Consider the following 144,179-nt stretch of genomic DNA (forward strand, 5'->3'; position numbering starts at 1 on the left):
TTCTGTCATTTATTCTCACCTTGCCTTACTCACAGCAATATAGATCCAATTGTGCATTCTTTTTTTGTTTTGTTTTTACCAAAATATTAATTTCTGCCTGGCTGGAATGCCATCTCTCTTTTTGTTTTTAATGTAATTTATTGTCAAGTTGGCTAACATACAAGGTATACAGCGTGCTCTTGGTTTTGGGGGGTAGAGTCCTGTGATTCATCACTTACATACAACACCCAGTGTTCATCCCAACAAGTGCCCTTCTCAATTTTGCATTCTATCTCCATCTCCTACTTACAACTCTCTACCTTATAGTAAAGTACTCCAAGTTGGAAAGAATAAATTCTTATTTATTTCTGACCAGGTCTAAAGCAGAAGCCATTGATAGACTTTATGACCCTCCCACTCTGCAAATGAAAAGGGATCAGCTGCTTTACCAAGTAGAGTAAAATCTTGGTTTGTGAGCATAAGTCACTCTGGAAACCTGCTTGTAATCCAAAACACTTGTATATCAAAGTGAATTTCCCCATAAGAAATAATCGGGACTCAGGTGATACATTTCACAACCCAAAAATATTCCTATAAAAAGATCACAATACTGTCATAAAATACAAAATAGTAAAGAAAATACAAAATATAAAGAAAAATAAACAACATAACCTGCACTTACCTTTGAAAACCTCCATGGCTGGTGTGAGGGAGACAAGAGATAGGAGAGTTATTGTGTAGGACAACTTTCACTATCACTAACAGAATCACTGCTATCTATTGTCTCAATAGAGTCTTTATCTGCATGGGGGGCCTTTGTATATGCTCGCACAGGTGTTGAGAACAGTACAGTATTAATAAACTCTTGTCTTGTGCCGTATTTAATGTAACTGGCAATCAGGCAGCTGAGGAAAGGGTCTGTATCTGCAGGCAGCCTGACCTAGAATGAAGCAAAACATCCTAAGCTTACTCTTGCATGGAAAAGCGAAGGACTGTCCACAGGCGCTTTGAAGTGACAAAAAATACACTAGTGCCAGTTGTGGGCACCTTCCAATGTTCTGAAAAATCACTGATTTCTGTCAAGACATCACCACAGCCTGAGACCGAGCATCCGAGCATGGGAGATGATCACCCACAATCTGCCAGCAAGGGAGAGAAAGGGAGAGAGAGAGAGACAGAGAGAGACAGGGAAAGAGAGAGAGAGAGAGAGGAGAACCATTGACTCAGTCGTGATCATGTGACATTTGGGCGTCACGTACTACTCATCTTGCGGAACACTCGCAGAACAAGTAACTCACAATTCAAAGTTTTACTGTAATTTAGCCACATCATATAATGGGTAGAAGCAGCGTCCTTTTTAAATGGAAGCACTGAACTAAGAAAAGGCTGCAAGAATTGATCTTACAGAGATTTTTTTTTGGTAGTCATCAAACTATAACTCCTAATCAATAGAGAGCCAAACTCTTATGTGAGTAAAATTCCAGAAACAAATCCGACTGCATATCATACTCTAGTCAACAAATCCATTGACAGCCAGAGCAACGAGTAACTATGCTGGTGTTCTTTCATAAAGAACTTATTTTTTTTTCCAGGAAAAGGGAGCTTCCAGCTAAAATCTTCTGTCTGATACACCAGTATGAAATGATTCTCATGATACAGAGAGATAAACTAATCAAAAGTCATAATAATCACAGGATTGAGTGTGAAAATCTTGTCACCTAATGATCCCGTATATGAATTATACATAATTTAGATCCTTGATAGCAATGGCTAAAGAAGATACCCAATGCTCTCTAAGATATGAACCACCTTAAGAAAAGGCACCTGAGTGGATCAGCTTGTTATAGGTTAGCCTGAATTTAGGCTTCCTCTAAAGAAAATTGGAAAACTTGCAATGCCCTCTTTGATTTACCACCTGTATATGGCCATAGGCAGGAGCAACGTTTACTCACAGCGGATAGAAAGAATGTGTTAATTTGTTCCAGGTTGTATTCACTGCAATAATTCAATGTATATGTATAATAATCTAATTCTAGCAAAACCACCATAAGCAAGGTAATACTTTTCCTTTTTTGCAAAAGAAAATATACAAGCTTCACAAAGCTAGTAATTTGCTGATGACCACATAATTAAAGATCTGAACCTAGCTCTAGGTTTTTGATTCAAAAATCTCATGCAATTTGCCTGCTAGTGTATTGCCTTTTTTTTTTGGTTTTTTTTTTTTTGGTCTTACAGAATGTTGTAAATAATTAAGGTATACAACTTGGTGAGTTTGAAAATAAGTATTCATCTGTGAAATGATCACTATAATCTGCGTTGTACCCCTATTCATTCTGCCCAAAAGCTTCGTTTTGCTCTGTTATTTTAATAGTAGTAATAAGAATACATAACATAAGATCCATTCACATAGCAAAAATTTTAGTATCTGATACAGTATTGTTACCAATAGACACTGTACTGTACAATAGATTTCTAGAACTTACTTGTTTTGTAAAACCAAAACTGTATGCTGTCTAGTTTGCCCCTCCCCCCCCCCCCCCCCCGCTTGGCAGTCACCATTCCACTCCTGCTTCTATGAATATTACTGTTTTAGATCGCTCATATAAATTCTATCATGTCATATTTGCTCTTCTGTGTCTGGCTTATTTCATTCCGCATGTCCTCCAGGTTCAACCATGCTGTAGCAAATAAAAGGCCTTTTTGAAGCATAGATAATATTCCATTTTATGGGCATACCGCCTTTTCTTTATCCATCCTTTCATTGATGAATATATATATATATATATATATATATATATATATACACACACACATATTTTCATATTTTTAACGTTTATTTATTTTTGAGACAGAGAGCATGAACGGGGGAGGGGCAGAGAGAGAGGGAGACACAGAATCCGAAGCAGGTTCCAGGCTCTGAGCTGTCAGCCCAGAGCCCGACGCCGGGCTCGAACTCACGGACCGCAAGATCGTGACCTGAGTTGAAGTCGACGCTTAACTGACTGCGCCACCCAGGCGTCCTGGTGAATATATTTTTAAGTTTACTTATTTGTTTGGAGATAGATGCGTGTGTGAGCAGAGGGAGAGAGAGAGAGAGGTAGAGAGAATCCCAAGATCCTCTGTGCCGTCAGTGCAGAGCCTGATGCAGGGCTTAATCTCATGAATGGTGAGATCATGACCTGAGCCAAAACCAAGAGTATGATGCTGAACCTAATGAGCCACCCACGTGCTCCCATTGACGAATATTGCGGTTGCTTCCATGTCTTGGCTATTGTGAAGAACGCTATAATAAATATTAAGTGCAGACATATCTTCAAAATGTTAATTTAAATTCCTTTGAATATATATGCAAAATTGGGAGTAATAGATCATATGGCAGGGCTATTTTTAGTTTTGTGAGGAGCCTCTATACTGTTTTCCATAGTGGCTCTACCAACATTCCCACCAACAGTGTATGAGAGTTCCATTTCTCCACATCCTCTTTATAACATTTTTAAAGGCTCTTTTATCTTTTTAATAAAAAACACTCTAATAGGTGTGAAGTGATATCTCATTGTGGTTTTGATTTGCATTTCCCTGATGATTACTAATGTTTTTTTTTTCACGTATCTGTTGTACATTTGTGTCTCTTCTTTAGAGAAATGTATATTTAGTTCTTTCATCCTTTTTTAAATCAGATCAGTGTGTTTTTAATATTCAGTTGTATGAGTTTCTTATATGTTTTGGATATTAACCCTTTATCAGACATATGGTTTGCAAATATTTTATCCTATTATGTAAGTTGTCATTTCATCTTGTTGATTGTTTCTGGAAGCTTTCTAGTTTGAGGCAGTCCCACTTGTTTATTTTTCTTTTTGCTGCATTTGCTTTTGATGCCATATCCAAAAATTTATTGTCAAGAAAAATGTCAAGAAGTTTTTGCTCTGTTTTCTTCTAGAGTTTTATGATTCTAGTCTTACATTTGAGTGTTTAATACACTATGACTTGATTTTTATATGTTCAATTTCATTCTTTTGCATGAGAGTATCCAGTGTTCCCAACATAATTTATTAAAGACAGTATGCTTTCCCATTGCATTTTCTTGACTCCTCATAAATCACTCATAGTTAATCCTCGTAAATTACTTCTCGTAAATTAGTTACAAATTAATCAACCATAGTTGCAGAGTTAATTTCTGCTTTCTAGTCTATTCTACTCGTCTATATGTCTGTTTTCATGCCAATACTAGTGTTTTGATGACTATAGCTTTGTAAAATATTTTAAAATAAGAAACTGTGATGCCTTCAGCTTTGTTCTTTGTGCTAAAACTGCTTTGCTCTTTGGGATATTTTATGGCTGCATATACATTTTAGGGGACCTTTTTTCTACTTATATTAAAAAAGTCACTGGGAATTTGATAGGGATTGCATTGAATCTGTATATCACTTTGGTTAATATGGATATTTTAACAATATTAATTCTTCCATGAGCACAAGACATCTTTCTATTTATTTGTATCTGCTTTAATCCCCTTCATCAGTGTTTTATAGTTTTCAGCATAAAAGTTTATTTGCTTACTTTATTCACAAGCATTTTGATGCTAATATAAAGTGAATATTTTCTCAAGCTCTTTTTCAGAGATATTGTTATTGGAATATGTATAGAATACGTTTAGAATGTATGGAATTGTATGTATGGAATACGTATAGAAATTCAACTGATTATTGCATGTCAATTTTCTATCCTGCAATTTTGCTGAACTCATTTATTCATTCTAATAGTTTTTTGTGAAAAATTTAAGGAATGTAGACAAAATCGAGTTATCCACAAACACAGATAATTTTACTCCTTTTCCAATTTGGATGCCTTTTAATTCCTGTCTTTACCTAATTGCTCTAGCTAGAAGTTCCAGTACAGTGTTTAAATAATATTTGAAAGCATGAGCATCCTTGCCTTTTTTCAGATCTTGGAGGAAAAGTTTTCAGTTTTTCATCATTGAGTAGGATGTTACCTATGGGTTTTCATATATGCCCTTTATTGTGTTAAGGTAAGTTCCTTCCATATCTAATTTTTTGAAATTTTTTATGATGAAAGGATGTTGGATTTTGTCAAATGCTTTTTCTACATGTATTGAAATAATATTGTTATTTTATTTTTCATTTTCTTAATGTCATGTATCACATTAATTAATTTGCATGTGTTGGACAATTCTTGCATCCCAGGGATAAATCCCACTTGGTCATAATGCATGATCCTTTTAATGTGCTATTGAATTTGGTTTGCTAATATTAAGTTGAGGATTTTTGCCTCCGTGTTTATAGGTATAAATGCCTATAGTTTTTTTCTTTGTGGTGTCCTTATCTGGCTTTGATATCAGGGTGATGCTGACCTCATAGAAAGAGTTTGGACATGTTTCCTCTTCTGTTATTTTTAAAAGAGTTTGAAAAGCGTTAATATTAATTCTTTAAATGTTTGGTAGAATTCACCTGTAAAGTCATCTGGTCCTAGCTTTCCTTTGTTGGAAAGTTCTTGATTGCTGATTCTATCTTTGATCATACTCTCCTTATCAACAAAAGAAAAATAGGGTGAAGTACTGAGAAGAATGTATCTATCTCCCATTTTGTCAATGCCACCTAAGGACAAGACAGTACAATTGTTAAATTTTATGAAGAAAAATGCAGTCAATTTTTCTAATTTAAGAGAAAATAAACTAAATAAAAATTTTAAAGCAATCTTTGCAATTCATTCATCAGCAAGTATGTATTTAATACTGCTAAATGCCATGCTCTGTTCTAGGTACCAGGGATGGCTCTGTAAGCAAAACAGACCAAGTCCTTCCTTGTCATCATGGAGGTACCCTCAATTTTATGTATGTGTGAATATGTTTGTGTATTGCCCACAAATGTAAAAGAAGTGATTTACAAATAGATATTTGTAGGAAAAGAGTGAAAGGTAAGGGATATAAAACGTTTAGGTGAACCATAATAAACCAGAAATTTAGCAACATATAGTGACCATTTGTATGTTAGATGCTAAGCCCTAGTCACAGAACACACTCTAATGAGAAAAAATATGTTATTTATTTTAGGCCAATCATAGTTTTCCTTAGGTTAGGAAACCTTAAGTCTCATTTTTGCTTTGTGTAAAAGTAATATGCATGCCTTTAGCCTTACCAGTTTGGGGTAACCCATTTGAATCACACTAGTTTGGTAGCCCAGTCTAACATAATGTTTATACTGAACCTACATCTCCTGGTGTATCCTTGATCATTTGGGGGATTTCAGAGAGGGTTTCTAAAATGCACACATGTACTTATATTTCTGAGTTAATACAATCCTCTTCTCTAGGTCTGCAAGCCTCCTGAGCAGAAAGCCATGTTGTTTCAAGATGTAACTTCTTTCCCCGCAGGTCCTCAACACTGATCTCACCTGAGAAGCAGGGACAGATGCCATAGCCATTCCCTCATTATCATTTTTCCCTTTCTCCTTTCAAGTACCTGTGTATCTATGTTCTTGTTCCTTCAGAATTGGTCTCCTTAGCTACTTTCTCACCATTCTGATTCTCCCTATTTTTTTTCTCTCCCTATTCTTTCTTAAAAAATAAAATATTGGAGCACTCAGCAGGTTGAGATTCTGACTCTATTTTGGTTTAGGTCATGATCTCATGGCTGTGTGATCTAGCCCCACGAAGTGCTTCATGCTGGGCGTGGAGCCTGCTTGGGATTCTCTCTCTCTTTCTCTCTCTGTCCCTCCCCCATTCACATGCTTTGTGTCTCTCTCCCTAAAAAAAATAATGTTAGAAACATAAAATATCAAAAACCTTATGCATATCACCCTCATGCCAATAGATACTTGGAAGCAGAATGGATCACCAGACTACACACACAGTCTCCTAAGTGGAATCTAATTTTCCAGAAGATTGGAACAGTCACTGAATTTTTCTAGGCATCATGTTTCTCATTTTTAAAACAGTAGGTTTAAATTTCTATGGCTTTTCTCCATACTCTTCAACATAATCTTAAAAATCATAAAACGCCCTGGTTTTCCTTAGAAAAAGAAAGTTAAATGAGTGTTTTATAAGTCCATCTTTGATTTTCATTTTTAAAAATATTTTTAAGATGTTACAACTTATTTCTACTTATAAATCTCCTTACAATTTCTCCCAGAGAGTTTATATTGCACAGATATTAATCTGTAGGCAGAAGGACTGGGATAATAGCATTTTATTATAAAGTGCCCTTGTAAAATAATATAAATAAAGAAGATATTCTGGAAAATAGAGAGAAGTATACATCTGTCAAGTCTATACATTTACAGAAAGCAAATATCTCTTCACACAGCTTCCCCCCCCACACACACACACAAGGAAGCTTGCTGTCCTTATCTTTAGAAGTAAAATAACTGGCATATTTGCTAAAAAATCAATTTGTCACTGGAGTAAATGCTGGAAATGAAACAATATTTATGTAAGTAAACTATAAAGTATACAACTAAGAAGAACATCAAAGAACTACCAATCAGCATGAAACTTAAATTACACATGATACAAGTGTAAATACTGGTCTATAAAAATAATTATAGAAGTTTTTTATTTATTTTGTGTCTTGGTTTTCGTTTTTGTTTGTTTTTGGGGTTTTTTGTTTGTGTGTTTGTTTTTGAGAGAGAGAAAGAGAATGTGTGGGGGAGGAACAGAAGGAGAGAGAGAGAGAATCCCAACCAGGCTCCACGCTCAGCCCAGATCCCAACATGTGGCATGATCCCACCACCCTGGGATCATGACCTGAGCCAAAGTCAAGAGTCGGATGCTTCACCTACTGAGCCACCCAGGAGCCCCAATGATAGAAGTTTTGAATAACTTTTCTTATTGACTTTACTTATGAACAACTTCTATAGCCTGATAAGAATGGAGTTTTGCAGCCATATGCTTCCTTATATGACCTGCCCTCATAGACTATAGTAACTGCACAAAAATACTCGACAAAAAAACTGGGAAATATTCCTTGGTATAAGCAGGGTTTCACAGAGAGAGATTAACCATTCAGTTTGTCCTTAAATATTTATTTCTAAGAAGCTATGATCACTTCTGTGGTCCCATGAAATGCCACTCACTCATGGACTCTTAGAAGTACCAAACATAAATCTAGTACTCTCCCCTATAGAACAGACTTAAAAAGTATCCTTATTTTTTATTAAAAAATAAATAAATTAAAAAATATTTTTTATTAAAAAATAAGGATACTTTTTAAGTCAGTTTTTAAAATTCTTACATCTATACTTCCTTGAAACTTTAAAGCAATAAGAAAGGGGAAGGTTATAAATTGAACAAGAATTTATTATTTTTAGGCCAGTATTAATTTATGGCTTCTAGACATTATTCAAACAAAAATAAGATCCCATATGTTTTTTCAAATTAAAGAAAAAGATTAGTTTCTGTTTCATCCATATAATCTTACTAGTAAAACTATAGTGGGATGATAAGCTGTTAATAACCATAATTTTGAGTTTTTCTCTGCATACTACATTGATTTGTTGCTTTTCCAATAAAAGAGAATAAAATATACTTAATATATACTGTAAACATACATTCAAGTTAAATTTATCAAAATTCCAATTAACTTATTATCTTGAAAGTGAATAAACATTATAGATAGCAAAATGTCTTGTCTTTGTAAATATTCACACATCCAAAGAAATTGGATACTATTGAATGGGATATAATAGGTTATATTACTGCCTGTAGCTTTGGACAGTCACATCTTTCTTTCTTTCTTTCTTTCTTTCTTTCTTTCTTTCTTTCTTTCCTTCTTTTTCCTTCCTTCCTTCCTTCCTTCCTTCCTTCCTTCCTTCCTTCCTTTTTTCTCTTTCTTTCTTTCTTTCTTTCTTTCTTTCTTTCTTTCTTTCTTTCTTTCTTTCTTTCTTTTGTCTTTTACCATTACTGTTCATTGACAAAAGGAAATCAGTTTATCTATAGTACCATTGGAAGAGTTGTGAAGTAATAAAGATCATGTAATAAGAAAAGAAATAATAGAGTCGATGCTATTTGAGAGGTTAGTGCACATGAAACACCTTTAGGGTCTCTTTTAACAGCTCTATGATACTGTGGCATATCATTCTGAATTGTTATTCAGTGGGTGTGGGTGGGTATCTGACTGACACAGTAGTCTTTAAAGTAGGGTTCTGTCAGATGGAGAAGCTCCTGTAGAAAGAAATATTCCACAGCATTTCTTCATACCTTGTACTACCACCATACGGGGTCATATTCACTCTGTGACTGGAGACCTGCCTCAAAATCCACTATCAGAAAGAATGAGCAGGTAATTGTAGCAGAAATTTTCAAAGTGAAATATTTTCCTATGAATATATTTGTTATATGTTTTATAAAGAAAAATAACTCCCAGGTGCACCTGGTTGAGTGTCTGACTCTTGAGTTCATCTTAGGTCAAGATCTCATGATAGTCAGATCTAGCCCCACATCGGGCTCTTTGTTGAGCATGGAGCCTGCGTAAGATTCCTTCTCTCCCTCCCTCTGTCCCTCTCTCCCTCTCACGCATGCTCTCTCTTTCTATCTCAAATATAAAAAAAAAGAAGAAAAGAAAAATAAAAATAGCTCCCAAATCTGATGTGATTTCTGCATTTTTTTCTCATCATTAATTTTTGGTATGCCACTTATAAAAATATGGAAAAGTGTTTGAATGTTGAAGATATAGAGAAAGCAATGATTAGCATTTTTGTTCTAAATATTAAGTACTACATATGGAAAAATAGTACAAAGTATATAGTACAGTATATAGTATAGTACAAAGTATACAGTACAAAGTATAGAGAAATTACTAATAAATGTTATTTTAATTATTGGATTAATTAAATAAAAAGTGCATTCATTCAAATTTCAAAATTAGAGAATCTTTGCCTGTTATGTGAGCAGATGACTGATTTTTTTAAAAACATTTGAGTTGATAAATGTGATTTTTCTCCTTAGATATATTAACACACTACATTAAGCATTTCCTAATTTTGTGTTACCCTTGCATTTCTGAAATAATGCCTATAGTTTCAAACTGTATTACTATTTTTATCAGCTTCTAGAGACTGATATTTCATTTAATATTTTTTCTTTGATATCCATAAGTAAGCTATAGTTTTATTTTTTTGTGAAAACACCCTGTTTTGCACTGACTTTATACTCACATAATAGAAAGAATTAGAAATTTTCCTTCTTTTTTGATACTCTGGGAGAGTTTTAAACTCGCTGGAATTATCTCTTCCTTAAAAGTTGGTAAAATTTCTCTGAAACGCTCCGTGTATCCTGCTTTGGTTGAAATAAAGGAGTTGTCTGAAACTTTCTTTTAAGTCCTTCAGTTTGGATATTCTATTTCTAGTCTCAGTTTTTATAAATTATATATTCCTAAGTAATTAAACTTTTTAATGACGTTTTTAAATTTACTTACAGAGAGATGATTAAAAAGGTCTCTTTATTATTTTCTTAATTTAGTAGCCTATCTCTTAGCTTTCACTATCCTGGATTAATTTTCCTATTTTTTCCCCCTTTAAAAATGTAGCTTCACGTCCTCTAGTTCAGAAAGTTGCATTGAATCATATTATTTAATTTTTGTTTTAGATGACTACTATGATTTTCTCCTTTGAGGTGATGAATATGCCTGTATTAACTGACTTATATTTGCTGTGATGTGCTGTTTCTCAGGAAGATCAGTGCTTGATAGATCTCAGCAGTCGGTCCTCTCTGGGCATTTGTTCAGCTGATGTATTTGTTCAGTCCTTTACCCAAGATTTGTGCACCCCTCCAGTGCAGCCTACCTCCAATTACTTGTGGATGCAGGTAAAGATTTGCTTCCCCCCCATCCCCCCCAAAAATTTTTTGATTAACTTGGAATGACTCTCCCAATTTCAGATTGTCCCACTTGTTCCCCTGAAGCTTTCTTATGATTGATTGCACCATAGGACAAATTTTCCCTGAGTTGATCCTGTTTCTTTTCCTTCTGTCCACAAGTAGATATCTTGACAGCACTCTCCAATAAATTTCCTGCATTCTAATCCCTATGTAAGTTTCAGTTTAGGAGTGGCCAAAACAAGCAGACACTAAATTATAGTGATGAATCACTGTATTAGTCATCAATTTCTACATAACAAATTACTCCAAAACTTGACATTTTATATCAAAAAACATTTATCATTTCACACAAATGCTGGGTGATAGGAATCCAGAAGCATCTTAGCTATGTAGTTCTGGATTAGGGTATCTCATAAGGTGGCAGTTCAGCCATCAGGCTGGACTTCATTCATCTCAAGGTTGAACTGAGGCTAAAGGATCTGCTTCCAAGCTTTGTCGCATTTTTGGTAGGCTCAGTTCTTCACTGGATATTGGGTGGAGAGCTCAGTTCCTCACCACATGGGTCTCTCCACACAAGGGACTCAAGAACTGGCACCTAGCTTCCCCCTGAGCAAACAATCCAAGAGAGTGAGATCTCAAGACCAAAGCCACACTCCTTTAAGAACATAATCTCCGAAGTGGCATACTCAAAATTTCTGCCATATACTCTCTAAGAGCAATCCTGGTACAATATAGAAGGAACTACACAAAGGTGTGAATAGTAGGAGGTAGTGGTCATTTGGGGCCATCTTATAGTCTGGTTATAACAGTCACACACCGCAGGGCTGGTGCATTAGTTACATGCTGCTGTGCAACAAATTACTCCAAAACTTAGTGACTTAAATAACATTTATTATCTCACTGTTTCTGGTCAAGACTTTGGGCACAGCTTACCTAGATCCTCAGCATCTGAGTCTGTTAAAAGGTCACAGTTATCTCAAAGCTCAACTGGAAAGGATTTGTTTTCTAGATCGCTCACATGGTTATTGGCAGGATTTAGTTCCACATGGCTTGCTAAACTAATGTCTTAGTTCCTCATAAATTGTTGGCTGGAATCCTTCCTCATTTCTGTGCCATGAGGGCTTCTGCATAGAATGTCTTATGATAAGCAACTGGCATCAGGGCAAGCAAAAGAGAAGACAAGAGAAAATACCAGCAAAAGTCACAGTCTTCTGTAACCCAATCATGGAAGTGACATCCCATCATCTTGCCACATTCTGTTAGAAGCAATCAGTAGGTTTATTCCACCCTCAAGGGGAGGGGATTATGTAAGTATAAATACCAGAGATGGGGATCTTTGGGAGCCACACTACAGCTGGCAATGTGTTACTCTATCAGGGTTTGTAGGTAAAGAAAAGGTAGCTGGAGGCACAAAGTGGCTGTAAAATTATAAGAGCTCACTGTTGGTAAACTAGAAGGTATACTTTTAGAAGGAAATATACTAGACCTGTATAAATCAGTCATTTTAAAAATATGAAAGATACAATAATAAGGATGATGGAAATGAATGATTGTTGCTGGAGATAACTGATACTTGGGAGAGAGTAATGTAGGGTGGAAAATGATTAACCCTCAGTTAAAGACTATATATGAGAGCTGGTGGGCCTGCCTGGCAGCATATAAATCATCATCTCATGAACTAGAGGGTCAAGAAAATTGCGGATCAGGTCTGTGACTTTAATCATAGCAGTAACAAGGCTCCAAAGATAGTTAAATACCTAACCTACACAGGTTTGTTAAATGACCTTGATTGGAAATAACTGAGCCCTTAAAAATGGGAGAGGGTTATCTGGGTCGAATAGCATTTGAGGATGGGTCTTTAAGCAAGTAATGTTGGAAGCCTGGATATAACTGCAGGGATTTCTGAGGAGTGTGTCCCATGGAGTAGCAATCCAATTGCCTGCCGTTCCAGCAGTAGGCCTTTAATACTATCAGCATCAAGTTGTCTTTTCCAATGCAGTGTCTCTGGGTGGTATGGCATCTTCAGTAAGTCCTAGTCAGCAAGCACCACATTTAATAGTAAAAGCTTAGGAGTGATTGGCATGTCACCAGCTGAGAACAAGATAATATTCTCAAGAAGGAAAATGGAGCAGAAATGCAAGGAGGAAAATGGTGTTGTATTGAAGACAAACTATGTCAATCTTCTTCCCAATTTCGCTAGTCATTACTGACAACTGAGGGCTGAACAATGTCTAACAGGAAGTTCTGAAACTGGCTAAAATGTCACCATTGCCAAATAATTGTATTTTTCTGGGTCTCAGTGACCTTGTCTGTGAATCAGGATGTAATTTTCACCATGGACAATCTACAGAGGTTCAGAAGACCATTTGTTTAATATAAAAGTTAGAGTCTTAGTATAGGAACAAAGAAAGCTATTGCTCAAATGTTCACTCACAGAGAATGGGGGCATGTGTCAGAGAAAGAGCTGAGTATCTGAGACAAGTTTGGAACATGTTAAAGTAAGGTGAGCAAGGGTTACAGAAGAATGAACATGAGAATACTCTGAAGGCCACCAGTGTTAACCTTTGCCACCTGCTCACTTGAGGATGCATTCACATTTAAGAAACTTATTTGTACTGCCTTCATGTTTTGTTGTAATAGAGGAAAACTTGCATATAAATGTAAGCTCCAAATAATCACTAGCTGCCAACCCCTAGAAGCAGGCCCCGGAGCAATTCTCTAACCCTATCCATTGAGCTGGGCAATGAGGCCCCATGACACTCATGTGTTTAGTCTTATCAGGTCAGAAAGTCTTAACCTCACCAGAGAGCCTTGCCCCTAGGCCTCTCCTCAAGTTTCCTGGTCCAGGCATCTGCAAAGTTACACCTCAGGTCACCTGGCTCCTTCTTTTCCCTATCTCCCTGGATGGCACAGTTATTCCCTGTTTCTCACTCTTAACTATATACCGTTAACCTTTTCCTTCAAAGTAAATCTAGTTGTAAAGAAGGCATTTCTCCTTTTGTTTTTGTTTTTATAGAATGGTGGTAAAAAAAAAATAAACAAAAGAAAATGACACTTAATTCCTGTGGTAAAAGGATCTGAATCGCCTAGAACTATAGTAACTATTCTAATCAGAGCCATTAATTGTGATAGATTGTAAATTAATTCATCTGGCCTTTCACTTCTAAAGAGCTCAAAATATTTTACAAACATTGATTCATTTTCTCTTTAGTGAAAAAAGACCCCTAGGAATAAATCATTGGGGGGGTAAAGAAACAAATACTTCTGAAAGACCATTCATAATTTGTGCCATTCCCTTTTTATTTCCAGACAGTACAAGATGGAAGGCATCCTCTTAATGTCAGTGTTCTTCGAGGGGTGATGAGCCAATTTCTCACTGAATCCCTCTTTGAAGGCTTCCCTTTTGGTAATTGTATTAGCTTGCTAGAGAGGTCATAACAAAATACTTCAAATTGGGTGTCTTAACAAAAATGTATTGTCTCACAGTTCTGGAGCCTGGAAACCCAAAATCAAGGTGTGAGCAGAAATGGTGTCCTCTGATGCCTGTGAGAGAAGGATCTATTCCTGTAGAAAAATAGATACATAGATGTCCCTGTAAAACATGTTGATGTGTCTTCCCAACTTCTATGTGTTTCAGTCTGTATCCAAATCCCTCCTTGGTATAAGAATACCAGTCATTTTGGATTAGGCGCTCACCCTACTCCAGTATGACCTCATCCTAACTTGTTATATCTGCAATGATATTTCCAAATAAAGCCACACTCTGAGGTACTAGTTGTTAGGATTTCAACATATGGATTTGGGGGAGACACAACACTTCCCTTAACAGTTATGTTGAGGTTTTACTCTTAAAAATACTCATCAATGGAAAGGAAAAAATGGTAGATTAAAACATGAGATCTAGAGAGATAAATTTCCAATTCTACTAGTTTTAGTGTCTAGCATCACAAACTTAGAAAGTACCTAGAAACAAGAGCAGTTTTATACATCCAATCGTAAGTTCCTTTATGTGAATTCTATGTTGTAAAACAGATCAGGCATAGGGCAGCTTACCAAATTACAGGACTCACCAAGTCATTCCTAAAGTTCTTTTCTTTTTTTAAGTTTATTCATTTTTATCTTGACAGCAAGAGGGAGAGCAGGGGAAGCACAAGGACAGGGAGAGAGAGAGAATCCCAAGCAGGCTCCACACCATCAGCACAGAGCCCAACATGGGGCTCAAACCCATGAACCACGAGATCATGATCAGAGCCAAAACCCACTGAGACACCCAGGTGCCCCATTCTAAAGTTCTTTTTTAATTCAAGTGCTTATATCAGGTGATTTAATTTTTTAAGGTATCTTTCTACCCAATAGACAAAACAGTATCAATTTACTGTGGTAAGGCCAGTCTATGATTGTAATAGAAAAAGATATTCAACAAAGCAAATGAAACTTCTGGCTTTAATAGCTAAAAATCTAATGAATACCCAGTTCCTTCTTATGTAACACGTGAAAAATTATAAATTACTTTTATCAGCAATTATGCTTTATGTTCATCAACTATTTGTTTGGATCAACTGACAAAGAGCCAATAGTTTGTTCCTCCTTTATCACTGGCTTAATTAAACCAGTAAGTTATATGGATGCCACGAAATCATGCAAACCCAATGCATATACATTTTTAAAGGTAAAGCCTGTTTAAAATTTAATAAACAAAGCCATCTTCTTGCATTTACAGCTGCTTCATGTAAATTATATAAAGAACAAAGCCAGGAATTGACCGGTAAGCATGTCACTGATGAGTATATAACACATGAATTAAAGTCTTGATTTTCAATGTAGGTGACAATCTGAGGATGCTGTTAACACTTTGTGCTAATGTTATTTTATGATAGGAAAGTATTAGGGAATTTAGTACAGGCTAGTGTCAAATTTAATTAACAATAAGGTCCATTTTTAGCCACCGATTCTATTTGTCAAAATTTATCTTGATATTTAAATGCATAGGGCAAAACTATTATTTACTTTCCTCACTTCTAAATTACACAAATTTATTCGATTTTAAATATTTCATTCAGCATATTTGCTAGAATGTGCTTTCTTACGTAATGGCCAAATGAGGTCAAATCTCTACACTTTTATTTGGGCTCAAGTAAACTGTTGTTTAAAGTACATGCCCCCTAAACTGCATTTCATAAACACCGGATTATTAATGAGGATATATTCTGAGTCTTATTCTTTTTGCTTAACCCCATAATTATAGAAGGATTCTACAACATTAAGAACAATAGCCCTCGCATGTAAAGTTGCTATTTTATCCTTAGAACAACGTATCCGTTTCAGCTCTTGGATTATAAGCAACAACTTAAATATTAGGTGTCTTTAAATAAACAAATAATAAGATAATCAGTTTATGTAAACAAAAGTCCAGAAATAGGTGTGACTTCAGACAAGTCTTAATCTAAAAATTCATAGGCATCAGGGCATTAAGGACAATGTCTGTGGTTCTCTCACTTCTGTACTTTTTCATGTGTTGGTCTCATCCACACACTGGTCCTACTCAGCTTAACAAACACTAGTGTGGCCTCAGATCTTATGTCTAGGCAACTTATCTTCACTCCCATTATCTGGGTGCCTAGTGAACATGTCTTTTCACGGTATCCATGGAAAAGGAAAGAAATGTTTTTCCCAGATGTCATGACACTGTCTCCTCATGTCTTATTGCCCAAACACAATCATCTACCCTCCTATTACTGGCACAGACTAATTGTTTTAAAGTAGTCTGATTTGGGGCGCCTTAGTGGCTCAGTTGGTTAAGCGACAGACTTCGGCTCAGGTCATGATCTTGCAGTTCATGGGTTCGAGCCCCGCGTTGGGCTCTTTGCTAACAGCTTGCAGCCTGGAGCCTGCTTCGGATTCTGTATCTCCCCTCTCTCTGCCCCTCCCTTGCTCACACTCTGTCTCTCTCTGTCTCTGTCTCTTTCCCTCTCAAAAATAAACATTTAAAAAAATTAAAAAAAAATAAATTAAATAGTCTGATTTAGCCATACAACTAAAACTAGAATCCATTTATCTGCACAACTTTTCTGAGCCCAGAAGAGAGGCTCTCAAAAGAAATCTGACAGTATCGTAATGAATACATGCATACTGAGTATGAAAACAATAACCATCTACTCAGAGCAGGTATTATCATCCTCATTTAATAAATGAAGAAACTGAGATGTAGAGAGATTCAAGATATGCTTGTAACTAGACACTAACTAGTAAGTGATGATATATAATAAGATTGTTTGCCCTAGGAGAGATCTACAACTGCAAAACCATATTCTTACAGAGGGGCTTATAAATATTAAATCTTACCTTGTCAGCTGATATAATCTTGAATCAACCTCTGTGTATCTTCCTATTAAAAAAATCCACTTGTAAGAAAAACCATTTACCTGTATACATTACAGCTACTGCACAATTAATTATTGACTCTTACATAGTGCTGATAGAGGCCCATTTAAGTATTTATGCCCAGACTACACAAAAGCACTACAATGGCCATCATCAAACACCAAAAACCATGTACCAATTTCTGGATATATTCAACATACACAGTGTGTGCCACGTGTTATTGAGAACTTCAATATGATATAATGATTCCACATGGATTATACTCCTTAAAATGCTCTCTACAGATGATGCATGTGTGAAACTAACACAGTTATGCTAAAAGAGTATATACTCTGCACATTTCATGCAATGGCATCTTCTGCTCCTTTTGTTAATAGTTCTGCCATTACGGGTTCTAAGTCATCCAGTTCGAAGTGATCCTTCTAAAAGTTCCACCATTAAGTGCCACATTCCTCTCTTCACAACTTAAAAAACTAAAATACCACGTTGCCTCTGGGAACTCTGAAATTTCTCACACACTGGGAAGGAAGTCTGTTAGAAATGCAGATGAGAGATTTACCTCATGTAACACTTTCAAACTGGTAAAGCAAAGAGAAGTGGAAACCACATTTTTTTAAGGTATCAATTAATCACAACCCTTCTCCCTTGGTATTCTGAAGCAACTGAGAAATTGACACAAGGACCACATGGAAAGAAAAAAAATTTTTTTGAGAAGGAGAGAGAGAGAGAGAGAGAGACTGAGCACAAGTTGGGGAGAGGCAGAGGGAGTGGAGAGAGAGAATCCCAAGCAAGCTCTGTGCCCAGCGTGGAGCCCAAGGCGGGGCTCGATCTCATGACCCCGAGATCATGACCTGAGCCAAAACCAAGAGTCAGATGCTAAACTAAGCCACCCAGGTGCTCCCCCTAGAAAAAAAACAAAAATAAAAACAAAAAACATATTGATTAATAGTAATCACATTGCAGAATGCAACTTAAAACCAGGATTAAGACTAAACTTCTTGTGCCCAGGTCTTTAACCACTGAAAACCTGGAATTGCAGAATACGGTCAACTAGATTTGCCCCACCAGCTACAGACAGAAAAGCTTAGGGGTTCCTACCTTACAGAAGCAAGCTCGAACTCAGCTGCATAAAACATGGACGAAACTGCCAAGAGGAAACCTTCCGGTTCCTTTTATCACCATGTGTCAGGAAAGGAAAAGAGCTGGGAACAAACAGAAGTGACTTGTACCCAGATCTTGTAAACTAACAAGGGGGGAAAAGCTTTCCTTTCCTTCAACAAGTTTTTTTTTTTACCTGAAGAGTTAAAAATACCCTTCCCTCTTTAAAAACTAAAACATGTGCCATCCTAGACTGACAATTGTAGATATACTCTCGAGAGGAAGCCCTCCTAATGTAGGTCTTTCTAGAGATATGAGTGTGACACCTAACAGACCAGTTACACGGCCTACCTTGGCATAGGTCCACGTCTGGCCTCTGTCATTTAACAACTTCTTCACAGTGAGGAAGTAAACCATCTAATCCTCAGTTTTGTCACCTGTGAAATGTGTATAGTCCTAATACCTACCTCACAGAATTGCTGGAATATTTAAATGAAGTTATCTGTATAAGGCACATACTGACATTACCTATCACAGAGTAAGCTCTCCAGAAATGTTGATGTTCTTCATTAATGTAACTACCTCCATGGGTTCTATCAAAGACAAACAAGTCAGGAATTAGTAAGGAAAGAATTTCTTCAAAAGGATTATTGCAAGGTAGGGAAGGACTGTCGCAGCAGGGAGAACACTGTGACTACAATTTCTGCAACTATCTCTAATCAAATAGAACATTTTTTTAAATATATGAAATTTATTGTCAAATTGGTTTCCATACAACACCCAGTGCTCATCCCAAAAGATGCCCTCTTCAATACGCATCACCCACCCTCCCCTCCCTCCCACCCCCCATCAGCCCTCAGTTTGTTCTCAGTTTTTAAGAGTCTCTTATGCTTTGGCTCTCTCTCACTCTAACCTCTCTCTTTTTTTTTTTCCTTCCCCTCCCCCATGGGTTCCTATTAAGTTTCTCAGGGTACACATAGGAATGAAAACATATGGTATCTGTCTTTCTCTGTAGAACATTTTTAATTTAATAGGATAAAGAAAAAGAAAACATGTATAAGCAGAATCTTTGAAGGGGAAACTGAACAAACAAGGGGAAATGACCAGTGGGTCTGATAAGAAAAGGGTCTTGCTGTGTGGTTAGTTGACACCCAGGGAAAGCTGATTAGAAGGCATTTAGTTCAGATTGTTATAACAAATTATCATAGACAAGTAGGCTTGTACAAGAAACATTTATTTCTCATAGTTCCGGAGGCTGGGAAGTCCAAGATCAAGGTGTCAAAAGATTCAATGTTTGGTGAGATACCACTTCCTGGCTTATAGATGGCTGTCTTCATGTTGTATCTTTACAGGGTGGAGAGCAGAAACTCAAAGAAAGCTCTCAAGTCTCTTTGATCCCCATTCATGAGGGTTCCATCCTCATGACTAATCCACCCCCGCAAAGGCCTCACCTCCCGATACCATTATCCAAGGGATTGGAATTTCAATATATGGAGTGGGGGGGTGGCAAGAACATTCAGTACATAGCCAGAACTTTCCATTTTTTTATGCTTGCTCAGGCTTGGGAATAAGCAGAGTTCAGGGCCTGTAGGAAAGAGAAGCCTGACTAAAATTTAGCCCAAAGTAGAGGGTAAGAAATCATCCACTGTAATACTTGGCCAGCTCTAAGTCACCCAGTTCCAAGTGATTGTATTCATTTTGGCTTTACAGCCTAAGCCCTTTCTGCTGTTCAGTTTGGGTACCTCATTTGTATTGCAGAAAATTTGTGGTTTCTCCTGGGACTGTAGTGCTGGGAACGCACTAGTTTCTTCCATGATTGTGGCAGCCATGTTAGAAACATTCTCCACTGGGTTTCCCACTGGATTGTAAAGAACACACTTATAAATGCCATATAAGTCATTTTCTATCTTGACCATCCCACTGAAACTAGATTCCTGCTCTTGCTGCAAAATGATAATGTTCAGTAAAGTGTTCTATGTCAATTCTTGCTTTGTGAGAAGTGAAGAAGTAAACTTGACTTGTCATACCCCAAGAAAGCATTGCAATAATCCAGCTTCTTCTCAATTTTCTCCCAGTAGTCCCCTAGTATTACATCTTTACCCCCCTCACCTGGGATTCTCCTGCATATTCCATAGGATTAATGGAAGAAATAACTTAGTGGAATATACATATGCATCACACATACTTCCTCTTTTCTTTGTCTTAATGTTGGAATCCTTTACTTTAGCCAGACACAGCAGTGTTCTTGTGAGAAACTAAATATACACATAGACAGTGACCAGACCAAACATGGCAACAGAACTCTGACTCACAACTTCTGGAGGAACTAGTCCAGAAAGCCAAACCATACCTCTCCAACAATGGGCCCAAATGGTAAGGATTTGGTCAATGATTGTCATCTTCCCTAATTTTTACTCCTGCTTCCAACTACGAACCAACCAGAGAAAGCTAAATATATCCTCCAAACTAATCATATGGAATGTCCTAGCTTCTAGTTAGACTTCCTCCAACTTCTTTACTCTGTAAAGAAAACCTGCACCAGACCTATTCAAGACTATTTCAATAGAGGTAAAGACTACTGAGAGTAAAGAAAGATTGATCTGGACTCTGTTGAGATAAAAGGTGTGAGGATTCTTAAATGCTGGAATGAACTACAGGAAAAATGTTAGAGCATGTTAATGGGAAAATATTAAGATGTGGTTAGTCCTTCTGTGTTTATTAATCCTTATCAAAGTTAAGTTCTATTTCCCACAGAAACTAGAAGATAGGGGCCCTGTCTTTCTTGACAATGACATTTGGAAGGTTGACATTCCTGGGTTGTAGATTTACATCTTAAAGGAATAGAGAATTTATAACTGCAAGTTTTCTTAAAAAAAAAAATTCAAAAAAAAGAGAAGTTAGGAGCCCACAGTCTGGAAGAAGCCTCTCCAAAATTCAGTCAAGCTGTGGGGAACCTTAAGGCCATCTTGGTCTTTCCCAAGGACTTCCAATCAGAGTATAGCTAAAGTCTTTCCTATTTTTTCATTATTAAGCTTTCTCAGTTCTCTGCTTGTCTTCCAGTCTCCACAAAACACAAATGAGGGGGCCTAGCTCCCTTACTGTAATAAGCCCCAAATAAAGAGCTTCTATTTGTTTTCATTTGGGTTGTTTTCATTTCTTTCTACATTTGAAAATATGAAAATCTCCTGTAATGGAGATCTGGATCCTGAGACATTTTCATATATAGTAACTATTGGGATTTTTTAAAGTTAGATCTAAGGACAATGACATGTCTTCATATTTAAATTTAATAAAGACAGCATTCTACTCAATTTGTGAATACTATGTCTATTTTTATCAGACAACTTTGATTGTTTATCTGTGCCTCCAACTTGGCTCACCAAAAAGAAAAAAAATAAGTAAATTATATAATATGTTATGAATTAATAAATGCAAAATTATAGGGAGCAGGGTAAGAAAAATCCAGAGTGCTTCAAGAGTAGAGAGGGTAATTTTAAATAGGGTGGTCGGAGGGGTGCCTGAGTGGCTCAGTTGGTTAAGCATCTGACTCTTGATTCTTGGTTCAGGTCACGGTCTCCCAGTTTGTGGAATGGAACCCCTCATCTGGGTCTATACTGACAGTGCAGAGCCTGATTGGGATTCTCTCTCTCTCTCTATCTCTCTCTGTGCCCCTCCCTTGCTCACTACACATGCTCTCTCTCTCTCCCAAAATAAATAAATAAATAAAAAATAGAGTGGTCAGAGATTTCATTGAGAAAATAAATTTGAGCAAAATCAAAGAAATTAGTCAATGCAGCTATCTGGGTGAATATTATCCCAACCTTGTCATTTTGGTGTGTGTTTGAGGGGAATAGCAAGGAGGCCAACACTGTTGGAGCAGGGGTTTGGTGGGGTGAAGGGGTAAGGGATAAGGTGAAAGGCAACAGAATGAGCGGATGTCACATGACACAGCACCTTAAGGTCTATAAAGGCAAATGGCTCTTCCTCCAAAGGAAATGAAGGGCCATGGATGATTTTGAGCAAAATAATTTCATGTGATAAAGAAGGAACACTACAGAAGATAACACCTGGCCTCTTAGTCTCTCTCAAATGTTGGTCCTGTCACAAATATGGAAACAGTCCCTCTAACCAGACACTACTGTTTTTTTGTTTTTTGTTTTTTTTTACTATTTTTTAAAAAAAATATCTGAGTACAGTAGGCAATGTTACATTAGTTTCAGGTGTACAACATAGTGATTCAGCTTCTCCATACATTACGCTATCCCCACCATAAGGGTTACTGCCATCTGTCACCATACAACACTGTTAACAATATCATTCATTGACTTATTTATTCCACAACTGAAAGCTTACACTTCCCATTCTCCCCACTCCCTCTCCTCTGGCAAACCAAGCAAACACAGTTTGTAATCTGTATTTATAGATCTGATTCCACTGTGGTTTCTTTGCCGGTGAAATCAGGCTAGGCCACCGTGTGTGATCTCAAAAAAAAAAACCTTTGCTCTTGGGAAAAATCTCTGTTAATTCGGAGACCCAGTTCCTTAAATGAGTGCATAATTGACTAATGAAAGGGCTTCACATTATGGCAGCTGAAAAAAATGGCCCAGTGCCTTCTCCGGTATGTTTCCCTAATCTTGCTGCATTTTGTACAATCTGTTCTTTAAAAATTTTTTCAACCGTTTTTTAAAAGCTCCGACAAGTTTCCATGCATCAGGAAAGAGCTGCCAAAAGACACTGTTCCCAAGAAAAATACTTTGTGTGGGAATGTTTCCAAAAGGTAATGTAGACACCCCTGGAAAAGACAGGCTCAAAATTCTTCAGGAGCCTGAAGTGCTAAGACCATTATCCCGCTTTACGTGCTACCGTTAATGTAACAAAGTCAATCAGTGCATTTTGGTCAATAACCTTCTCAACTATTAACAGGCGAAAATGTGAGCTTCCAAATGACACATCTTGATAAGGTGCTCATCATAATGAGGGGAGTAATTTGCATTTTAGCAGGAGGAAATACAATAGAGCTTTTGAAAATGCAGCTATCTGTTCATTCCCATATTGAATCTGATTGTAAAGGATGGCATTATTGCCTCTTTTTTGTAACTTTCATTTAATAAGTTTGACCTTGTCACCACTGGTTTCCACTAAAACCGAGAGGTAGGGAAGAAAAATTCCCTAAACCAAAAATTGTCTTCAATTTCGAGCTTTGTCACTCTTCTGCAGTATACATTGCAGGAGTATGTGTTTGTCTCTTTGGGTGGTGGGAACTCCTGTTTCACATCAGTGAAGTCTCAAAGGTGGTTAATAATTCCAAGAAAAGAGACTACTGTAAGGGCTTCAGGCCTATATGCAAAGACTGTGCTAGAATAAAGTCACAACGCATAGAACAGTCGTTGCTCCTTATAATGGGGAGCTTAATTTTATGCTATTATCTGTTTGATGGTTTAAGTGGAATAAAGTGACACAGCTCTGGAAATGTGCGTACGAGGCGGAACAAGAGAGCGTTTGTAAGAGGAATAATTTCAGACCCCCGTGAGGTTTCACATAAAACTCATTTGCACATAGAAAGGCCTTTCTTCTGGATGATGGATAAATGTAATTCCTAGCTACCAGTGTATTTCTTTTTATACTAATAAGACAGAAGAATGAAATCCAGGCTAAAATGGCTTTAAAAATTAAAACAATTTCTAAAGGAATTGCATTTCTAAATGATTAGACAGTGACTTTATTGACAGTTCCCTCAGGTTGCTAATGCAGGGATTCTTATCAGTGATTCCTGTGATATTCAATACTCTTAAACAATATTGCCCAGTGAAGCAAAAAAAAAAAAAAAAAAGAAAAGAAAAAAAAGTGGAAAGGGTCTGTGAGTTTTAATCAATACATGAAAGCCTTCAATTAAATATTACATGAGAGAAAACATATGAGAACTTTAATCTTTCAAGCAAAATCTTCCTGGAAAGAAGAGAGGAGGGGAAAAAAACATAAAACAAGAAAGATCAAAGCTGATTAAAAATCTACGAGCGCCATCTGGTGTCTGAAATAAAAATAATCACAGTTTTAGTGGTCAAATCAACTCCCCTTCTGTGGGCCATCCTAGGGTTAGGGTTTATGGTATATTCAAACAGGAATTTATGAAATGCAATCCACTCTCTGTCTAATATCCAGATGTGACTACTTACCTTTGGGTTTAGAACTCAATGAATTTAGAGCAGTAAGTTTGGTTGAGTCAGTGAGTTTGCCATTAATCATATATTCAAATATTTCTGGCAAAAAAAAATTGTGTTTTAACCCGGGAAGCCACATAATTGCTGCAGTGTTCCATTCTGATATACTTATGTAAAACTTTCCCTGGGTAGGAAAAGTATATCTCTGCTCTCAGAAGCAGTGGCCTCTTTAGAGACAGAGAAGCAGCGGATGGGTAGCATATTTTTAAAGAAGGAACTTTGAGGCTCATAATGCTAACATGCCAAGATAAATTTAGCAGCGCATTTTAAAAAAAGAAATGTAAGTGATGGTATTCGACTGTCTTGGAAATTTATGCATGAATCTATTAATAGAACTTGCAAAATACCCTACACTTACTTCATCTTGTTCTGCAACTGGGTTTTGCTACATCTGTACATTAAGCATAATAACTCACCCTCTTCTCTTATATTTCTGGCATATTCTGAGCTGCACAGGGTTTTGAAAATTTCAAAGACCAACAGAGAATTTCACAAATAAGAACACTTGCTACTCAAGAACTGTCAGCCCTCTGACATCAAGGAGTCTTTAGGTATGCTCTCTGTGATTTGGTTGTACTAATGAGTCCTAAATAATACGAGGGCTTCTTTCTTTGAATAATTAATTCCGCAAAATTTTAGCGAGGCTTGCTTCCTACAGATAGCTAACTCACATATAGTACAAAAGTGATAAAAAAACATGAAAATATAAGTTACACATTTCTTGTCACACAGAATAAGAGATTTGAATCAAATATTCTATGTCTCTCTAGTTATTAAAAAACTAGGCTTCCATTAAAAGACAAAAGTATTTAAATGGTGAAAAACTGGGTCATTAGAATCATAGAGTTTAATATCTGCTAACAGATAACTGGGATTGTTGCTTCAAAAATGATTTCACAAGATTAGAGCTAGACATTGACACCTAATTTTCAAGCAATGGTGAGAGGTTTTATGTACTTTCCACCCGCAACCCCAAGCAATTATCCCTTCTAGAAAAGAACCGGACCGAGAGACACCGGGGGAGCTGGCCACACATGCTTGCTTTGTGTCCCACAAGAGAACTGATGGATGGGGCAGAGAATAGAACCAACTACTGACACAGGATGTTTTAGCATTTGGCAACTTGCTCTGATCTTAGGGCAATGGTTGGCTTGGAACAGCAAAAAGCAGGAGGGGATCTAAATATGATGCAGACATCCAAAGAGTTTCCAGAGATGTGACACCATTCACATCATGTTATGAAGTTCAAAAGTTTCTCCTAGGGATCTTAACTTTTGACTTAGAGCAAAATTGATAGTTTGGTACGATATTTTTCTTCTGGAATTTAAGAATAATTTTGTTAGATACGTTGCGCTAAATGCCTACTATGTTCTGGGAATTGCCCAGGAATGAAAAATTTACATTGCCCTCATAAAACCAAAACTCACTTAATTCAAGATGAATTCCCTTATATTAATAAATATAAAAGGGAAAATATCTTCTTGACGTACATAAATTTGCAAGTACGTTTTTCTTTTTGCTTTGAAACATGCATTCACTAATTAATAAAATTTTGATGTGCAAATGTTTCCTTTTAATTTTTTCTCAAACATCAGGAATTCTCTGTTCCCCTAATATACAAAAAATAAGATTGCTTAGAGACATACTATGGCAACATCTATTTTGTAGTCTTATCGTGAACATTTTTTTTTTCAATTTCTCCATGATTTTCCCTCGAACATAGATTCATTTTTGCAAACTTAAAGGTGCATGGCTTTGGACTTTAAAAAAGGTGGGGCTTGTGCCTGGGTGGCTCAGTGGTTAAGCGTTTGACTCTACTTCAGCTCAGGTCATGATCCCAGGATTGTGGGCTTGAGCCACGACGGGGCCTGCTTGGACTTCTTTCTCCCTCCTCTCTGCCCCTCTCTCAGCCGACTTTCTCTCTCTCTCTCTCAAATAAAAAAATAAAATAAAATAAAAAAAACTAGAATTACTTAACATTTAAGAGTACTATCTCCTAAATTATCATTTTGACTTTGTGGTGGTTTGCCATTGTCTTTTATTTTTTCCTTTTAATTCCAAAGTTGCTGATTTTAGATGCTTTTGTCAGCACTAATGATATCATATGAATTATGTACATCAGAATGAAATTATTATATGATATAATACACCTTAAATTATAAAAATAATTTACAAAAATATCTTGAGAAATACTATTGTCTATCATCAGTAGTAAGATTCATAAGATACTAACAAATAACAGTAGATACTTTTATTTCCAGCTAAAGCTTTGTTATCATATAATAAGAATAACAGCCAAAAATACACTAGCCATAAAAAAGATTTGCAGCACTTCAAATTTTATTCGTAAAGTGGTAATATTAATGTGTCCATATCCCACACAGTTGGAAGTTCACCTAATCCAAGTTAGATAAATGTGACCTACATAGCGCTCAACACTTTATAAACATTAACTCAGTTAAATTGACAATAGCTCCACGAAGCAGATGGCATTATGCCTACTGATGGATGAGGAAACTAAAACCCATAGTTTAAATGAGATCTGCAAGTTGAAACAGTAACTGACAGATCCGTGATTTACACCTACTTCTCTTCTGCGCATTCCACTACTCATCACTGAGTTTTAAAACCTGGCCACACTATCGGTTCATTTCATGTGTTATACCTGAACTACATACAATCAAAGAGACAGGAGAAACAGACATCAAAAGAAGTTCTTTAAGAGGTGCATAACCCTCGGGGTGCCTGGGTGGCTCAGTCAGTTGAACGACTGCCTTTGGCTCAGGTCACGATCTCACAGTTTGTGAGTTTTAGCCCCACGGTAGGGCCCGCTGCCCTAAGCGCAGACCCCACTTCGGATCCTCTGCCCCCTCCCCTCTCTCTCCTCTCCCCCTCTCCTGCTCATGCCTTATCTCTTTCAAAAATAAATAAAACATTAAAAAAAAGAAGGGTCGCCTGGGTGGCTCAGTAGGGTAAGCGATTAAGCGACTTGATTTCGGCTCAGGTCGTGATCTCACAGTTCTTGGGTTCAAGCTCTGCCCTGGCAGTGGGCAGCCTGCTTGGGATTCTCTCACTCTCCCTGTGTTTCTGCCCCTCCCCCAGTCACCTTCTCACAAAATAAATGAATTTGGGGGGGTGAAAGAAGCATATAACCCTCAAGATATAAATATACACACACAGGGTAATATGTACTTTAGCATGTCAGTGTGTGGTGTTGGCCATTAATATTATTATGTAAAGGAGTAAGAGTTAATTGGTTGAAGTATCTGACATCAGTCTAATGGAGGAGAAAAGGAACTAATATTAAGTTACAATACGTAGTAATAAGAACTTGGATAAAGTTTTGTGTAGGATCTTACAAAAGCACAAAAGAGGCAATTAATGTAGCCTTGGGTTGGGGGGTACATTTTTGAAAACATCCTCCCGGAAGAAATACTTGAGAACAATTTTGAAGGTGAAGAAAATAGAGATGTTAGGGGCAAAGCAGGCAAAGAAAATAGCACATGAAAAGTGTCAGCAGTGAGACAGCAAGGGGAAGTTGCTGGAAGCACAATGCAGTTCATAATGTCAGGATATAGAGAATGTGTGTTACAGTGGCATGGGGGGTGAAACATGATGGAAGCAGGGGCAAGTCAAGAAGGGCCTTTTATATTTAAAATGACTTGGAGGCAGAGGTGCCTGGGTGGCTCAGTCCATTGAGCGCCAGACCTGGTTTCGGCTCAGGTCATGATCTTGTGGTTTGTGAGATCGAGCCCTGCATTGGGCTCTGCACTGATAGTGTGGAACTTGCTTGGGATACTCTCCTTCTCCCTCTCTCTGTGCCCCTCCTCTGCTCTCTCTTTCTGTCTCTCTCTCTCTCTCTCTCTCTAAAAAAATAGATAAACATTTTTTAAAGATGATTTGGAGGCCTGGAATATTTTAAGCTTGGGACTGATGCATCAATTGGACACTATAAAAGCAGATTAGAGGCTGTTGGCATGAAAAGCAGAGAAAAAAATGAGGGGTTTTTTAAGTTAGCAAGTCAAGAAAATGATGAGCTTTGAATGACAACTAAAGAAAAAAATATCCAATATACATGACAACCATTGGGATAAAATGATCCATTAATGATAATTGTTGAGGGAGAGAACTACAGAATTACTTCTTTTATTTTGTTTGAAATTTTCCACAGTAAAAAGAATATCCAAATACCACCTAAAATAAAATAAACTGGTAATATAGTATTCACTGTATTATGACACAAGTTATTACACATATAAAAAGATGTGTTAGATGAGATACACTGAATGATTCCTAAAATCCAATATAACTATAAATTTCTATCTCACGAACTTTTTGTAGTTCTGTGAAAATCAGTCACAGACTCTCTTTAAGTGGGTTTGTTTAGTTACATAATGAACAAAGAACATGTGGGAAGAAAAGTGAAAATTTCATGCCTCAGAAATAAACAAGACTTTATTTAGAAATGAAGTGTATTAAACCTTTTCTCCAACTAATGAACAAGAGTGAATAAAGAATGATGCATAAATAAACCACTTTCACACTTAATGAGTCTACGATGTTCCAGATTTTATTTTAAGAAAATGTACCATGTTTCTTATATTTTAATGTGTTGTGTACCTGTCCTTTTGAGAACATTTGCTTAGTATCAACTTTCCTGTTTGTCTGCGATTTTGCTTTAGAAATTATCGAAACCAGATATGTAGATAAAATTCTGATGTCATTTCTTGGAGAAAGAAGTTAACATATTTATAATTTGGGAAATAATACATTTTCTACTACTGGACTGTGATAAGTCTCCGACAACGTACTAAGAAGCGAAAATGTAAAAGCCTGGAGGAAGAAATCAAAACTACTTAACAGTGCGTGACTGTGTCAGATGCTGAAGACACACAGATGCATGAGCCATGACAACGGAAAGGGAGTCCTAAAAAAGGAAATTCTCTCTGTTGTGTCGAGGAGAAGTCAATTTCAAGATCATTGGCTTCACCTCAATGATACAGATTACAGACATAATGGTTTAAACTTTTTTTTTTTTTTTTTAGCCTTGAGGATATAGGTGAAAACATATAGAATAACAGCACTGGAGGAGCGCATGGAAACAAAGTGTCCAAGAGGCAACCCCTCTTAGGTTTACGCGGCAAAACTTACGTCACTCTAATTCTGTGAGGCAAGAAGTGGTACTAAGCAAGGTACCGTAAAAAGTTACACAGCCAACTTTTACTGCAGGGAATCATTAGGTATGTGATTATTTGGATACATGGCTGCTAATAGACAAGCAGCTCTTGTGGTAAGTATATGTAAGAATTATATAGAAGATGATTCTATAGGAGCACAGTAGAATGGAATCGGGACCACTCTGGGAGTGTTGAAGTGGCTTATTGGTGATAACTCCTGAAGGAAGAGTTTGAGTTTGATGAAAGAAGATGTAGGAGATTAGGTGTATTCACTAAAAAAGATTTAAAAAATAAATAATAACAACAACAGCAATAATGCTAAGACAAATTGAGAAAATTAAAAGTAACAACTATAATACTCTTTCAAACCAGTGAAATAAACCCATTTTTTAAAATTTCTGTATAAGAAATTTTCTCATAGGAAAATTAAAAAAAATTAAAACATTTAAATAAAATTTATATTTATATTCTATAAAGAGATAAGAGTCTTTCTTTTTTTTCTTCTTTCTTTCTTTCTTTCTTTCCTTCATTTTTTTTTTTTGTTTTACTACTGCATCCTACCAGAACAAGTATAGAAAGAGAATAAAACTTCTTTAATTTAATAAGGCACAGGTACTAGAAATCTAAAAATAATCATTCATAGTGAAAACGTTCAAATGTCACACAAAAAAACCCCTCAAAGATGACCACAAATATTGCAACTTTATAGCATTATGCTAATGTCCTAGTTGAACAGGAAGCGTGTGTGTATGTGTGTGTGATTGTGTGTGTTGTAATTTGGGAAGCTGGAAGTCCAAGATCGGAGCGCTGGCATAGTAGGGTTGTGGTGAGGACCCTCCTCAAGGTTGCATCCTGTCCATCTCTGTCATATTCTTACATGGCAGAAGGACTAGCTAGTTCTCTGGCCTCTTACAGGGACACTAATCCCATTCATGAGAGCTCCACTCTCCTGACCTAATTACCTCCCACAGACCCCAACCCCAAATACCATCACGCACTGAGATTAGAGTTTCAACATATGAATTTGCAGAGGGAGGAGACAGAAACATTTGTTTCAAGGCAATAATCAACTCAATATAATTAATGATGCCTAAATAGACCCATGAATATAAGGAAATTTAGTATATAATAAGAGTCACACTTAAAATAAAAATAGGAAGGATAAGCTTTTCAATTTTTAACAATTTATTAGCCATGTAGAAATAAGAATTCAATTTTTTTAAGTTTATTCATTTTTGAGAGAGAGAGACACACACAGCATGAGCAGGCGAGGGGCAGAGAGAAAGAAAGGGAAACACAATCTAAAGCAGACTCCTGGCTTGAGCTGTAAGCACAGAGCCCAACGTGGGGCTCGAAGTCACAAACCGTGAGATCATGACCTGAGCTGAAGTTGGACACTTAACTGACTGAACCACCCAGGCACCCCAAGAATTTTAAAAGTAGGTGAGAAAATTTACAACATACACAGAAATAGATTTTGGGTGGCTAAAAAGCTAAATGTTAAAAAAAATATATAAACTATATTAGAAAGAAATACAGAAGAATAACATTCTAATTTTGGTATGAAGACAGCTTTTCCTAAACCACATACACCCAAGAAGCCATAAAGAAAAAGAATGACAGATTTGACCAAAAGAAAAACATGAACATCTACCTTAACAGAACTATAAATTAAGAGACTTCTGACATATTAAATAGTCAAAAACTGTGTTATAATTGGTAGAAATATTTGCTAATGGCATACTTTAATGGATTAGTATTCAAGGTATTTGAAAAGTTCCAATTAATGAATGACAAAAATGTAAACCTAAGAGACCCTCATAGAAACTCATAATAGTATTGCAAAATGGTTGAGTTTTCAGATTATAGTTACTATATTCTATAGTCTCTTCGGAGAGAAATAGGAAATCAAAATTAAATTATTCTATGCTATAGATTGGTGTTGACCAATCTATGAGCCACATACATGGTTTAAAAAATTCTAACAATTTAAAAAGGTAAAAATAAACAAGTGAAAGTAATTTTAATTTTACTTAATTTATAATTAAAACTAATTTAACAATATATTTTATTAAACTAAAATATTATCATTTAAACTTTTAATCAATATTAAATTGTTAGTGATATACAGTAAAACCTTGGATTACGAGTAACTTGTTCTGCGAGTATTCCTCAAGACTAGCAAACATTTCTAACAAATTTTAACTTGATAAACAACTGATATCTTGCAATACAAGTAGTAAGTGATGCTGAAGGTCACATGATCACAGTGGAGCCAATGGTTCTTGAAATTCGCTCTGATATACAAAAGTGCTTTGGATTATAAGCATGTTTCTAGAATGAATTACGCTCACAAACCAAGGTTTTTCTGCATTTGCATTCTTTGTTCTTCCTATGCCTTCAAAATCTGCTATATAATTTACAAATAAAGCATATCTGAATTAGGACTAACCATATTACAAGTCCTCAGGTGGCTACTGTCTACCATATTGGACAGTGGATCTCTCCATTACTTTGGGTCAGACATGATTTTCTCCAGTACTTCCTTGAGATCAGTGCTCTGCACGCGGGCTTGTGAGGCATACCGACAACGAAGAATCCTCTGTTACTGCCCTCACAACTAACATTGGAACTCGTCATCAAAACGTCTGCTATGCTTTCATTAATGCATATTTAGTACAAAGACCTGAGTGGCACCAACATCCCAAACCGGTTTTCGTTAACAAAAGGAAGTATGGAACAATGGAAGAAGAACTAAAGTTTGTGATGGGTAAGTGTTGAATAAAGGTTGAATGAAAGGGAATGGGTTTTAGGAATCATAGCCCAATTATGCAACTAAAAGTTGTGTGGTCTTTGTCAAATCATTTCACATCTCTCAGCCTCAGGATTCACAGCCTTAAAATACCTACGTAACAAGGCAATAGAGCTGTTGTGAGGACCCGATAAGATAATTTCCCAAATTTCTTTCTTTATTCTGCAGTCTCCCAAAATGAGCTAATCTATGAACTTAAAGACATACATAGAATCCAAACAATATAAGTAGATTTTTTTTAACTGAAGATTTTTGGCAAAGGGAAATTAAGATAGAAAAATAAAATAATGGTTGTGCTAGAATCAGGGCACAATATGCCACCATAAGATTCTTTACAATTATACACATTTTACCCCCCCAAAAATTGACTTAGAGGTTTTTTTGTGCAGCCAGAGCAATGGGGGGAAAAACCTAATTTTGTTAACAAAGTTGTATCTATAGGGGTTAGATTTACTGGCTCAGGTCAGACTGTTTGAGAATGAATCTTGGGCACATTACCTTCTAGGTTTGTAACATTGGGCCTATCTGCACCTCAGTTCCTTCAAATTAAAAAAAAAAGATAATAATAACACCTACTTTGTAGGTAAACTTGAGAGGATTAAATATGTAAAGTTTTTGGATGCCTGCCTGCCATATAGTCATATAGTGTCATCTAAAAGTTAATTGGAACCGTTTTATCCATGAGATTAAAAATACAGAGATAATGCATGCAGAGCACCCAGCAAAATGCCTGGCAAGTAAGAATTACTTAATATATATATGTTATTCTATGTGTGTGTGTGTGTGTGTGTGTGTGTGTGTGTGTGTGTGTATGTGTGTGTAATCTGAATGAAAGCCACATACAGCACATTTTAATAAATACTGGAACATAAACCTTGGTGCCCTCCAGCCCCTCTGACCCACAGCTCTCCCATGGTTTGGCAAAGTTCTAGGACTGAATCTTTTATATTCTAGTCGCGCTTTTAAATCGTTTGTTTTGTTTTGTTTTTTGTTTGCTTTGGGGTTTTTTCCTGTGTCCCAGGCCATTTGGGGCTGGTGTGGCTAGGGGCTGGGGTTAGCTGAAAAATCATTGCCAGAGTAGAGGACAAAAAAGTTCACTAACTAAGAGATAAGTTCATCTTTTTGTAAGAAGTTGTATCGCTATTTCTGTTGATTCTGCTGAGGCTGCAGCCATTATCCCTCAGTAAATGAGCACATAGAGAAAGATTTCAATGAGTAGTACCTTAACGGGGGCTCTAAACTGTGAATAGGGAAAGTGGTATTAACACTTTGAGCAAATTCTGTCCTTTCAGTAAGTGACCATTATAAAATAGTGCCATATTGTCAAGGGTAATTATCATTCTTGAAGTTCTTTTCTTTGTTATGCTACATAAAATTCTCTCCTACAACATACCCTCACTCTACAATTTAACTACCAACTTAGTTGTGCTATCAACTTAAATACACTCAATAAAGAGTTATTCATTGAGCTAATTTACATATGCAAATTGCCAAAGTCCATCACAACTTACCACCCAAAGGAAAAAAGAGTCATTTGTAATAACTGGCATATCTTTACATCAAAACTATTAGCAAAATCAACTTTTCTGTCGTTTCCAAAGGATAAATTGCTCCTGTATGAAAATTTAATTGATACGTATTTATGAATAATTCAGACAGTAATGATCTTAGGCTCTAAAGTTTATATGACAAGCTTCCAAGTCACATATAAATGTTTGCACATAAAAAGCATGTGATTTGGAAATTGAATGTAGAGTTCTCTTATACCAATTCCCATTTGTAAGTAGAACTTGTAGGAGAGGTCTTTGATAGAATTATGTGCTCTTTTCATTTTCCCAGCTCATTAAAAATCCCCATCTTTAATGTAGTTCCCCTCAAGGCTTTGCTAGGCTCTCACTGTCATTTGCACACATATATGTACTGTGCTTGAACCCTTTATAGTCTCATAAAATTGGGAGTAACTGCTTTTCTCTTGGAAAGGGAGAATGAGACTGATTGGTTTGTGTTCCCAGGGGCATGAGGAATGTCTCTAACCAGAGAAACAGTTCTGTGTTGTCCCCAAAGTTCCTTTCTTTTAGGGGGAAAAAAATAGAAACAACCCCTAACAATTTTTACCCTTTCCTTAATTTCAAACTTGAATTTTATATTCCCAAAATTTTAGGGGCTTTTTTTTAAATTTTTCAAATCTTTTAAAATCAATTCTTGTCTTACAAATGTTACTCATTTTTTTAAATTCATTGATTTTTCTGCAGTGTACTTCAATATGCTAATGTGAACACTCACACATTACACATATTTTCTGAATGGAAATTTGAAAATATACATTGGTGTCTTTAAACTACCCAGCGATTCTACCTTCAGTGCCCCAAGTCATTGATAAACATGGGGATTTATGTAATGCAAAAAAAAAAAAAAAAAAAAAAAAAAAACCATCCCAAGTTGCTTGTGTGTGGAGATTAGCCAAAGCATTCTTTGTAATTGTTCCAGGTGAGAAGCCAAATCCATATGCAAAAATAGGGATTGGTCAAATAAATTACAATGTCTACATCTATTGAAAAATACATAACTTGTTAAAAAGACTGTAGACAGAAACATATACATATGGGAATGATGTCAGAAAATTTAAAAGATGTTGCACATTATAAAAATATAACCCAGAATATATATAAAAAGAGAAAAATGTGACTACACAGGCAAAATTTTAGTAGTGGTTATTTCTGATTGGTTGGTTACAGATAATTTTCATTTCATTTGTGATATTTAGTATTTTCTGAATTTCCTATCACAAAGAAGTTTTTCTCTGAGGTTATAAGAAAACATAAACACTCTCCAGAGGAGTGAAATGATGCTGTGAAAGAATGTTTCTAATATTTCCGTAAGCACATTATAACACTTCCTGCACGTAGAGAAAAAAGTATATATGTTCACAAAACCCAGGGCAAATTATTTATTTCACTTGTACTGTGAACCTTTAAACTAGTTCAAATCCTGTTACTTTGGGCAAAGCTTGAAGGCAAAATCATCCTCTGTAATCTCTATGTCACCTGGTGGTGACAAGGATCCCTAACTATCCTAGCTATTCTTGCGTTTATATACTCAGCATTTCTGTTTGTCCTAGTCTCACTTTACTTTTATAACTTTGAGATGGTGAAAACTGCATTCAGGCCTCCCCATCCGTCCTGGAGTTTTAACCAATGGAGATATAATGAATGACAACAGTTTTGCACTCGATTGAAAATTAATATTCATTGTCCGGGTGATGAAGACAGGTATGATAATAGCATGCAAGTCATTTGGTCTGTGGATGTCACTTCGATGCCATCTATTATAATATTCATCATTTCTCTGTCCTTAGTGGGTCTTATAATGAAGGCTGCAAACAATATTCAGAGCTTCCCAGAAGCTTGCTGGATGTTGAGAACCATGGTAAAGGACTTCAAAAGTCCTTGATACTTAATATCACCAGGGGCAAGGGAGTATTTGGGAGATTTAATGCAAGAGAATAAAGACAGGTTGGCAGGCTCTCTGCCATCTGAAAGTTATAAGGCAGAAGAAAACCTAATTTCTGCACTCTCTTAAGAGACTGAATGAGCAAAGCAAAAATAAATAAATAAATAAATAAAAACTATAATCGTCTTTCCCTCAAAAGCCATTTTGCTGTTCACTCTTCTCAAAATGCAAACGTCCAAACACATAATTAACGTGTACAGGATTTCTGTTTTGTTTTATTTTTTTTTCTAGTGTGTGTGTGGTTTCACTGCCACTCACATTTTCTTGCCTTGAGCTGGCTTCTTTGAGACTGCAATGCTCAACTTGCATCTACAGCTGAAATGAGATTAAGATTATAACGTAACAAGGAACTGCCCAGTGTCTTGCTAGCGATTGGGATGTAATGTCGTGAGTATGCTAGACGAAAAGAATTACAAATACTCTAAGCTGACTCTCACTTTTACCCTCTGTGAAAAGGAGTTTCATAGAGGAAACAAACTCACCCACTTTTTTTCTGGCCCTAACCCCCTTCCTTGATAGGGTTGATACCCTTTCTCACTAAACATCTTCCGAAGCTGCTACCAACACAGGCTAAGTCTGAGCTGGCCTACTCTCCCTCTGCCATCTCCCCTTCTGACAGGATCGCTAGTAAGCAACAAAAAGGCAGAAATTAGATGACAGAAAGTCAAAGAAGCAATTCCTATTTTTTGAAAAGGGACATATAAAGAAGGGAGTTGGCAACCAGCATGCATAGAGGTTTTACGGTGACACGCCTGTACTATCAAGGGCACTTAAAAATGTTTTTAATGTTTATTTATTTTTGAGAGAGAAAGCACGAGTGGGAGAGGGGGAGAGAGGGAGGGGGACTGAGGATCCAAAGTGGGCTCTGTGCTGGTATAACAGTGAGACTTGAGCCCAAGTCCGAAGCTCCATGGACTGAGCCACCCAGGGGGCCCATCAAGGGCACTTTAACATGCATTACTTCATAATGATAATAATTATAATCCCCGCTATGTACTGTTGTTTCTCACACTATAAACTGGATTGAGTATTATGTATAATTAAAGATAATCATATGATAATTAAATAATGCATATGTAAATATGCCTGTATTCAAAGTGCTACTGACATATTTGTGTGTTGGTTTTACATAAAGCACCTTAAACCACATATCCTTATGTATTGCATCATGGAATCCTAAAATATCCTAAGAAGATGAGACTTTTATTTTCATGAATTTGCCAGTGACAAAACTGAGGTTCCAGAGGCTATAAAATAACTTCTACCAAAAAAATAATTGGTTGGTCTATGTGGATATTAGAATTCAGATCTATCTTGGGGCGCCTGGGTGGCGCAGTCGGTTAAGCGTCCGACTTCAGCCAGGTCACGATCTTGCGGTCCGTGAGTTCGAGCCCCGCGTCAGGCTCTGGGCTGATGGCTCGGAGCCTGGAGCCTGTTTCCGATTCTGTGTCTCCCTCTCTCTCTGACCCTCCCCCGTTCATGCTCTGTCTCTCTCTGTCCCAAAAATAAATAAAAAACGTTGAAAAAAAAAATTTAAACTCCTGGACATTGGTCTTGGCACTAATTTAAAAAAAAAAAAAGAATTCAGATCTATCTTACTCTAGGGTTCTCTTCCCAATGACATAAAGTCCATGCATCCTTGAAAACTAAACAGGCAATATTGAGTGACTTCAGAAAACTTGCTTCAATGTTAGTTGGTCTGGGAAATTGTTTTGGGGAAATGAACTATAAACCAGGTTGAGTGATGGAAACAATTGGAAGCAGATTTGAATATGAAGGTGCACATATAGAATTATTAATGAACAGATGGAGGAAGGGACAAACAGCCAAGTAAAAAAATAATAATAATGCCAGGAGAGGAAACACCAGGTGCTTTCAGAGGAAGACTATGGAGGGATGAGAATCCAAATGTAGTGAGGAGAGAGGTGTCCTTGTTTATCAGGAATTCAAGACCGAATTCCAGAAGAGACATCAAGAATGTAAAAGCAAAATAAAACATGATTTAGAAGACAGTCAAAATTTTGTAAATAAAAAAGAGCACCTCACTGTCAGGTGCGAGGAAGCTTAAAGATGAAGGAGGAATTCTTTAAAAGGAGATTTAAACAGCAATATCATATGACATAGAGAAATCAAGATGAATGATGTTATGACATCCAAGTATTTCTCTTTAGCTCTTTCTTTCATGGTATTTGTCTACCTACTATTTGTTTCAAGTATTGTTGGTGTGTGTATATGTGTGTGCACATGAGTGTGTCTTTAAATATTCAAATTTTAAGTCCCAAGATGTTTTCTCTACCTATCCCTACAGTTTCTATAGGGATAAACATTTTTTTTGAGAGACAGAGAGAGAGAGGCAGGCAGAGAGAGAAAAGGAGAGAGAGAGAATCCCAAGCAGGCTCTGCGCTATCAGCACAGAGCCCGATGCAGGGCTCGAACTCATGGAGCTGTGAGATCATGACCTGAGCCAAAATTAAGAATAGGACGCTGAGACAACTAAGCCATCCAGGTGGGGCTCTAGGAATATCCCTCCAGGGATAATCATTCTTGAAGACCCACTCTTTGTTATGCTACATGATCATTTAATCAATCTCCTCATTTAATTCTTCACTATCCACCTTATACTATAAAGGTTCTAAGTGGGTAGATAGATTGGCCCATCCACAGATAGAGAGGTGTGTGTGTGTGTGTGTGTCTGTGTGTGTGTGCATATATTTGTATATATACATATTTTATATATGAATGTGTTCATATGTGTACGCATGCAATGTATACACACTGCATATATATGTATATATATATATATATATATATATACATTTATACACATATATACATATACAGAGATACTGCATATCTGTAGGTCAATTAACGCTAGTACAATCAGATGTGTAACACTCTCCCCTTCACAAGCATGCTTGCTCTTCGCATTCTTGTTCACGCTGCAGCTTCAATCATATGTTTGCTTAACTTGCTTCTCATACGAGAGTAAAAGCTGTTGTATCAGCAGCCTGTCAACTCGAAATCTCTATTTATGGGTACTCTTCTTGTTCATCTGCCGGGGCCCAGGCACTCTCCAAGCGATGAAATGTGAATATCCTATATGTACAAATAACCATCGACACCGTTGGTGCTCCTCTTCCTGCTCACCGGAGCCTGCTCCATCACGACCCCATTTCAAAATGCCCCACCACATAAACAACACCCAGGAACCTGCTGCCTTGAATTACTGCCTTGGTTTGGGAAATGTCAATACCCATTGCGCACACGTTATGTGTCCAGCTCTGTGCTTGGTATATTACATGTATGACTGCTTTGAAAACACAAAGGGACCTAGGAGGTAGAGATTTTCCCCTCTGTTAGTCTGTGGACAGAAACAGGGGCCAGGGAGAACATACAAACTGTTCAAGGTCACATAGCTCTGGGAGTGAACCTGGGAGGCGAACAAGGTTATGCCTGGTGACTGTTGATACTTGAAGGTGTTTGGATGTATCAGGCTCTGCAAATTGAAAAGCCCTAGTATAGGACATGAAAACAAAATACCAAGACTTCTGCTGATTAATACTTTCTTTAGATGCAAAAGGCTTCTTTTAATAAATTGGGTCATTCTAATAAGATACCCAGACATGTAAATTTTTATTTACTTGAAAAGAAATAATTTGAAATCATCCTCACTAAATAAAGCTTCCTGTAATTATTCCACTATTTCTTTTCTTTCCCCTCCCCCCAAAAAACATAAAAGGTCACCTGCCATTCTTTCATTTTGGCTGCTTTATAAATGTTGCTTTCAATTCAAGTGTGCATGCATTTTAATGGCTTAGATTTTCATGTCTCTGTGTAAATGGAGTTCTATTCAAAAACAAAAGCTTCTGCAGTGATCCTGGTTTATTTTTCGTCTGTTGTCACTGCAATCACATTATCCTAGTCTGCCTATTGGTCTTGCCTACATATTTGTCATAAATCTATAAGAAAAACATTTAAATAGGTTTTCAAATGAAGGTGAAGCATCTGACACTTTATTAAAAATATTGAAAAGTATATTTTTGCCAAAGAGATAGGAATAAGATAAATTACATAAACAAATAAGCATTCTTTATTTATAGGGCTTTGAGGCATATTCCATCAAGCAAATGAATGCCATAATTTACTCATTAAAGATTTTCTTTAGCAAAAAATAGTTGTAAAGAAACACCCAGCAACTCTGAAGACTTCAATATGGCAATGGAAAAAATTCTATAGGAGTGGGCAATGAAACATAACAGAAAAATTTTATAAAAACTCCTTCTGATAGGAAAAGCAAAAGCTGAGGACTGCTTTAGTACCAAATACAGTTTTTGCCCACTTATTTCTTCAAAGCAGTGCCATTTGAGTTTAGATTTGGGGAACGTTGTTCAAGTACATGAATCTCTTCCCTCTTTCCAAGACTTGCTTTGACCAACAGACTTTTTAATTCAGAGTTCATTGAAGATACACGGATGATGAGAACTTGCTTTAGGATGTCTGAAGGCTCTGAATGCAGAATGCCTGGCTTCAGAGACTTACCACCCAACCAGGGACACAAATAAATAATTATCATTACCCTTGATCAGTGCTTTAAAAAAAATCACAAAACAAAGACCGTAGTAAACTCGGTAAGGTCTTCCTGAAATATATGGCTTCTGGACAGACAGCTGAAAAATCAGTGGGGATTACCTGAGTGACTAAGTGATGAGAGAGAGAAAAAAAAAAGTGTAGGAATCTTCCAGAATGAAATTATTCAAAAATTAAAGGACCCGCAGAAAGGAAGTATAATGATATGTCCAAGACATTGTTAATGGATCAGTATGGCAGAGTAACGGTCTTAAAAGTAGTTTTTGTTCGGTTTGGTTAGTTGTTAAGCTGTGGGACTCTTTCCTTGAAGAGATACTCCTGTGTATTCTCTCCCCTTACCCACATGGGAAGCTACTCTGTTTGAATGCGAGGTTGTAAAAGCCCTTAAGTCACGTTCTGCCCAAAGGCTTCTGCACCCTTCAACACAAACTCACAACATACAAAGACAATGACACACACACAGGCAGCTCATGCACACACACACACACTCAGTAGTCTCTGAAAGTGCTTTGTTGAAGCCTAGCATTCTTTGGGGCATGACTTTTGTGCAACTGAACTAGGGTGTGATGGAAAATACATGGGGTGCCCGGGAGCTCAGTCAGTTGAGCATCTGACTCTTGATTTCAGCTCAGGTCATGATCTCACAGTTCGTTGGTTTGAGCCCCACATCAGGCTCTGTGCTGACAGTGTGGAGGCTACTTGGGATTCTCTCTGTGTCTGCCCCTCCCCCACTCTCTTTTACTTTTAAAAAGTAAAAGGGAAAGGCAAAATGAAGGGAGATAAGCTAATAGATGGACCGTGAAGGACTTTGTATATTATCTTTGAAGTTCATCTACCAGACCATCTTTGACATTACCTATGAGTTTAAACCTCATATTGAAGGCAACTAAGAGATAATAATGACAGTTCTGGGGGATGGTGGTGCTGTTCAGTGATCACATTATGCTTTAAAAAGATTGTTTTTCACCAGAGCGCAGGGAGCCAATTAAGAGGCCCTTGTGACAGCCAGGTGAGAAATGACAGGTCTGAGCTAAGGTACTGACAATGGGAATGAGTGAAATGAAGAATATACACTTGAGAGATGTTTAGGGGGAAAAACTTACAGATGCAGTAATAGTTGGTTGAGATTGGTCATTATGAGCTGAATGTTTATACCCCCTTCTCCAATTGTTCTCATTGTTGCTGAAATCCTAATTCCCCAATACGATGGCATTAGGTGATGATTAGGTCATGAGGGTAGGGCCCTGATGAATGGGATTCGTGCCCTCATCAAAGAGACCAGAAAGAGCTCTCTGGCTGGCTGGCCGCCATGTGAGGATATAAGGAGCAGACAGCTAACTGCAAATCAGAAAGCACATCCTCATCAGAACCTGACTCTGCTGGCACCCTGATCTCAAATTTCCAGCCCCCAGAACTCTGAGAAATAAATGTCTATTGCTTATACGCCCTTCAATCTATTGTACTTTGTTACGGAAGCCCAAACGGACTAAAACAGTAGTCAAGGAGGCAAAGATGTCTTCCTTGATCAACCATTCGGACAGTAACACAACTTACTGAAATAAAGAACACAGAAGGAAGAGCAATGAAAAGTAATGAGTATACTTAATTGAAAAAAAAGGTGAGTCTGCTGTTTGTGTGATGTTCATTTTATTTGGTCTCCTTAATAGTTTCAACTTAGTGGAGTTGAGATATAGCTTCTGTAAATAGGAATACACCCTTTACTTTTCAAGCACCCTATCCTTTTCCTTCTCTTTACACTAATGAGAAGTGAGCCAGGATGATATGCAACCTAAAGGTCCCAGCGAAAGACTTTTCAGTGACACCTGATTTTTTTTTTCTGGGTATCTTCAATAATTTTTACAGTTATTTCCTGGTTCAAGTCTTGTCCTCTCTGAATAGTCAAAGCTTTCCTGACTCAGCTCCGGCTATACTGTATAAGGTTACTTGAAAAAAAGTTATTCCTTTCTTTCTACCTTCTTTCTTATTGTCGCAGAGGCTGCATGTATGAGATCTGCTTAAGTGCATGGAGGTGCACGGGTGGGGGTGGGCAGCTGTATTACTGTATTAGCTGTTGTGTTTCCCTTTCCCAAATTGCTGTACTGCTCTGCATTCTTCCTCCTTCTTTCCCCTTGTTCTGACAGCAGTAAGGTGACTCAGAAACAACCAGACAGGAAATAAAATGCTGATGTGTCCGGTTTCACGGGGATTTAAGGCACTCCCGAATTTGAAGTCAGATTGAATATATTCCCTTCTACACCTGCAAGCTGAAGGATGAGAGAAGGAGAAAGAAATGGTTTCCACTTTTAAGAACTCATCTCTCCCCTAAGGCCCCAGTGCATATCCACCACACTCTGACCTCATTCTGTTAGTGGGAAGGTAGAGGACAAGGAATTTGACATACAGGTCTGAGGAACGCTACCTCTTTCCAAACCTGGAGGCGAGGAGATTTCTTTGATTTTACAGTATGAACTATATAGGCATTTATTTTTAGGTATGAATTGTCACCAAGATAAACCCTATACTGGTCAGCAAGCCTGAAGATTTAAAAAAGGGATATCAGCTTTTATTTCAAATTCTAAGGAGAAGCAGACTACTATAGGTATGTAGATAAGGAGCTCTATCAACTCCAACTGTAGCAAGAAAACACTCAGCTGCTTTTGAGGGGATGTGCTTCTGATCATGGCCATTGCCCCATCCCTGTCTAGTTGTTTTCTGTTACCTTATTTCCAATGGTCTTCTGATGATATTTCAACCCAAGGTCAGTAGTGACGTTCATTTATGCTTGTGTGTATCAGTAGTGTTTGTATGTTTTGTGTGTATGTTTGTAAGGCTCAAAGAAATATTTTTACTTTATAGAAGCCAAGAAGGAGAGCTCCTAAGGGAAGTAAACTAACATTTCTCCCCAGCAGTATTGGAATTCAATTCCAAACAGTAGCAAAAATACTTGCTGTATGCAGACCGTAGTAACGGCTAAGAAAAAATGTTAGTTCATTTTTCTCACAGCCATCCTTCCCAGGTCCAATAAAGTAAACATTGATCTTTGAGTCCTTACACAATACCAATTTGGGAATTTGGAGACATCCATCCCTGTATGGAAGCTGAAGAAAACTCTGAGGCCAGAGGAATAACAAAGTTAATTTTAAAAAAATCAAATTTTTGGACACTCTGATGTTGTGCCCCATCTACCAGATGGCCACGCCACCTTGCTCAGGCTGCCGCCCTTTTAAAGATTACCTGCATGCCAATTCAATCATGCTTCACTTATCTCCTCATCCCAGGAACCAAAGAAAATACTCACTGCTGTGTTTCCCCCCACTTAGTTATTTTTTTTTTGCATTTCTCAGTAAAGCGAAGCACCTGCAAGGAAGGAATCAGAACCTTCTGTGAAATACAGCCAGGAGTGGCTGCCAGCAGGCAGAAAAGACCTAGGGAGGGAGTGTGAAACATCATTAAGTTTACAAGGAATGGCAAGACCAGGAACAAAAGGAAAAGAAAGGAAAAAAGTTAAAAGAATCCCAATTCCCACTTCCAATACACACATGCACGCATGCGCGTTCAGACTCACAAACACACACTACGGAAATGCAGTCCATCATGAATTGTAATGCTCCCGTCTAACCAGATCATTTATAATAACAACTTACGAGTGCTCGCTTCGTCAGCACATATACTATAATAACAACTTATGATTGTCCAACACTTCACATTTTCAAAGCATTTTTACATATCATGCCATTTGATCTTCAACAACCTACTTCGGCAACCTACTTCGGCAAGTCAAAATGACTATTTTTCCTGCTGTTTTGAAGACGGAGAAAGAAATTCCAATGCATGATCAAGACAAACTTAGGTCTATAAATTCATTTTCTTGCAATAAACCTGAATTTTCTCTTTCACTTTTTAAAGTCTTATCGAGATACAATTGTCACGAAATTAAATCATACGCATTTAAAATGTACAACTTGGTAAGTTTTGCCCCGTGTATGCACACATGAAAACCATCATGAAAAATCACAATAATTGATTATCTACATCATACATTACCCACCGGGTTTTCTTCATGTCTCTTTGTAATTCCTTCCAAGGGATCGGTTTTCTGTCATTGTACTTCAGTTTGCATTTTCTAGAGTTCCATATAAGTGGAATCAGATAGCGTGTCTTTTCCCTTGTCTGAAAGTGTTCACTCACAATACACATCTTGAAGTTTATCCATGCCTCACTGTATATCGGTTATCCATTACTTGTAATTGCTGAATGGCATTCAATTGTATCAGTATACCACAGTTTATTTATCCATTCACCTGATGATGTGCATTTGGATTATTTCCAACTTATGGACACTACATATAAAACTACGATGAACATTCATGGACAAGTCTTTGTAGGCATATCTATTTCCTTTTGTCTTGGATACTGGACATATCTAGTAGTAGAATGTCTGTGTCATGTAGCAGATAGGTTTAACTTTGTAAGAAACGGCCAAATTATTCTTCAAAGTGAGTGCACCACTTTTTCACATATGAGCCAACAATATATCAGAGTTTCACTTGTTCCACATCTTCTCTAGCATTTTGTTTTTTTTAAATGTTTATTTACTTTTGAGACAGAGAGAGACAGAGCATGAACAGCGGAGGGTCAGAGAGAGAGGGAGACACAGAATCTGAAACCGGCTCCAGGCTCTGAGCTGTCAGCATGGAGCCTGACGCGTGGCTCGAACTCATGGATCGCAAGATCATGACCTGAACCAAAGTCGGATGCTTAACCGACTGAGCCACCCAGGCGCCTCTCTTCTCTAGCATTTTGTATGATCAGTCCTGTAAACATTGTCTACACCATGAAGTATACAGTGCAAACTCATTGCGAGTTTACTTTGCGTTTCTCTCATGACTAATGATGTTGAGATCTTTTCATGAACCCATGCCACCTATCTATGTGGGCTTGGAGTTATCTTTGTGGGAAGACTTCAATTACAAATTTCATTTCATTAGTAAGCATATGGATATGCAAGTTATCTATTTCTTATTGGCATCTTTTTTATCTCTTATTGGCATCTCTGGTAATTGTGCGTTTCAATTGTTAAGAAACTAGAGCTAAAGCAAGTCAAACCCAAAGTAAGCAGTACACAGGGAATAAACATAAAAGCAACAATCAATGATATGGAAAACAGAAAAATTATAGTAAAAATAAACGAAATGAACAAAGGTGTTTTGGTTTGTTTTGTTTTGTCAACTTCTGGACTTTTCTCAAAACCATGCAATCAATCCACCAATCACACAGTTGAAAACAGAATTACTATTATCAGGAAAATGTCATTAATAAACCAATAGAGATAAAAAGAATAAGAAAATACTATAAAGCTTTTTATGTCAATTAATTATACAAATTAGATGGCATGGAATATTCTTTTCATGTACTATATACTGAAGCTTAATCATGAAAAACTTATAATATTATAACATCAGATGTACTTAAAAATTATATTCATAGTTAAAATCTTCCCATGAAACAAACTCCAAACTCAGATAGGTTCATTAGCAAATTTGACCAAAAGAATAAGAAAAAAATAATGCCAAATCTGCCTAAGCCCTTCCAGAGAATAAACGGGGAAGAAAAACTTCTCAACTCATTTTATGACACCAGGATTACCTTGACATCAGAACCAGAATATCATTCCAATAAGAGACCCACAGATTGCAATATCTCATAGAACCAAACAGAAAACTTTTAAATAGTATAAACTAAATTTAAAATATGTTAAAAGTGTAATATATCATAACAAGGTGGAGAAGTTTTCACACAAAGCATAGTTTAACATTTGACAATCAAGCTACATAATATACCACATCAACAACTAGCAAAGAAAATACATTTGATAATCTCAAGAGATGCAAAAAAGCATTTGGCCTTGTTTAAATATGTGCTGTGATGAAAGAAATAGCAAGATATACAATAAAGGAAGAATTCTTTAGAAAATATAACTAAGAAAATTTCTAAAAGAAAAAAAAGTGAAAATCTTACACAGCAGATTAGATCTTGTCAAAGACATAAATGATGAACAAGAATATCGCTCTAGAGAAACAGCCTAGAATCCAACTGAGAGATGTAAAAAGACGATAATTAAAAAAAAAGAAAGAAAAGGCATGATATAAAAATGGAACATATCTGTGAAGAGAGCATGAAGAGAATGAGGAAAAAGAAATATTCCAAGAGAAAATGATTATGGTTTTATGGTTGCTTATAGAATTCAAAAAAAAAAAAAAAAAAAAAAAGAGAGAAAGAAAAAAACCTGCCTGCCACACCAAATTTCAGAACGATTCCTAAACAGAATAAATATAAAGGAATGAGAGCCCACACATAGGATAAACAACTGCAGAACAACAAACAGAGAAATCAAATGTAAAATGAAGGAACAGACAGTAGTAAATTATTCTAAAGTCTATATGTATTGTTCTCATGTGAAGTCCATGCAGTATTAATAATAAGCTAGAGGCATTTTAATTTTTTTAAGTTTATTTATTTATTTTGGGAGAGAGAGAGAGAGAGAGAGAGAGAGAGAGAGAGAGCATGTACATGCACAGTTGGAGGAGGGGCAGAGAAAAGGAGAGACAGAATCTCAAGTAGGCGCCATATCATCAGTGCAGAGCTGGATGCGGGGCTCAAACCCACAAACTGTGAGATCATGACCTGAGCCAAAATCAAGAGTCATAAGTTCAATTGACTACACCACCCAGGCACCCCAGTAATAAGCTAGAGGCATTTTATTTTATTTTTTATTTTATATTTTTAATTTTTTTTTTTTTTTACGTTTATTCATTTTTGAGACAGAGAGAGACAGAGCATGAATGGGGGAGGGTCAGAGAGAGAGGGAGACACAGAATCTGAAACAGGCTTCAGGATCTGAGCTGTCAGCACAGAGCCCGATGCGGGGTTCGAACTCACGAACTGTGAGATCATGACCTGAGCCGAAGTTGGACGCCCAACCGACTGAGCCACCCAGGCGCCCCAGCTAGAGGCATTTTAATTGAAGTACGCATGAGGTAACACAATCTTAACTATTAAACAATAAAACAGAATCACGACTAAACCAATAAAGGAAGCAAAATAAAATGAACAAAACTTAATTAATTCAAAACACAGTAACAGAGAACAGCGAAGCTACGAAAAAAATTTTAGGTAGAAAATACTAACGTGTTAGAAAAAAGTCAAAGATACCAGAAATCACAGTAAATGTAACAGAATAAATAAATATAAAATAGATTCTCTGATTGCATAATAACACGAGAATCCATTTTTAAAAGATGGATTTAAAAGATGTCAAGGTAGTTCCTACAATATAAGGAAACCAGCACTAGGAAATATTGAGGACCCTCGGACCCATGGGGACTAGAGTTGGGTTCCATCCCTTTCCATTAACCTGTTTGTTAGGTAATTTGAGTCTCTAAGGTCATAAATCCTGTCACTGCACATGTGGTAATAAATAATAAACTAAATATATAACATATAACCTTTAAAAATCAATTAATTATCTCTATATATGCCATATAAATATTGCAATTATAATACAAAGGGAACAAAACAAGTGGTAATAAGATACAAACAATATGACTAATTTATATACATTTTAGAAACCCACAAAAATAATCTGTGGTATTTTTGAGACATTTGTATGACATTTTGCATGAGACATTTGTATGTTTTAAAGATACTCTTTTTAACTTAAAAAAAACTAGATATAGATATAGATAGATGAGATAGAGATAGAGAGAGATAGAGATAGAGACAGAGATAGAGATCTCCTTCTAGATTGGTTGCGTCCAATAAAAAAGAGGAATTGAATATAGGGAGTAGACCTCATATCTTATTTCTTCAAAAAATCTGACACACATATCATAAAATATTGCAATCAAATAATACTGCTCATTCGTTAAATAGTTCATGATTTATTTCTCTGTTTATTTTTGTATGTTTATATATATATATATATATATATATATAATTAACAGTTTTAAGAGAAAAAAGGACAATAACAAAGATGAAGGCAATATACAAATCCATTTGCTAAAATTTAAAATATTTGTTTGACTTTGTTTAAGAAAAACAGTAAGAAAGTACCTAGAAGTTTGAAGTTTCTTCTGGGGAAGTTCTGAAGTTTGGGGGCACCTGGGTGATTCCTTTAAGCGCTAGACTCTTGGTTGTGATCTTGCTGTCGTGAAATCAACCCCGCATCAGGCTCCAGGCTGAACGTGGCACATACTTGGGATTCTCTCTCTCCCTCTCTCCCTGCCCCTCCCAAACTCACTTTCTCAAAATAAATAAATAAACACTAAAAAAAAAAAAAAGTTTGAAGTGTTCAATTATTACCATGAAGTTCCCCATGAACTGGGATTACAAATGAAAATAGGTTATTTAAACGGAGACAAAATTTATTAGAAGACAAAGCACACTTGGGTGTGTCATCTAAAATGTGATCTCTATTCAAAGATTATCCATAACATATTGCCACATGTTCAGAAAGATTTGTTTTTCTTGTTGCATTTAGTAACACCACTTTTGAATATTCTGTTTATTTAATATTGTGCTAACTTTGATGAAATCCCCCTGTTTCTACCAGAGAAAGATTGGGAGTTATAAAAGGAATGTAATCACTACCAAACTATTCCCTTTCAGATCCCAAAAGGAAAGGATTACCATTTGGGGTGGGTTTTGTCAAGGTAGTTACTGAGAGGTACTGTTCAAATACGTATCTAATTTACTTAAAGGACCAGGCCAAATCCTTAGTGTAGGAGAAATATCTTTTTAAGGATTTGAGATTAGTGTGGTGTTTAAGGAAAATAAAAATAGCTTTTGAAGGTGTGCTTATCTGAGAGGGTAACCTAACAGTAGGAACCGGCTATCCCAGAGTCTCCACCGAGGAGGACTGACTGGGGTATGAAGATCCCTTCTCCACTAGCTACATGGACTAAAGCCCATCTTCTCTCAGAATCTGTGGGGCAGGACCCAGATTGCCCTTCGTACTCATCTGCCGGAAGGCTGGCCAGGAGTTCGATTTCAGAGTGCCTGGAGAAATAGAGGGAAAGATGTAAAGTGAAACCCCTCCTCTGGAAACAGGATAGACTTTTTTCTGCAATGACTAGGTATTTAAAATTGAAAGACTGAAAAAAAGGTTAATATGGTGGTGACGAAGGTGGAAGTTACCAGCATTCTTGGAAAACATGGGAAGCATAAAAGGGCAAAGAGCCCACCAAAACTGTTGTATTTGACACACACACATACAAAGTAAGGTTTGAAATGTTTTTTTTCCCATGTAGCACAAAAGACAATCCATGTGAACTGAAATTAAAACTAGAGATATAAATGCAGACTATATATACTGTATACTATATAAACTATATATCCCTCGGAGTGCTATAAATGGAGATTACCTCACCCTGTGGTTATTTGATGGGCTAGTTCTCAAGTGGAAAGGAAAAGGTCATTAGCTTTGTGGGTGAGTTGTAATGCAGATTCCCTAGTGATTTATTACATATCTGAGAGAATCAGACATGAAAGACATCAAGAAAAAAATTTTTTGATTGCTTCAATGGTTATAAAAAAGATTGAAATTGCAACGTGATTGACCTGCCAATATCAGAGTTTGGTATATATTTATATACACATTGTATGTATGTATGTATACACACACACACACACACACACACACACACACGTAGGTACATATGTATCTATGTATATTTTTTTCAAAATTGTTATTTTGTATGACTAAGCATGCACAACTTACATAATTTTGCTAGGAGTTAAGATATTTGTCCTCACAATACTCACTTGTAACTTTTATATTCATGTAAGTTTTTCCATTCCCATTTTATTTTCGAATTGGTTTTAGTATTTATTTTAAAATGCTGGCATTTAAATCCTCATAATTTCATTCTAAGCTCTCATGTTCTCCTTAAATACTTTGAAGGAAACCTCGACTGACTACACGTCTTGCTGGAGGGGGTAGGGAGGAAGAAACAGCCTGAGGTGGAAGGGCATTTAAGATAAATGGGGTTTACCCGAAAAATAGGTGTCTGCAGACATAAACAAAGCGGAATTACTCAGCAGCCTAACTGGTCAAACATCGGCCCAACCCATTGCCTGAAAGCCAGGGGTGAAACGCAGACATCTCTTTAAGATTTGGGATTCTAAATAGTCAAGTGTATGACAAGATAACTCCTTTTGCTTATCTTAAAAGATGGCTGCTAATATTTCAAATATGGGCAGATACTCTGACATGGGCATTTCTTTAAATCCCTGTGGTTCTATCACAGGGAACAGCCCTCTTCTGGAAAGCACTATGTCAGCTAAAGTTACAGTATATCCCCAAACCTGCATTTTACATGAGCAGATAAATTCTTAAAAAAAAAAAAAAATAGCAAATATGACGTTTTCTCTTTTTTTTCTCCTCTTTTTTTTTTTTTTTCCTCAGAGAAATCAGCACAAGCTCTTTATCTCTGAGATAAAGAACTTCTTGGGGTTGGGGGCAGGGAGACTCAGAATAAAGATGCCTGTTTCAGCATTTCCTAGAGAAAGCAAGGAACTTCACATGTGATTTTTTTAGAAAGTGTCTTGAATTAATTTGACATTAATTATTCACTTGATAGTCCAAATTACACATTTTCTTTGCATAAAAACCAGGTGTGTTCCAAACACCCAAAGCATCTGCTATCTTTTGCACACACAAGACAAAAGAGAATATTGCTGTTAACTCATCTTTACTTTCAGTGGCGTAACAAAATTCACTGAAGAAGATACTTTTCTCTCTTTTACTTTGAAATGGTGTGTGTACTTTTGGCACTAAACAAACCATGCTAAATTTAGTGAAGATACTTATAATATTAATGTAAAGCACCAAAAATTTTCATTTCCATTTTAATCCCCCAGAAATCCAAAATGGTGTCAGGTTTAACATCATAGTTTTAACCATGGGTTATTAAAAATGGCATGTTAATAATCATGTCCTAAGGAGGTTTACTGTCCTCTTTGGAAAGAATTACAAGTTCATAATCATTTAAAGACATGAGTCCTTGAGATGACCTAAGTTTGAATGATTAATCAGTGAAGTTATCCAAAATGTCAGTTTTGTTATAGAAAGCTTTATGTCTTTATTTTTTTTTTTAAAGTTTATTTATTGATCTTGAGAGAGAAAGAGCAGGCAGGGGAGGGGAAAGGGGAGAGGTAGAGAAAGAATCCAGAGCAGGCTCCATGCTGTCAATGCCCAGCCCGACTTGGGCTCAATCCACAAACCAAGAGATCATGACCCGAGCTGAAATCAAGAGTCAGACACATAACCAACTGAGCCCCCCAGACACCCCATAAAGCTTTCTGTTTTTAATCCCCAAAGTCTAGGACTACCATTAGATGATAGGAACCTCCGGGAAGATCATGGATCAATGAGCAGCTTGCTTGCCTGGCTTACTTTTGCGATGAAGATTGCGTGCATTTGTCTTGCTCTGTTCACTTAAATTAAATGGGACAAAATATTTGGTCTGGTGTGACTGCTGCGGTAATTCCATGAAGTAAAATAAGTTCCACACTATCCACGAACAGGCTTTTCCTTCACCCAATTATAATAATTAGGCTCTTTTGTACTTTCTGCAAGATCAGCTTTTAACGAAAAGAAAGAAATGTATGTATATTCAGACATCCACAGGTCATATGATTTCAATTTAGACAAGGAATAAGCAAAATGTTTTTTTTTCTAAAATAATAGGAGGATAATTCTCCCCTCCAAATTATTCAAAGAATGTATATTTGCCTACCCAAAAACCTGCTTAAAATAACTGATAAATGACTCTTTTTGAAATTTTTTTCTAATTTTTTTTTTTTTTTAGATTCTGATGGTGGCTTAGATTTCAAGGCAGATATACAGATTTTCAATGATGATAGCACCTTGTATTTTTTGCTCATATTTTACCCATTTTTAGTCTTTCCAGAGAAAATAAAATGTTTTCTTTTTATGTTTACTTATTTTTAAGAATGAGAGAGATAAAACGTGAGCAGGGGAGGGGCAGAGAGAGAGGGAGAAGACACAGAATCTGAAGCAGGCTCCCAGATCCAAGCTGTTAGCACAGAGCCCAACAGGGCTGAAAATCACAGAACATGAGATCATGACCTGAGCCGAAGTAAGATGCTCAACCGACTGAGCCACCCAGGCACCCCTGGAAGAAATAAAATATTGATGAAGATTGAATGTATTTAAGCACTTTTAAAGAAAAATAATAAAAATTCACAATACTTTGTTACATAAAATACATCATAAAACTAGTTAATGTTAGAAAAAAATGCAGATTTCAACCGTGGAGAGCATTTTTTTTTTCACATTAAAATGGTTATTTTATTCCACTAAGTTTGTGTGGTTTGTTATTCAGTAATAGACTATTAGCATGCAAGAACATAATACCAGGAATGCAAAATTGGTTTAGCATTCAAAATCAATCAATATAATTCACTATATTAACAGATTAAGGAAAAAATATATTCATCTTAATTCATCAGAAAACATTCAGCAAAGTAGAAACAGAAGGAAATTTCTAGGTGACTTAAAAATAGAAGAAAATTTCATACACACTATGTATGGAAAATCCATAGTTATCATCATACTCAAAGGTGAAATGATGAATACTTATTTACATAAAGTAAAGAACAAAGATGTGTTGTGTGGTCCTAGAATTTCTCTCCAGGTCTTTACTGGAGGTGCCAGCTGAGAGAGCAATCATTTTTGAGTGAGCCTTACAACAACATTTAGAATCTCTAGTTCTCTCAGTCCCACTCTCAATAAACTCTTAAGATAATTCTGTTTAAGAAACACATTCTTCTTGGGGCGCCTGGGTGGCTCAGTCAGTTATGAGTCTGACTTCTGCTCAGGTCATGATCTCGTGGTTCACTAGTTCCAGACCTGAGCTGGGTTCTGGGCTGACACCTCAGAGCCTGGATGGAACCTACTTCAGATTCTGTGTCTCCTTTGTTTGCCCCTCCCCCGCACACTCTCTCTCTCTCTCTCTCTCTCTCTCTCTCTCTCTCTCTCAAATAAATAAAAAAATTTAAAACACACACACACTTTCTTCTTTTAAGTTCCTTTGTCAGAAGTTTGACAGCAATGAGAAAATTAAAGGAATTTTAATTCCTAATTTACCTCATTATCAAATTTTAAAAAAAGGTATCAGCCAATTTAAGAGTCTATTTCTCCATTGCCAATGAGGACAAATGGAAAATTAAGCAAAATACACATTTCAGGTTTTTCGGTGTATACGACAGGAATTAGAGACAGTGTAGCTATTTTCCATTCAACACAATCATCTAACTGAATTAACAAAGTTACCCAAACTTGATATTTGTTATAATTTTGACATAATCCCTCAGCTCATATAATAATATAACATGCCAAACATACCTATACTCCCTAAAAGTAATGGTGAGGTGAGCAAAGATTGCCCAGACACACAAGGATTTTAGTAAAATTAGTAAAAGAAATTTAGTAAAATATTATAGTAAATATTAGTAAAATAAATTTAATAAAATATTAATCATGAAAATAAACATAAGATTGTTAAAGTACTATTAATAGCTCAATTTAGTCAATAACAAGTTGATATCCACACAGACTACTTAAATGTTCTTGAGAAAGGACATTCTGTTACAATATCCCACCATATTTTAGTAAGCCTCTCATTTTCTGCTCTTAAATTGAGAACTTTTACATAAAGTTTTGTTCCCTCAGCTTAAACTAACAAAATATGCCCTTGGAGTGAAACTGATTATTAGAGAAGTAATCATATCACTGAAGACTCACCTGACTATTTTGCAAATCTAAAAACATATAAACCTCATAGATATTTTTTGAAAAGTGATTTGATGCATTGGAACTAAGGGATAATTGAAAGACTACATTGATTTCTGAAATACAAGGAGACATACACTGTTGACCTTCACATACATTCAAAAGGCATAACATCCTGAATCACCAAATCCATGAGTAGCTTACAGTACAATTAGTTTTTTTTTATTTGAATTTCCATTATTAGATTCAAAGTATTAAAAATAATGCAGATCTTAAGGTATAACTTGAAAAGAGATGACAGTGCTGTGTGTTACAAAGTATTTTGGCATTTGCCTATTTTATTTTACTATTCTGTCTTTAGTTCATTAGATATGACTGTAGTCCTTTGCAAATCTAAGTCATGAGCTAAGAGTATATATGAAGTATTTAAAAAGAATATATTTGCACAAATAACTGTAGAAAAGTATTTTATCTCACATAAATAGGACTGTGACACATGATTTTGTTTAACTATTAGAAGCATGTCAAAATTCTGTCTTTGTAGTTTGCCAAGATATAACATTAATAAAATTCATTTAAATTATTTTGGGGTTTTTTCCTCCAAGATTTTTCTGTCACAAAAAAAAAAAAATCTTTATGTTTCAACTTTTTATTTTAATCTGGGAATTCACCATAAGAAATGAGAATTATACCTTCCTATTAAGTAAGAAAATCAAGATTCAGAACGATAAACTGGTTTATTCAAATTATCAGAGAAGTTGAAGTAGAACAGACATCTTAATTCCCATTCCAAACTTCTTCCCACTTAACTTATTTTTCTCTGTATTTTGAACTCCTTCTTATCACTCTCTTTTTTTAAAAAAGTGTTTATTTTTGAGAGAGTGAGAGACAGAGAGAGAGAGGGAGAGAACGCATGCAGGGGAGGGGCAGAGAGAGAGGGGGACAGAGGATCTGAAGGGACTCTGCGCTGATAGAAGAGAGACCAATGTGGGGCTCAAATTCACAAACCTGGAGATCATGACCTTTGCTGCAGTTGGACGCTGAACCAACCGAGTCACCCAGGCACCCTTATCTCTCTTTCAAGATTTAATATAAGAGTTCGCTGCTTTTGGAAGACTCTTCTAACTCTCTACCATTGTTATCATCAGTCTTGGTTTATCCTTCCTCTATAAGCTCCTAGCACTTGTTTTTTAAGTTTATTTATTTTGAGAGGGGAGAGGGGCAAAGAGAGATGTTAGGAGAGAATCCCAAGCAGGTTCCACACTGTTAGTACAGAGCACCATATGGGTTTGAACTCATGAACCATGAGATCATGTCCTGACCCAGGCACCCTTAATCTCTTGGCATTTTTAAACAACCTTCTAAATAGTATTTCCTCCATTGTATCATATCTTCCCCTGAAGGGTAGGATATGAACCACTTGGGAGGAGAGTCATGTCTAACTCATTTTCCATACTTCTCCCAAATGCTTAGCAGACTCGAGTCCACAGGCCCAAAAGTCACTCAACAAATATTAAGGCAATCAAACTGCCAGCATTCTAAGGTTCAGAACAGTTTCATAGTTAAAATAGAAATCACACTGCAAAGAGGGATGGCTACAATGCCTGCACATTTCTCCTTGCAGGTAAAACAAGCAATGTATTGATCATCGCCACTTTTAAAATCCTGCTTATGAGGAGAAACAATTCCAGGAAGTGCTTCCTCAGAATGACGCTATGCCTCACAATGATTCTTCAAGGCCAGAAATGCTAATTTACCAGGGCTGTATCATCAATTGTCCAAGTACTTCTCTTAGGAGTGATGTCACGGCATGGCAAGTTGGCAATTATTTGAGGAGTTATTTCAATAACTGCACAGCTCTTTGTCTGATTAATGAAACTGCCAATGGATTTACAACTCCTGTTATGGAAATGTATCATTGGAGATTTGCTGAATGGTGTGTCATAAATTCTAGGCACCTGAGAAATTACGACAGAATTTGATTAGAACGGCTACTTTCATCTCCTCTTTTTCACTAAATTCACTTCTCATTAACTACCGCAACCACTGTCTGCTCTAAGAGACAGGAAGGCCGTTATTTGTGACAAAATATTCTGTTTGCCAAAGTCATTCATTCTTGCAGTGTCCATGCTATCTAAATTTCCTCGTGGACAATATTTAAACATGCAAAAGCAGATTCAAATAGGAATAATATCAGAGCAGAAAGTTTCCTTGGGGTCTATAATGTGTCTGGACTGGAGGCAGATTCAAAAAATATTGATAAACAAAGCAATAAGACTCAGCAGAATATAAGTTATGGGCCAAATACTTTATGCATTGTTAGGAGGGAGGCCTCAAGCTGAGTGTCATTAGATACACAGGGTAAGAATTATTGTTCTGCAATTCAAACCTCAAGATACCCAGAGATGATTACAAAAGCACAAATATTTTTGTTCTTTCTCTTAAAGAATATTGTAGTTTTAAAGGTGAGTGTAAAAAAAAAGTACTATTTTAATATCTCCAAAATAATTACAAGCTTCTACTTCCATTAGCATGATGAAATGGACTATATTGAAACACTCATAAATTCACAAAAGTTGTCTTAAATCTTATATATATCATACCTAAATGTATTTTATCATGAGCTAATATTTATTTCAAAAAGTGATCAGTTCTAAAATGTTCCTCTCCTAATATGAAAATTCATTATGGACTAAATAGGAGGTCAAAGGGCTGCCTGGGTGGCTCAGTCAGTTAAGCGGCCGACTTCGGTCATGATCGGTCATGATCTCACGGTTCGTGGGTTCCAGCCCCGCATCTGGCTCTGTGCTGACAGCTCAGAGCCTGGAGCCTGCTTCATATTCTGTGTCTCCTTCTCTCTCTGCCCTTCCCTCGCTCACGCTGTCTCTCTCTCTCAAAAATAAAAAATACATTATTTTTTTTGAGATTTTCTTTTTTTTAATATGAACTTTATTGTCAAATTGGTTTCCATACAACACCCAGTGCTCATCCCAACAGGTGCCCTTCTCTATGCCCATCACCCACCCTCCCCTCTGTCCCACTACCCCATCAACCCTCAGTTTATTCTCAGTTTTTAAGAGTCTCTTATGGTTTGGCTCTCTCCCTCTCTAACTTTTTTTTTTTCCTTCCCCTCCCCCATGGTCTTCTGTTAAGACAGATACCATATGTCTTCACTCTTACGTGGATCTTTTTTTTTTTTTTTTTTCCATCGGAGGTCATTAAGATTAGTAACCAATAGTCTAGGTGGCTCAGTCGGTTAAGCCTCTGACACTTGACTTCACCTTCAACTCAGGTCATGATCTCTCGGTTGGTGAGTTTGAGCCCGCATCAGGCTCTGCACCATCAGTGTGGAGTCTGCTTGGAATTTTCTCTCTCTCCCTCTCTCTCTGCCCCTCCCACGTGTGCGCCCCCCCCTTCTCTCTCTCTCAAAATAAATAAATAAACTTAAAAACAATTAGTTATCCATAAATGATTCATAAAAACAAAGTAATACAGTATTAGGAATCCAAAGACAGCCAGACTTTACAATGTTGTCTCCTTTATAGAAATCAAATAAACACCCCTCTGAAAAGGTGAACCAGTACATAGGAAACAAGGTGAATGAATCCCCGTATATAGCAATAGAAGCAGATTATCCAAAGACTACTCTGTTTCATCATATTTAGAAATGAACAAGAATGAAGCAGATGCCAGAGATGAATTGATTTCCCCTCTTTCCACTCAAACCGTACAGCACGCCTCTAAGAATGATGATGCGGGCTAGAATATATATATTTTAGTGAGCATCAGAGACAACCCTAAACGTATACAGGAGAGAAATGTAGCAAGGAGCCATGACCCATTTGCAATAAAGGATACTAGCCCCAGACTTCACCAAACCTCCTGTGTTAGTAGCCAAAATAGTTATTTACCAGATGCCAAATACTCTCCTATTCACTTACATAAATCAGTCTATTTGATTCTCACAGCAATTGTACGAGTCAAGTACTAATAGTATCTTCATGTTCGTTTTTCTTATTTTTCTTTTCGAGACAGAGAGAGAGAGAATCTTAAGCAGGCTCTGAGCTGGGGGCTCAAACTCAGGAACCATGAGATCATACCCTGAGTAGAAAATAAGAATTGGACGCTTAACTGACTGAGCCACCAGGCATCCTGGTGTCTTCATTTTCTAGTTGAGGAAACCGCTACACAAAGATTGCACAGTTGATAGGTCATAGCACAGGGACTTAAAGTCTAACAATCTGGCTTCAGAATCCATGTTCTTTTCCATTACTCTTCAGAAAAGCCTGGGCAGAAGCCACTCAATAATGTATCTCAGGTAAATTTTCTACAGCATGCATTTCATTCCTCATAGTTACAGGAACTTACCGCTCCTTGATGTTCTAGACCACTTCTCTTTATTGTTCATTTCTCTACCTTCCTTTCTGTTCCTTTTCCCCCATTCTCACATTTTGTAAAAAAAAAAGAAAGAAAGAAAGAAAGAAAGAAAGAAAGAAAGAAAGAAAGAAAGAAAAAAGTTACTTTTTTGGTTGCAAGAGTAGATTCCTGTGAATTTCAGAATTATTCTAGGGGCGCCTGGGTGACTCAGTCAGTTGAGCGTCCGACTTCAGCTCAGGTCATGATCTCACGGTCTGTGGGTTCGAGCCCCGTGTCAGGCTCTGTGTTGACAGCTCAGATCCTAGAGCCTGTTTCGGATTCTGTGTCTCCCTCTCCCTCTGCCCCTCCCCGCTCTCACTTTGTCTCACTCTCTCTCTCAAAAATAAATAAATGTAAAAAAAAAAAAAAACAACATAAAAAAAAGAATTATTTCATGTAAGAAAAGGAAACTACCCCATCATTGGTATTTGTGTGGCTCATCTAAGGACAAATTGAACAATATCCTTTTGTCACATCCATAAACTGAAATAGGCACAGGTTACTTAGGAAATTGGCCAGAAAGAAAGAAACAAAAAGTTAAGAACAGAAAGGAAAGCGGGGGAAGGGAGGAAGGAAAGAATCTACTAAGAACCTTTCATTTTAATGTTTTGTGAACTAAAAGAGAAAAACATGGAATTAAAAAAAAGCATTGAGGGAATCTGGGTGGCTCTGTCAGTTAAGTGTCCAACTCTTGATGTTGGCTCAGGTCATGATCTCATGGTTCATGAGTTCAAGCCCTGCAGTCAGGCTTGGCTCTGACAGCAGGGAGCCTGCTTAGGATTCTCTCTCTCCCTCTCTCTGGCCCTTTCCTATTCATTCTCTCTTTCTCTCTCTCTCTCTGCCTGTCTCTCTCTCTCTCAAAAATAAATTCAAAAAATCTAAGAAAATATTGGTGAGTTTTATGGAATTATGCAACTTCCACTGAACATATATTAAAAATTCAAGGTAGTGACGAATGAAAATTATCTTTAGTTATTCTATGAATGAATCTCCTGAGTGTCGCACTCAGTAATCACCACCAGTCAAACTACGAGGAAATCAAATCAGCAAAACTGATTTGCTACTAACTTTAGGTAAAATGTAATTAATAGTCCCTTCATATACCTAATAAAGCTAATAGTGGAAGGAATAAACAGAAAAATTATCATGCAATGTAGTCACATTGTGTAACCTGTATGTGAGAAACTTCCTCTAAAAATAAAATAACTGGAAGGAGAATTAATAGATATTTTCTCCTCATTCAATTTCTGAAACCTTAAGAGAAAGCTTGAGAAGGGGGAAACATGATTAATGCCCTTGTGTTGTAAATGTGACAGATCCTTTCTAATGAGACACTAGGTGTAAACAAAGCAGGCTGAACCTCTTACCTACGGATCAGGGACTGGAGAAAATATATAGATCCTCTAAAAAGCCTCAGCACCCTCAGAAACAAAGCTCCTGGAGTTTCAAAATTCCCTGAGCGTGAGATTCTTCTCAGCAGGTTCAGAATTAGAGCACGGAAATAAAATAGCTAAAGGAAAAATAAAGCAAACCAGCCAAACTTGCCCGGTAGGCCTCACAAGTCACTGAATAAAGTGAAGAGTTTTTAAAGGCCAACCAAGGGTGGTGAAATCCCTCATATAACTGTCACTAGAGCCCCCAATGCCTTGTAAGCAAAAGAGCTAATTTGGCATAGTTCATAGCGCCTGGTATAAGAAATTCATACGTGTATTTCTCAGGGCCTAGAGCTTCTGTGAGAGCTGCCATAAGTGAAGAAAAATAAATTTAAAAAGACAAATAAGTAACGATCTCCTCACTCACACAGGGAGGGTCCAGAAGATGTGTCTTTTACCAGTGTTGTGAGAACTAAATTCGTGATGGGAGCCCCAGGATCCCCGAAGACCTCCAAGAACGCTCCTGTCTGTAGTCCAAAGCTCACTGTGGGAACTGCAGCCGCTGACTTGGGAAACTCAAACGTAATGGGAGTAATTGGATCCTGGAGTGGAAGGGGCCATGCGGAAGCACTCAATGGCTGAAAGCCAGACGGGTGCAATCACCATAAAGGATAGCAGAGTCAAAGCACCAATTGGAATAAGTTGACCTTAATAGGACTTTGGAGTGCACTAGTTGATCATGGGGTTTCTAGCAGTAAAATAAATAAATAAGAATCCTGCTAAGTTCTTTTTTCTTTAATGTTTATTTATTTTGAGAGAGAGAGAGAGACAGAAAAGAGACAGAGAGACAGAAAGAGAGAACATGAGCAGGGCAGAGGTAGAGAGAGAGGGAGACACAGAATCTGATACAGGCTCCAGGCTCTGAGCTGTCAGCATAGAGCCCAACGCAGAGGTTGAACTCACAAACTATGTGATCATGAACCCAGCCGAAATTGAACACAACCAACTGAGCCACCCAGGTGCCCCAGAAGCCTGCTAAATTCTTAACTTGATATTCATGGGCAGAAAAGGTCTAGGTTAAGTGAACAAAAGTCTAACGTACATCATAAAACCAGAGTCAGGTCCCTCATTCAATTCTCTTCAAAACTGACCAGTTTACAGACCCAGAACTCCTTTTTTTAAAATTTTTTTTTAACGTTTATTTATTTTTGAGACAGAGAGAGACAGAGCATGAATGGGGGAGGGGCAGAGAGAGAGGGAGACACAGAATCGGAAGCAGGCTCCAGGCTCTGAGCCATCAGCCCAGAGCCCGACGCGGGGCTCGAACTCACGGACTCACAGACCGTGAGATCGTGACCTGAGCTGAAGTCGGACGCTCAACCGACTGAGCCACCCAGGCGCCCCCAGAACTCCTTGAATGTAGGAGAGCCTATGTCTCCTTGAGGAAGGACCTTCGTATATTCCCCAAATTTTACACTGTTAATCTTTCAACCTTCTATAAGGCACCTACAGCCTTTTGCCAGGGTAACTTTGCACACAGAAAAAGGAAATAATCAGATCTTTTAGGGATTAGTGAAAAGTGGCTGTGAACTAATACTGATCCCAAGACACCACAAATGTCACTGTGGCCCATCATCCCAAGGAGCGGCCAGTGGAGATCAAATGATCAAGAAAGTTTTAGCTCAAGTCCATCTCACAGGGACCCAGTAGATCCCTGAACCCATCCTGTGGTGATTTCTCTACTTCTAGAATGTATAATTGGGATAGATATACTCAGCGACTGTCAGAATCCCACGCAGGTCCCCTGATCTGTGCAGTGAGGGCTATTAGGTGAGAAAAGGCCAACAGAAGCCACTAAGCCTGCTTCTACCTAGGAAAATAGTAAATGAAAAGCAATATCACGTTTATGAAGGTATTATAGAGATTGGTGCCATCATCAAAGACTTGCAGGATGCAGGGGTGGTGATTCCCACCACAACCCCATTCAACTTGCTTATCTGGCCTGTGTCAAAGACAAATAAATCTCAGAGAATGACAGTGGACAACCCAAATGGCAACTCCAATTGCCGTGGGTATGTCAGATTTGGTTTCATTGCTTCAGCAAATTAACACATCACCTGGTATGTAGGTATTGATTGGCAAATTACTTTTCCTCCACCCTTGTCAATAAGGTCAACCAGAATCAATTTATATTGAGCCAGGCAGGTCAGCAATACACCTTCACCATCATACCTCACGGGTATATCAACCCTCTAGCCTTATGTAACAGTTTAATTTGAAGGGGTCTTAATCACCTTTCCCTTCCAAGAATATTACACTGTCCCATTACGTTGATAATAGTATGCTGACTTAGACCTAAGTAAGCCAGGAGTAGCAACTATTCTAGATATATTGGTAAAATATTTGTATGCCAGAGGTTGGGAAATAAATCCAAGAAAATTCCAGGGCTTTCTATGTCAGTGAAATTTCTGGAGGTCAGTGGTGTGGGCAATGTTGAGATATTCCTTCTAAGGTGGTGGATAAGTTGTTACATCTTGCCCCTTCTACAACCAAAAGAGAGGCACATGCCTCATGAGCCTCTTTGAATCTTGTAGGCAATAAATTCCTCATCTGGGTTTGTTACTCTGGCCCATTTCCCAAATGACCCAAAAAATGCATCACGTCCAGTTTCTGTACAAGCTTCTCTGCCACTTGGACCATATGATGCAGCAGATCATAAATACTAGTGCTTAAAATACTAGTGGCAGGCAGCCACGTGTTTGGGGCCTTTGGCAGGTTCTTATAAGTAAATTATAGCTTAAGCCCTTAGAATTTGGGAGCCCTACTATATCCACAGCAGGTAACTATTCTTGTTTTGAGAAACAGCTCTTTACCTGTTCTTGGACCTCAGTGGACATTGAGTGCTTGACCATGGATTACCAAGCTATCATTTGACTCGAGCTGCCCATCACGAATTGGAAGTTATCTGAGCCACCAAGCCATAAATTTGAGTATAAAGAGTAACATTGCATCATCACATGGAAGTGATATATACATGATTGGACCCACGTAGGCCCTGTAGGCACAAGTAAGTTATATGAAGAAGTGACACAAATGCCCATGGTCTCCACTCCCAGCCTCTCTCTGCCAGCCTGCATTTATAGCCTTGTGTGGAGTTCCCTATGATCAGTTGATAGATGAAGAGAAAACTTGGGCCCAGTTTACAGATGGCTCTGCATGGTATTCAGGCAGCTCCCCAGAGTGGATAGCTGCAGCACTATACTTCTGATCTGGGACATCCTTGAGGGAGAGTGGTGAGGGGAAATCTTCCCTGTGTACAGAATTTCCTGAAGTACCTGGTTGTTCAATCTGCTTAAAAGGGAAAATGGCCAGATATGTGATTGTGTACTTATCCATGGACTGTGGCCAAAGGTTCGGCTGGATCATCACAGATTTGGAGGAAACATGATTGAAAAAAATTGATGACAAAGAAATCTGGGGAAGAAGCATATAGATATACCTCTCTGAATGGACAAAAAAATGAAGATATTTGTGGCCCATTTAATGCTTACCAACGGGTCACCTCAGCAGATCAGGATTTTAATAATCAAATGGGTAGCATGAACTGTTCTGTGGATACCTGCCAGCTCCTGCCATCAAACAATGGGCTCATGAACAAAGTTGACATGTAGCAAGGATGAAGGCTATGCATGGGCTCAGTAACATGGACGTTCACTCCAAGGCTGACCTAGCTATAGCCGTCGCTGTATCCTCACTGTGCTAACAGCAGAGAACAACACTGAGTTTCTCATGTGGGACTTGATCTCCAGGATAATCAGCCAGCTACCTGGTGGCATGTTGATTATACTGGACCGCTTTCATCATGGAAGGGGCAGCATTTTGTTCTTACTGGAATAGTCACATACTCTATGTACAGATTTGTCTTCCTTGCAGCCAATGCTTCTGTGAAAACTACCATCTATGGACTTACTGAATGCCTCATTCCACATAGGCTTGCTTCTGATCAAGGAACTCATCTCTCACCAAGAGAAGTATTGCAACAGGCTCATGCTCATAAAATTTACTGGTCTTACCATGTCTCTCCACTATCTTGAAGAGGCAGGTTTGATAGAACAGTGGAATGGCCTTTTGAAGACTCAGGTATAACACCAGCTAGGTGACAGTACCTTGAAAGACTGGAGTCAGGTTCTCCAGAAGGTTATAGATGCTCTGAATCAGCACTCAGTATATGGTGCTATTTCTCCCACAGCCAGATTCTCAGGTGCAGGATTCAAAGGGTGGAAATGAGAGTGGCACCACTCCCTATTACCCCCAGGAACTCACTAGCACAAGGCTTGCTTTCCATTCCTGTGACTTAATGCTCTGCTGGCCTAGAGGCCTCAGTTCCAGAAGGAGGAATGCTTCCACCAGAAGACACAATGATCCCATTGAACTGGAAATTAAGGTTGCCATCCAGGCACTTTGGTTTCTTCATGCCTCTGAATCATGACAGGCAAAGAAAGGAGTTATTGGGCTGGCTGGCATGATTTATTGTGACAACCAAGGGGAAACTGACTACTTGTTAACTGAAATAAGGAAAGGTAGGTCTTGGAATATAGATTGCATAGAGTGTCTCTTAGAATTACCATGCCCTGTGATTAATGTCAATGGAAAACTGCAACAACCCAATCCAGGCAAGACAGCTAATGAGCCAGATCCTTCAGGAATAAAGAATTGGGTCACCGCATCAAGTAAAGAGCTGAGGTGCTTGTAGAATTCAAAGCGTAGATGAATAGATGGTGGGGGAAAGTTGTTACAAATACAAGCTATGACCATATGACAAGTTACAAAAACAAAAACTGTAATTGTCATGAATACTTCCCCTTATTTTGTGTGTATACACACATATAGACAAGATATACATGCACACATATACATATATAATAAATACAAATATATGTTTTTTTTTGTTTTCTTCCCTCTGCTTCTCCTTTATCATGTAAGATAGATTACCTTTATATAAGTACTGTTAATTTTTATATCATACTATTTAGTTTATAGAATGTCAAGGAGAAGAGTAAACATCACTCTTCCTCTTCTAAGGAAAGAGTTACTTTAGTTTCTTTTTTTTCTAACGTTTCCTTATTTCCTTTGAGAGAGGGAAAGTGTGTGAGAGTGAGTGGGAGAGGAGCAGAGAGAGAATCCCAAGCAGGCTCCATACTCAGTATGGAGCCCGAGGTGGGGCTTGAACCAACAAACTGTGAGATCATAACTTGAACCAAAATCACGAGTCGGACACTTAAGAGACTGGGTCACTGCATTTTCAACTGTTCACAAGCTGTATCATGTTAGGCAGATTTTGGGGTTAGCTAGGGTTTTAAAAGATGCACATGCATTTCAGGTTGACAACAGGTGGACTTGTGAGAGCGAATTTTGTGTGTCGACGCCACTGGATAATGGGATGCACAAATATCTGGTTAAACCTTTCTAGGTGTGTATGTGAAGAGAACTTCAGAAAAGATTAGCATGTGAAAAGGTTAGCTTTACTGAGTAAAGCAGATGGACTTCCTCAATGTGTGGAGGCATTGTCTAATCCACTGAGGGCCTGAACAGAACAAAATGGTGGAGGAATGTTGAAATCACGCTCTGGCTGACGGATTGGGCTGGGATATTAATCTCCTGTGCCAGGAACTCTTGATTGTCAGGCCTTCAGACTCAGACAGAAATCTATACCAGCTCTCTGGCTCTCAGACCTTGGAACTATACCATTGGCTTTTCTGATTTTCCAGCTTCCAGACAACAGATCATGGGATTTTTCAGTCTCAGTAATTGTGTGAGCCAATTCCTTATAATGAATCTCATTCTATACATATATTTATCCTATTTGGTTCTGTTCCTCTAGAGAACTCTGACTAATATACCTTGTGTACTCTATACACAGTCTATCTCCTGCTATGTATGTTGATATTTGATTAAATGCCATTTATTTTTATTTTTGCCAGAGCTATTTCTGATCAGAACAAAAGGTTAAGAAAAGAAAAACCTAGTCTATGTTTTGATATATATCTAAATGGAGCCATTTAAAAACGTTTTTATTATTATAGCACTCTTAAGAAAGTCCTTGAATGCTAAAAAGCACACATGACTATAACATTTAGTATACTTCTAGAATGTCCTGTCACATCATTAAATCACACCTAAAGATTTTACAAGACTTGAAATTATTGACATCAGTCTTTAACAAAATCTTCTCAGGGAAGGACAAAATGTGACCTAATAAACTATCTTCAGTGTGAGAGATAGGCACTGTCTCATAGAAGAATTTCAAATAACCCTTTAAAAAATGAACTCATGTAAAAAAATATTCCTGTATTCTCTTTTAGACAGATCTTAGAACCTTAAGCGGTTTCTTGCTTCATGTTCCATTTCCTTTGATTGCTTGGACAGGAAATTGACATATGATGCTGGATGACCTAGATGGCAATCAAATGTCCCTTTTCTGGACTACAGAAATCAGTGCTCAAAGTACACAAAGACATATGGGAACCTGTTTTGTGGAACGTCAACTTGTTGGATCAGTCCAACTTTTTCACTCCCAAAAGAAGTAAAAAAAAATCTAAATTGGAAATGGCCGCCAAATATTCTATTGTTCTTCCCTTTCCCTCAAACATTCTTCATGATGTCTACATGAATCCAGCTCAATTCTTTCCTTAAAGTCTCAAATTAAATATAGTTTCCTCAGAGAGGCCTTACATGAACCCTAACCTAAAATAATGTTTATTCTTCCCATTACCTTCTATCCCAACTCACCCATATTTTTATAGCATTTACACCTGCAGGAATTATACAAAGTCCCCAAATAATTGAAAGGTTTCACAAGATTCTATAAGATCCACTAATATAAAGCTTTAACAAAGGTAGGATACATAGCACAACGGGCCTGGAAATATGAATACATTGCACTATTGCTATAAACCCTTGGAGCAGTGATACAGAGGAGAGGCCCCAAGAGGCATTGAAGGCAGGATTTCAAGTCATTTGGGCAGGGAATACTGGAGTCCTAGGTATCCGAAGCATGATCTCCTATTTATAACATGTGTGACTCCATATACTCGGCACTGTGTTCTCCTAAGTCTCTTGGGAGGGGCAAAACCAAAGGAGGGCCTGCATGTGGGTCTTAAAACACAGGGAGTAAATTTGGAGCCATAGATTCCCAGGTCTGTTACCTGGACCCAGGACTGGCTGTCTCTTATATCTTAATATTACCTGCCTAAAGAACAACTGGGACTATGATGGTTTTCTGTACAATCATGAGTCCGGAGTCCAGCATGTTGTATAACAGGGACCCAATGAATGTTTTTGGATAGGTGGGTGGATGGATGGATGGATGGATGGATGGTTGGATGGATGGACAAAAGAAAGAGACACAATAACTTCATAAATCTATATCAGTCCTGCCACTTTTGAATGTGACACCGGAGTAAAGAATATAACTAAGAAATAGAAGACTGTAGATTAACATGTAAACTCAGTTCTTCTAAACAAAGTGCTATTATTAATAGAGATATTTATGTTCAAAGACAAAAATATGATTCAAATCAGTGTATGACTTCAGAAGTTAGTTGTATAATTCAGCTAGCAGTGACAAATCTAATGAATTAATGATGTAACTTGAATATTAGAGATACAACTTAGGATCTCATTGCATGTTTCATTTAAAATTTGATTCACTGTGCAAATAAATCTTTAAAATATACTCTTAAATTTAACTGTAAATAAAAATGTAAAGACTAGTAGTCTGTAGAAGTGAGGAAGGAAGATGATTAAATCACCACGGGTACTCGACCAGCAAGGAAAAGAGGAAGCTCAAAATAGGTAGAACAGAGAAAGACGAAAAATAAAGGAAGTAGAAAGAGAAGTATATCATAATCTCATGTCACCATCATCAATATTCATTGCACTTGGCCACTCTGCACTTTGCATTACTCTAGACACCGTGAGACACCGTTCTATCAACATTGGTATTGCTGAATCATCTGGAACTATAAGTGGGCCAGATAGCAGAGAACTTGGTTGTCTAAAAACATTACTTCAGCTATTTATAATGAATTGGAAAAAAAAAACCCACACACTTCCAGCCTAACTACTATGGCAAAGCAAAAAGCTGCTGAAGCAATGATTCAGACATTTCAGGTTTTTTTTTTTTTTAAAAATCCAGTAAATATCGTTCCTCTATATATTGTCCATTCCCCATCTTCCTCCCACATTTTTTTGTCCTTGGGATATAGTCACTACCTCTTAAAACTACCTCTTTTAGAGAATGAAATTTCAACATTGCAAATTGAATATCAATGCTTTCTCTACTGACATCTTCCTTCTGAGTTTGCTTATCCTCATCAATAACAATTTCATTTTAAATTACTTGTAAATGCCACAAGGCAGACACAATAGCCTCAGTAAAATATAATGGAAGATATTTTGTTTCTTGGCTTTTCTTTTTCTTACTTTTCTCCACTTTGCTTCCTTGATTAAGTTCCAAGATTAAAGGAATATAAAATAGAATTCATCTTCATGAAATATGTTACCTCATTATTTTTCTGGTAATTTAAACTCATCCGTTAACAAATAATCTTTTGAAAACACAGACTGAATTTTTTAAATCATTAAGAAGATTGGTTTCCAATTTAGAACTACATGTTTTTTCTGAAAAAAATATATTACTGCTTCTAAGCCTAGACATATCTAGGTGAGACTGAGAAATCCAATTAACATCTCTCTTCTAAACTGCCACCACCCTGTTGCTAAAGCCTTCCTTTGCATGCAGGGCCCCCATTTGCCTATCCAGTTTTGCAAGACCTAACAGATGCCCCTCACTCCGAGGTCCATTTTCTCCCATTCCTATCTTCACCACATTTATTGCCCATATCATCACTTGCATAATGAACATTGATTACCAAATGACTTCGCTTCTACTCTTGCATTATTTTTGTCAGCTACTGTTCTCACATGTGCATTACTTCTCTTATTGTAACGTAAGTATCCTTTAGTTAATCAGATCAAAAGTTACATTTTGGCAGGAACCTTACCTCCTATTTCTTAACCTGGCATAAAGAACCAAAAAGCTGTGGGTATGGTAGTGGTTCAGAAGTTTCAATTATTTTGCATTTTAGCTACCAATGCATTTGGATAATGATTTACATTTTGAAGACTGACTTCCCATCATCTTGTTTATTCAGTCCCTATAACAACCTCTTAGATTTTCCGTCACATAGTAGAAGGGATAAAAAAGAGTCCTAGAAAGGCTGCGTTACACAAAGGCCAAGAAAGAAACCAAAGCCATGACTCCAAGGACAAAGACCTTTCTACATTATTGGGGAAAACACAGAACTACATAGTTCTAATACTGGGATTGAGTGCAAAGGTAGCATCGTGGTAATGAAGTTCAGCCAACAACGCACAGATGCGTCCCCCTAACCGAGCAGTTGAAAATAGCATAGCCAGAGAAGGGGCAACAGCTGTGTCTCTATTAGGCACTCACTTTGCAAGTTATATTTGCGTCTGTGCTCCTTCTAAGGTTGTTTGGTTAATACATTTGGTGATCTCTGTGTAATGCATAAATTTCATAAAATAAAAAAAAAAAAAGGAATAAAGAGCAAAGCCCCACCAGTAGGGGCTGGGGGCGGGGGGGCAATTGGTGACATTTATAGTCCATGGTACACATATCCACACAATGTTTGTTTATTGTCTCGTGTGCACCTCTTCTAAATAGCTATGAAGATGGATATATTTATTATAAGAAAGGCTACAGGTACGTTTGGAGACGGGAAAGTACAGAAGCCACATAAAAACTGTATGATTTATAAAGATGAAAAGCTAATTTTTCACTGATGCGTGTTGCAGGACTAAATGGTCATCACTGTTTTCTCCCCGTGTGGCAGAGGCTGGTGATACTCTCTTCATTTAACACATAATAAAATTGTTATGCCTCAGGTAATAAACAAAACTAATAGCACGAGAAGGAAAGAGTCTGGACCATTTAACTGCCTGTTGTCCATTTCGACTGTAAAATAAAATTCCATTTTTTTTGAGAGTCACATCCTGCCTCAAAGGCATCCTGATTACTTAACACACTGATGTCTTTCTTTTATGCAAATCTGATTGGTGTCAAGTCAAGCAAATAAACACTAAAACATTGTGCTGCTTCTTCTGGCTTGATTGATAAAAAGCTATTTCGCTAAGGCTAAAGCTTTTCTTATTTTTCCATAACTCAACCTTATGTGTCTGAATAAAAGAAATGCATCTATTTGATGGCCATTAACTATTGGGGATTTAACTCTCCCTTGGAAAACACTTCCCATATGAATCCATGCAGAATGTTCTCTTTAAAAATGCCTTTGATTAAAGATAATGCATAATGATGAATGGATGTTAAATTTCTGCTAAATGTTTCATTAACTTTGTATTACTATTAAGCTAATGCCAGCAATCATGTTAAGGTTCTGCCTGATTATCCATCAAAATGCTATATACCTCTTCTACATTGCTAAGCCTCCAGAATCATTCTTTACTAGATTCATTATATCATTCTCTATTCCATGTTTGGCTTTTATATGGAAAGCAATTTCTCTAATGTTGGATTCATTTATTGTATTGAGCACAAGTACATTTATTTGCTTTTTTTATTCTGTAATTTCCAATCATCCGATTGACTCTAGTTTCCTATCTCTATCCTCTATGTTTAATTCTGCTTTTGATGTCACATGAAAGCTGCTTGTAAAAGTCAAAATAGAGGTTAAATGAATTAGCAGAACAGAGCCCTTAAAATCCTCTGTATTAACTAGATCAATTTTTAATTTTTTTTAAATGTTTTTATTTATTTTTGAGACAGAGAGAGGCAGAGCATGAGCAGGGGAGGGGAAGAGAGAGAGGGAGACACAGAATCCGAAGCAGGCTGCAGGCTCTGAGCTGTCAGCACAGAGCCCGACGCGGGGCTTGAACTCAGGGACCGTGAGATCATGACCTGAGCCGACGTCAGACGCCCAACCGACTGAGCCACCCAGGCGCCCCTAACCAGATCAATTTTAAGCAAAGACTTTTTAACTAATCATGCATATTGCACAAAATTAATAAAATACAGAAAAGGAGAGAAGAAAAGTGGCACATACACCAGTGATCATGACTAGTGACATTTTTGGTTCATGGTATGTTCATGGTATGTATTTACAGTCTTTTACCTCCATCTATGTATCTTTAAACCTATATATAACACACTTGTGCTATGGCTTTATTTTTATAATTAGTATGATTTATAATTTATTACATATAAACATTATACATACTACATTGTGTTTCTCTCTCTCTCTCTTTTTTTACTTAATCATAAATATTTCTCGATGTCAGTAAGCATTCTTCTGCACTGTCATATCTGCCATCATCTTATTGGCCTCTTTGTTATCTGTCCCTTCAACCTACCAAGAATATTCCAGTTTCTGACTTTTGAACTTGCCATTTCTTCAGCCTGGGATTCTATTTCCCTCAAATGTTATCAGTCCTTGGCTTCTTCCTTCATTCAGTTCTGTCTCAAATATTACCCTTCAAAAACGCCTTCCTGAAGAACTCCAAACAATGTGCTCCAGTATGCTATGCATTCTTAATGCATCTTTCATTGTGATACCAAACACCCTCTGACATCCTATATCCTTTACATTGTATCATATAGCATATATTTTTATGGATTTGTTTCCTTTCTCCCCCACCAGAATGTAAGCTACAGAATGTGACCTTTATAGGCACAGGCTTTGTATGTTTTGTTTACTACTCTTTCTCCAATGTTTAAAACCATTTACAGCACAGAGGGAATGACGTTTCAAAATCAGTAGATGAATAAATATTATTCCGACACATGGTTTTGACAATAATCCATTTAAATAGCCCCAAAATATTAGTTTGTTGTAGAATTTCCCCAAATATCTTTTAATGGAAAGTAGGAGAAGTTCCAACATGAAATCATCCAACCAATCCCTGCACCTTAACAGTGCTTAAGCGTTACATTGTGACTAAAAAGTGTTAAGTACATCTGTCACAGGCCATGAACGTTCAGGAAGTTTCCCTTGCATAGTTTATTGCTCCTTGATAACTTGCTGGAAGATGAATAGTGAATTTATTTTGTAACTACATTGATAGTTGCTATTTTGTACGGGCTGCTAGGTTCAACTCCAGTCTCCATATATCCATGTGTTTTATTATGTATTATTTTTCCAATATTTTTGCAAGGACCTTTGGACAGGTACTAAAGGGTGTTTTTTTGTTTTTATTTTTGTTTTTTCACTGTTGTCCTCTTTATTTATTTTTGTTCTTTTTCGAATTACCCACAAACTAGAATAATAGGCAATTGTCAACAAATATTTATTTGTTCATCACTTGTTAATTACCCCTATTGTAGGTTCAAGTAACCCAGGAAACATGAAAGTAACAGAAGGTAGAAGACTATATTACAGCAGGTTTCATGGAAGTTTTAGCTGAACTGCAAAAATTATTTTATTAAGATATATTTCTTCCCACACGAAACCATATTATTCAGTTCTGTAGGAAATCTTACATCCATTATCCATAATAATGCAAATTTTTAAAAATTATCACTAAAACAAGGACATGAGACAGTATCCTTTAACTACAGAAGTGAGGAGCGAGGCCATTAATATTAAGCTGAAGGCTTCTGGAGGCAGAAACCTTGGGCTCAAATCCCATATTTCTATATGTCTATTACTCACAAGTTATCCAACCACTGTCCCTATATCGTCTATAAAATGGGAATGTTAATGATACCTTCCTTGTAGGTCACTGTGAAGACAAGTTAAAATATGTAAAGCACTTAGAATAAAACTACTTAGGTTAAAATACATAAAAGACTGTGCCTCAGACATAGCATTTGCTACTGCATATTAGTTTGTAAGCGCTAGTTATGTGAGTAGGCAAGAGATATGCCTTGTGTCCTCAAAGTAATTTTGGCAATTACAGAAATTCTTATCTGCCATTATGTATCTATACGAAAAATGATCACTTTGAGAATATTTGTGAACTCTCCTTATCAACCTTGTATCTCCATCGTGAAGCAAAGTCAATAAAAAATCTGAAGAAAAAATATGTCAATTGGTTTAAAGGTTGGAATTAAAAGGGGAGAGAAATATAGTAAGAACCAAGTGAATAAGAATTGTAGAGGGAAGATTCATGCTGTTTGAGGAGCTCGCATCCCCCTTCTCCTTCCCTGTCCCTCGCCTCCCCTGCCCCTCTAACCCCCACTCTCATCTGCCTCCCCTGCCCCTTACCTCCTCCTCCTCTCTCCTCTGCCTCCTTCTCCTTCTCATCCACCCTCCTCTTTCTTGAATTGTTTTTGCATGACACACTAATCTTGGATGGAACAAGTCTAAAACTTCAATGAAGCCTACCCAAACCTTTTATATTTGCCTCGCTCAAAGTTCATCCGTGACTATTCCTTCACTTGTTTTCTACTAAAAAAAACAGATGTGTCAATACGTAAACCACATACCATGAATCCTCTCTATGCCACTTTTGGTTTTTAACTATATGGAGAAAAAAAAACAGTAAATAATGAGTTAAAGGAACTGATTCATCTTCCCTATCTTTATGCCTCCATGGTGTTAGAATCCCCATTTCTGTGTATTGCGTGACTGTGGACACCAAGAACAGGAACTAATACTCATGTTTCATGGGTCCAAAAGCGCTGTGGCAAAGCTCCACAAGTGACCGCCATGCTCATCCCTGGAAACACTCCCAGAAGACAACTGGTCTAGTAATGTGAAGACAACAGGAATACACCCAAGCATCTTCTATTGTCAGGGTTTCTATTGGCAAGTGTGTTTGAAGATCTCAGTTCATAAAAGGAGACAGGAAATTGTGCCACAGACTCAACAGTTCTGTTGGGTAATGAAAACTGAATGGTTCTAAACAGCCTCAGCGATGAAGACAGCCAATGAGTCTAGGGCTATTGTACGTTCATCTTCCTGGAGAGCAATTTTCCAAACAAAGGGGATATGACTATAACACGTAAGGAAGTAATGCAATCTAAAACATATTCATTTTTTTCTTAAAATATTATTTGTGGTTTATTTTATTTCATTTCATCACGGAATATTGATAAGAAATAATGATAAGGCAATTTTGATAAGAAACACTGAAGGCCAGGGCACCAGTGAGAAAGAAAAAAAGAGAACTTTAAAAGGTTTCTTTGTAAAATATCCAACAATAGCCTGATAGGGAAATGTTAATTAACAGACCTAAAGAAATGTGCTTTTTTTTTTCTTTCTTTGTAGCCTCAAAGAACAGGATTACTTGGTTGGTTGGTTGTGGGTATGAAGTTTATAAAGCATTCCTATTTCTTAATTTTCTTTTTGTATAGTCAATTGTGCTTAAAAAAAGGATTCTGGTATATTGCCAGCTTGGCTGAGTAATATTTAGAAAAATCTGAACATGTCTGTTACATTGTTAGGATAGGTATTTTAGAAGCCTGTTTGCATGAAAATTCCTGAGTATCCTTAAAGGAAAACCAAAAGTCAGACACAGTGCACTTCATGCTATAAAGAAAAGAGAGGAAAAAAAAAGAGTTGGGTAGGTGAACAATTCTATTAGGTGTATTTATTGTCCTGGCCAAACCAGCATCTGTCTCCTCTTTCAGTCCTACAAACCACAGGACCTATAAACAAGCAAGTATCAAAATTAAAATAACCCTGAAAGAACCTGGACACCTAAAAATATTTAAGCCAAATACTATTGTTTTGGAACACATCTAATAGATCACAACACAAATGAGAAATATATTCTTCCCCACTTTGCAATAGACCACATAAAGCTTTGACTCATTGGAAACTTCAGTACAAAGGATTAGTGACTGAACTCCAACAGGCTCTGGTAGGAGACAAACTGCATTTCAAAGAACAATCAAATTACTGGTTAACACATTTGAAATATATACTTGAGATTACACAGACACACACACAGACACACACACACTAGAGCATTGGAAGCCATTTTGGCTGAAGGTCAGTATCTTAAAGCATATACAATATATTTTCTAGCTAGTAATTGTTTGTATCCACTTGTATATGTCAGGGTTTTGTTTCCATGTCATGTGGATTGTTAGGTTATTTGTTAGGCTCAGGGTGCCTGGTGGCTCAGTCAGTTAAGCAACCAACTTTGGCTCAGGTCATGATCTCACAGTTTGTGAGTTTGAGCCCCGCATCAGGCTCTGTGCTGCCAGCTCTCTCTCAAAAATAAATAAATATTAAAATTACAAAAAATATATATTTTTTAGGCTCTGGAACCTGGGGAAAATAGGAAGTCCAGCACCACTGGACTGCATTTGAGCCTGTTTTGTTTGAGAGGTGAGAACTAGAAATTAATAGAACTATTTTCATGAAATACTGGGTGATCCTCTAGGTACCATCAGAGATCTTTAGGGGAAGGGTGAAAGCCTGGCAAGCCCCTGGTCACCTAAGACATCAAGAATTTTCATCAGTGTGAATGGATAAAGAAGATGTGATATATATATATATATATATATATATATATATATATGCGCCATGGAATATTACTCATTGATCAAAAAGAATGAAATTTTGCCATTTGCAACAACATGGATGGAACTAGAATATATTATGCTAAACAAACTAATTAGTTGGAGAAAGACAAATATCAGATGATTTCACTGATATGTGGAATTTAAGAAACAAGACAGAGCCATATGGTCTCTGTCATAACTCCCCTGCCACAGTAGCATAAAAGTGTTCACAGAGAATACGCAAGTTTATTACAATAAAACTTTATTTACAAAATTGGTGTATAATTTTCTAACTCCTGACCTAATTCCCTGTCTGGCGCAGGACCTGGAGAAGCTGAAGAAAGATCCAACAGGTGTCGGAATTGCTGAGTACCCAGGTGCTACTCCGTGACAAGCAGGTGACAGAGCAGATAAGCCACCGTGTTCATGGGCTGCAGCAGTATGTGAAGCCTCGCTCCAGCCCTTGAACTTAAAGAAAGCAAGGTGGCTGCTGTTCCACTTTGGAAAGTAACGTAGAGTACTGGGTATGGTAAACATGTATGCAAATACACAAATTTTCTTCTTTTTCAACGTATGTTGAAATCATTGTATGGTTTTCCTCTCGTACTCTGTTAATATAGCAAATTACACTAGGTTTTAAATATTCCTTCTGTATTCTTTTAAAGTGATAAAATACACTTACTGAGATTCAAACCTTAAACCTACTTCGCATTTCTGGCCCTTTATTGGCCATGCTGTATTACCCCTTGTAACATTGCTGGATTACGTGTTCTAATATTTCGTGAGAAGTTTTTGGGTCTATTTTCATAAAGAACATTAATCTGTAATTATTTTTTCTTATAATGTCTTTGTTAGGTTCCGGTATGGGGGTGATGCTGGTTTCAGAATAATTTGGGAAACAGTCCCTCTTCCCTCTTTCTCTACTTCTTGAAAATGTTTGATTAACTATTTATTCCTTAAATATTTGATAAATTCACACTGAAGCCATCTGGACATGCAGTTTGCTTGGTAGGTATATTTTTTATTACTAATTCAATTGCTTTAACAGATATGGTAAAATTAATAGTTTTTTATTTCTTCTTGAGTGAGCCTTGGTGTTTTTGCCTCTCAAGGAATTTACCCATTCCATCTAAGATGCCAAATTTATTTGTATAAAGTTTTTCACAACCCTTCCTTATTTTCCTTTTATTATCTAGAAAATCTATAATGTGGCCTCTCTCAATGCTGACATTCATAACTCACCCTCTTTTTCCAAGACTGAAGATAACTGTGGTGAAGGAGAAACAATGTGAGGACAGAAGCAGAGACTGGATGAGGCAGCCCCGAGCCAAGGAGCATTGGTGGCCATCAGATGTTGGAAGAAGCAAGGAGCAGCTTCTCTCTCAGGGCCTCCAGAAGGAAACAGGCAGGCCCACACCTTGATTCTATTCCCGTAAGACTCATGTTGGGACTTCTGGCCTCCAGAACTGTGTGAGAATATATGTCTGTTCTTTTAAGCAAGTTAAGCTTGGCATGCTAACATCTGGCACACCTGTTTGCAGACTTTGTCGTTTGTGATCTCTGAGCCTCCTCACCGTGAACCCTGATTTTTTTTTCATAATTATAGCATATGGCTAAAGGTGCAAATTCTGTAATCAGCCTAGGTGAAAACACGATTCCAACAATTTTTAGTTTGGTTTCGTTTAATCTTTTTTTTTAATGTTTATTTATTTTTGAGAGAGAGAGAGAGAGAGAGAGAGAGAGAGAGAGAGAGAGAGAGAGAGAATCCGAAGCAGTCTCCAGGCTCTGAGCTGTCAGCACAGAGCCCAACGTGGGGCTCAAACTCATGAACCGCAAGATCATGACCTGAGCCGAAGTCGGACCTTAACTGACTGAGCCACCCAGGTGCCCCTAGTTTAGTTTAATCTTGACCAAAAAGCTTGATTTCTTTATGCCTCAGTTTTCTCGTCTGGAAAGTAGTTGAAATAATGATGCCCAACTCATAAGGTTGTTGTGAGGAACAAAAGACTTCCCACCTAGAAAATACTTGAACTTGTGCCTTTCCCACCATAAACACTGGTTAAGTGTTGACTATTAGCACCTACATTTCAAAGAGCCAAGCAAACAAAAAACAATCCCTTTGCTAGCCCCCATCCTACGAAAGCCAACCTGGTTAAATTCGTACCAGTTATCCTGTCTGACCAGAGGATTAAAACAGGTGGATCAAAGAAAACAAAATTCTTTATATTTTGATTATCTTGAATTTAGTTAACAACTTATTTTTAATATACAGGGTCTGTAGCTTTGGGAATTTCCCAGGTCACTTTGTACCATTAATTCTTGGAAATAAATGCAGAGATTAACATCACCTGGGTGGCTTAGTCGGTTAAGTGTCTGACTCTCAGTTTCGACTCAGGTCGTGATCTCACGGCTTCGTGGGTTCCAGCCCCGCATCGGGCTCCATGCTGGCATCCCAGAGCCTGCTTGGGATTCTCTCTCTCTCCCCTTTCTCTCTCTGCCCCTCCCCACTCACCCTGTCTCTGTCTCTCTCAAAATAAATAAATAAACTTTAAACACACACACACACACACACACACACACACACACACACACACAAAGAAGGACCACAGCATGAGCTGTAGTGCATATAGGCTGTGCAGCTGAACAAGGAGGCCCTAGCCACGGACTCACAAAAAGATGACACATCATTGTCTTATTCATACATGGCCCCTTCCATCCAGATAACGTCAGCATGAACGGAACTCCTTGTTTCTCTTGCTCAGCATGATCTATATGCATAATGTGTGAAGTAGCTCCTATTTTCTTCAAAACTGTCAATTCATTGGAATTAGAGCTATTGTTACTTTAACTTAAAAAAAATCAATTTGAACATGTTTTTCCTGCTTCCAAAGCTTGAATTATTCATTTTATGTTTGGATTCTTCAGAATCCTTCCTGGGTGTAACTTTTAGAACATGAATTTATAAACGAATATGGAGAAACGAAACCCTGAAATTGAAAATATTAACAAAGCAGTATATGCAAGAACTGCCAGTTGCCCATAATCACAGGGAAGCTACAAAGCGATGTGAGGTTATGGTTGTTTTTCATCTTATTTTTGAGTTGCTTTGTAAACAATATGTAAATGTGCTAAAAATCCTTTAAAAGTGCTTTGTAGGGAGAAGATACTCCAAGGTGGAGAATGTAGCCAGAATTTCTCTCTTGAAAGTATGAATTTCACACAGCTCAGGGACCAGCCTGTCAGTTTGCACGAATTTTGCTCCCTTAGACAGGCTTATTTCTGTCGGAATTTGCTAGAAGGTATGTCAGCACAACAAGAAAAATAAAAAAAAAAAAAAGAAAGAAAGAGAAGGGGAAGGAACAGAAACAAAAGAAGGAAGCAGTTATTTATAATCTCCATTGCCTTCTCCGGAGAATGCATTTCAATAATTGGAGGTTCCGTTGTTTCCTCGGAGTGCAATGGGTGAAAGGATGCGAAATTTGAAGAGCAGAGGTGGGGCTTACATAGAAAAAAAAAAAAAAAAGATCTAGAAATATGAAATGAGACCCAGCAAAATTTAAAATTTAAGGCTCTGGGCAGATCAGACATGTCTAATGGGGATATTTTTAAGTACTTTGCTGTGTGATGTGAAATGTTAACTATCTTCATCTCCCTCCCGAAACTTCTGTAAAACATAAAACAATTACTTCTGCTTTGTGGGTTCAATTTGCAACAGTGAGCTTGTCCTTCCTGAAGATCAATGTGAAAGAAAAAAAGGTGAAAAACAAAAACAGAGGCTGCCAGCGGAGTCTGCCACAGAGAGGTTATACTAACACAACACAGACAAAGAGAATCTGAAATTAAGGGCAGGGGACGTTAAACAGAGCATCCTCCAGGATAGCATATCAGAAAACTCTAATATTACCTAGAATGGGTCTTTCTTTCTCTCACAACATGAGATTTTATTTTATTTTTTAATTGGACATTAGCAGAGAACACAATTGACACGAAATGGAATACTTTACGTTGTGTGTCAGTAGATGTTGGGAAATGCCACCGCACACAGAGGAAATCTAGAATGTTGTGTGAAGAGTGAGTGAACGCACAGCTGGTGTATTTGAATGTTTGGCTGTTTTCCTGTGATCACTGTTGGCAGCTAAAGCCAGGAATATGTGGGGACTCCGGAAAAAGTGCTAAGGTGGCAATTTCCCTTTCAGTCACAAGCCAAAATTTGTTTGTTTGGTCTAGTTTCATTGGGAACACACAAAGGTCAACTTGTTAAAACAATTTATTTAAGCACTTACAGGACTTTAAACAGCCTGGTCACTGGGCTCGGGAGAGTCATCGAAATTGCTCTTTTTAAATACTATTTGAGAAGGTCAAAAGGAGAGCCTGCAGAGGGACACGCGCTGGAGGCAGAGGCCGGCTGCTGGGCTGCAAATCCCAGGATGGCGGCAATGCTGGGTCGGCCGCAATCTGCTGCCAGCCTGGTCCTGTGCGGCCCACAAGGGAGAGGACTGGGGAGAAGGACGGGCGGAACATGGCTGCGGACCAGATGGCCCGAAAACCTGCCTCCTCTGCTGAGAGAAAAATCTGCCAAAACCAGGTGTTTCACGTTTTTGTTTTTTCTCTCTCTCTGGTTTTTATTTTGTTTTGTTTTTGTTTTTTTTCCAGGTGTTTCTCTGTGCAGGTTCATTGCGAAGGCTCTGACATGGACACAGCTGTCTAGGAATTCTCTAAGGAAATGAGATTTTCTTTTTTTCTAAGTGTAAGAGATTTTGGAACTAGCTTTGGGAGACCACCTCTATGTACCACACAGGGAGAGTCCTTTTATCAGGTCATTTCCAAGCACAGCATGAGCCCTAAAGGAAGTTGCAGCCATTCTTCTTATTGGTTCTAATGGGGAAAGGAGGTTGAATTAATTAGATCCTTTCATTGGTGAAGACTGTGTTAGCAGCCTGAGAATAATGAGATTGTTTGTATCAATAATCTTGTAGATAGGTTAGCAAACCGTCTTTGCTCTCATAAAAAAAAAAAAAAGAGGGGGGGAGGTCTTCTAATGAAGAGAAGGATCTAGATCTGCACCTGTCTGTCCATGATGCACCCATACAAGAGAACTGAAACAAAAGAGGATTAACGAACACTGTTGATACTGTGACAGGGAACACTGAGTGATCACACATCTATTTTAAAGTCCCTCTGCCTTGTTCCAGGGGGAAAGAAAGTGAAGAAAATACACATCTCATGATTCAAAACCCAAGACGTCCAGTGGGTTACATTTAATTGGGGGTGGGGATGAGTGAGGGAACTCTTTCCAAATATTCCATATTTTCTCATCACAGAGAAAGTTAAACTTCCTACCTCTCCTTAATCTCACACGTCTGGCTAAAAGATCTGATTCAGAGAATTTTATGCTCAGTTATCTGTCTCCTTAAGTAGACGTGAACATGAAAAGTCCTAAAATGCCAACTAGCAACTGGATGATGCTAGTAGGCGAGGGAGTCCCTTGAGGACTTGCATGGTTTACCATCAAATTCCGTATTTGGAGGGTTATGAGATATTGATGATACAAAATAATAGAATGTATTTATTCATATGCCAGCTATTAGATTCTGCAGGCTATTCTAGTGTTATAATACTCTGTAGCCCAACTAGCCTATGTTTTCTTGGATATGTGGGTGCTTCAGGAACATGGTAGACAGACACACCTGAGCCCAAGGTCTTAGCATCATAGAAAATACGTTCTTATTGAGAAGTACATGATTTAAATTATGCACAACCTCTGGCAACTAATAGGCATATGGTCACTGTCGGGTTCAGTTCTCTTCGTTTGGAGAGGTAGTAGGCTTTGGTGCCGTGAGCCTCCACATGTTCTGTGTAGACAGCAAGCTGCGTTCTGTGGCAGGGCCCCAGGTCGATGCACAGAGTGGTTAGGGGAATGAGTGAGTACAACTCTAGGCCCCTGTCTTCCTTGCAACCCTGAGCTCTGATTTTTAACTGGTTTCTATATTGTGATTTAGTATGAGATTGTATGGGGGAGAAAATGTTGGAAGGAGGTGGAGAGAAGGAGGAATGTTTAAGGCCATTAGGTGAATGAAAGCAAAACCAAACCAAACAAAACAAAACACTGGCCTGAACTAAAAGAAATCTCAATTTTAATCCTGGGCTTACTACTCCATTACTTTGAGAACTGGGCATATTATTAACTTCTTGAGGATGAAGGTTCTCTAGATATTGAGGGTATATATCAGTACTTGGATTCAAATTATGTTGCTAAAGTGAATCTAAATGTTTAGATTTTCTATTTTTAACCGTAATATGTAAGAGCGTATGTAATTAATACAATTTTTGTTTCCATGCAGTGTTTCTTATGCTCAGAGAACTCAAAACTCTTTTGGAGCAGGCTGATAAGGAGTATACTCACTACTGAACAGTTTGAATAGTACATGTGACTGGCTTACAATCTTTAGTCAGCACTTTTATTTTCAAATTCCGAAAAGCTCTGTATAGTTTATTGGGCTTACCATTACAAATGTGTTGTTGATATGGGTAAGAGTCTCTTAATTTCTATCCTTAATGATATTAAGAATTAATAAAAGCCTTTTTTTAAATTGTTAGTCCTAGCAAATGAGAAACCATGTATCTCTGTTTGTTATTGATCATCACGTGGGATGAGTATGCTTGGGCGTTCGTTGAATAAAGTTTTAATTTTTTTTTTTTTTAATTTTAGAGAGAGCTTGAGTAAGGGAGAAGGGGAAAAGCAGAGAGAGAATCCCAAGCCGGCTCCACACATAGCACGGAGCCTGATGAGGGGCTCGATCTCATGATCCTGGGATCATGACCTGAGCTGAAATCGAGTGGGCCGCTGAACAGACTGAGCCACCTAGGCACCCCTGTTCAATAATATTAAGTTGAGCCATGGGATGAACTTTTGAACACTGAAATATAGTGCTAGATATATCCTTAAAGGACTGTTACTCTTGTTACTGTAAACCCTTACACTTCTCCAAGCACTCAGACACCCCACCTAACACTCATGCTCCCTCCTACTCCCTCACTCCACATACACAGTTTGCAGCAGCACCTTAGGCAATCTGGGGAATGTTTCACCGCCCTAAGTTAGTCATGAAGCCAATAAGATGCCCAAATATCCAGATTCTAACTCATCAGTGGCATTAATTGGGTCCGTGGTAATGTTTTTTTGTGCTTGTACCATATGCAAAATGTTGTCTACTTTTTACTTAAATTTGGAATCAATTTTTTCTTCACTCTCTTTATAGATCCATTACAAATTAAAATAAGTCTCAAAAGACAGTTCCAAAAACTGATTTAATACCCAATGCAAGAAATAGGCATTTATTTAAAGTATCCCGTATAATATTATCAATCAACAGAACATCAGTGAATATACATGATATTAATATAGAACATTATTATAACAACCCCTCTAAGCTAATTTGTGTAGCCAGCCACACGAGCGCGCGCGTGCACACACACACACACACACACACACACACCTTTACTTTCAGTAAAAGTAGGATCGTGGGATCTCTGGTGTTTTTCAAAAAACTAAAATTATAGCATTTAAATTATAAAGATAACCATTAGGAGAATATCATTCTCTTCCAACTTACTTAGACATTTAATTGTCATAATAAAAGCTAATTTTAGCCTTTAGTTTCAGCCATAAGGGAAATAACAGTAGCTGCACTATAACCTTTCCGCTTTCTTTAATAAAATTTTCTTTTAATGTTTATTTATTTTTGAGAGAGAAAGAAAGAGCATGAGCGGGAGAGGGGCAGAGAGAGAGGGAGACACAGAATCCGAAGCAGGTTCCAGGCCCTGAACTGTCAGCACAGAGCCTGACATGGGGCTCAAACCTACGAACCGTGAGATCATGACCTGAGCCGAAGTCAGACGCTTAACCTACTAAGCCACCCAGGCGCCCCATAACCTTTCTGCTTTCAAATCTGTTCCCCCAAGCCAAGTAATGGGCTGATTCTACTATTCACATTCTGTCATTCATAATGTCCAAGGTGCTATTAGTCATTTGAACTCCAAAATAAATTCCACAGTTTGAATATTTCATCAGTGTGTGCAGATTTATCCTTCACCTACATTCCAATTTGACAGAAAAGAATGAGGAAATTATCTTATTGGCAAAAGAAAGAGAGGAAGGAAGGAAGGAAGGAAGGAAGGAAGGAAGGAAGGAAGGAAAAAATAAAAAACCCAACAACAGAAACAAGCTTTTAGGTACTACTGGATTCCAGTGAATGGTTACAACACAGATATAGAAGATAAAACAGAAATAAACTGAAAGCAGGAAAGAAGAAAATAAAGGTAAATAATTTATCTAGCTAGAAAGACTTAAAAAATTAAGGAATTAGAAAGAAAATCGTTCAAAGCAGAGATCCTATAAAACCTTCACCACATGCTTTTTGTTAAAACTAGATTTGTTATGTCACACCTCCATAACACAGACCTACGGTGCTTGGAAAATAGCTTGTTCAGACTTACTTCATAGTGATTTTCTTAGCACTCTTTTTAAATGCATGTTTCCTCTCTTAGAAAAAAATCATGGGTTGTTATGAAGATGTTTTTTCTGGGTCAGTAAGTAGTTTAGTGAAGCAGGAAATATCCTTCAGAATGGAGTGAGGATTCACCTGTCTCCAGATGGTCAGAATAACCAGAATTTTTATACTCATCACTGCTATATTAAAAAGGATCCAGGCACCACAGTGAATTTCACATATCATGGTTTAAGTAGTGGTTTATTTTGGATGTGGGAGACCATGAATGACAACTGTTAATGAAACACACTCTACTTTGGTAGAAAACATCTTTAAGGTGTTCAGAATTTTTCCCTTCGTGAATTTTGATCACCAAAGGATTAAAGGTTTATTGATGAGAATATATGCTCTTTTTGAAAATTCTGCTTCAAGTGATTAACTTTATTTTTCCAGAATTTAAAATAACTTTTATTCATCTCTAGATGTCTGCATTATACCCTGCTTCTCATGTGTATGAAGTCACTAGAAACTTTTTTTTTGTTCACAAAAGCCTGGATTCTTTTTTGAAGGTAGCATATATGTTACTCTTTCATAAAATAATAACATTCAGGAAGATAAATCATATTGCTTGCTGTTACTTCTCAAAACCCAAATTTTTTCTCAACTATTATCTGAGCAGTTTTTAGGGTAAATTCTTATTAGTCACCATGGTCCCTTTAATACCATAGTTAACGCTGGTCTTGGGCAAATACCAGGATGTTAAATATAGCAAAATCCAGAATAATGTTTACCTAGTTCCTCTTGATAAGACTTAATTTTGGGCTGTGATGATTATATGAATAGTGAAGACCACCCTGGTCCCAAGCAATATCAGTTATTATGACAGGCGATGGTTTTCATTCTGATGGGTTTAAGTTGCATAACCACTTAAGGAAGCCATGCTTTCTTACAGAAATTCCAGTCTGGTTTATTGAAATTCCAGTAGTTTGTGTAAAGATTCAAAATATCGTGCACATTTTCTGGAAGTTTACTTGAGTTCTAAAGATTCAGTTGGAAAGATGTCTCCTGCTAGCATATTATTAACAAGATGAATTATTTGTAGTACAATCTCATTCCACTCCACATTCTATTGGCCAAAGAAGACCTTATTGTTAAGTCTGGAATTAAAAGTGTGGAGAAATATAATCCAACACTAGGATCACATAGCAAAACAAACAAACAAAAATGCTGAAGCATTGAAAACAAGGATACAGTCCTCCAGTCTTGATATATATGATAGAGTAAGTTCTCCTATGCAGCTTTAAAAGTACGAAATTTGAAGTGTTGAGGTAAATAGAACAGATTTGCAAAAAAGACCACCAGACCAGCGTAGTCTCCATTGAATTCATTTATAGAAATTAATTTCTAAAGAATGACTGAGTAAACTAGTCAAAAGGTGCCAGTTTAATAACTTTAAAATGTTGGTAAACAATTAATGTGATAAAAACCTAACATAACATGATTTAGCATCCCAGATTTTGGAGTATAAACCGCTGTCTGTCCATGCTGACCGCTGGTGCAGGGATCCTAATCATTATTCTCCAGTTGTAGAGCCACACACACTCGCCGCTTTGCACAGGTGCACTGGGGTGGTCATTAAATTATTAAAATGTTTCCAGAACAGAGCTGACATCTGAGCCTCAAACGCTGAGCACACACTCACCCCAGGTCACCCAAGGTCCCTCTACTGACATCCTTTCCCATAACCTCCTCATCATCCAGCACCTCAGGTCATTTCGATCCAAACAACTTTCATTCTGAGCAGACAGTGCCCATTGTCAGTGTCCATACTATACCGGAAAGGAAGTATTTAAAAAAAAAAATTAATGTTTATTTTATTTTTGAGAGAGAGAGAGAGAGAGAGAGAGAGAGAGAACAAGCAGGAGAGGGGCAGAGAGAAGCGGACAAAGGATCCGAAACAGGTTCCATGCTGACAGCAGAGTCCCATGCGGGGCTCGAACTCACGAACTGTGAGATCATGACCTGAGCTGAAGTCAGGCGTTTAACCAACTGAGCTACCCGGCCACCCCAGAAAGGATTTTGATTACCATGTCTTCTGTTTGATCAAGAGCTGACATTTTAAGTTAATTACATCTTCTGAGAGGGGGCTAATTCCATTGCTCATGAGACACACTAAGAAGTAGGTTTGCTCTTTCTGCTGTTGCCTAGTTCGCCTTCTCTAACAATTCAATCCTTGTTAGAGAAAAAAAAATTAAAAAAAAAAAAAACCTGGCCCTTTCAAGTATTAGAAACAATACCAAAAATAAATGCAACATATGCCCTGAGTGGTTTCTAATAATTATTCACTTTTTTTTTTTTTGCCTAAAGTAAGCAGAAAAATTTTTTGGTGGGAAATAAATATATTACAATTTTAGAAATTAATATGGGATACAAAATATCGGTAACAACCAAAGGTTATGTTTATTTTAAAACTGCAGTGATTGCATGAAAAATTAGATACTATCCATAACCTCTACCTGGGGTATAAAATTATAAAGGGGTGTATATTAAGACATAAACCAAGGAAAAGAAGACTTGGAGATGACAAGGGTGTGACCTTAGCACTTGTAACACATCCCAACTAAAAGCATAGAACATCAGGGGAGCCCGGGTATCTCCAGGCAGATAAGCATCCAACTCTTGATTTGGGCTCGGTAGTGACGTCACTCCATCTTGAGCTCGAGCCCCATGTCAGGCTCTGACAGTATAGAGTCTGCTTGTGAGTCTCTCTCTGCCTCTCTCAAAATAAGTAAACATTTATTTTTAAAAAAGGGATAGAACACCATATTTCATGATTTTGGTAATTCTTGCATAACTGTTTTTCGCCTTTGGGCAGCACATTTCTTATCATGTAAGAAGAAAAGAAAGATGATGTCATATTATAGTGAGTAGTAATTTCAGAACAGACCGTCTAACTGTTGGTCTAGTCTCTGGCCAGATTCCTCTGGGTTCTAGGGTCCTGTGGGAGAGAGGAGAGTGATATAGCTGGAAGGTAAATGTGTTTTACAAGATCTGAAATTCCACGTGTGCAAAGCCTGCCTGCCACAGTGTCTCCCTGTTCACCCCCTCCCCTCCCCCTCCACGTGGCTCTGCCCTCTCTTCCCCTGTGCTGTGAGCATAGGTGACAAATAAACTGCTGCCAGTGTCATCTGCCCTGTGTCAGGTGTCATGCATGCAGGCTTTCCATGCTGTTTAGAACAAAGGATCCCTCCTTCACCAACAGGGTGAATAGAAGGTGATCAGAACAGGGTGAAGTACCCTGAAATTATAGCTATTTCAAGATAGATACTCCAAAGTAGGAGAGATGGGGACCCTCAGTTATGAAATCCCAGTCCATTTTAATCTATTAGACACACTGCTTAAGTTCCATGAGCTTTCTTTCCTAATGCCTACTAAACTGTTTGATATTTGAACAAAAGTGTTAGCTCCAAACACAAAAATAAAACTGTGAAATTAAACTTAATGAAAGATTGATTAATATCTGAAATATTGATTAATATTCTGTAATATATAATTACTGAACTCCTTTATAGTTATTCATAGAATGTGGGTACATTTTAAGAGGCTTAATCTGATGTGGAATGAATAGCTCTGATAATAAGAATTATTCAAAACTGGGAAGGCTACGGCTTAAGCAATACATACTGCTTTCTGGGAATTACAACCAAAATACCAACCAAACAACCAGAATTGATTTGAGGATAAAAAGACTAACATAGAGTAAGAGAAGAAAGGAAAGGTGATAAGAAGAAAGGACCCAGTAAAAGACAAAATACATCAATGCAGACATATGGAGAATTGTTTTCTGGAGGGCTAAGGAAAGGTCATTATGCTTGCTGTGGACTGTCTGGTTATATCTCATAGTAAACACTAAGAAAAAGTACACATACATTCCCTCTTATCTAATGAACTCTTGGGCTAGAAAATAGTGAGATTCCACATTGGCTCACAGTTTTGTTATATATAACATACATTCAAGTCTTCCATCCAACAGCGTATTTCAAGAAAACAAAACTAAACGAGACTAATAGAACTGCATAATGGCATAGGGCTGAGTTTACGGGGCTATTAATCTAGCTTTTTCAAACCAATTCAACTGAGAGTAAACAAATAGCACGTGAACAGCGCCAGAATGAACACCAGAAACTCTCCACGTCTTTTGCTAACTAACATAACCAAAATAGAATAAAAGATACAGTTCTGTTTGTTTGTTTTTGTTTTGTTTTGTTTTTGTGTTTTTGTTTTGTTGTTTTGGCTTTTTTGTTTTGTTTTGTTTTTTTGTGCAGGGAGACGTGGTTTAAATCAACACTAGGAACCGGAGTGAATAAACATAATGTGACATACTATTTTTGTTATAGGTTTATTTTCACTTAGACTCTTATCTTTTGAAACTTTGTTCTTTTTTTTTCACTTTTTCTTTCTCTACCTGTCATTGTTTTTGTTTCCTTTTTCTTGTTATAAATAATTGTGTTTGTAATTTCCTTAAACTGAACAAAAGTATTATGATCTATATAAAACCATAAATTTCTTACATAAAAATTGTCACCAGTGATTGGTATTGATATTCACTAAGCGGACATAGAGGGTAAAGAAATTACCTATAACATCGACTTTGAAATTCACAAAAATCTTGAACTCTTGTGGCAGTCATAAAATTTCTTGTAAACCTTCAGTTTTGAAAAAATTTCAATCATTTGTTTAAATAGTATGCTTATTCTACAGATTTAAAAATGCTAACACAGATATAATAAGGACTTTTTCCTGATTTAAATATAGTGAATATTAAAGGGAAAATCTGTTTGCTACTATGAGAAACCTTTGGTTTTTTTTTTTTACATTTTATTTTTTTGTTTTTAATTTCCAAAGAATTTTCTCCTATATATTTAATATAAACCTTTTCTGTTAGTGTCAGATACTGTGCTAAGGAGAAATGGTGCATTTTTGGATTGTTAGAGCAAAGAAGATTTAAGTTACCAAAAGGTTGGCTGCTAACTTTAATTTAGTCCCATTTATTTAAATGGTTGCATTATAGCTGACAACATTTTGTGACATATACTGAGTATAACGATTCATTTATTTTTTTCTGCTCTAGTAACTATATCATAAATTATCATTAAAGTCCACCTAAAACTTGGTAGGAAATCATTCTTGGCATATTAATCTATATGCTAGTAATAGGCAAATTTCAATGTCCAATATAAATTTTCTGCTTTCATTTTCATAATGCACATGCAGGCTTAGAACATACGTGAGATTCTAGTAACTTTACTAATATATGAAATATAACAGTGTAAGTGTTTAAAAATATGTAAGACCTTTTTTATTTAAGACTTTTATTTTTTTTTAAGTGATCTCTACACCCAATGTGGGACTTGAACCTATGATCCTAGAATAAGATTTGCATATTCTACTTACTGAGCCAGACAGGCACCCCAAAACTATATGGCCTTTTTTTAATTTTTAAAATGTTTAAAATATTTTTAAAAATTGTAATGTTTATTTTTAAGACAGAGAGACAGACAGAGCTAGAGCAGGAGAGGGCCACAGAGACAGGGAGACACAGAATCAGAAGCAGGCTCCAGGCTCTGAGCTATCAGCACAGAGTCCAATGCAGGGCTTGAACCCACAAATCATCAGATCATGATCTGAGCTGAAGCCGGGCGCTTAACCAATTCAGCCATCCAGGTGCCCCAGTTATTTTTATTTATTTATTTTTTCAGTTTATTTATTTTGAGATAGAGAATGGACCTGCAGGCACATGCAAGGAGGGGGGGGGGGATGGAGCAGAGAGAGAGGGAGAGAATCGAAGCAAGCTCCATGCTGGTGGCACAGAGGCCCACGTGGAGTTCAATCTCACAAACTGAGATCATGACCTGAGTCAGAATCAGGAGGCCAACGTTTCACCAACTGAGCCACGGAGGTGCCCCTTTGTGAGGCCTTTAATTTCATTTTCTGATTTGTCCACAGAGTATTAAAACTTCACTCATGTTACAATTTGAACTAATCTAAAATGTGGACCTTGGCATTCTTTTATGTTCATGTTCATTCATTTTGAGGGCGAGAGAGTGAGAGCATGAACACGAGCGGGAGAGGTGCAGAGCGAGAGAGGGAGAAAAAGCATCCCAAGCAGGCACCGTGCTCAACCCAAGGCCTGACGCAGGGCGCAATCCCACAAACCTGTGAGTTCATGACCTGAGCCAAAACCAAGAGTCAGACGCTCCACCGACCGAGCCAGCCAGGAACCCCTGAGAGGGCTTTTTTACTTTCTTTGTGGCACGTGGCTTTTTGTAGGCATTCAAGGGATTTGGGGGCTAATCTAGGAAAAAGATGTGACCGTGAGGTGGTACACGCCAAGGTTAGCATTGGCAAGTTTGCATACAGGGGAGGTCTAGAGGCTGTGACTATGGTCGGAGAGGTTGGGGTGGGGGGGGGAGGGCAGGTTGGAGGTGTCCCTACTCAAAAGAGAGGAAGGCAAGGGAAGTCCCCAGGGCGAGGAGGCTCAGAGAGGGGCTCAGACATCTAGGTGATGTCACTCATCAGGACAACAGGGAGTCTCTGGGTCTGAGGACTCTGTAGGGCAGCCAGGATTTGTTACCTTATAACGGCAATAGGTCTTTTCCATAGAAGATACGTCAAGGTGAGGTTCTACGGGGCATGTAAAACAGGCAGAGTTGAAATGGCTAGAATTGTGCTTGCTTGGACTGTTTTTAAAACAGTTGCATGTTTAACAACTGTACAAACGTGAGGTGGGCATCAGTGGGCTTTTGGATTAATGGGTATCAGCCTGCAGCAAGGAAATATCTGAAGTACAAAGAGGCCATCTTTGGGGGTGCCTGGGTGGCTCAGTCAGTTTAAGCATTCAATTCTTGATTTCGGCACAGGTTCCTCATGATCTCACACTGACTGAGTTCAAGCCTCACGGAGGGCTCTATGCTGACAGTGTGGAGCCTGCTTGGGATAATCCCTCTCCCTTTCTCTCCACCTCTCCCTTGTTCATTTGCCCTCTTTCTCTCTCTGTCTCTCTCAAAAATAAATAAAGTAAACGTTAAAACAATGTAAACACAAAACCAAGAGACCATCTTTGGATGATTTGTACAACACATTTCAACCTCACAAAGGGCCTCTACTGCTGCGAATTGCCTTTGTTCTGGGGACCGGTTAATGAACTAAGGTCTCCGAGTGTGCAAATGGAGGACAATTCTTCAGTCTACCCATGTCAACTGGTGCTCTGGGTAGAAAGTGGGAGAATGCCGACCAGCGAGGAGTTCATGCGATCGCTCGGTGCGGCACACAGCTCGGGCTGGAACCCAGAGGCACAGGGGCTGGTGGGAAGCTCCTCGGCCCCCAGTCTGAATAAGCCCCAGGGACATAAGATTGGGAGCGGCACAATTATGTGCGTTTGTACCCCAGTGCCTCCCTGCGACTTCCTCTCTTTTGAGGTGTCTGTGACGGACCATGTGTGGGAAGGACAGTCTACGTAGCAGGCTGCAGTCCTTTCTCTCTCTACGAGAGAATGCCTCAGAAAGAAAGGAAGATGGCCTGATAAACATAAAACTTGGCATCATGCTCACTATACCAAACAATGACATCTGATAAGTCTAAGATGTGAGGATGAATTCTAAGAGAACCTGACTTGGTGCCAAATGGTTTGCAGATAAGGGTGTTCGCCCACATTTATGAAACCCGTGAAAGGAGAAAGGAATACTAGAAGTGATCATCCCGAAGTAAAAAAAAAAAAAAAAAAAAGAGTGAAGAGCGATAAAGTGTGATGAAGAAAGATTTGTACGCTGGCACTCTGGAACCTACGTTACAGTGAATATAATGACATAGGAGGCTAGCATATATTTCTAGCTGGATAACAATGTCCTGATCTGCTTTTTGAAAAACACCTCTATCAATTTACGTCCAGATTTACAGATCCTCTTTTCAATTGTGCTTCATAGAACATGATAATTTAGTTGCCTATCCTGAGTACGCAGTTAATAGAATTATTTGTAAAATGTTTTCTCCCTTTGAGGAGAATACAATGTTTATTCTGCCACAATCTATTTGCAGATTTTGAATTGCAATGCACTCTTTTGGAGAGACAGGCATCTCTCTAGGTTTGAAATTATACCCCTATTTCCTTTATCTGGAGATGCAAAGCCTTTTGTACAACCTTGAGGACTAAGAGGGGTCAGAAATTTTTTAGGAGTAATGAGTAGAGGAAGACAGAGTTATTCCGAGGGACACACAGAAATATTTCTGATAATCCTTGAGAAAGCAAGATCACACTCACTTTTCCAGGCATTCGAGGTAGGTTCCATTCGTGTCTTAACCTCCTATCGTATATCAGGCCAAAATAGAAGTCCTATGGTGATAAGTAGGTAGAGGTCCAATGCAATATGGACCAAACAAAGGAAAGAATAGCTTAGAGGAGACAGCATATAGATTGGCATTAAGTAATATATATTTAAGTTTGCATAAATATGCTTTTCAACTGTCATTGCTGTGCTGCCAGTCGCTTTTCAAGTGCTGAAACATTTTTTGCCAAAAATTTTTTCTCAGATATTTTCTGGTTTCTACTTGTCTTAGTCATGTAGGTAGATTACTTAAGATTGACTGTTTTTATTTTTATTAAGTTTATTTACTTATTTTGAGAGAGAGAGAGAGCACATATGAATAGGGGAGGGGCAGAGAGAGAGGAAGAGAGAGAGAATCCCAAGCAGGGTCTGTGATGTTAGCACAGAGCGTGAGGTGGGGCTTGAACTCACGAGCTGTGAGATCATGCCCTGAGCCGACATCAAGAGCTGGACGCTTAACCCACTGAGCTGCCCAGGCGCCCCAGGACTGACTATTTTTAGATAAGTACAAATAGAAATACTATTCACCAGAGGTAATTTGGGGCCAAGTCTTCATGCTCAAAAACGCCATGTCTGCAAATATTTAGATAATCTTCCAAGCTTATTTTAACAGGTATGACTCTGGTAAATGTTGGTGAATGACTTATTCCACTCACTAGCCTGTGTGTTCTTTGATGGCAGGGAGTGGATCCTCTCAATCTTACCCGGCCTAACACTTAGCATAATGCCTGGCCTCAAGTCGTGTTCAATACATTATGATTTCACATGCAACAGTGGAAAACACATGATTCATGCCAGCCCCATAACCATAGGGAAATCTATTTCTGTGTTGTTTGCTCAGGACAGAGTCTGGCAAAATAAAGATTTCCTAAGTTAGTAAAAGACGTTTCATTAACTATTTGTCTATGCTGAAGATAAACTCTAAGTTCTAAGCACATTGGTCTCAGAATTTTTTTCAATATTCCTACAACTGGGATTGACAGTGGAATTTTCAAAGAAATATAATTTACTAGAGAAAGCTAAGGTACTTAGCTTACTTAAAATTTCAGTATCTTCTGTTCCTGGGAGAAAAAAATATACACAAACCCTAAGCTCATGGTGAGAAAGTCGTGAGAATTATACAAATCGGAAGTGTTAAATAAATGATAGTCCAAACTGCCAGCTGTCAGACAGAAATAACATGCAATTAGTCTAATAAGGTCAATCTGTAGCTCAATGTTAGTAATGAAAGTTGCATGAAAGTATTGAAAACAGCCTTGACTCCGGACAAATTTTCTCTGGAATTCGAGTCACTCTAGCACTGAATTATAGGTGGTGTTTCTAGTCTCTCATTTGTATATATAAACTCTGTATCATAATTAAAGCATTTCCCAGATGTTTGCATAATATTGATTATCTTTACATTAGGGAAGAAATTATTAAAAATATAGATTCAAATCAATGTTTATTTTTGTCTAAGAAAACTCTTTAGTGGACACAGTACTGAAAATGAGTAAATTAATTCATTCTTAAATATGTCTTAGCTTCAGGGCGCCTGGGTGACTCAGTTCGGTTAGGCATCCGATTCTTGATTTTGGCTCAGGTCATGACCTCTTGGTTCATGAGCTGGAGCCCCACCTGAGGCTCCGCACTGACAGCTCGGAACCTGTTTGGAATTTTCTCTCTCCCTCTCTCTCTGCCCTTCTCCGTTGGTATGTGCATGCACTTTGTTTCTCCCTCTCTTAAAAATAAATAAACTTAAAAAAATATGTCTTAGCGTTGCTTTATTTTCCATATCCTTAATTATCAGTAGCAAAGCATCAGCTGTGTTTGTTTCCCACTCTCTATTTAGCCACATGGTTTTAAAATATCATCTTTACAACTTTGTCCAAAGAAAAGCTAATCTCAGACACATCTGTCCCCATTTCTACATATACCTGCCACTGTGCCTCATGTCACTAATGGGGCTAAAACTAGGACATGAGTGTAGCTTCTGCCGATTGATCTAACGAATAAGTTTTCCAAACGTTATGTATTCATTGGTTCATTCATTTAGTCAACAATTAATAACCAATGATGTTCCAGACACTGTACCAGTTAGCGGTGTTACAATTTTGAACGATAGAACACAGTCTCTGAGGACAGTTGCACTAAGTATCACAGAAGATGACAGTACTTGCTGCTATGAACAAAGATGACACAAATTGACCAGATAGAGACTTCCTTGAGGAAAACAAAATATCATAGAGCTAAGAGTTAATGTAAGCATTGACATGGTAGGAAGAACATTCTGGGTACAGGAAAGAGAAAAAAAAATGTTTTCTCCATTATAGGAGAAATTTGTCATTGTCAAAAACTGAAGGGAGGTTGGTATAGGAGGAGCCCAGAGTATCTGGGAGAAGGTGGCAAGATTACTAGATGTCGTCTAAGATTCACCTTCCTGTCATTTTGCCCACAAGCTAGATTACATTTTTTAGTCATTCTTGGTGCTCGTTTTGGTAGTATGGCTGAAACCAGTCAATGGAATACGAGTGTACATAACCTATGTTATTTCCAGGTCAAGATTTTAAGAAGAGTTTGTATCCCTTCAAGTTGTCTTTCTTCTTCTCCTGGTTGGCTGAAGATGATGACAATGCCTTGGGACTGTTAGCTGTACAAAAGGAAAGGGGTTTGGGCTTCTAAATTAATGAATAGAAGGAAAAGACTAATCAATTAGAATACCCACTTTGAGCTTTTAGTGAGAAATATATTTCTACTACTCGATATGATATACATTTTAGTTTTTGTTACTGAGGTTTAGCCTAATATAACCAATGCAGAAATGTGTAGCTTGACCTGAGGTATTATCATGAGAAAACTTAAATATCTGTCACTGAGTGGAAAACAATGATGTATTTTTGCCAGAAGGCTAGAGACCTGTGTTGTGCAGTGGCAAAACATGATTAAAATGTTGCCTGTGATAATTAGAAAGGCACACTCTGTGTCTATAGAACCTCTAATTATCGGGAAATTTAGGAATCAAATTTTAGGGCTTGCTCTTGGCTTTAGAGAAGGCTATCCTTGGCAAGTGATTAACACATGTTGTAGAGGAAGGCTTATTTATAGATCACTCTGTGAAGCCTAATGTTTCATTGAAATCAGATGACTGCTCATACAAAAGCAACTTGTACTTTTTTAGTTGCAAGTTTCACGGGCGTTTTAGAAAGATCAAGAGAAAATTGTTAATGTGTTGACTCCACTAGCAAAATAAAATTTAAAAAATAAATAAAATAAGATGAAATAAAATAATCAAGTAAAATAAATGGAAATAAAAACATTTTGATAGTTCAATAAGGCCAGCCGTATACAATAACTATCCTCAAAGTTCTTTCCCATCTGAGGCAATAGGGAGGCTGGCAGGGCAAAAGAGTGGCCTCTGGCATTCCCAGAGATGTTTAACCTGCCATCACCAGGAGACAGGGAACGTAGTAAAGCCAGGGCCTAGGAAATGGGACCACGCCTCACAGGCTTGCCCATGGACTGGCAAGCAGCCAACCTCCTTTCCCCATCCCATGAGTATGCATAAGCTTTCCTTAGGCCATGGCATCATCTTAAGGAAAAGGAGAGAGACAATCACGAGAGAAGACAAAAGACGGGGGCTGAACTTTGACTGTATGAAATATTTACCTGCAAAATATCAAACCCTGAAGTAGCAAAAGTAATGTCTTGCTCTCCATCTGTGCAAATAGAAACTTTAGAGCAATGCGAGAAGCCACAGAACACAGGCTATGGGACTGCGGCACATTCAATCTAGTGTGCTAAATTATTAACACAAATGTATCATTCACGTGTCTCTCTGTAATAAAGGTCACCAGCCTGTCTAATCCTGCATAACCCATGCCCCTGCCAGGTAAATGTTTATGTTCCCTCCTCAATTTTATATAACCAGTGAGTGGCAGAGCCATTCTGTTTGGCTCTAAAACTTTCATTTTCTATCATTTCACACCACTTCCCTGGAGCATGACATTTGCAAAGGCAAAATGTTAGCCTGCCTGTGTTCCAGAAATGTCTCAGTGAAATGTGCTACCACCAGCCACCTCTAGTGTGAAATTTCAAAGTGGCCCGTCATACCCTTAACAGAAGCCTAGAAAATATTTCAATAAAAAACCCAATCTCAGTGACATCCATTCTTTTTCATCTTTCCTGATTAATCAATAACACCGAAGCATGTGTGTGCTTTTCTAAACCTATTAAATATTAGACCTCTTTAAGGCAAGAGAATTTAAATTATACAACATTCGTGCTGTATTTGCTGACTATGGCCACCACCACTCTGTAGTCACGATTTGTAAAGTTTCTTGGTGTTACTCCCTTTATTCCTAATCTGATCAGTGACTCCTTTTAATTCTGATCTTAAACACATAGTAATGCTCTTCCCTTGCCAGGAATGATCTCTTTTCCATACACCTATTCAAATAAAATGTATCAAAATCAGGGTCCCCGGTCAGACTACAAAGCCACAAAAGAGTGATTTTTAATATTTCACTTATTTGTTGCCAAAAACACATACAATTCATCTTGCGATGAAAATGTAGACACTTCATTAAAAAATTAAAATGTTATGCAGCTATCAAATCAATAAAACTTAGTAACATTTTTTTACAGTTCTGTAGTGTCAATTACTGTTTAATCATTGAACAATAAATATATTGACATAGCTGCCCCAAAGAGCCTAATACATATATAGTAGAATTAAGAACTTCCTTAGAGATATCTCTGGAATGGCGAGCATTTAACAACGTCTTGCCCATTGCTCATAAAATATAATGAGGTTTTTAATTATGTACACTTCATGCTTTATCTTCTTTAATTTAAGCTGATGAGGAGTAAATTCTGAATGTAGGCTTTATAATAGAAGTGGAAATATTTAATTAAAAAAGAGCTTCAAGCTTGAATTTTTACATATTTTTAAAGGAAAAGAAGGAGGAAGGGAACAATCGAAAATAAGCAGAAGAGCAGCAGCTCTGGGTAGCCTGGTGAAAACAGTAGAGATTTCCAGAATGACCTTCACCAGACCATTTATAATTTGCTTTAACTTTTCATATTTAAGCTGGTAGTTTTTGTTTTGATTGTTTTTGTGGGGTTTTTAAAATTTGTTGTTTCAATAGTTCACTTTCACTTATCTTTGAATCTATCACAAATGCATCCAAAATATTGTTTATTGCAGAGTGGGCTTCATTTTTCTGCAGGCCTTTTTTGGATATTATGCATTTAAATGGAGGGATTGATGGAAATTTTAAAATACAATAGAAATTAAAACTTGTTAACCCTCAAGCTGACATGTGCCTTACTGAACGAACAGAAATTTCAAGGTCAACAGGAAATAGTGGAATATGATCTGTCTCTCCATCTTTTTAACCTTGATTTTTCCCCCTATGCATGATAATGCATTGAATATGAATGGCTCCTGACTAAAATTTAAATGATCACACATGTGGCCTGGTTTTAAGATTAGCTTGTTTTGATGCTTTCTGCTCTTCTTAGCTTGTTCCTATGATTTATACTATTAAAAATAATTCCTAAAATATTTATGAGGGAATCGACGAATAACACCCTTTCCCATCCTGCTGAAAAGAACAGCAGGTGTGTCGTTAAATATCTTTTCTTTTCGCCTTTCCATGCACAGTTCTTAAAGTAGCATTTCTTTTAAAACCTAAGTAAACTGAGTGACTAAAAAAAATGACATCATTTTACTGTTAATAATCCCATTCTTAGCCATTTTTAGTAAATTGGAAAAGAAGGTGGCATTTTTTTTCATCGCTTTTAAAAATAGAACAGATGTTGTTAAAAACGAAAAAAAAAAAACTGATCATATACTTTGGGAAGAAAAGTATAGCCAAAAAAGTTTTTTCTTTCTTTTTAAAAATAGGTTGAATTTTGGACTCCAGAGATTTTCTTTTATACATTCATGAAAGTTGAACATCGGCTTCTAAAATTGATGGTCCATAAACTGGAGGCTGACCAATCAATCATAAATTTGACACACATTGTCAGCTTCTTATAACAGCAAACAGAGTTGGGAAGTGACTAGAGAAGGACGGTTGTGGCCCTGCAGATTTAAGGTCAAAAGCTAAAACCAAATGTACACGTAGAAGAAAGAAACATGTCATGGAATACAGGTGACTTAGCAAGACCAAAAGTCATCTGAGTGGTCAGAAGACCGACTTATTGATGTCTTTCTTTGTTCATTGAGCAAGTAATCATCCAGTGCCTACCATGAGCCTGTGATAAGTATACAAGTGAAAAGGACACAGATTATAAAAATTAATAACAAAGGGCCCTGATCTAATCTATGTGGATTGGGATGATTTCCCTAAGGAAAAGACATTTGAACTGGGATATAAGTAATATGTAGGAATTAATGCTATATCCTGATGGGGTGGTAAAGGTCTTTAAGGCAGTGGGAACAGCTCTGAGACAGAAGAACTATGAAGGATTAGAAAAACTTACAGAAGTCTAGCATAGATAGAATGTAGACTGGGTGAGGTGACATGGTAACAATATACATAAATGTCACAAAGGGAAATCACGGACTCATGAAGCAAAACTAAAAATGTTGAGCAAACTTTAATCTCTACCAATTCTGATTTTAGATGTCTGTTCTTCACCGGTTGATACATGAAAAGTCTTGCATGCAATGCATTAGCGTTACATTGGTAACATGAAAGTTTATTTTCAAAAATTAAAATACCTTTCAAAATTATTTCCAACACCCTTCTCTCCCCCAGCGTGCACACACGCACAGGCACACCCACAAACACACACTGTGGGGTTTTATTGTCTCGCGTTCCTGGACCTTCAAGTAATCCTTGCTTCTTCCCTTTTCCCATTGCACTAGATTTAAAGAAAATATTCATTTGATGAAAGCAGAGACATCCCAGGTTCTCCAATAACCACAAAACTCCTTGAAAACTATGAATACATGAATGTATACAAGATGTTGCAGATTTCAATTTTTCAGGCCTGTGAATTTTATCCCTGCCCCAAATTTGATTATTGCTTCCATATTCCTTTTTGATTGTAGGCCTTGACTGTAGACATATTACAGCTTCATAGGGGAGGAATGGAAATGGAATTGTCTGCACACCAGACAACACATGGTCGCATTTTATATAACAGCTACACAGCACGACTGTTGTACTGGTAATTTGAAAAATATCAGGCATATCTACTTCTATTATATCCAAATATAAATTGCCTGATAAATGTGAGTGTTAAGGTGATATAACAAATGTGTTCATAAGAGATAACACTTGGAAACCGCTCTTTGAAGTCATTCTGTTCTTTTAAAAAAATTATTATTGATAGCACACTGTGTGCCAACTTACTAGATACTTCTCATGTGCGATTTTATATAAATCTGAAAATAACCGTAGGAAATAGGTATTAGTCTAGATGAAGAAAAATAAGATTCCTACAGTTTCAGCAACTAGCTCAAGTACTTAAGTAACGGAACCAGGATTAAATCCTAGGACTTTCTAATTCCAAATCCTACACCCTCAAGTATTTTGTCACGTTTCCTAGAAGATCACTACTTCTTTTGTTCCTGATCTTAGACTTCAAAGTGTTTTGATAGTTGTATTCCAGTAACTCTACCCAAAAGTTAATCTCCCTATAAGTGACATGCAGTATGAGTCTAAAATCGGGGTGGGGGGGGAGTATATTGCTTCTCTATTTTTTTAAATTTTTTAATGGTTTATTTTATTTTTTGAAATGTGGGGGAGGGGCAGAGAGAGAGGGAGACAGGGGATCTGAAACAGACTCCAGACTCCATGCTGATAGCACAGAGCCCGATGCGATGAGGACTCAAACCCATGAACTGTGAGATTATGACCTGAGCCGAAGTCAGATGCCCAACCAAATGAGTCTCCCAGGCTCCCCGATACTGATTCTCTTTTAAAGAGACATTTCTTTAGCCCTTCGGGGAAAAAAAGAAATAATCTTTTTTTTTTTCTACACTATTATTTCCTTTCTCTTTCTACCTCCTCAATATAAGACCCATTATTCCTTCACTAACTCTGAACTCTCCCTTTTAATAATCTTATCCAAATGCAACATTTTAAATGCCACTATAATGAAAGTCAATGCCAAAACTCTCTCACTCAGTCAGCTGCCATTAACTTCAGTCCATAACTTTCAGTCACCTGACTAGCAACCAGGCTTACCAGATATATAACTTTCAAGTCATATTACCCCTTCTTTCCTGCCCCTTATTGATAGTGGTAGCATACAGTATGGCTCCTTCTGTTCTGATTTTAAATAAATCCTAGATTCAATTCAAGAAAAATTAATATATCATCAGTAAAATATATAAGCTAGTTTCTCAAGAAATTATCATAGTTTTTTGGGGCGCCTGGGTGGCTCTGTCGATTGAGCGTCCGACTTCGGCTCAGGTCATGATCTCACAGTCCCTGAGTTCGAGCCCCGCATCGGGCTCTGTGCTGACAGCTCAGAGCCTGGAGCCCTCTTCAGATTCTGTGTTTCCCCCTCTCTCTGCCCCTCCCCTGCTCATGCTCGGTCTCTCTCTGTCTCAAAAATAAATAAAAACATTAAAAAAAATTAAAAAAAAAAGAAATTATCATAGTTTTTCATGAAACCAAATGTATACAGAACATAATATAAACCACACCCTGACCATGTACTTTTTGTCACTTTTTTTTTTTTTTTTTTTTATTTGATGTCCATCGATGGTAGAATGGTGCCATTGCTAAATCTATGACCTGGCAGGTTTTAGAAAGGAGAAAAAGAAAAATTTGGTTCAATAAGCCATGGTTGGTAATGTTTTTTTTTTTTTATCTTATAGTTTCTTGAAGGAGTTTCCAATGCAGTCAAAGAGCCATGAATTTTTTTGCTTATTACTTTTTTTCTTTATCCACTATCTTTATGTTGAATAAAGCTGACTTCTCACATAAGTCATGTTGGCAGTCCCCAAACTGCTCTTATTCCTGCAGTAGGTATGCATTTGGTGACCCAGCCACCATTTATCATCCTTCTATTACTCAGCACACTGTGGGTATTTTTGGAAGGATTACATGTTAAGACTCCCTACTCTCCTCCACAGCAAAGGAACATGCTTGTGATGTTCTTATAAACATCCGTCCTGTCTTATGATGCTTTCATAGTTCCTGGAAGCTCCCATACCTGCCTTGCTCAACTCTGTGAGCTAATGTGAGACCCTTCCAATAAATTCCCTTTTGCTTAAGTTAGAATCCTAATAGACATACCTCTCTAAGACATCTTCTTCCATCCATTTGGTACACAGCTATCTAATTTATCTTCATAATTTAATTGTAGTCAAAAGTTTAACAGTCTATGAGACCCCAAAGTCAAGAGTATAAGGGCATTCAGAAATGTAGTATGTTAAATACAAAAATAGAATGAGAGAGATGACTATGTGACATCATAAAGTAATATCTGTTCCCTTTTTATCAGTAAAACTGGCACAACAATTGCAGCAACACTAGTGTTCACCACCAACACTAATGAGTAGACTTTGTGCTCACATTTCCCTCTCTAATAACATTCTTCACTGAAAGGGAGAAGGGATGATTCCATTTCATGAGGAAGGAAAATTCTGGAACTTCAAGTTGTTGTTGTATTTTAAGATTGCTTTCAAGAAAGACAAAGACAATGCTGAAAAGAAAAAGCAGCCCTTTAAAGGTCTACTCCTAGCTGAAGTAAGTAATTTGAAAATAAAAATTAAAAAGTAATTTGGGAAAAACTGGGAAGATGACAGCAGAGGAGGGGACCCTAGAGTATCCCCATCCCACAAATACAACTAGATAACTATCATAACATCCTAAATACCCCAGAAATTAATCTGAATACTGGCCAGTAAAGTCCACAAGTATAGGTAGAGAAGAGGTGACATTGAAGAAGGTAGGAAGTGTGGAGATGTGGTTTGAGAGAGAAACAGACCATGGTTGCTGCAGTAGGGAAGGAGCCACAGTCTCAGAGAGTGAGAGACAAACTAACATACTGAGGAGTTCACAAGGGAAGACAAATCCCCACAGCAATTGGCTTAGAAAGTGAGAGTGCCTGAATTTCATGAGTTATTTCAACAAATGGGGCTTAAAGCCTTGAATTTTAAAGACCTGCATGCTTGGCTCTGAAAGAGCTTGTGGGCCATTGGGCAGCTTTTGGAGAAAAGAGAGGGCAAAGAGCCTGTAGACAAACAGCATAGAAACAGGGATCAGAAGACCATCTGAGGCACTCAATGGGGAGGTAAGCTACTCATCTTGGAACATGTCCCAGAGAGGCAGTATTCACAGAGATAATGTCATGGAACAAAGGAACTGGCAGGTGCCATTTTCCTTGTCCAACCCTCAGCATAAACACAGAGCTACATGTAGAAACCACCAGAGCATTCATACTCAGTATCTTACTTGCTTACACCAAGTCCCCCACCCCTAAGCTCTGGACATAGAACATGTTTGCCTCAGTCCCAGGACAATGGGCATGCTGCCCCCCCCCCCCCCATAAGACTGTCCCAAACCCCTGCCAACACTGCATCTCCCAACCCAAGAGTTTTGCAAGTCCTTGGTTCCAGTGGCAGCAGTGACAGGTCTCATTTCACAAGCAGTCCAGAACATACCTAATTAAACCTCATCACATTAGGCCAGGGACCAAGCACTGCACCCATTAGATAAAGAGAGCCTCTGCAGATGACTAGCTTGAAGGATAAAGTGGTCAAGACACAATAGCAGAGTGCATGCAGCACACACTGATCCTCCGTCCTCCTCTCTGTCTGCCCTTCCCCATCTCCGCTCACACACGCTTTCTCTGTCTCTCTCTCTCTTAAAAATAAACATTTAAAAAAATGGAAAGAAAGAAAAACCCACAACTAACACCATCCTCATTAGAGATATACTGAAAGCCTTTCCCCTAAGGTCAGGAACAAGACAAGGATGTTTATCCACACCACTATGTTTATTCAAATTCGTACTGGAAGTTCTAGCCATAGCAATCAGATAACAACAACAAAAAATAAAATGGCATCCACATTGGTAAGGGAAAAAGTAAAGCTTTCACTATTTGTTGATGACATAATACTCTATATAGAAATCCAAAAGACTTGCTAGAACTGATAAACAAATTCACTAAAGTCGCAGGATACAAAATCAATGTACAGAAATCCATTGCATTTATATATACCAATAATGAAGCAGCAGAAAAAGAAACTAAGAAAACAATCCCATCTACATTTGCACCAAGAACAATAAGATACCTAAGGATAAACTTAGCCAAAGAAGTGACAGACCTGAACTTTGAAAACTATAAAGTACTGTTGAAAAAAATTGAAGACAACACACAGAAGTGAAAAGTTATTCCATGCTCATGTATTGGGAGAACAAATATTGTTAAAATGTCTATACTACCCCAGCAATCTACAGTTGTAATGCAATCCCTATCAAAATACCAACAGCATTTTTCACAAACTAGAAAAAACAATCCTATAATTTTTATGGATCCACAAAAGACCCTGAATAGCCAAAGCCATCTTGCAAAAGAAAGACAAAGCTGAAGGCATCACAATTCTGGACTTCAAGTTATATTACAAAGCTGTAGTAATCAAAACAGTATGACACTATCACACACACACAAAAAAACAGATGTATAGATCAATGGAACAGAAGTAGAAACCCAGAAATAAACCCACACTTATATGGTAAATTAATCTCTGGCAAAGGAGGGGTGAATATCCAGTGGGAAAAGGACAGTCTGTTTAACAAACAGTGTTGGGAAAACTGGACATAAAAGTGCAAAAGAAAGAGACGGGAGCACTTTCTTATACCATGCACAAAAATAAATCCAAAATGAATAAATGATCTAAATGTGAGACCCTAAGCCAAAAAATTTAGAAGAGAACACAGGTAGTAACCTCTTTGACATCAAACATAGAAACTTTTTTTCTAGATATGTCTCCTGTGGCAAAGGAAATAAAAGCAAAATTAAACTACTGTGACTACATCAAGATAAAAAGCTTCTGCACAGTGAAGGAAAGAATCAACAAAACAAAAAGGCAACCTATGGAAAAGGAAATGATATTTGTAGATGACATATTGATAAAGCGTTAGTATCCAAAATATATAAAGGACTTACAAAACTTAACACCCAAAGCAAAAATGATCCAATTAAAAATGTGCAAAAGATGTGAACAGACATTTTTCCAAAGAAGACCTACAGATGTCTAGAAGAAACATGAAAAGATGTTCATCATCACTTACCTTCAGGGAAATGAAAATCAAAACTACAATGATATATAATCTTACACCTGTCAAAATGGTTAAAATCAGCAACAAAAGAAACAGATGTTGGTGAGAATACAGAGCAAAAGGAGCGCTTGTACACTGTTAGGAGTGTAAATTAGCGCAGCCACTGTGGAAAATAGTATGGAGGTTCCTCAAAAAGTTAAAAATAGAACTACCTATGATCCAGCAATCACACTAACGGGTATTTATCCAAAGAATACAAGAGCACTAATTCAAAAGGATACATGCACCCCTGTGTTTATAACAGCATTATTTATAATAGTCAAGATATGGAAGCAGTCCAAGTGTCCATCAATTGATGAATGGATAAAGAAGAAGTGGCATATATATATATATATGTGTGTGTGTGTGTGTATATATATATATATATGTGTGTGTATATATATATATGTGTGTATATATATATATATGTATATACACACATATATACACACACACACACACACACACACACACATATATATATATATATATACACAATAGAATATTACTCAGCTGTAAAAAAAGAATGAACTCTTGTCATTTACAAGCACATGGACGGACATAGAGAGTATAATGCTAAGTGACATAAGTCAGTCATAGAAAGACAAATACCATATGATTTCACTCATGAAGAATTTAAGAAACGAAACAAATGAACAAAGACAAAACAAACAATAACAACAATTACAACAAAACAGACTCTTAAATATAGAGATGATACGTGTAGGCATGGGGAGGTTATTGAGAGGATGGGCAAAATAGATGAAAGGGATTAAAGAGTACACTTACCATAATGAGCACTGAGTAATGTAGAGAATTGTTGAATCAGTATATTGTGCACCTGAAACTAATATTACACTGCATATTAATTATACTGGAATTTAAAAATAAAAAGTAATTGGAGATTATTAAAAGTAGTTGAATCTATAAAGGGGGCCATAAAATCATAATGTTACTGGGACAAACAAAAAACTCAATCTAAAGTAATCGAAATAATAATTGAATATATAAAATAACAATTATAATAGGATATACTAATACTGTCATTAATTTTTATAAATGGCCAGGTACCATTGATATATGAATATTAAAATTTTTAAAAGACATTTAGCATGTAAATACACATATTTATATATAAATACATATGTTTATATAAGTATGTAGATATATGATTTATAAGATACTTACCTCTATAACTGGGAAAAATTAATCAAAAATTATTCTGAGTAGGCAAGTGTGAATACAGGCACTGAACAAACACTGAGAAAGAATGGTTAATTCTAATCACACAGAGTATTTCAATGACATTGTATTAGTTTGGAAGGGCTGAAGAACCACATACTCAGTGGCTTTAACATCAGAAATTTACTGTCTCACACTTTTGGAGCCTGGAAGTAAGACATCAAGGTGTCCGCAGCGGGGGTCCTTCCTGAGGGCTATGGGGAAGAATCTGTTTCATGGCTTTCCACCAGCTTCTAGTGGTTTGCTAGCAATCTTTGACACTTCTTTGCCTATAGAATTATCCCAATCTCTGTCTTTACCTGGCAATCTTTCTATGTGTATTTCTCTGCCTAAATTTCCCTTTTTGATAAGAACGTCAGTCATATTGGATTAAAGCCCACTGTAATGACTTCGTCTTAAGTAATTACACCTTCAGCAACCTTATTTCCAAACAAGGTCACATTTTGAGGTACTGGATATTAGAACTTTCACATATGAGTTTGAAGAGGAACATAATTCAACCCAGACATTCAACACCATAATACGTGCAAAAGGAATAAAATGTGAATAAACTGAATGCTGAATATAATTAAATGCTGATATATCAAAACAATGAAGTTGTCTGGAACAATTAAAATTGGAAAGATGATGGCCTCACAAAATGAAATCATTCATGTACTTAAAAAAATCATTTTTCATTATTGTGAAAGTTGCATACATTTGATAAATGATTGAAAGAATATATTAAGGAAAAACATAGAGGGCCAAGGCGAAGAGTTAGGGGTGAATTAAGATTCATTTCATAATATTTTTAATTGTAATGTAAATATGGAATAGGGAATGATTATGGTGAACCGTGGAACATTTTTTTTCCCTGGGAGTAACCTCGGTAAGCCATTCCTGATGATAACTAAATCAAAAGCAGTCATTGAGGAACAAGGGGAATAGACTTCCAACAGCAGGAACACAAATTGAGTTCATTCAATATTTGAAAAGAATGTGTTATTCTCTTGAAAACTACCTACATACATAAAAACTCCATACAACAGGCAGTAGCTAATGTGCACAGGGGAAAAACTCTACCTGCCACAGAGCAGTTGAGTGAACATTTCAGTTTGGAAGTGATGTGGAAAGTAAACACTGTTCCTGCCAGCTTTAGGAAGGTTAATAAGCAGTGGTTTTAAGAGTGTGCATAATGATTCTACTATTTCAACACCTAACTCTAAGAGCGAGTGAACTCAGGGTGACAACAGGTATTGTAACTGTGGTTTAGGAACAGAGATCACATGAATAAATACTATCCAAGATTTCTGCCCGTAAGATGGATGTATGTACTTAAAAATATTGTTTGTATATCCTCCTGCCTGAAATACACAAATTGTGCAGTGCTAGAAATGATCTTTCCACCAACTAACCAATCAAGGTCATTGCCCTTGTTACAAATACTTCTGGTGGGTATTTGTGAGTAACTTGCACTTTTGCATTATCCACACAGAGAAAATGTACACAGCTTTGCATGTGTACATAGTTTTTAAACATTTTTTTTATTTTGAAATAATTATATGTACACAGAAATATTTACAAAGAGTTCCCATATATCCTTTAAAAGCAAGAAATTAGCATCATCATATTACCATTGACTAAACTGAAGTCTTTACTTGGATTTTGCTATTTTTTTCCAATCAGGTATTTTTATTGTTCCAGAATTCAATCCTGAATAGCACATTGCATTTGGTATACATAATTTTAAAATAAATATAGTGCACCACTTTAAGAAGTTATTTACAGCACAATCATTATTGATTTACTCCTAACATTAATAAATTATTTTTAAAATATATGCTATTCTTGTTGTTGTTATTGTTACTGGTATTTCCATTTTCTGCAAAGAATAAAAAAATAAAATGGCAAAATTACCCCAAATAAGTGATTTTTTTTCCATAAGCCATTCTGTTTTCCTTTGTTGGATAAATACGTTTTTTCACAGATTATGTAAATTATGATTGTAAGGAAAAGTCTCACAAGCCTATGAAATACCAAATTTCTAGAAGGAAAATCTTTAACGATGTCCAAATAAATCTTGTATTTTCAGTAAGGGTTAAATGTATCATTTGTCATACATACAGAACAGAATATACAAGTGCAGTGGCTTATAAAAATAGGGGTTAGTTTTTCTCCTCCCTTCTCTTTCCCAGAGAAATAAGCCTATAGTTACAGAACCTCTGGCATTGGGTAAAAGTATTAGTGTCACAGCCCGATTCCCTTGGCCATTCCATCTCTTATGCTTCCTTTATACAGGGTAGCTGCTGAAGACCCCACCACGGTGACTGATCTCAATAAAGAATGAAAGGAGGAGAGGTTGGCTGATATACAATGCTTACTTCAGGAAGTAAAAACTCTCCCAGCAGCTTTGAAATGACTTCCACTTCCATCTCATCAATGAGAATGTGTCTCATAGCAACCCTGCTTCACAAGGGAGACTAAAGGAGAGTGTTTTGGTTTTCTAACTCTCACGGTGTAGACTGGCAAAGAAAACCCTATCAGAAATGGCTATTGGATTAGCCAGCCAAACCTCTTTGCCACAATAAAGAAATTGGTTAGTTGATTTTTAAAATGTGATATAGATTCTAAGATTACTAACATTTGGAGAAGTACAGTTGTCACATCCCAGGTCAAAGAGCTCCAAAATACCAACAGTTTAATAGCAGGAAATTCTATTTGACTTTCTTTTCGGGGTTCCCTTTCCTTAAGGTATTTCCATGAACATCCATTTGTTCATTTACTAGACCTAATACTCCTTAAAATTAAACAGGTCTTACTAGATAAATTTACCTCCCTTTAGGAAACTGTAAAAGGCAGGATGAGATAGATATGATTCACATACGACCATATATAAACTTGGCATTTGAAATTCAAATACCACTAGCCTTAACTTTCAGAATTGTTTGAAATAGATTGTTACAATTGACTGTTTTTAATGATTACTCCATGTTTCTCATAGTAGAAAATATCATTTAGACACTCTGAATAAATTCAATCTAACCTAGAATACTTTTACAATCAAAGTAATTATTTATATCAAATCGAGTCTAATAAAAAATACCATGTAGGCTTTAGTCCATGGGCTTCTGCACCGTACCTTACACACACTTAAAGCAGTGTCTCAGTGTGCTAGGAAGCACCCAACAGCAGTGGAAGAGGAAGGTGAGCCTGCGCAGCAATCAATGTGCATATTGATGATTATCAGGGTGTGCAGACCGTCTCTATCTTATTGGGACTAATCCATTACGGAAGCACTAGCTTCCGTTCCATTTTTTTAAATGTTTCTCTGAATGCATGAGAAAATACCCATTTTGTTGAGTTGCCCTTCTTGGGAATCTGTAGGCACACATCTGCCCCTGACGCCCACATTTCTGGCCTGAGAATTCTTCTGAGCGTCGGCTGTCTTTTGAGGGTTTGGTATTCTTTGAATTGGGACCGTAAGACTGCCACCGCACGTGGAAAACTTGGAGAGAGAAGAAAACTTAACAACTGTTTAGTTTGGATTATTTCACTTCATAAATTTATTCATCATTCACATATCAAATTCAACAAAATTTCTAAGCATTTAACAGAGGCCATACATATATTAAGAAGAAATGATCAACAAATTATTAGAAGACTGTGGTAAGCACGACGATGAATCCGTCTATAAGATATGGTAATAAACCAAGTATGATGGCCAAGGGATATGTAGGAAAACAACTGATTTCATTACCTTGGTATATGAATGACAGAAAATACCTCCATCTATTCACACACGGATATTGTGGAATATGGAATAAACAATCATTTGAGGGCGCCTGGGTGGCTCAGTCGGTTGGGCTTCCGACTTCAGCTCAGGTCATGATCTCGCGGTCCGTGAGTTCGAGCCCCGCGTCGGGCTCTGGGCTGATGGCTCAGAGCCTGGAGCCTGCTTCGAATTCTGTGTCTCCCTCTCTCTCTGCCCCTCCCCCGTTCATGCTCTGTCTCTCTCTGTCACAAAAATAAATAAACGTTAAAAAAAATTAAAAAAAAAAACAATCATTTGAAATTGGAAGAACTTATTGGGTTCTCTGAATAAAAATTAGAAGAGTCTAAGATAAGGTCCATCTTTTTATAATTCTTTTTTTAAGGTTATTTTTTTAAATTTTTATTTATTTATTTTTTTTAATATGACATTTACTGTCAAATTGGTTTCCATACAACACCCAGTGCTCATTCCAACAGGTGCCCTCCTCAATGCCCATCACCCACCCTCCCCTCCCTCCCCACCCCCCATCAACCCAAGGTCCATAGCATCTTTGCTCTCCAAGCTTAGGAACTATAAACCTCACCTATTAAACCAAACATCTTAGTGAAAAAAATGAGCATTCCCTTCAATCTCACCTGGTATGTAAGATGTCTCTAACTTTGGCACTTGTTGAATTATTTAATTCAGTATATGGGGGAATATCCAAATGATTCCTACGGTGCCAAGATATCCAGAGAGCTCAGAAACAAGTGGAAAGGTTTCGGGGCCCATTTGTAATTTTAAAAAATCTGCAACTTCCAAGATCTTAAGAAATGGTTTCTGAAGAAAATATATCTGCATTGAAATCAAAGATTTTATTCTTAGGCTTATTCTTTCCATTTCTCCTAATAAAATCCCATCTGTTCCCATCTTTCAATAACATCTTTTTTTTTATGGTGAAGGAAAAAGAATGGAGAAAATAGGAGTGAATTGGGTACTACTGGAGGGGCTTACCTAACATATAAATTTTTGCAAAACTACTCATTGAACTAAGCCTGAGATATTGCATTGTGCCATTTTTTTTTAATGTCGGAGGATATATATTGGTCAAGATACTGTCCTAAACTTCTGTGTCTTTTGTGTTCTCTACACTTCCCCTGGAACCCAACCCAATGGGCTACATTGAAGGAGTTATAAGAGAGTTCTGGTAGCCATATCATGAACAAGTACTTGGTTGATTTAATATAAGAGAAAATCAAACTTCTTTCTCAAGGATTCTAAAACAATATCAAAATCTGATATAATAAGCACTTATTGAACATCAACAATCTGTCTGACACTAAACTGGGAAATGCAGAAAACAGATATATTGAACATGACTCTTTAGAAGATTGGTTTCAAATTATACTGTGCATCGTCAGATTTACCTGGGACTCATATTTGTAAGGGAGTCTTCCTTCTTCTAATATTTTACAATTCAGTAGATCTCAGCGACCAAGATTTGGCACTCAACTAGCTAACCCTGGTGAATTTGATGCTAACACTCCATACGTCATGCTTTGAAAATCACTGATCTAAACGGGAGAAATAATATGCATATAAATAATGAAAATACAAGGTAAGCTAGAATGTAAAACTATAAAAGGAAAGTAATCTGATTAGTGGAGAAGAGGCAGGCTGTGGAGTCAGGAGACCTATATTTAAATCCTGACGGTCTCTTATTAACTGTAAGAACTTGGCGCTAATATTTAACTTCTCCAAATTTTAATTAACTCATCTAGAGAGTAGAGAGTGATAGTTTCTTTTCGGATTGTTATGAGAATGTTGTGAAGAAATGTATATCAAGTGCCTAACAAATACAGGAGTTCTACTCTTTCTTTAAAAGTTCTCTTCCATCCTCTTCCTCATACAAATAAAGTAAGTAAAATGCTAGAGGTCAGAGATTGTGGATATCACATTTTTAAAGGGTTCTTCAAATACCCTAGTAATCCTGAAGACAGAGAGAATCCAATAGCCATGTACTTATAGTGGAAGCTAACCAACCTGGACTAATTGTTAATGCATTTGACTTGGTAACATATTTTAAGAATCTAAAACAGAAATTGACAGTTAAAAAGACAGAAAGACAATTGACAAGGATATGTTGAAACACACAATCCCATCTTTATACTAATCTGGCAAATCACAATCTTACAGGAATTGTAATAAGTGGAGAATTCGATGATAAGCTTCAGAGAGTGCAATGTATGTCAGGGCCAACACAAGATTTCAGAAAACAAAATGGCACCTCTGGAAATAGGGATAAATGCAAGTAAAACTAGATCAATGTCTTGTGACTCAAATCAATTTGTAATTTGTTAAACTATCTAAATATTTTATCCCTTGAGGTGGGAAAGGAGAGAGGAGCATAGCTGAATTTCACAGCTGTCTTTTCTGAGGTGAATTTTGCACATGTAAGGTTAAGCAGGGTAGGTCCAAGCAGCTGGTCAAGTGGGATGCAATGGATTTAATGATCTACATTAAAAGCCTCAAAGGGCATTTAAATTTCTTTTAACAATTTTAGTACCACAGATTTTATAAAACCCAGCATCCAAATCAATGCAAAGGCATGAAAGCAAAAGACCCAATTCAGCTTTAGAGTGACTGAACGGATATACTATGAAAAGCCCGCCACAACCAGCCACCTACTTACAAACATGGAGAAATTAAAGACGTAATCACTAAAAAGTTTGAAACAGAGTCTGCTTGAGGCGGGAAAATGGATCCTTCACCCAGGCCAAATTCTGGGAAAGTAAAGACTATGAATGGGATTTCAGTCACCACAGATAGACTTCAATGAAAATGGGAAACCTGTAGCTAATGTATTTAATTTAATTTGATTTGATTTGATTTGATTTGATTTGATTTGATTTGAGAGAGAGAGCACACACGTGTGCACACATGCAGGGAAGAGACAGAGGGAGACAGAGAAAGAAAATGTTAAGCAGGCTCCACACCCAGCTCAAAGCCCCATGAAATCAAGAGTCGTACACTCAACTGATCCACCCAGGTACCCCCATAGCTAATGTATTTACAAAATTATTTGAATTGAGTATAGAAACATCTACAGGTGACTACACTGTTTAAACTTCTGCTACTCGTGTTATGAATTTGAAGGTGATATCTTAGTAAATCAGCAGATATGTGAGCATTCCCTGTGGACTTACTAACTACATTTCAAGCAATCCAGCATGCTAACACAATGGATGCAGTTGAATGTGCTTGAAACAGAAAAGTCATGAAGACATGACTGAAGAAACCAGCACGCATTCTAAACTATGAGATTTAAACTTCTTTTGAATAGTTCCAACATGGTAGAGCCATTCTTGCACATACCTTGATTCCAGACGTGAAAACCACCCATGAATCTCAAAGTGCTAGAAATAGTACTACTTACAGGTTTGGGGTCTGACTGATTCAAATAAAACCCTCTACAGCTGTCCTTCCTATAACTCTAGAAATTTGGAGGAAATGTTGTATCTCTGTATAACTCACATAAAGACTTATGTTCTAAGGCCAGACATAATGAGCTACTTTGAGTTTTATGCTGGATAATTACACGGACATATTACTGAGATAAAGGAGACTGCCATTCTGGCACTGTGTTAGAAGATAGATTAATCTTACTTTGGACCAGTTTTTCTTTGTTAAAAATGAGACACGTTGTTGGCGACGATGTCATGGTGGAAGACTAAAACTTTTTGGACTTTAGAAGATCTCAAGTCTGCAGCAAAACTGGCAAAAATGAATATCCTGTCTAAGGTTCAGCAACAGTTAAGTCTTAATTACTGGGGAAGAATGGCTTTTAGAAGTGTTTGTCTCAATCGGCCTATTAGGATTAATATAGTAGAGACGGGTTTATGATCACAATATATGTTGTTTCACAGCAGTTAAGTAATATTTGCGTTTAAACATCAGAGCTTTTAAAATAGGAACAACTTGACAAGTACTTACGATGGAATTTTTAGACCATTAAGGTAAAAAATAACTAAAAACAAGAAAAGAACACATTAACTGCCCTTCACCACACATAATTAAAGGGAGGAGAAAGACTTGTAAAGATCATCATCTCTTAGTACAGCATGGCTCTCTTATTTAGGATTCAGTTACCAAAACAATTGTTGCTGTTGTTTAGAGAAATGTTGACAGAACAAAGCTCAGTTGGAGATAAAGTGATTGAGACCTTAGCTAAAGAATGCTTATTATCTCAAACATTATTTGAAAATGGGAATTAACCAAGCTAGACCAGGAACAAAAGCAAAACAAGACCAAAAAAAAAAAAGAAAAAAAAAAAAAAAAACCTACATCTACCTACAGTTTTGACTTTGGCTACAGAGTATAATGTGTGAAGAATTTAGTTCAGGAAGTTCAGAGGTCTTTCATTAATAATATTCCATTTAAATCACTTATAGTAATGTTTAAAAAGACACACCATGTTATCTAAACTTTGAAATCTAAGACAGAATGTGAATTTCCTGACCCCACTGACACTGCCCTCTGAATCGGTCTATGCACTATGCACTATGCATTACATCTCACTGCCTCTGAATGGTATAAATCAAATACCAATATTTAATCTTGAAGATAAATGCTACGCATTTTTCATATTCTTAATTGGTCTGATGCCTTTGCATTTAAAAACACTTGCAGAAAATATAAGAATGAATGTTACATTACAGAAGATGTTTTTCTTCCTTGTACTTAAATTTTCCAAATTTTCCCCAATGAACATGTATTACTTTTATTATCTAATACAGAACATAACATAACATAAAAAAAAAGTGCCATGCAGGTTTCCTGGAATATCGTAGGTATACAGTAATTGGTTGCATTTGTGAGGGGTAAATTAGCTGATAATATTGTCCTGTAATACGAAGAGAAAGCAATCTCTATACTTATTTCTAATATACCTTTTTAGCACGTTTACCTGAGACCGATTTCTGTTTAGAATATTTTATATTTGCTCATCATCCTGACCCATCATTCAAGGTAGAGGGTATAAGAAAATGCATTGCAGAAATTCTGTACATTCTACAGAATACTTCTCAAGCTGTGCCCTACAGAACACCAATCTTGTAACATCCTCTGGGGAAAAAAAATCTGCAGTGAAATAAAATTTGTTGGAATTTATTTCTAACCTTTTGAGGAAACTTCTCTTCATTTTGAAGAAGTCTAACTTGATTTGTCTATAAAAGGCTCTGTGAAAATCTTTAATATTTTGGACTATATATTTCCCCCAGATATATTTGCCTGTAAGATCTTTCATGAGTGGTAAAAAACTTATAACATACCACAGACTGGTATTCTGAGACACACACTTTACAAATACAAAGAAGGGTTACAAAAGGGAAATAAACCTTCTTGGATATTTTATCAAAGGCAGTAAAAATCTTTTTATTTCATCTGTGTACAAATTAGCTGAAAGAATGTACAATATCTGTCTTTTCAAAGTGTTAAATATCTGAGCTATACTTAATATCCTGTCAAGTTTAATGTGAAGTAAGCAAATGATTGCATCAATCACCTAGGACTTATTCTCCATCATATTTGTCAAAGCAGTTGATCAGCATTATGGGTGTAAGAAGTTGGTGATGGGACCATTGTAAATTTAAAAATTAGCTGTTCCTGGGGTGCCTGGGTGGCTCAGTCGGTTGATCGTCTGACTTCGGCTCACGTCGTGATCTCGCGGTTTGTGAGTTCAAGCCCCGCCTCGGGCTCTGTGCTGACCCTCTGAGCCTGGAGCCTGCTTTGGATTCTGTGTCTCCCCACCTCTCTGCTCCTCCCATGCTCATGTTCTCTCTCTCTCTCTCTCTGTCTGTCAATAATAAATAAACGTTAATTTTTTTTAATTAGCTGTGCTTCTGAATTACTGAATAGAGTTCAGTGCTGAGCACAATAATAGTGAAAATGCACATATGAATAAATGGCACAGGCCAAGTAATTTCATACCTAATCACTACAACTAAAAGTTTACAATCGTACTGGTAATCTTTGCATTAAGAGATCAAATTGGTGTTTGAGGTAAACATTTTCATTTTGTTCTAAATACTCCTGTGTTAGGACTGGTAGGTGCCAGACTTAGCAAAGGATTTGCCTTGATCAATACTACTGGAGCAAGGGAACGATTGGTCCAGTGATTAAGTTCATGTTGTACTCATGGGAACAAAACAGCTGAGTGTTTGTCTCTATAAGCCCTTTTCCCAGATGTAATTACAAATGGAATTGATCAACTCATGTGTTTCCACTGAGGCAGAAGTGGGCATATGAGAATTGCTAGGGTGTGTAATAACTTCGTACAGATCATCGGTCCTCAGGGCTACAGGGAATTGGATATTAGAATCTTATTTTAAAAGAAAACACTTTTTCTTCTTCAAGTTCCTTCCTTCTTGTCAAGGTTAAATAACTTTCTCTTCTGGCATCTTTGCAGAGCCTTGCGGAGGAAAGCTAAGAACTGGACGCTTACCAGTAGCACGGCAGAGTTCGAAGAATGGGCTTAGGAGACAGACAGACTTCACTGAAGATATTTAAGTTGCTACAAACTCCCCTTCTTGGAGCCTCGACTGCCTCATCTTTATAATGTGGACAATGATACGTAGCTTGCAGAGCCGTTATAAGGATTATACAAGATCAACTTTGTAAAGCAACCAGACATTTCCAGAGAAGTGGTAAGCAATTCATAAAAGCCAGTCTTTACATTTTAGATATTATTTTTGCTGTGCAACTTATATACCACATAATGATAAAATTTTTATTTCATATATACGCCTTATTAAGCAGTAAGCCTATTAAGCAGTAGAAATATCTGTCCCAGGCATGAACTTGTTAAACTGGGCTTGCATGCCAAATTAATACGGGGAATGTCAATGAACTTGATTAAAATATATCCATGATCTCTCCAGTCTCCTAATAACTATATCCATAGCCACATAATTATGGATACTGAAATCACACACATCAGCCTTCACTCAGGAACATGACCAAATGTAGATACAACATAAAGAGCTAGAATCTAAATATTTTGGCTAACTAAATTAGCCAAATCAGTTCCTGACATTTTAGAAAAGCGAAAGAGATCCAACTCTCTTGGGTAACTCATCTTTATTTTTGAAAAATTAAACTTAGGTTGTTTGTGCTTCAAATATATACTTACTACATTTAGTAATACCTTGCCCAGGTCTGATTCATATAATACTACTGCATCTGAAGAGTTTCCTAAAATATTTGTATATGTGTGTGTGCCTATTATATATCTTTCCCAAGTTTGGGAGACTAGCATACCCTCTCTAATGAGAGCCAGAGCTAGTATAGCAGATTGTGCTGTAAATTTTCTGCCAAGAGGCTTTAATGCACTATTCTACAAACATCCTCCGTCAATGAGCAGTTCATCACACCTTTCTGATGGGAGCGTGTTCTGCAATGTGTGTTTTTATGCCACAGCGGCCTTCCTTTCTGCCATTTATTTTGTGCTGGCCAACAGTTTTGATTTCTAATAGCTGATAAAATGTGTACGGATGAGAAGCGATACGTGCCACAAAAAGCCATAATTCTGGGCTTTTAAAATTCCAGTTGTATAAAATCTCATAGTGTCTGCAGGAGAAGGATGGAATATGTGAAAAATTAGGAGGCAATTAGGTAGCAGGCAGAAACACTCTGACATTCTAAAGGGCATAATATACCTCATTGAATCCTAATGTGGATCGCTTCTCGGCCTTTTTGCTAAGATCAAGTGAATCCTAATGTGGAATGAATGGACAAGTATAGAAAGAAGATGGGGGTGTGGCCTGTCATGGTTTCAAGGGATCAAGAAAATGGCAGAGACTGCCGACAGAGGAAAAGCATATCGTCAATGGAGACTCTGCTACAAAGACCGTCCAAAGTTCTAATTCAGTTCAAACATCTACCTAAGGTTCCATCTCTCTCCCTCTTGGCCTCTCTCTTTCTCTACTCTTCCCTCATTTTCTCTCTTTCTCTACTCTTCCCTCATTCTGTGCACACATCCATTTCATTCAGCTTTCCAAATATATACATATATGTGTGTGTATATATATGTATATATATGTGTGTGCATATTATATAAGTGTGTGCATTATTATATAAGTATATTCTTACACATTTTACTTTGATAGCACACAAAATCATGACGGGAAAAAAATGACTTCTATTTTTATTTATCTCTTATTTTAAGGTTTGTCTTTATAAACAAAATGATATAAAATTATGAATCTGTCTTTATACTTTTTTTACTTTTTTTAATGTTTATTTATTTATTTAGAGAGAGAGACAGACAGACAGAGCACGAGCTAGGAAGGGGCAGAGAGAAAGGGAGACACAGAATCTGAAGCAGGTTCCAGGCTCTGAGGTGTCAACAGAGTCCGATGTGAGGCTAGAACTCATGAACCATGAGATCATGATCTGAGTCGAAGTCGGACACTCAACCAACTGAGCCACCCAGGTGCCCCGATTTTTATATTCTTAATTGCCCTAGTAATTAATATCAGTGGCATTTTTCTTCTAAATCTTACAAATAAGGAAATTGGACTTGATAAAAAAATTTACTAAAGATTTTTGACCCAAATCCTTATTTTATATGCATAACATGATTTGTCCTCAATAGTTTTAGTGCTCTATAGCTGTTTTGTTCTCTTTTTCAAATTAATTGTGTGTTTCTCTGCATTCTTATACTTTGGGAACCATTTTTTTAATAAGGAAAGCTAATAGTAGGTGTATCAATTAGGCTTCCCTCAGTTGCCAGTGACAGAAAACATAACTGAAATAGCCTTATGATAAAAGAGAATTTATTCACATAACTGAAAAGCCCGAGAAAAGGCTGACTTCAGGTGTGATTTATGCTAGGAGGTCAACTGACTTCGCCTGACCTTGGTGTCTGTCCTCGCAATCTCTTGTCTCGGTGACCATTCGGATGTCTTCCCTCTCTGGGAGGTAGAAAGATGGCTTCAGCATCTTCAAATTTGACAACTTGATTTGTTCAATTATGTCCTAATTTCTTAGGTAAAGCCCCAGGGTTAACTCTGAATGGACTAACCGGAATGGCTGTAGCCAATTATTGTGTCCAGAAAGTTGGAATGCATTCATCTTTTACAAAGTATGTCTTACCTTCATAGGTGAGAGTGGGATCAGTTCTACTCAAACCACAAACACTGAATCTACAATGGAGGATGAAAGGGTAATGCAAAACTAAAACAGGAGACCTTTATGAAAGAAAGAAAGAAAAAAAGAAAGAAAGAAAGAGAGAGAAAGAAAGAAAGAAAGAAAGAGAATGCTGAAGTGTCCAAACAAAAAGTAAATAATACTCTGCTTCAAGCCTCATTTTGCCAAAAATATTGCCAAAAGTAGCCATTCATTCTTCCTTTCCATCAGTCTGCTTGGATATTTCCCCATTAGTAATGCTCTTACTGGTGCTGGGGAAAGAATTTCCCTTCTCTTGGAAGAAGCTGCATTGCAAATGAAGATGAACCTGAAAACCAGGAAAAGGAACACCTCCCCTAAGGGGTCAGAACCCTCTGACCTGAGCCACTGAGTAACAGTCTTTTGAGTTAACAAAAAATCTGCAAGACTTGTTCTGAAGTTTCAGATTAGATGCTAATGGCCTCTGCATGGATGACTTTGTCTTTTCCTTAATGGATGAGGCTGTTCTAAAAGATTTATTGAATATAAGATGCTATTGATTATAAAACATACTATTATTTTATGGATCACTGGGACAAAGAAAAAAAAATCAGCTGATTAAACTATGACACAACATTGATAGTAAGATGTTTACAACATGTGAGAGATGTTATAAAGGAAGAAAAATGTGCATTTTAGAATTCGTGCCATATAAAGTTGAATATAATTTACATTGGGCTACATAGTGTAACTGTTTAGGGCATACATTTTAGAATCAGACAGACCTGGGTTTTAGACCCAATGCTTCACATACAAGTTGCTTGCCTGAAACTACTTATCTTCAGTTTTCTTATATAAAAAAATAGGATATTTTAATGATAGAGGGTTATAGACTTCAGATAGATAACCAATGGGAAGCCCATCACTCGTAACTGTCACAGTAAACAATTCAATAATTCTAACTTTTATTGTAACTAATTTGAGAGACATATAAACGTTGTACATGTAAAAATAGAAAGATGTTGGGGCACCTGGGTGGCTCAGTCGGTTGAGCGTCCGACTTCGGCTCAGGTCATGATCTTATGGCCTGTAGGTTCAAGCCCTGTCGGGCTCTGTGCTGACAGCTCGGAGCCTGGAGCTTCAGATTCTGTGTCTCCCTCTCTCTCTCTGCCCCTAATCCACTTGCATTCTGTCTCTGTCTCTCTCAAAACTAAATAAATATTTTAAAAAATTTTAAAAAACCAGAAAGATGTTCAAATACATCTGGAACCACAACTTTGAAATGTTAGCTCTTATACCCACAGCACTTTCTTATAAGGCAAGTGCCATAAGCTATTGCTTATAAAATGGTCATTCTTCATCAGTCACTGCTCATACTGTTTCTTCTTCCTTAGCATTACCCTTCCTCCCTTACAATTATCTTTTCCAAAGAAGCCTTTCTCTTCCATGCTTTCTTCACATTTCATTTATTCTTCATCCTCTTTCCTAAACTTCTTGCAGTGGTCATTGGGGTCTATTTACAAATATCTCATTTTCACCTGCTGCCTAGCTCATGGGAGGATTGAACCTGCCTGCCTCTTTGACATTAGGGATTCCCAAATTTTTTTGCTTTGATTAAGGAAATGTGAGCAGAAGGCCAATTATTGGCAACGCTGGAAGTAATGGCCAACAAGAAATTCTCCGATTTCCTTGCCTCGTTTTTTGTGGACACAGGTAGAGGCAGCACTGATGCCTGAGTGAATATCCCGAGCTGAGAGTTCAATATGGAACAGAAATTAAGGATGGAGGAATCTAATTTTGCTTGTGTGCATTCTTTGAAATTCCTTTTTTTTTATCTTCCTGACCGTAGCAAAACGGAATTTGCGGCCCAGCAGACACCGTGGCACAATCTGGAAATGTTTTAGGCTGTTGCCACTGGGGGCAAGGATGTTACTGATATGTAGTAGGCAGAGGCTACGGGCTATTGCTGAACAGTGTCAAAATGAAGAATTACCTGGCTCAAAATGTCAATTGTGCCAAAGCTCAAAACCCTTGTTTTATGTTATCTTAACTGATACGTTTGCCACTTAAAATTGACATTTTCTATTCAAATGAAACGATTTCTTTAAGAACAACTTCATTTATGCTATCTCAACTGATACATCTTTCACTTAAGACTAAAAGTTTCCCAAATTCTTCGATTAACACTTGTATGTCCTGGTGACTAATAAACGTTCACTGAAAGTTAGTATGTTCATTTCAGGTATTCAGAATAAAATACCCCAAGTAATTTTAAAACTTTGCCTATCGGTGCTTTCAAGAAGCACAAACAACATATTTATTTAGGAAGTTCAGGCTGGAAGAAATGTTAGAGCCCCACAATAAAATCAAGTAAATATAGATGCTGAGCCAAAGACTCTTTTGCACTTTAGGGAGCCGGGAACATAATTTACCAAACATTGGTCACGTACAGTTTACAGCCTTATAAAAATCAGAACTAAACTAAATTAAAGTAAATGCATTTAACAGTGCTATAGAGTGGCCTTCCTCCCTTTAATTTCTGTGAAATACTTTTCAGCTATCGGTAGAGTTCTGTCTGAAAGAGAACTAACGAGATTAGTTTAAATCTCTCCAGGCTTTGAGATACTTTGTTCTTTGAAATATCCATTTTGTCTTCAGAGATTAATGAAAAGGGAGTCATTTTTCCTGTTGCTATAATTTACCTACAATTTGAGGCGTTGCAAAATGGGTTTTCAGTTGAAGAAATTTCAACTGATCTTCAAAAGGGATTTTTAGGGGTAAAGATAAAATGGTCTAAGTTTCTAGCTTCTGAGTAACTGTGACAGCTGACAGACAGAGTCTCACTGCACCATGAAGAATCTGGGCAAGACGGTGAGCAGCTGTAAACACAGGCTTCACTTAGGACCACACAACCCTGGCTTAAGGTGTTTCATATTAGTTCATGAACATGTATGTTGGAAAATGTATGAATTTGAGACTGTGATTGGTGGGAAATTATAACAAGTGTATAACAAATATATCATAGTTGTCTAACATATGCAATTGATTTACTTTTTAAACCTACACAATTTCGGGGGGCTTGCGTGGCTCAGTTGAGCGTCTGACTTGGACTGAGGTCATGATCTGATGGTTCATGAGTTGGAGCTCAAGCCCTGCTCTGGGCTCTGTCCGTCTCTGTCTCTCTCCCTCTCTCTCTGCACCTCATGGGATTTTCCCTCTCCTACCCACCCTCCTCTCTCACTTACTCACGCTCTCTCCCTCTCAAGTTAATTAATTAATTAAAAAATAAATAAATCCACATAACTTTTTCTACTTTTTCTTTCACTTTTCCAACAAATTCTTCTTTTAATCACTTCAATTCCACATTATTCTATGTAGATCAATGCTGTCCAGTAGAAATACAAGCAAGAAACCAATACGAAACACGTACATAATTACACATTTTCCAGTGGACACATTTTTTAAAAAAGGTAAAATGGGACAGATAAAATTTATTTTGATAATCGATTTTATTTAAGGGTACATGTCTAAAATATTTTTCAATGTATAATCAATCCGAAAGAAAAGTATTGAGAATTTTATATTCCGTTTTCATACTAAGTCTGAAATCCGCCACGTTTGTTATGCCATAGAACATTTCAAAAGAAGTTGGAATGCATTTCAAGCGTTCAGTGTAGGCACATGTAACAAGTGACTACCACACTAAATAGTAGCAATCTAGAAAAATGATTAAAGGAATCTGCTCAATTTGGATAAAAGTAAGAAAACAGAGGGGCAAACACCAGTCTTCGAAACTAAGAAATTGCAACAAGTCGAGAAGAAACAAAATGTGTTGTATTGTTCCAAAGAACAGAAGGACCAGGTGATGGGTGTCACCTGGGCTTAAAAAGCGTTTTAGTCGCTAGTGCTAGGCCAACAGCAGAACAGTTTGCACTTAAAGAGTGGGAGGAATTCAGGGGTGCCTGGGTGGCTCAGTCAGTTAAGCCTCTGACTTCGGCTCAGCTCATGATCTCATGGTTCGTGGGTTAGAGCCCCAGGTTGGGCTCTGTGCTGACAGCTCAGAGCCTGGAACCTGCTTTGGATTCTGTGTCTCTGTCTTTGCCCCTCCCCTGCTCGCTCATGCACTCTCTCTGTCTCTCTCTCTCTCAAAAACAAACAAACATCAAAAAAATTTTAAAAAAAAGAGTGGGAGGGCTTCGCATTATTCTATTTCCCAGGAAGAAAAAATCGGTACCTAAATAGTTAAATAAAGGCTTAGCCCTGTCCATTGTGACTGTGTCACAACAAACGCGCCACCATAATAATACTTCGCAAGCTTTTGCTAGAAACAGTGCTAAGTGTATTAAATCCAGTATCTCGCTTAGTTCTTTCATCCGTTTTAGTAAATAACAACGTCCAGTGTTCTCATTCTGTCACATGAGAAAACTGAGGTTTCAAGAGGTTAAGAAAATTGTCCAATGGCATATGGGTAGTGAGCGACAGAACCAACAGTCTGGGACCAAGTACCCTGAATCTTTAGCGCTCGCCATTCGCCATCAGAATATTGATCCACCTACAGCAGCTGTCTTGTGCATCACCCCGCCTCCCAACCCCAGCACACACGGAAGGCAGTTTCAAGGACTTGGTGTACTTTTATATCATCTCCTTTATCTTGCCTCAAGGTGATTTTCAAAACAATCTACTCAATTTTATGAAACACTTCGCTCTCCTTTATTTTTTCCCCCGTTCTATCCTCTACTTCCTCTTTAATTTTCTCCCCAGGAGAAATGTAAGAAGTCCATAATTAAGAAGAGAGGAAACTATCGTTAGAGTTAGTGTAACTATAATTTGTGTTTGGGTTAGATTATAGTCAGGGTATTTTCAAAGGAATTTCTCATCCGCTTTAAACATACGTTATTTGGCTTTAAGATGAAGAAACGCTTTTATAATAAAAACAATTGACTTATTTGCCTTGAATGTCACTAGCATAACATTTTAAAATTTACCATCTGTTGTTTTTAATCCCCCTATTCAGACATTACGCATCAGGTGAGCCCACATTCATGAGGATATTAGTAACCTCGTTCTTGTCTTCATTATCATCCCTGTGGAGTGTTATAATTGCCTTTCTTTAATCTATCAGTTCAATCTGCCAGGTGCCGACATCACCTCCAGAAGTTTGGGAACACATCATTCCTCTTAAAATCTTTCTTATAAACATCCATTCCTTCTTCTTTTTTTTTCTTTTTTTTTTTTTTTTTTTCATTTGGGAAACTTACCTTGTGAATTGTCTCCAAGATCGGCCAGTAGTCATGGGTGTTCCATCTGCCAGACCTCTGCTGCCTTCGTCCTGTGAAAAAGGCACAGCAAATGAAGGCATGGGCTCTGAATATGATTCTCTGCATCCTCAGAACAGAGAGTGGTGAGATTGAAAAACAGCAACCTCTTTGAGAAAAGGGGATGACTTGTTTTGAGATTATTCTCAAACCATTTGAGATAAATCATTTTGCTAGGATCACTCAAGCTATGGAAGTCGCATCCTCTTTATGTTTTCAGGACTTTAGCAATAGTATGGGGTTGGGTTTTTGTTTTACTTAAGCCCTTCTGCTTATTATTGAAGTGCTGACTAGAATTCGCAAAAAGAATTTTATGCTTTGTATTTGCATTTGTTGACACTTGAAATGTTTTGGAAAAGAATGTCTCTCTGCAAACATCTATAGATCCATGTTAGATGTGCATCATTTGTTCATAACCTTGAGGAGGCAGCAGAAGCCGCTGAAACATCCATCCAATTACACACCCGTATCTGATGATAACCCTTCGGCATGTGCTTATTATGTAGAAAGAGGTTTTTAATGATGGCCATATTTTATTTCCCTTCGGAGTCCTAAAATATAATCCACAGCCAAATGGTAATGCAGACCTGAAAGAAAATCAACACTTCAGTTTTGCACTTCTGATAACCTTATCAGCCACATTCACAAGACATTAGGGTGGAATAGATGAAGACACTTCCTGCGACTAAAACAAATTGCTCTACATTTCTCTTACGCTTTTGTCACCTGTAATTCGTGTTAGTTGAATATTTTCACTAACCCAAAGTCACACTGCTTTGACAAATTGCCTTGCAGGTGATTTCTTCATTCCGCTAATAATTATTTCAACTCTGATTTCATTGTTCCCTAAATAGGGCAGAACTTGCCTTTATTTTATTTTATTTTTTTTGTTTTGCTGTCTCAAAGGAATAAACGAGTATAATTCCAGCCAATTTGCTCTTCCTTAGCAAAGTATAACCTTACATTCTGTTTGCAAGATGAAAGGTAAGCCATGCTCAAGGTGGGGTTGGGGATGGGGGCGGGAATTGGAGAATCTTTAAAGGTTTTATTCCCTTTAATAGGAAGAGAATTAGTCTATAAACCTGAAATAGGAAATGTATTCAGAATATATTTGCATCTGTTTCCTAAAACAGTATTTTTCACTATGATCTTTTCTCACTCTGATCTCTTATAGAAAAAAAAAAAGTGCTCTAATTCTCCTGCAGTGTAGCAGGAAATTAAAGGAAGAAAAATACGCAAATGGCTGTTTAGGCTCAAATGAGACTCTAACATTTAGTACACAATAAAATAGACTTTTTCTTATTTCTTTTTGACCTAAAAAGACTAAAATCTGACAAAAAGACACATCTGTTCTGAATCCACACCCAGGCTAGATTTCAGAAGATGAGGCATAATGCATGTATCTGCTGGGAATGTGTTCAACAAAGAACATCTCACTAAGGTCTTAAGTAAATAAAGGGTGGTTTGTCTTACTCAGCAAAACATTCATGAATAGGCCATCTAGAGTATATATGAGGGGTTGGTAATGCCATCAAGGATCTTTTCTTATCTGGATCTATTTTTTCTGCTTTGCAATTTATTTTAATTTTTTTAAGTTTATTTATTTTGAGAGAAAGAGAGAGAGAGAGAGAGAGTGTGTGTGTGTGTGTGTGTGTGTGTGTGGGAGATGGACAGAGAGAGAGAGAGGGAGAGAGAGAATCCCAAGCAGACTCCCCACCATCAGCGCAGAGCCCCACACGGGACTCGAACTCAAAACCATGAGATCATGACCTGAGCAGAAACCAAGAGTCAGTCGATGAAACCGACTGAGCCACCCAGGCACCACTGCTCCATCTTTTATAATGTTTGGCTCTCTATCCGTGCTTGTTTCTTCAGCCCTCAGTTGGATGCTTCACCACCAGCCCTACCATTCAAGTAGGACACTACATATTTGCTCATACTACATTGGCCAAAACAAGTTACAAAGCCCTACGTAGTTTCAAAAGGCTAGAGAGGTAGAATCCTACCTTTCTTAGGAAGAACTGTAAACATTAGTGAATAATATCAATATTTACAGATAAATTCAAGAGCACTATCTGGCTAAATTGCAATTGAAGTGGAAACACGGGAAAACAGTAATATTATTTCAAGATTTAGAGTTTCTCTTCACTGGGGAATAGTGGAGCCAGTGAACGAAATGAAGGCAGACGCTGCTTTTAACAGGAAGAAGGTAAATTCAACTTAAGATCTCTTCAGTTTTAAGCAATCATTACCCAGGGAGCTAAGGTGGGAATATTCAGCATTCTCTGGGGGGGGAAAAGTCCTGCGGAGGTTCGGACAGAGACGTGGATCTGAGAGGCACAGCGACTATAAAGGTGGCTTCAGCAGAGACGGTGGACAAAGTGTCTGAGTGAGAATACTGAAAAAAAAAAAAAAATGCAGAGAGAACCTGAGGACTAAACTTAGTTTCTTCTTACAAAGAGAGAAATTGGACCCAGTAAGAGAGGCCAAAAATGAAAAAGCTAAAGAAGTTCTCCAGATGTCATGTGTAAAGAGTTTTGAGAAGGAAGAGTTAATTTATTAACTGCTAACTGTAAAAAAAAATCCATGAAGGCTGAAAATTCTGAAAGAGTCATTGAATATGTCAATTAGTAATAACAAGTAACAATGGGTAGAAGTTCCAATAGACTAGTAGAATGAAAATATCAGCACATAGGAAGTTAAGAAGTTGGGGAAAATGTATGAACAGCATAGTCCATGGATATAGTAAGTGTGACCTACATGTGGATGGATTGTGAAAATGAATACATGAAAAATTTTAAAGATGCAATTGACTTAAATTCTCAAGTTTCTAAACAACCATGACAACCATAATATGAATGCTTTATACTTCCTGAGCAGTTCATGATACCACTGTTAAGAAGGAAGTGTTTGCGGCCTTTATTTTCAGAAAGAGAAATGCAAAGAAGACCCATAATTCACACTCTTATTTCATTTTTTACAAAACACATAAGTAGTAGCAGAATGAGGAATGCAGCCCGGGAGCATTGACTCTTACAGTAATACTTTACCAGATTGTCTTACCTCCCCCTTCACTCCCATTGCACACTGTATCAGTAATAATAACCACAGAATCTCAGTGGGTTAACACAATAAACACAGACTTTTCACCCTCACATCTGTAGATTGATAAGAGGTTTGGCTGATGCAGGCGGGGCACGGTTCTCAGTGGCGAGTCCTAACTTTGCTCCAAGTATCTCTTTCCCTCCGTAAACCAGCACCATGTTTTTCTAATGGTGATTGAAGAAGCATTAACGGAAAACGCAAATGCACTAACACATGTCAAGCGTTTGCTTGTCGCTATCATTCCATTTGCGAAAGCAAGTCATATGACCAAACCCGACGTCAATGTAGCGAGGAAAGTATCTTTGCCTCTGTTGGGAGAAAATGCAAAGACACCTTACAGAAAGAGGGATGGTGGTGTGTTGGAGCCAGTTTGGGCTGACTCACAGGAGCTGTTATCTCTGCTCTGAACTCAGTGATGTCATATTGGCCTCTTGAAACTGGCCATGGTAGAAGTATTTACATCATGCAAATCAGCAAATGCTATAAAAATCAGAGGGTTGGTTTGTCTGTTTTGGAGAGCCAGTTGTTAAACATCTACCAGCACACTCCTGGGAAGGGGTATAGGAAGGGCGGAAAGATTGGAAGCATTGATGCTGTTTACCACACACTATATTACACACTCCATATTTCATTTATTCGTTTTCAGTCATTTCATTCATTCATTCATTCATTCATTCATTCTACTTTACTGAGGGCTTATTACTCTTCTGTGTTAACGTGGTGTGAGAATACAGTGAGAAATGAGACATCAGCTCCATTCTGGTGTTTTCACAGACCAAAGGAGAAATATATATATATCCTCCTTTATATATATATCTCCACATCATTCTAAGAAGTGCGATGATAAGTGAGATGTACAAGATACCATACCGTTCCAGGAAAAAAGAGAAATAATATTTTGCTACTCACCCTTCCAAATGTTAATAATAGAATAAGATCTGAAGTCACACATAGGTCTGAAACACTTAAATCCCAGAATATCCTGGAAAAAATACCCTGGCATTTCTACATGCAGGCTTCCATGTTGCTGTGACCCTTTGCAATAACATAACCATCAGTGACTCTACCAAATCACTACAGTGGCACAAAGCATAAAAAACATGAATGCAGAAAGGAAAGATATCGTAATTAGCTTGGATTAAATAAATGATGGAATGTTTCCTATTAGATTGGCTTTATTGTATTATCAGCATGATGTTTTATCTTAAAATATTTCTACTATCCTGTGTTAGACTAAGGTTTAAAATGAGTCTACCATTTATATGGTGTTTTTATGTTGCAGTTCACCTACTTAACCCTCGTGTAAATGATCCTCAAAGCTGTATATGAAAATCATCAAGGGCCAGGAGCACATTACCCTCCTTGCTTTAGGAGACCAAGTTATGAATCAGTTATTTTAAGAACTTCAATGTGTCAGTTTTGACAACATTGCAATTGATGGCAATAATAAAACCCTTCCCAAAAGCTGAATTACTTTGGGGGAATTTGCCTTGTTTTCTTAAGTGTTTTGAAAGTATGATAAGTAGGTTGTGGTGCTTTTCCTGACATAAGTGCACAAGAGATATATGATCTTTTTTTAGTGCACATAGTGACAAAAGATCAAGTTGTTGGGCTGCTGGCTACAGCAAATTGAACATAATGAATTTCAGCTGTGGTCCAATGCAGTGTTCGGTTTGTTTCAGTCTGTTGAACTGATACCTTTCCATGCTGGTGCCATAATTTTATCCACAAAACTGGAAAATGGAGTAGCAGTGCGTTTCATTATTTTAGTAGTATTTACTGTTTAAATGCAATAGGCCTTTATTTATTTGAGTTACAAATTACTGGGTGGGATTTAAATGATAAATTTCTCATTGGAAGCACTTTATAAGAGATGTATACCAAGCCCTCATAACGCAGTTTTCTATAAACAAAATGGTATCTAATTTCAATTATGTTAGAGACCCTGTTCAAGTTAGGAAAATAAAGAAATAAAAATATGATTGTGACATTTATTTATATTTATATTTTCTCAACTAAGAGGCATGGTTTTTTTTCCTTGAATTTTTTTGGGCATATTTAAAGTGGTAAAATACTACTAATTGACCAAGAAGACAGCTTTATAATCTGATGCCAATAAGCAAATTTCTTAGCTTCAAACATTGTCACATGTGAGAGGCAGAGAGAATTCATGGTACTAACTGTGAAGCCTGTTTTGAAAATAATAAAAGTTTCACCTAAAATTGGAGTCAATTAAGTCTCTCTTAATAATTAAGGAAGTACAAGAAGATTTTAAAGGTATAAGATATAACATCTTAGTGAGTATTTTCTACAACTGATTGCTAATTTTAAAAAATACCATATTTTGCACCAATTATGGCACTAAACCTGCCAACAGCATACTTATAAGAAGATATTAGGTTATATAATAATTATAAAGAGTCTTCTTTTTAAGAACATTTTATTATTCAAATGTCAGCATCTATTTCCTAGGTATAGGTTATAATACTTTTTTTTTTTTTTTACTCTGTATGTACTTCGGATCCTCATGAAATGTGACAGTAAGGATAAAAACCCCATAATCCAGTGAGGATAAACCATCTGACTCACTAAAATGAGCTTCCTTATAAAGAGCTCAAGTTGCATTCTGGAGAAATGCAGGAAGGAACAATGAGATCACTCAGTCTGATGTTGGAGATTAATATTTAAAATGTCTGCTAAATCAATGGACCAGATGATGTGTTAGTTTCTTTCCAAGTCTGATATTTTCTTAGTCTACAAAATATATAACTTTATTTTTGCTTTTAATTCCCTTGCCTTAGGAGATGTGTCAAGTTAAGAAATTGCTGCAGCTGAGGTCAGAGAGGTTTTTTCCTGCTTTCTCCTCTAGGGTTTTGATGGACTATTGGGACCTCATGAAAACAAAAAGCTTATGCATTGCAAAGGAAACAATCAACAAAACTAAAAGGCAACCAACAGAATGGGAAAAGATATTTGCAAATGACATATCGGACAAAGGCTAGTATCCAAAATCTATAAAGAACTCAACAAACTCCACACCTGAAAAACAAATAATCCAGTGAAGAAATGGGCAGAAAACATGAATAGACACTTCTCTAAAGAAGACATCCAGATGGTCAACAGGCACATGAAAAGATGCTCAACGTCGCTCCTCATCAGGGAAATACAAATCAAAACCACACTCAGATATCACCTCACACTAGAGTGGCTAAGATGAATAAGTCAGGAGACTATAGATGCTGGAGAGGATGTGGAGAAACGGGAACCCTCTTGCACTGTTGGTGGGAATGCAAACTGGTGCAGCCACTCTGGAAAACAGTGTGGAGGTTCCTCAAAAAATTAAAAATAGACCTACCCTATGACCCAGCAATAGCACTGCTAGGAATTTACCCAAGGGATACAGGAGTGCTGATGCATAGGGGCACTTGTACCCCAATGTTTATAGCAGCACTTTCAACAATAGCCAAATTATGGAAAGAGCCTAAATGTCCATCAACTGATGAATGGATAAAGGAGTTCTGGTTTATATACATAATGGAATACTATGTGGCAATGAGAAAGAATGAAATATGGCCTTTTGTAGCAACGTGAATGGAACTGGAGAGTGTTATGCTAAGTGAAATAAGTCATACAGAGAAAGACAGATACCATATGATTTCACTCTTATGTGGATCCTGAGAAACTTAACAGAAGACCATGGGGGAAGGGAAGGGAAAAAAAAAGTTAGAGAGGGAGGGAGCCAAACCATAAGAGACTCTTAAAAACTGAGAATAAACTGAGGGTTGATGGGGGTTGGAGGGAGGGGAGGGTGGGTTATGGGTATTAAGGAGGGCACCTGTTGGGATGAGCACTGGGTGTTGTATGGAAACCAATTTGACAAAAATTTTGTGTATATATATGTATATATATATAGATATATATATATATACATATATATAAACTTTATCAACAGGACACATAAAAAATGTTTGAATTCAATTCAAACATACACTAAAATGACTAAAGAATATTCATAGTATCAAATTCTTTGGTATTTAATTATTCCATTAAATAATCTATTACCAACGCTCTTGTGCTAGCTACATAGCCATTGCAAAGGATAGACCTAGTTGTATAACAATGGATCAGCGGCAACCAAGGAGAAATTTTTAGTCATATATCGTAAGGCTTTCTTGTTTTAACTTGCTCACTTTGTCTATTTTTACCTCTTTAATCAACAACTTTTGTTGTATGGAAAAAAAAAAGTAAGTAAATGGTACTAAGCCGGATGTTATGCATGGTATGTCAAATTCAAAATTAAGATTGAAAACAATACAGACAGTTGAATACTGGAACATAATAAGCACATTGAAACTTATCTGGGAAAAATTTAAATTCATATGAAAGAGGCATTAGGAAACTTTCTGGGGTCATGATAATTTTCTAAATCTTGATTGAAGTTTAGGTTGGTTTGCATCAGAATATAAAGCTATCCCTCAAAGTCAATTAGCAGCATTTATCATTTCAAATATGCCATTAAAATTCAAGGAACAAGTACACTGTGGTAATACATTTTTTAAAAATCTAACTACAAATAAATGTCACAGTAACTTTCTCATTACCTTATTTTCCTGACTTGAATAGGGTTGTTATATTGTTGAGATGGGACACCATTTTGTTTTGCACAAGAAATTTCACTATGAAATTTTGACATAGATTTTATATGAAGTGGTTCGAACAAACATACTGAACTCTAGTTCTTGGTACACATGACAGGGTATTAATGGGTGTTTATGAGGTGATTATATACGCCATTTTATTTAAAGTACACTTAGGGGTGCCTGGGTGACTCAGTCAGTTGAGTGTCCAACTCTTGATTTTAGCTCAGGTCATGATCCCAGGGTCATGGGATCCAGCCTCACGTCCATGCAGCTCTGCTCTGAGCATGGGGGCTGCTTGAGATACTCTCTCTCTCTCTCTCTCTCTCTCTCTCACTCTCTCCCTCCTCCCCCCTTGCTCACTAAATAAGTAAGTAAATAAATAAATAAATAAATAAATAAGATTGTTTGGTGAACAGGGGGATGGATAGAAAGATAGATGTGTAATAAAGTATACAATTTTTCTTAATACAGGTTTGTGAAAAAAAATTCATATTTGGGCCTAAGCAACCTATTGAAAAATGTCTGGTACATAGTAGTATTCTAATAATTGATATGGGATGCATGAATGAATGAATGGTTTAGTAAGTGATATGACAAAAATTAAAAAATTCTTTATGGCAGGTCACGTGGGGTTTTAGGTAACCTCCTGCTCATTTTGCCAGTAATGTGCCACAGGTACCAATGAATCGAACCCAATTATGGATGATAATACACTAAATATAGTGTTTAAATCAGGGATAATATGACCATTTGTTCCGTCCATATTATTGCATCCTGTCCCAGACACCCATCTTTACAAAAATAAATAAATAAACATAACAAAGAGAGTGAGGAGAGGAAAATCACTAAAAAATAAAGGGCTATAAAAAATCATGCCATAAAAAACAGGATGAAGAATCAAAGGTATGCAAACTGGAGAAGAAAAACGCAATGAAAACCCATAATGGCTCCATTCCCATTCCATCCACACTGTTTAACTCTTTCCACATTCCTAACGTCAGCCTAATTTTCACCAGGATGCTTTATGGCAAAACCCCAACTCACTATTTTTCTTCTCTGAACCCTGTTCAAAAGAGATTTCATTTATTGTATTATTTTACTTATTTAGCATTTGGCACCTGGACCTTACACCAGTTGTTCTGAATGTTCTTACTCTTGCGTGTTCATGTACGCACACAAACACACGCAATCTCAATTCCCAGCAAGAGTCTAAGCTTCTTGAGGGATGGTGCTGTGTTTCATACATTTGTACACCCTTCAAACGTAGCATAATTTTCCTCACTTATTTCATAAATGTTTCTTGAGAAACCTTCATGGGCTAAGCACCATGGTGAGATTGGGCCTAAAAGGGTGGTTTTAACACTGACTCTTCATGACTTTGAAATTGTAGTAAATATTAGAATCACCACCAGAATTTATTAATTATTGTGAGAATAAAAAGTCACGTTCTCTCTTTACTAAGTCATAAACTTCTTAGAATGTTTTGGTGACTACGGGGTATATAATTGGTGACCTGGAAAATCCTCTATATGTCATTTTACACATTTAAAACATTATTCTAAGAAGTGAGACATGGGCTTAAGCAAGATTACCAAAGATTCCATGTGCCAACAAGATAAATTTTAAATTTTAAGTTAAAATAATAATAATAATAATAGACTTCAAAGGATGCTTGATTTCTATTGGGGCCATCTTTTTGTTTGTTTTCTTGTTCTTTGCCAACCCCTTGCCATCCAAATTTGGGGAGTAGGGACAACCCAAACATGATCTAATATATCTGTCATCTGTCAAACCTACCCTTACCCATCTCTTTAGAGAATCTGAGACTTTCAGACCAGCCAGAGCCTACTGTGATAAGATTGTTTATATATCTTTTTTTCCCAATGTGCTCTGTTGGCATTTCCTCCACTATTAACTGGGGATTAAACATACGAGCATTTGCATGCTGCTCTTTTGATATTTCCTCTGCATTGGCTTTGACTTTGGGTGCCACTTGTGCTCACTCATCTAGGTGATGGGCCATCAGATGTCTAATAACTGCGATGCTGCTGTCATTCTCCAACGATGTGAACTCTTCTAGGCTTTTTACAGAATTCTCTGATTCTATTTTATCTGGCCTCAGAGTCTGATTGCTTTAGGCTCAGCAATAAGACAATCCCACCTCACTGCTGACTCCAAATGGCCTCCATCCTCCATGGATAAAGAAGTGTGAATAATATTAGTAGTGCCTTTGGTGCCTCTATAGGCACATCCATCCACATTTAAACACACATTTTTATGTTTAGCCATTTATTCCTAGCTGTGAAATATTGCAACAGCTTATACATTAGCATACTAATCCAGGCCTTAGGTCTGGGAGAGATTTATGTTGAACATTTTTGATGCCATTATTCATACTATGTGTGAAGCTGAGTAAGACTTTCTCCTGAATCAGAATAATATCAGATTCATATCCCACTGGCTGCTCTGCTAAAAATCTATTTTAACTTCAGTTACATTGCAATGTTAAAAAAAAAAAAAGAGTTTAAGCCAATGTCAGTGTAGCACTTACAAATATGAGTAGCTGTAGAATCAGAGAAAACCATGTTAAAATCTTGGTTGTCATTTACTAGTTGTATGACCTTGAGTAGGCACTTAACCTCATCCAACCTCAATTTCTTTGACCATAAAATAACTAATATTGTGGGGATTAAGTGAATAAGAGAATGAAAATTAAGTGAAGAAATAAATGCAAAGCCTCGAACTGGGGCTCAATGAAAGAGAGCTGTTATGATAACAATCACCATTAATGAATAATGATAGACAAATAGGTTTAACCTCTCTTGGCCCAGAGTGAACGAGAAACAATGTGGAAATGTTGTCAGATATGCAAGGGATACTAGAACTCATCTATTTCACCCACCTCTACTTCATAATACAAACTAATAAAGTGAGGCACAGTGAGATTAAGGAGTTTATCCAAGGTCAGATAGTTACTCGTTAATGAAAGCCCAGGCAACAAGAATACTTATTCGTCTTATGGAAAAACTAGGACAAGATCTATTTCTTCTTCACATGTGAAGACCTGAGCTTAGGACACAATGCCAAGGAGCCAGAGGCAGAGCACTTAATCATATTGTAACAAATCTCCATCTCCTGTCTCCAGAGAAAAAGTTCATGGAATTCCAAGAGCAGTGAGTCCATAAAAAACAATTAGCTGCCCCCTCACATCCTAAAGCTCCCGCTTTAAGTATTTTGCTCCCATGGAGCATGGAGTCTAAGATCACAGAATAGCTGCTTTCTCTCCCAATAACATACGGTGCACAGGATGAATTAAGATTCTACAGATTTCTCATTCTGGGCTTTCAGGTTCAATTTGGTCCAACTGTAAGGCTTTTCTCATTCCCTATAGTATCTCTGTTTGCCTTTTCTGTCTTCCATCACCAGGCGCTCTTTCCAACCTTAACCCACTCTCCCTTTTTCATGTCTTCATATCCTTCTCACACACTATCCTTTAGCACAGGTGGCTTTTCAAAGCCACACAAGCTTTTGAAATTTTGGGAGGTACAGGTCCTGATACTTTGGTCAGATCGTGATGTTGTCTTCTGATTCTTTGCATCTCTGCTGCCAAGCAAAGGCCCTATTGATAACATATGCTCAGTGAAATCATATGTGCTCTTTGATGTGCATTCACACAGCAAATAAGCAAACCAGATCATGTCACCCCATTACTTAAGACCCATCAATGGCCTCACATAGCCTTTAAGAAAACAGCAACATCCTAACATCTACTACACTATGCACAGCACCCTGACCTCTCTGTATCTCTCCAATCCCAGCTTTCAATGATCGTAACCTGCATATCCACCAACTCCCTGCCTTGACCAAGTCATTCGTTCCCTTGTATTGGAGACTTGGCAATGTCAGTCCCTTCAGTAGGACTCTCACCACTCCAGCATTTATTCAGTTATTTCAGTCATCCCTTGTGCCTTATTTTCAATGTTGGATCCTTGCCGAGGCCGACCTTGATTCCTCAGAGTACCTTATACTTTATGCCTTTAAATGTCTGATTCCTGATCTCTCTTTCCTATACGCTGAACTATCATTTTCACCTTGCTACTTATCACTAGACTTTTAAGATGTTGGCATGGTGTCATGACTCCTTCTTCCATGGTTCTCAACGGAAGTCTCTGTTGTTTTTTTGTCTGCCCCTGCCAGCTTTGTTTTATTAACCAGATTTTCCTCAAATTCTTCTCTTCCTTCATTTCTGGTCTGATCCATGGTCCCTGTGGAAAAGAATTCACTTGGGCTTCACTTTTTTTAAACCTGTTTTGATATAAGCAGTGGCACTCAGGTTTGCACATATCCATGACAACATGCTAATGATAGGGACAATGCAGTTTTTCATACAACTCAGCCTATTCCAATCAGGAATCATTCTGTCATTAGTGCATTCATCCACTATTCTGCAAGTATTTGCAAGTATTTGTTGCATATCTATGTCATGGTCAGTAGGATAAGCACGAGGAAAACAATGATGAGCAAAAGGGAAAGTTCCTCTGCCTCTCCCTGAGGGAGCTCACAGTCAACTGAAGAAGAAAGACCCTGCTCATCACACCCTACATTTGCACACGTGCAAACACATGATTTTGAGAACTATAAAGGAGCTCACAGCATCACTAATTTCTTATGGTGGCCTGAACTAGACTGAAACGTCAGAGAAAGCTTTGCTGAAGAAATCGCCGTTACCTACAAGAGGCAAGGGAGTGAAGTGGTCACGTACACAGAGTCCAAATCCAGATTGTCTAGGTTTGAATCCCTGTGCTTGCCACTTATTAGCCATGTTTCCTTGTCGAGTTTTGCCACTTCTCTATGACTCAGTTTCTTCAGTTATAAAATTGAATAAATATCACTACTTCCCTTACTGGACTGTTTTAAAGTGAATTAATGCATGCAGAACACTAAACGAAGTGTCTGACACATAATAAATGTTTTAAAGTTGGCTACAGTCATTATTTTACAATTCTGCCTGTCCAAATGTCTTGTAGTTAAGTTTCCCTTTCTTTTCTGAAATTGTGTTGGTCGAATATGGTAGCAATTTTTTAAATGGCTTTGTTTGACAAATGATAAATTGGGGAAACTTATATGTGTATGTGCATTGGGGGGCAATTTTACTATGTTAGACATGGAAGTGTAAGATGAAGCATCCAAAATCCTTAAACTAGCATCCCAGACCCTCTATCGTTTTGCACTTGCATTGCTCTTCTGCTTCCTCTTCCACCAGTCTGATTTGCAATTTCAGTAAAACGAACCAGCCCAACACTGAATGGATTTAACCAACATTCATTCTACTGTATCTCATGATTGTACGGGGTCAGGAATTCTGTATGAAGTCAGCTACGTGATTCTGGCATTGACTACGGTCACTTGATGTTATTCAACCAGGGACTAGTCTGTTCTGATGGGTCCAGAATGGCTTTATTCCTGTTCTTGGGACCCTGTTGGAGATGGCTGGAAGGCGAGATTCAACGGAGCCCCTCATCCTCTCCACATAGTCCCAGGGACTTTCAAAAAAAAATTATTTTTGCAGTAAAATAAGCAGGCTATTTACATGGTGACTAGCTTCCTCTACCATAAATATTACCAGTTTCAGGAAGTGGAGCTGCCAGCCTTTTAAGACTTTCTCCAGAAACTGGCACCATGTCACTTCCACCATATACTATCCAAGTCTTCACAGAAACAAAGACTGAAGAATTAAAGAGGAGGGACAAAGTCTCCACTTCTCCAAAGGTGAACAGTCATAGATCTTGTGGCCATATTTAATTTGCCACACCTACCAAATAATGTCAAATTCTTGTAACGTTTCACACCCCTTACTTTTCAGTGCCTCAGTGCTTTTGTACATCTTGATCATCTGCTTATGATGGTTCACTACCTCTTTTCTGGCTAACTTTAACATACTTCAAATTCCAATTCAGACATCATCTACTCCTGTCCCACACCCCTAAATAGCGTCAGATCGAACAGTACAATGAGACCATGCCCATTTATCTCTTGACATACTTTATTAAAACAATCTTTTCATCTGTTTTCCTCACCAGTGTATCAACTCTGTGTTTGGGGAAAGTACCATGTTTTAGGCATGACTTTTATTTTTATTAAATAAAAATAGACCAAGATTATTACAAGAAATAAGTTTATTTCAATTCAAGTGGCCAAGGCACTTCACCAGGAATATTTAGCTTCTAAACATTTGTTAACAGATTAATTAGTAAAATTTCAGTTTTTATAATGACATGGACAAGCTATTTTTTTGAAATATTCAACGATGAGACTTTTAAACATAGCTTTATTCTATTAAAATATGCATTTTATTTTCCTTTTGAGCATTGAATTGGCATAGGTAGACTGAGAAATATTTTTTTTAAGTTAGACATCACGTGGAAGTCAATAAAAATGATGAAGAAGTTATCTTGATGCTGACAGAGAAACAGAATTATGTATGATCTTTCAAGTGTATAAAATGAATCTATATCTGGCAATAGGTGTATTTGATCACAACCCAAAAATTAAAGTACAAGTAAACCCTGAGGAATTTTCCATTATTTCTAGGTGTAACAAAAACAGCTTGCCAAATTGCTCTACTTGCAAAATTCCTCAGCCAATCTCCCATCTTTCTATTTGTTCTTTTATTTCTTTCTTATTAATGGTGGAAAATGTCTTCATGAATATATATTGCAAAACAATGTATTTACATTGATTGAGCATTACTATATTCTAGACTATACTATATTCCATTTTTCTTTTTCCATTTTACTTGACTATATCTCAGTATGTCTCTAATTGTAACCATTTATGAATCTTTTGCTTGTCATTTATTTGTGCATAAATATGCATTGGTGTGTGTATACATTTCTACACTGAATATTGAGTTTAAATTTAATGAGGTATTCCTATGCCAAACATACAATTTTACATAAATGTTAAAAGCAAACAAAACAAAAGTCTTAACCTTTAGGACTCCTTTAGATGCCTCCGCAGGAGTTATCATTTACCACAATCTTCCCACAAAAGTTGTGTAATTTGTATCATTCCTTACTTCAATCACAAAATATTTATTGAACATTTAGTATGTGACAAAACCATTCTAGGTATTGTGCATCCAGCAGTAAGCAAAATAAAATTCAAGGCTTTGAATAGCTTATATTTTTGATGTTAAGACAGAAAATAAATTACTATGTAATACATCAAATGGTGATAGCCAAGTGACATAGAGAAACATAAAGCATTTTAAGATTATAAGGAGTGTTTGGAAATGAAGTTGTATTTTATGGCAGTGAGAGATGACACTTGAACAGAAACCTGAAGGCAACAGGTAACAGGTAGCTGGAAAAAAAAAAAGTGTTCTGGGAAGTGGGAACAAAAATGCAAAGGGCCTGAGTTGGGTGTAACTTCATGTGTTTGAGGCATAACAAGGGTGGCAGTGTAGCTGCGGTGGATTGAGGGAGGGGAAGAAGAGAAGGAGTAACACCTAAAGGATGGGAGTGTAAGGGTAAGGTTCCTGCCTTCTATAGCCTTGTAGATCTTGGTAAGACTGAATTTTACTTCAGTGAGTCAGAAGATGTTTCTAAAGAGCAGTCACATGATCTGATAACATCATTTAAAAAATCACTCTGGTTACATATCTCATGATCAAATTGGATTTATTACAGGGAGGCAGGGATGTTTAACATCACAAATCAAACAATGTGATATACCACATTAACAACACGAAAGATAAAAAAAAAAGCCATCTCAATAAATGCAGTAAAAACATCTGACAAAGTTCAACATTCATTCATGATAAAAACTGTCAACAAAGTAGGTACAGAGGGAACTTACCTCGACATAATAAAAAGGCCATATATGATAAGCCCACAGCTAATATCAGACTCAATAATAAAAGGTTGAAAGCTTTTCTCCTAAAATCAGAAACAAGATAAGAATGCCTAACCCCACCACTTTTATTCAAAATAGCTTTGGAAGTCCTGGTCAGAGCTATTTAGTTGGAAAAAGGAAGGAAAAGAAATAAAAGGCATCCAAGTCATAAAAGAAGGAAAACTGACTCTATTTGTAGATTATATGATAGTACATAAAGAAAATATTAAACCCACCAAAAAAACTGCTAAAACTAATTAATTCCAATAAAGTTACAGAATACAAAATCAATACACAAAAGTAAATTCTGTCTCTATACATTAATAAGAAACTATCAGAGAGAAAAATTAAGAAAACAATCTCAAGTTGCATCAGAAAAAAATAAATTTAATCAAATCATTAAAAACCAGTACTCTGAACAGTATGATACATTCCTAAAAGTATGATACATTCCTTGTTAAAATGTCCACAATACCCAAAGCTTTCTAAAACTTCAGTGACATCCTTATCAAAATTCCAATGGCATTTTTCAGAGAAATAGAACAAACCATCGTAAAATTTGTGTGGAACCACAAAGGACCCCTCAGAGACAAATCTTGAGAAAAAAGAAAAAAAGCTAGAGGCATCACACTTCCTGATTTCAAACTATATTACAAAGCTATATGTTAATCAAAACAGTAAGATACTGGCATTAAAACATGTACATACATCACATGGAAACATTAAAACACGTACATACATGTACATGGAACAAAAAAGAGAACACAGAAATCAACCCATACATATATGGTCAATTAATCTATGACAAAGGAGCCAATAATATACAAAGGAGAAAGGACAGTCTCTTCAAAAAATGGTGCTGTTAAAACTGGACAGCCACATGCAAAAGAATGAAATGAGACCACAATCTTGAACCATACACAAAATTCAACCCAAAACACAAAACTCCTGGAGGAAATATATATGGTAAGTGCCTTGACATCAGTCTTCATGATGATTTTTTGGATTTGACACTAGAAGCAAAACCAAAAATATTTTTTTTTTTAAATTAAAAATACACAAGTAAGACTACATCAACTTAAAAGTTTCCCCATACTAAAGGAAACCATCAACAAAAGGTAACCTCCCAAATGGGAGAAAATATTTGCAAATCACATATCTGATATGAGGTTAATATCCAAAACATATTTAAAATTTCATATAATACAATAGCAAAACAAATTTAATTTCAAAATTCGCAGGGTATCTGAATGGACATTTTTCCAAAGAGGATAGATAGCCATGAAAAGATGAAAAAGCGGTGAGCATCACTTCTCATCAGGGAGATGTAAGTCAAGACCACAATAAGATATCACCTTGCACCTTTTAGAATGGGTAACATAGGGACACCTGGGTGGTTCAGTTGGTTAAGTGTCCGACTTCATCTCAGTTCATGATCTCACAGTTCGTGGGTTCGAGCCGTGCTTCAGGCTCTGTGCTGACAGCTCGGAGCCTGGATCCTGCTTCAGATTCTGTGTCTCCCTCTCTCTCTGTCCCTCCCCCACTCATGCTCTTTCTCTGTCTCTCAAAAATAAACAAATAAAGAAAGAAAGAAACGTTAAAAAAAATAGAATGGCTATTATAACAAAAGACAAGAAATAACAAGTGTTGGCAAGGAGAAAAGGAAACCCTTGTGCACTATTGGTGTGAATGTAAACTGGTAATGCCACTTTGGAAAATAGTATAAAATTTCCTAAGAGATTAAACATATTACTACCATGTGATCCTATAATTCCACATCTGGGTATTTATCTAAAGGAAGTGTAGACACTAACTAAACAATACTCATGGATTTTGCTCATGTAAAATATACTTATGACTACTCATGTTCATTGAAACATTATTTACAATAATCAAGCCATGGAAACCACCTAAATGCCCATGAGTGGATGAATGGATAAAGAAAATGTGATACACACACACACACACACACACACACACACACACACACACACAAATATTACTCAGCCATAAAAAAAAAAAAAGAAACCCTGTCTTTTGTGACAACATGGATGGACCTTGAGAGCATTACACTAAGTGAAATAGGTCACAGAGAGAAGGATAATACTCTTTGATCTCACTGATATGTGGAATCTAAAAACAACAACAAAACAAACTCATAGATACTGAAAGCAGATTGGTGAATGCCAGAGATGGGGGATGGGGAGCTGGCAAGATGGATGAAGGTGGTCCAAAGGTACAAATTCCCAGTTATAAAATAAATAAGTCCTGGGGGTAGAAAGTACTGTATGGTAATTATAGTTAATAATATTGTATTGTATATCTGTGAAAGGTGCTAAGATGTAAGTCTTAAAAGTTGTTATTACAAGAAAGAAAAATTCTATAACTATATGTAATAGATGTTAACTAGACTTATTGTGGTGATCATTTTGCAATGTGTAGATGTATCTAATCATTATGTTGTACACCTGAAACTAGTGAAAAAATTACTTACTCATTCACTCTCTCCTTAAGCTTCACTTCTAGGAAACCCAACCCAAGACAACATGGATGACGGCCATACCTCCCCCTACCATATTCCTTTCTCAACAAGGGGGAGGTGAATTTGATGGTATATTTTGATGGTGGTTCTGCTCTGATTCAGGAATGCATTTCACTCAGAAAATACTTTTGATAAGCTAATGTGTGGAAGGCCATAGGAATGAGTGAATTTGGGGTGATAGATATCATTTTAAAATTTCCATAGCAATATCTGATTTAAATAATTTCTGAAATAACACAGGTGGTAAATAATTTAAAGGACAGTTAAATGCTACAAGCACTACACAATATGTTATTGAACTTTAACCCATACTCCTAGAATCATAAAGGGCTAAATTTCCAACAAAGCAAAAGTAGTGTCATAAAAGCAGGAAACATACCTACCTCTGAGTAGAGGTGGAAAGGAAAAGGGTTAGAGGCAAAGACCTGAGCCTAAATCCTTTCCAGAGACTTTGGGAATTTGCTTCTCTCTTTCTGAGGTTGCATTTCTTAATTTGTAAATTTGAGCCATTCCAATGGATGTAAGAAACATGGATCTCGACTTATTAATTTGTTTATGTACTGGTACAGTAATAAATATAAAGAGGGGTGTGGGTGTCCAACCACTATTTGTTAAATGAATAAATATGTAATTGTGAATTAAGGTGAATTATATACTTCATGGACACCTAAAGATCAAACATTATGCCGTTCCTTTTCAAAGTAGTACCTAATTCTGCTATTTATATTTTTAAATGCAAAAATAAAGCTTTACAGTGGAAAACATTAAACAGGGAAATATTATAATCTTAAAATCCAATGACCAATAAAAGGAAACTCTTTCAATGCACACTTATGGGGTATCAGACCTACAGGTGTCATTATGGAAGTCAGAAAACATAGGTGGCTAAGAAGTTTAGGTTGAGTTCAAAGCCTGCTCTTTCTTTGAAATATTTTGTTCTCAATATTAAGCCTTCGGTGACAGTTTTATCCTTCAGTACCAGATTTTAAATGTGACTAAGAAGAGACTGTAACATGACGCTCTCTGCAGACCCCACTGTCTTCTAAGCTGGCCACTCTCATTAGTGTGAGTGCACATGTTGATAAGCCCTAGGGGGCATTTATGTGACACCAAAGAACTCTACATGATATTCCTTCAGTCAAGATTTTACTCGGGCATTTTGGGTCTCTCTCTAGTGCTATTTCCTTTTTTTCTGTAGCATTTATTCGCACTTGACCCTATGTTTTAGAAAGTGCACACAAGTCAGTATTCCAGACATCCCAGGGACTTGAAGAGCTGATCTAATGCCTGAGTTGCAAGATGAAAAACAGAAGAATTTTGTTGAACCTATAAAAAGGATGACATTTTGCCTGGCCCTGAGCTGTTCTGTTCAAATTGAAGCTTTTGCAGCTTGTGGCTCTTTGATTTGTGAGCTAGAGAGTATCATATCTTGGCCATTACTGAATCATAAAAGTTCTCTGCCTCTTCCCAGCTCATTTTATTTAAAAGGAAAAAGAAAAACCCTTTATCTTACAAAACACATTCTTTTTATTTTCTTTCATTTTGCACATTGCTGGAATGGATTCTGTAAGGGTTTAATGACAACACACGTATATGATAATTGAGCTGATGCCAATGGAAATTATTTGGGTGGTGAGATTGGAGTGGGTGTCATG

Source organism: Panthera pardus, unplaced genomic scaffold (assembly GCF_024362965.1).
Source record: "Panthera pardus isolate Hobbes unplaced genomic scaffold, ASM2436296v1 HiC_scaffold_20, whole genome shotgun sequence".
Classification (NCBI taxonomy): domain Eukaryota; kingdom Metazoa; phylum Chordata; class Mammalia; order Carnivora; family Felidae; genus Panthera; species Panthera pardus.